Here is a 144,179-nt window from a genome sequence, read left to right as displayed (position 1 = left end):
CATAGGTAGCACACTCATAAAATTGTTTGCAGACAACTCTAAATCATATGGTTAGTGTGCTAACAATGTTTACATCATGTTAGCACAGAGTAGTTATCAGCAAAATTGAACTGTACACTCCATTGAGTTGAATGCATTACTTTCTATTCAATGCATTCTGTGGTAAGTTTGTGTACATAACTACTCTGGGTGATTTGGAATTGTATAGATATTGCATGTAGAGTGCTCAGTGCCATGGAATACTCCAATGCAAGCTGAATTCAGTAACCTACCTGCTACCATTTAAAGTGGAACAGCCATTGATTTGGTTTAATTCTGCAAAGGCTAAAGTTCCACTGTTTAGAGAACGTAATGTTTCTGAAAGTAACTTCTGGAGCAGAGGTAGCACACTCATAAAATTGGTTGCAGACAACTCTAAATCATATGGTGAGTATACAATAAGGGTTACATCATGTTAGCACATACTAGTTTTCAGCAAAATTGAACTGCAATCTCCATTGAGCTGAATGCATTACTTTCTATTGAATGCCTTCTGTGGTAAGGTTGTGTACATAACTACTCAGGGTGATTTGGAACTGTATAGATATTGCATGTAGAGTGCTCAGTGCCATGGAGTACTCCAATGCAAGCTGAATTCAGTAACCTACATGGTACCATTTACAGTGAAACAGCCACTGACTTGGTCTAATTCTGCAAAGGCTAAAGTTCCACTCTGTAGAGAAGGTAATGTTATTGAAAGTAACTTCCGGAGCATAGGTAGCACACTCATAAAATTGGTTGCAGACAACTCTAGATCATATGGTGAGTATACTAATAAGGTTTACATCATGGTAGCACATACTACTTTTCAGCAAAATTGAACTGCAATCTCCATTGAGTTGAATGCATTACTTTCTATTGAATGCCTTCTGTGGTAACGTTGTGTACATAACTACTCAGGGTTATTTGGAACTGTATAGATGTTGCAAGTAGAGTGCTCCGTGCCATGGAATACCCCAATGCAAGCTGAATTCAGTAACCTACCTGGTATCATTTACAGTGGAACAGCCATTGATTAGGTTTAATTCTGCAAAGGCTAAAGTTCCACTGTGTAGAGAAGGTAATGTTACTGAAAGTAACTTCTGGAGCATAGGTAGCATACTCATAAAATTGGTTGCAGACAACTCTAGATCATATGGTGAGTATACTAATAAGGTTTACATCATGTTAGCACATACTAGTTTTCAGCAAAATTGAACTGCAATCTCCATTGAGTTGAATGCATTACTTTCTATTCAATGCATGCTTTGGTAACGTTGTGTACATAACTACTCAGGGTGATTTGGAACAGTATAGATATTTTATGTAATGTGCTCAGTGCCATGGAATACGCCAATGCAAGCTGAATTCAGTCACCTACCTGGTACCATTTACAGTAGAACAGCCTTTGACTTAGTTTAGTTCTGCAAACGGTAATGTTCCATTGTGTAGAGAACGTGATGTTACTGAAGGTAACTTCTGGAGCTTAGGTAGCAGACAGATAAAATTCATTGCAGACTACTCTAAATCATATGGTGAGTCCAATAATACGGTTTACACCATGTTAGCACATACTACTTTTCAGCAAAATCGAACTGCAATCTCCATTGAGTTGAATACATTACTTTCTATACAATGCCTTTTGTGGTAGCGTTGTAGACATAACTAGTCAGGCTTATTTGGAACTGTATAGATATTGCATGTAGGGTGCTCAGTGCCATGGAATACTCCAATGCAAGCTGAATGCAGTAACCTACCTGCTACCATTTACAGTGGAACAGCCATTGATTTGGTTTAATTCTGCAAAGGCTAAAGTTCCACAGTGTAGAGAAGGTAATGTTATGGAAAGTAACTTCTGGAGCATAGGTAGCACACTCATAAAATTGGTTGCAGACAACTCTAGATCATATGGTGAGTATACTAATAAGGTTTACATCATGTTAGCACATACTAGTTTTCAGCAAAATTTAACTGCAATCTCCATTGAGCTGAATGCATTACTTTCTATACAATGCCTTCTGAGGTAATGTTGTGCACATAACTACTCAGGCTTATTTGGAACTGTATAGATATTGCGTGTAGGATGCTCAGTGCCATGGAATACTCCAATGCAAGCTGAATTCAGTAACCTACCTGCTATCATTTAAAGTGGAACAGCCATTGATTTGGTTTATTTCTGCAAAGGCTAAAGTTCCACTGTGTAGAGAAGATAATGTTATTGAAAGTAACTTCTGGAGCTTAGGTAGCACACTCATAAAATTGGTTGCAGACAACTCTAGATGATATGTTGTCTCTAATAATAAGGTTTACATCATGTTAGCACATACTAGTTTTCATCAAAATTGAACTGCACACTTCATTCAGTTGAATGCATTACTTTCTATTGAATGCCTTCTGTGGGAAGGTTGTTTACATAACTACTCAGGGTGATTTGGAACTGTATTGATATTGCATGTAGAGTGCTCAGTGCCATGGAGTACTCCAATGCAAGCTGAATTCAGTAACCTACATGGTACCATTTACAGTGGAACATCTATTGACTTGGTTTAATTCTGCAAAGGCTGAAGTTCCACTCTGTAGAGAAGGTAATGTTACTGAAAGTAACTTCTGGAGCATAGGCAGCACACTCATAAAATTGGTTGCAGACTACTCTAAATCATACGGTCCAATAAAAAGGTTTAGATCATATTAGCATATACTAGTTTTCATCAAAATTGAACTGCAATCTCCATTGAGTTGAAAGCATTACTTTCTATTCAATGCATTCTTTGGTAACGTTGTGTACATAACTACTCAGGGTGATTTGGAACAGTATAGATATTGTATGTAAAGTGCTCAGTGCCATGGAATACTCCAATGCAAGCTGAATTCAGTCACCTACCTGGTACCATTTACAGTAGAACAGCCTCTGACTTAGTTTAGTTCTGCAAACGGTAATGTTCCATTGTGTAGAGAACGTGATGTTACTGAAGGTAACTTCTGGAGCTTAGGTAGCACACAGATAAAATTCGTTGCAGACTACTCTAAATGATATGGTGAGTCCAATAATACGGTTTACATCATGTTAGCACATACTAGTTTTCATCAAAATTGAACTGCACACTCCATTCAGTTGAATGCATTACTTTCTATACAATGCCTTCTGAGGTAATGTTGTGCACATAACTACTCAGGCTTATTTGGAACTGTATAGATATTGCGTGTAGGATGCTCAGTGCCATGGAATACTCCAATGCAAGCTGAATTCAGTAACCTACCTGCTACCATTTAAAGTGGAACAGCCATTGATTTGGTTTATTTCTGCAAAGGCTAAAGTTCCACTGTGTAGAGAAGATAATGTTATTGAAAGTAACTTCTGGAGCATAGGTAGCACACTCATAAAATTGGTTGCAGACAACTCTAGATCATATGGTGAGTATACTAATACGGTTTACATCATGGTAGCACATACTACTTTTCAGCAAAATTGAACTGCAATCTCCATTGAGTTGAATGCATTACTTTCTATTCAATGCATTCTTTGGTAACGTTGTGTACATAACTACTCAGGGTGATTTGGAACAGTATAGATATTGTATGTAAAGTGCTCAGCGCCATGGAATACTCCAATGCAAGCTGAATTCAGTCACCTACCTGGTACCATTTACAGTAGAACAGCCTTTGACTTAGTTTAGTTCTGCAAACGGTAATGTTCCATTGTGTAGAGAACGTGATGTTACTGAAGGTAACTTCTGGAGCTTAGGTAGCACACAGATAAAATTCGTTGCAGACTACTCTAAATCATATGGTGAGTCCAATAATACAGTTTACATCATGTTAGCACATACTACTTTTCAGCAAAATCGAACTGCAATCTCCATTGAGTTGAATACATTACTTTCTCTACAATGCCTTCTGTGGTAACGTTGTAGACATAACTACTCAGGCTTATTTGGAACTGTATAGATATTGCATGTAGGGTGCTCAGTGCCATGGAATACTCCAATGCAAGCTGAATTCAGTAACCTACCTGCTACCATTTAAAGTGGAACAGCCATTGATTTGGTTTATTTCTGCAAAGGCTAAAGTTCCACTGTGTAGAGAAGGTAATGTTATTGAAAGTAACTTCTGGAGCATAGGTAGCACACTCATAAAATTGGTTGCAGACAACTCTAGATCATATGGTGAGTATACTAATAAGGTTTACATCATGGTAGCACATACTACTTTTCAGCAAAATTGAACTGCAATCTCCATTGAGTTGAATGCATTACTTTCTATTGAATGCCTTCTGTGGTAAGGTTGTGTACATAACTACTCAGGGTGATTTGGAACTGTATAGATATTGCATGTAGTGTGCTCAGTGCCATGGAGTACTCCAATGCAAGCTGAATTCAGTAACCTACCTGGTACCATTTACAGTGGAACAGCCATTGATTTGGTTTAATTCTGCAAAGGCTAAAGTTCCACTGTGTAGAGAAGGTAATGTTACTGAAAGTAACTTCTGGAGCATAGGTAGCACACTCATAAAATTGGTTGCAGACAACTCTAGATGATATGCTGTGTCTAATAATAAGGTTTACATCATGTTAACACATTCTAGTTTTCAGCAAAATTCAACCGTACTCTCCATTGAGTTGAATGCATTACTTTGTATCCAATGCATTTTGTGGTTAGGATGTGTACATAACTACACACGGTGATTTCGAACTGTATAGATATTGCATGCAGAGTGCTCAGTGCCATGGAATACTCCAATGCAAGCTTAAGTCAGTCACCTACCTGGTACAATTTATAGTGGAACAGCCATAGACATGGTTTAGTTCTGCAAACACTAATGTTCCATTGTGTAGAGAACGTGATGTTACTGAAGGTAACTTCTGGAGCTTAGGTAGCAGACACATAAAATTCGTTGCAGTCTACTCTAAATCATATGGTGATTCCAAAAATACGGTTTACATCATGTTAGCACATACTACTTTTCAGCAAAATTGAACTGCAATCTCCATTGAGTTGAATACATTACTTTCTATACAATGCCTTCTGTGGTAACGTTGTAGAGATAACTACTCAGGCTTATTTGGAACTGTATAGATATTGCATGTAGAGTGCTTAGTGCCATGGAATACTCCAATGCAACCTGAATTCAGTAACTTACCTGCTATCATTTAAAGTGGAACAGCCATTGATTTGGTTTATTTCTGCAGAGGCTAAAGTTCCACTGTGTAGAGAAGGTAATGTTATTGAAAGTAACTTCCGGAGCATAGGTAGCACACTCATAAAATTGGTTGCAGACAACTCTAGATCATATGGTGAGTATACTAATAAGGTTTACATCATGGTAGCACATACTACTTTTCAGCAAAATTGAACTGCAATCTCCATTGAGTTGAATGCATTACTTTCTATTGAATGCCTTCTGTGGTAACGTTGTGTACATAACTACTCAGGGTTATTTGGAACTGTATAGATGTTGCAAGTAGAGTGCTCCGTGCCATGGAATACCCCAATGCAAGCTGCATTCAGTAACCTACCTGGTACTATTTACAGTGGAACAGCGATTGACTTGGTTTAATTCTGCAAAGGCTAATGTTCCACTTTTTAGAGAATGTAATGTTACTGAAAGTAACTTCTGGAACATAGGTAGCACACTCATAAAATTGGTTGCAGACAACTCTAAATCATATGGTGAGTATACAATAAGGTTTACATCATGTTAGCACATACTAGTTTTCAGCAAAATTGAACTGCAATCTCCATTGAGTTGAATGCATTACTTTCTATTCAATGCATTCTTTGGTAACGTTGTGTACATAACTACTCAGGGTGATTTGGAACAGTATAGATATTGCATGTAAAGTGCTCAGTGCCATGGAATACTCCAATGCAAGCTGAATTCAGTCACCTACCTGGTACCATTTACAGTAGAACAGCCTTTGACTTGGTTTAGTTCTGCAAACGGTAATGTTCCACTGTTTAGAGAACGTGATGTTACTGAAGGTAACTTCTGGAGCTTAGGTAGCACACTCATAAAATTGGTTGCAGACTACTCTAAATCATATGCTGTGTCTAATAATAAGGTTTACATCATGTTAACACATTCTAGTTTTCAGCAAAATTCAACCGTACTCTCCATTGAGTTGAATGCATTACTTTCTATTCAATGCATTTTGTGGTTAGTTTGTGTACATAACTACTCAGGGTGATTTCGAACTGTATAGATATTGCATGTAAAGTGCTCAGTGCCATGGAATACTCCAATGCAGGCTGAATTCAGTAACCTACCTGGTACTATTTACAGTGGAACAGTGATTGCCTTGGTTTAAGTCTGCAAAGGCTAAAGTTCCACTGTGTAGAGAAGGTAATGTTACTGAAAGTAACTTCTGAAGCATAGGTAGCACACTCATTAAATTGTTTGCAGACAACTGTAAACCATATGGGTAGTATAACAACAATGTTTACATCATGTTAGCACAGGGTAGTTATCAGCAAAGTTGAATTGTACACTCCATTCAGTTGAGTGCATTACGTTTTATTCAGTGCCTTCTGTGGTAACGTTGTGCACATAACTACTCAGGGTGATTTGGAACTGTATAGTACATGTCCATAGTACACTTCCCTGCAAAAACATCATCCCAGTTCACACCTGCAAGTTCTAGCCTTCTAGCCTCATAATTTGCCCTTCCCCAATTAAAAATTTTCCTGTTATCTCTGATTCTATCCTTTTCCATGAAAATGCTAAAGATCAGGGAGTGGTGATCACTGTTCCCCAGATGCTCACCCACTGAGACATCTGTGACATGACCTAATACTTGATCTGGTATGGCATTCCTCCAGTCAACATACTGTGACAGGAATCTGTCCTGGACACACTTAACAAACTCTGCCCCATCTAAACCCTTGGTGCCAATCAATATTAGGGAAGTTAAAGTCACCCATGATAACAACCCTGTTATTTTTGCACCTTTCCAAAATCGGCCTCCCAGTCTGCTCCTTGGTATCTCTGCTGCTACCAGGGGGTCTATAGAATACCCCCAATAGAGTAACTGCTCCCTTCCTGTTCCTGACTTCTACCCATACTGACCCAAAAGAGGATCGTGCTACATTACCCACTCTTTCTGTAGCTGTAATAGCATCCCTGACCAGTTATGCCACCCATCCTCCCCTCTTACCCCCCTCTATCCCTTTTAAAGCACTGAAATCCAGGAATATTAAGAATCCATTCCTGCCCTGGTGCCAGCTGCAATGGCCACTGCATCATAATTCCACGTATGTATCCAAGCTCTCAGTTCATCACCTTTGTTCCTGATGCTTCTTGCATTGAAGTACGCACACTTTATCCCTTCTACCTTACTACCTTTATACCCTTTATTCTGCTTCTTTCATTAAAGCCTTTCTATATGCTAGACCATTGCACTCCATGCACTTCTTTCACTGCACCATTGCTCTGGGTCCCATCCTCTTGCAAATTAGTTTAAACCCTCTCAGAAATCCCATTATAATAGTAACCTCCCTGTTTGCTGGAGAAATTGTGGAAATCAAAATGCAAACCATTATCATATTTTCTGGAATGCCCCATTATCAAAGACTATTGGAGTGGGATACACAGTGCCCTACAAGACATTTTTAAATGTGAAATACCCTTTGAATGTAAGACCATATAGCTTGGGTAAATACCTCAAGAATGGTTGAAAAGAGATAAACATTTAATGAATATACCGCTGGTGGCTGGTAAAAAGATTCTTACTAGGAAAGGGTTATGACTGGAGAGCCCGGCCTTAAATGCATGGATGGAAATTACAATGGACATACAAAATGGAGAAGGTAACAGCTTCTGTTAATCATAAGCTGGAATAATTTGATTCATATTGGCAAAATGGTTTAACTACATAACACCTGATAGGCCTAATTTTATCCTAAAAAATCGATGAATATGTTGTAAAAAAAGATCACTCCCTACTTGTACACAGTTTTGTCCTTTTGTTTGTTCTTTCTTTCCTCTCTTTTCTATGTGTATACCTCAGATAAATATTATGTAGAGATTTGTGGCATATATGACTATATGATATATATGTACAATATCTGAAATACATTTTATGGAAATGTTTGTTTGATGATGAACTTCAATAAAAATAAATTAAATGTAAACATAGGTGCCTGAGAGACCATACAAGGCTTACTGATATTTGTGAATAATTTGGAGTATTGTGTGCAGTTTTGGTCACCAAATTTCAGGAAGGATATTAATAAGGTTGAAAGAGTGCAGATAAGGTTTACAAAGTTGTTGCTGGGCCTTGAGAAACTGGGTTACAGAGAAAGGTTGAATAGGTTAGGACTTTGTTCCCTGGAGCATAGAAGAATGAGGGGAGATTTGACAGAGATACATAAAATTATGATGGGTATAGATAGAATGAATAATGCAAGCAGGCTTTTTCCACTGAGGATAGGGTAGAAAAAAATGGAGGACATGGGTTAAGCGTGAAGGGGGAAAAGTTTAAAAGGAACATTGGGGGGAGGCTTCTTCACACAGAGAGTGGTGGGAGTGTGGAATGAACTGCCAGATGAAGCGGTAAATGCAGCCTCACTTTTAGTATTTAAGAGAAACTTGGACAGGTACATGGATGAGAGGTGTATGGAGGGATATGGTCCAGGTGCAGGTCAGTGGGACTAAGCAGAGAAATAGTTTGTGCTGTAATGTTCTATGGTTCTATAGAGATAGGGAAGACAAATGTCATGGAGGATTTTGTATGCAATGGTGGCAATGAAGCATTTGCTAAATGGATGCAAAATCAATCAAAAAAGTGGAATCTTATGAGTGGGCTTGTGACGTATAATGAATTGGTATGGATCAAGGGACCTACACACATCCAAATACTCTATATACAGAAACTGAAGTGCATATCAGCCACTGAGGAAGTAACATTGCCCATTTCCTCACTCATTTCTATTTTCCCCCAACCTGTCCCTTCATGCCTGTTCAAATTTTGGATCTGCCCATTTAGAAATCCGTGCTTCCACAAAATCAGTAATATCCAAACTAAAATCACCTGATATTCTCTGTGACTGTGTGGCATCACAATTTGATTGCAGAAACTTCATATCACCTTTTGCAGAATGTTTATCTTCAGCAATAGCAGTTTTGTTACATTAACTACATTCACCACTATCAGACCAATTCTTTCAAGGAAGGACACATTATCCTCCTATTTTTTCACATTTTCATGTTCTTGTGGCTTACTTCAGTGCTGTAGAAACTACATCCTTTTGTTGTTGTGGGAACCATTCAGATTGATGAACATATGTCAGACATAATTGTTTGGAAAATCCACATACAAGTAAGGTAATATCATTTGAAAAGGAAAATAATAATACATATTAACAGCTCTAAAGTTGAAAGCCTTCATATTTTTCTTCAAAATTTGCAATTGTACAAAATACACCTGATGAAAGAATTGATGAAAGAAACCAAAAACTTCATAAGCTAAATTCCAATTCTACAATACTGAACTGGTCAGGCCACATCCAGAAGATGACAACCAGAGCACCAGACTGATGAAGTGCCCTTGCTCTGCAGTATTAATATTGTTTTTTTTTCACAGAGGTTGGAGCTACCAGGCATTATTATCATTTCTCTTTTTATTGCATATTTATAGTAATTGCAGTTTCTTTAATCTTCAACAGAGAGATGACTTTAATGTATAATAATAATTCATGAAAATAATTTTAAAAGCATGTCATGTAGATAAAGCAGGGGCATGGATCTACATTAAATGGTTAAGGTATAGAATAATGCTGGAGAAGGCTGGATGGATTTAGTGAAAAGGGAAAGAAAATATTTATAGAAGTAAAGTAAAATAAATTTTCTCTATTTTTTGCTTTTTTAAATTTTCTTTTGCTCAGCATAACAAAACTTTCAATTTCCAGATACATTTACATTTCTTCCCCTCACAGATATCAGCATCAGAGCACTTCCATCAAAGTATAGACATCATCACCACCACATCCTATACAAATCCCCTTATTAGTATAGCAGACAGGTTTACATCTACATATTGCAGAAAAAGTTGCTATGTTTTATAAAAACTATTTGTTTTTGAGCATACCGTACATGTCAAAAAGTCCAAAGGAATGTATTCCATGATTAATTTACGCCAACCAAAAAGTCCAGGGGCCTTATCGGATATCCAATAAAGTAAAATGTTCTTCCTCACACAAAAAGTCAAGATGTTAAAAAAAATTTTTCTGATGTGCATTAATAATATGACTTAAAGGGAATCCTAAGAGAAAAGACACTGGGTCCAGTTCAAGCTCCATCTTCAGAATCTTTTCCATTTCACCCAAAATATCACTCCAGTATGCCTGAAGTTTGGGACAAATCCAAAAACAGTGGGTGACAGTTGCAGTATTTACTTTACATTTAGAACACTTTGGAGAAACCCCTGTCTTAAATTTCAAGATACGATCTGGAGTCAAATGGGCTCTATGCAGAATTTTGAATTGCAATGCTTTAGTTCTATTACAAACTGAAATTTTCTTCACATTATCACAGATGTCTTCCCATGTTTCAGCTGTAATTTCTTCTCCCAGCTCTTCCTCCCAGACTGTTCCCAGCTGCTCGGCATCTCCATAAGAACCTTCCCTCAGGGTGCTGATGGAGACTTCACCCTTAGAACAAACACCCTCTTTTCTATGTCAGAACTATAGAAATAAGTTAACAATGATGTTTTACTTTTTCTGAAGATAATCTCTTATCTGAAAGAAATGAAAAGGATCCTTGTTGGGTCAGTTAAATTTTTATACTATTTGACTAAAAGATAACATTGTTCCTTCATCAAACAAATCTCCTAGATGGAAAATACCCTTAGAAATCCTGAGTTTGTATAAAAGATATTAAGAGGAATAGATAGAGTGGACAGCCAGCACCTCTTCCCCAGGGCACCACTGCTCAATACAAGAGGACATGACTTTAAGGTAAGGGGAGGAAAGTTCAAGGGGGATATTAGAGGAAGGTTTGTTAAACAGAGAGTGGTTGGTACGTGGAATGCACTGCCTGAGTCAGTGGTGGAGGCAGATATACAAGTGAAATTTAAGAGACTACTAGACAGGTATATAGAGGAATTTAAGGTGGAGGGATATATGGGAGGCAGGGTTTAAGGATCAGCACAACATTGTGGGCCAAATGTCCTGTACTGTGCTGTATTGTTCTATGTTCTGTGTTCTATGTTCTAAATCTAGAATCCATTATGCCAGGCTGAAAATCTGGCCTGTTGGTTATTGGAGTGAAGGTTGATATTTTTGCTGCCTTGCCCTCCAAGTCCTGACTGTTCTAATTGTTATTGGATTGTGAGAATATTCCTTAACTAGTTTCATCTTATTGAGGAAAAGCAAATTAATAAGAGGGCATTTTGCTTGTGAGGCATCAATGTCTAGCCAAATTGAGGAGGGGTCCCTGTAAACCCAGTCAACCACATAAGATAAAAAGGAACAATTGATATTTTTCGATGTCTGGAAAATCCAGACCACTGAAACTACTGGGAAGCTGTAACTTAGACATTTTAATACAGGGTCTTCTTTTGTTCCAGGTAAAAGAAACAAACCAGCCGTTTATTTTTTTAAGTATTTGTTGGGTAAAAATGAATGGAATCATTTGAATCAGGTAGAGCAGACGAGGAAGAATATTCATTTTGAGCCAGGATATTCGACCAAGCCAAGAAGTGCTCCATCGCTCAAGATCCTGTTTGATTTTGTCAAGTGACTGTGTAAAGTTAGCTTTAAACAATTGATCAAATATGTGTGATAAATATGCCGAAGTAAATGAAACCTGTCTGCGACTATTTAAAGGGGAAAGAACCATGAGTGTCAGGTACCTGCTGCAGATTCCCCAGAGGCATAGCCTCTGATTTAGGAAAGCTGATTTTATAACCTGAAAAGGCACTAAATGAATTGATTCATTGTATAAGGTGGTGCACTGATATATCAGGGTTAGATAAGAAAATTAGAACATACAATGTAACTTTGTGTGACTTTAGTCCTATGTCTGCAGCAGATATTTTGGGGTCTCGCCGAATAGCCTCAGCCAATGGCTCAATCACTAGTGTGAAAATCAATGGTGATAAAGGGCAGCCCTGCTGGCTGTGCATCAGGATACTAAAATTATCTGACCTAATACCATTAGTGAGTCCACTGCCTGTTGATGACATGCCTGAATCACATTAAGTAATCTTCTGATATTGTTAGATGATCTATGGCTTTTTACAAAACCTGTTTGATCCTCTTTTATGATAGGTTACACAATTTCTAATCACAATCCTAAGGTTTTAGATAAGATTTTAAAGTCAACATTTAACAATGAAATAGGCCTATAGGAGGTACAGTCTTCAGGACTCTTTCTTTCCTTAAGAATTAGTGAGATATTAGCTTCTCTCAATGATGGTAGGAGGAGAACACTATGAAATGCATGATTAAACATGTTTAGCATTGGCTCTGATAATAAGCCTGTGAACTCTTTACAGAATTCACTAGTGAGTCCATCAGGACCAGGGGCCTTCCCACTTCGGTGCTGTCTCACAGCTTCCTGTATCTCATACATAGATAACAGAGCATTGAGGAGGGACTCTTGTTCAACAGAAATGCCTAAGAGATCTAAATTCCTGAAAAAGGACTCCATCTTAGATTGACCATCACTACATTGCTCAGACTGATACAATTTAGAATAAAAATTCTTAAACACAACATTAATCATTTTAGAACTACTAGTGAGGGCTCCTGTCTTATCCCTAACTGAAGCAATAGCCTGAGAGGCATTTTTCTTTCTAGCTAAATAAGCCAAAAACCTACCTGGTCTTTCATCATGTTCAAACAACCTTTGTTTAGCAAATGTCAATTTTCTTTTGGCTGCTTGTGTAACTAAAGAGTTTAGCATAAAGCGTAGGGCTGTGATATTCTGCAACATGGCTGCAGAAGGCTTATAAATATAATCATATTCAGCCTCCGCAAGCCTTGCTTCCACTAGGTGCTGCTGTTCTGCAGCTTGTCACTTCTTACTAGCAGAAGAGGAGATAATTAATCCCTTTGCATAGGCCTTAGTGGTTTCCCATAGACTACTAGCTGATTTGGAATTAATAGATAAGAAAGTTTTGAATTCGGAGGTAAAGTAGTTTATAAACTTATCAAATTTTAGGATAAAAGGATTCAGCCTCCAATGTCTAGATGTTGCAGTTTTAGATGTTCATCATCACTTAAATGCATCTCCTGCAAGAAAGCTATGTCCACCTGTCAGGGCGGATCCCCCCGACGCAAGGCCTCAAGTACCATAAACACAATAAAGCAAGTGATACTTTATCAAACTTTACTCTTTATTCATAGCATGCTATAGGGGAAGTTACAGACTGATCTCCCAAAGAGCCAGACCGGACACTACCCTCCCCCGAATCACAATTCTTCACAATTTATATCATTGATCATCACATACGCAGGAAATCTTACAATTACGCGAGTTAAGACAGTTTTAGAATAGGTTTGATCACATATTAATAGTTTTGATCACATGCTAATATACTATTAGATGTAAAATCATCATTGGTTAGTTATAATTATTTTCTGCCAAATCTAGCCTGGATACAACATCATTTCCTTATGTTAACATCTTCCCCTTTTTCTCAAGCATTCTGACCCTTACGCTATCCTTCCCATATTTAGTTATACCTTGAGATGTCCCTTCAATCATTCTTATACCCATATTTAGTTATACCTATCCCTTTACTCTATCACACCCTTTCCTTTCTCAGGTTTAGTAGGATTTTCTTTCTCTTGATTGGCGAATGACTCCCCTTAATGTTCCAAATGTACAATTTTAATATATTACTAGTCATAACCCTTTGTAACAATCAGTTGACTCCGGAGTAGAAGAAACCCAACTTAAGATTAGCTGAGCAGTAATAAGTGAAGAAAAAAGATACAAAAAAAAAACAAATGCCAACACCGCTGAACAAGAGGACTTACCCCACAATTAAAGGGCATATCTGAACATTCTAACACCCCATATTCTGCTCAACTGCCAATACGGCATTTAACATAGTCAAAAAGGAAAACAGGGCATAATTAATCAATCCACTGATTTGTTACCAACATGTTTAAGCTCCTTCAGGCTGGAGCAGCAGCAATAATTTAAAGAAATAATGAAACTGTATTAATCAAAACAAATGCGTTACACATTCTATAAGATACATCTTGCCGTCAAGTAATGAGAAGGTAAAATAAAGTGACCATCGACCATGTTATTGTCCATAACCAAGGCTACACAATGTATACATTCTTTAGCCCAACGTGTCTACAAAAGTCTTAGCTTTGTCAGGAGAATCAAATATCCTGGAGGTCCTTATAGTTGAATTTTAGTGCACCTGGGTATAGCATAAAATACTGGATTCCAGATTCATAGAACATAAAACAATACATGCCCTTCAGCCCACAATGTTGGACTGACCCTTAAACCCTGCCTCCCATGTAACCCCCTCACTTTAACTTCCTCTATATACCTGTCTAGTAGTCTCTTAAATTTCACCACTGACTCAGCCAGTGGATTCCACGCACCAACCACTCTCTGAGTAAAAAACCTTCCTCTAATATACCCCTTGAACTTTTCACCACTTACCTTAAAGACATGTATTCTTGTATTGAGCAGTGGTGCAGTGGTGCTCCGGGGAAAGAGGCACTGGCTGTCCACTCTATCTATTCCTCTTAATACCTTGTATACCTCTATCATGTCTCCGCTCATCCTCCTTCTCTCCAGAGAGTAAAGACTAAACGCCCTTAATCTCTGATCATAATGCATACTCTCTAAACCAGGTAGCATCCTGGTAAGTCTCCGCTGTACCCTTTCCAATGCTTTCACATCCTTCCTATAGTGAGGCGACCAGAACTGGACACAGTACTCCAAGTGTGGCCTAACCAGAGTTTAATAGAACATCATTACCCCAGGACTGTTAAACTCTATCCCTCAACTTATGAAAGCTAACATTCCATAAGCTTTCTTAACTACCCTATCTACTTGTGAGGCAACTTTCAGAGATCTGTGGACATGTATCCCAGATCCCTCTGCTCATCCACACTCACAAGTATCCTGCCATTTACTTTGCACTCTGCCTTGGAGTTTGTCCTTCCAAAGTGTACCACCTCACACTTCCCTGGGTTAAACTCCGTCTGCCACTTCTCAGCCCACTTCTGCATCCTATCAATGTCTCTCTGCAATCTTCAACAATCCTCTACACTATCCACAACACTACCAATCTTTGTGTCGTTTACAAACTTGCTAACCCATGCCTCTACCCCCATAATAAAAATCATTAATCATTAATAAAAATCCCAAAAAGTAGAGGTCCCAGAATCGATCCTTATGGGACACCACTAGTCACAATCCTGCAATCCGAATCTACTCCCTCCACCATGAACCTCTGCTTTCTGCAGGCAAGTCAATTCTGAATCCACCTGGCCAATCTTACCTGGATCCCATGCCTTCTGACTTTCTGAATAAGCCTACCATGTGGTAACTTGTCAAATGCCTTACTAAAATCCATGTAGATCACATCCACTGCACTACCCTCATCTATATGCCTGGTCACCACCTCAAAGAACTCTGTTTGGGAGGTCTGCCTCTGCGCCGCAGTGCCAGAATCTCGACCGGCTGCTCCAAGTCCACATGGGCTGGTTTGAGTCGGTCCACTGTGAAAGCCTCCTCTTTCCCCCCAATGTCCAGCACGAATGTGGACTCGTTTCCGATCACCGTAAATGGCCCCTCGTAGGGCCGTTGTAGCGGAGTCTGGTGTCTGCCCCATCATACAAAAACAAACTTACAGTTCTGCAGGTCTTTGGGTATGCAGGTCGGGTTCTGCCCATGCTGTTAAGTGGGTATGGGGCCCAGGTTACCGAGCCCCTCATGTAGACTGTCCAGGACTGCTGCGGGATCTTCCTCTTGACCCCTTGGGGCTGGTATGAACTCTCCTGGGATGATCAGGGGTGCGCCGTACACCAACTTGGCCGAAGAGGTGTGCGCCTCTTTGGGCGCCATGCGGATTCCAAGCAGGACCCAGGGAAGCTCGTCCACTCAGTTAGGCCCTTGGAGGTGGGCCATGAGAGCTGACTTCAGGTGATGGTGGAAACGCTCCACTAGTCCATTCGACTGTGGGTGGTAGGCAGTTGTGTGGTGCAGCTGTGTCCCCAAAAGGCTGGCCATAGCTGACCACAGGCTGGAGGTGAACTGGGCACCTCTGTCAGAGGTAATGTGGGCCGGTACACCAAAGCAAGATACCCAGGTTGCAATCAGTGCCTGGGCGCAGGATTCGGAGGTGGTGTCGGTGAGCTGGACCGCCTCTGGCCATCTGGTGAACCGATCTACAATAGTCAGGAGGTGCCGCGCTCCTCGGGACACTGGCAGGGGGCCCACGATATCCACATGAATGTGGTCGAAATGCCGGCTGGTAGGGTGGAACTGCTGCGGCAGGGCTTTGGTGTGCCGCTGCACCTTGGCTGTCTGGCAGTGCATTCACGTTCTGGCCCATTCACTGACCTGCTTGCAGAGTCCATGCCAAACGAACCCATTGGCTACCATCTGGACAGTTGTCCTGATGGAGGGGTGCGCTAAGTTGTGAATGGAGTTGAAAACACGCCGCCGCCAGGCTGCCAGGACGACAGGGCGGGGTTGGCCGGTGGTGATGTCACAGAGTAAGGTCCTCTCACCTGGGCCTACGGGGAGGTCCTGGAACTGCAAACCGGAGACGGCAGTCCTGTAACTAGGGATCTCCTCGTCTGCCTGCTGCGCCTTCGCCAGCGCTTCAAAGTCTACCCCCTGGGACAGGACTTGGATGTTAGGTCTGGAGAGGGCGTCTGCCACGACATTGCCTTTTCTTGAGACATGTTGGACATCCATCGTGTATTCGGAGATATAGGACAGATGTCGCTGCTGGCAGGATGACCAGGGGTCGGATGCTTTCGTGAACGCAAAGGTAAGCGGTTTGTGGTCCGTGAACGCGGTGAAGGGCCTCCCTTCTAAGAAGTACCTGAAATGCTGGATTGCCAGGTATAGTGCAAACAGTTCCCGATCGAAAGCACTATATTTGAGCTCAGGCAGTCGTAGGTGATTGCTGAAAAACGCCAGGGGTTGCCAGCGACCCTCGATGAGTTATTCCAGCACTCCACTGACTGCTGTGTTAGATGCGTCCACTGTGAGGGCGGTAGGGACATCTGCTCTGAGGTGCACTAGCATCGCGGCGTTTGCCAAGGCTTCTTTGGTTTTAACGAAACCGGTGGCAGATCCCTCGTCCCAGGTAATGTCCTTGCCCTTACCCGACATCAGGGTGAACATGATTCGGGCTGCTGAGAGGAGGAAGTGGTGTTAGAAATTCACCATACCCATGAATTCCTGAAGGCCTTTGATTGTGTTGGGTTGGGGGAAATGGCGGACCGCATCTACCTTGGCAGGCAGAGGGGTTGCCCCGTCTTTAGTAATCCTGTGGCCCAGGAAGTCGATGGTGTTGAGCCTGAACTGGCATTTGGCCGGGTTGATTGTTAGGCCGTATTCACTCAGTTGGGCGTAGAGTTGACGGAGGTGAGACAGATGCTCCTGACGACTACTGCTGGCGATGAGGACATCATCCAAATAGATGAAAGTGAAGTCCAGGTCGCGTCCCACCGCATCCATTAACCGCTGGAACGTCTGTGCAGCTTTCTTTAGGCCGAACGGCATGCGGAGGAACTCGAAAAGGTTGAACGGGGTGATGAGTGCCATTTTGGGGACGTCGTCCGGATGCATCGGGATTTGATGTTATCCCTGGACGAGGTCTACCTTGGAGAAGATCTGTGCACCGTGCAGGTGTGCTGCAAAGTCCTGAATGTGCGGCACAGGGTAGCGGTCCGGTGTTGTAGTCTCGTTCAGCCTGCATGGTCACCGCATGGTTTCCAGCCCCCTGTTGCTTTGTGCAGGGGGGAGGCCCATGGGCTGTCGGACTGCCGTATGATCCCCAATTCCTCCATCCTCCTGAACTCCTCCTTCACCAGTCGGAGCTTGTCTGGGGGAAGCCTTCGAGCACGGACATGGAGGGATGGTCCTGGTGTTGGGATGTGGTGCTGTATGCCATGTCTGGGCATGGCTGCCGTGACCGATGGGAAATCCGCCAACACTCTGGTGAAGTCATTGTTGGACAGGGTGATGGAGTCTAGGTGTGGGGCCGGCAACTGGGCTTCACCTAGGGAGAACGTTTGAAAGGTCTCGGCGTGGACCAGTCTCTTCCCTTGCAGATCAACCAGTAGGCTGTGAGCCCACAAAAAATCCGCCCCCAGGAGCGGTTGGACTATGGCAGCCAGTGTGAAGTCCTATGTGAACCAGCTGGAGCTGAACTGTAGCCACACCATACGGGTGCCGTAGGTCCTTACTGTGCTGCCGTTCACGGCCCTCAGGGTGGGACCTGGTTCTCTGTTGTGGGTGTCGTAACTCATCAGAGGTAAGACACTGATCTCGGCTCTGGTGTCAACCAAAAAGCGGCATCACGACTGCTTGTCCCAGACATACAGGAGGCTATCCCGATGGCCAGCCACTGTAGCCATCAGCGGCTGATGGCCCTGGCGTTTCCCGGGAACTTGCAGCGCGGGCTACAATGGCAGGCTTCTGCGCCCCACCACTGGTGGTAGAATCACCATTGTTCGTTGGTCTCCTCACCCCTGCCTCTGGGGTTAGTAGGCTCTGCAGCCAGGCCTGGTCTGGTCTGCTGCTGGGAGCGTGGCCTGGTGATCTATGCGACCGACGCCCCACTCTCCTTCTTGGCTTTCCACAGCACATCTGCCTGGACCGCCACCTTCTGGGGGTTGCTGAAATCCTCACTGGACAGCAGCAGGTGTATGTCCTCGGGCAGCTGCTCCAGGAATCCCTGCTCAAACATGAGGCAGGGCTTGTGTCCTCCGGCCAGGGACAGCATCTCGTTCATCAAAGCCAATGGCAGTCTGTCTCCCAAACCATCCAGGTGCAGTAAGCGGGCAGCTCGCTCATGCCGTGAGAGTCTGAAAGTTCTTATGAGTAGGGCTTTGAATTCTGTGTACTTGCTGTCCTCTGGGAGCGACTGTATGAACGCCTCAACCTGGGCCGCTGTCTCCTGGTCGAGGGAGCTCACCACGTAGTAGTAACGTGTGACATCCGAGGTTATCTGCCGAATGTGGAATTGGGCTTCTGCTTGCTGGAACCATAGGTGAGGTTGCAGCGTCCAGAAGCTTGGCAGTTTTAATGAAACTGCATGAACAGATGCGGTGTCGTTCATCTCCAATCCAAATATCGTTTGGGCTGTCGGGGTCACCAATTGTAGCGGTGTGCTACACACAGCGCTGAAATAACGACACATAGTCGGTGAGCTGCAGTTGCAAAAGGGGTTTATTCAAACTTTGCGGACTCGCTTTAAAGCCTTCCTGATCCCGCCCTCCCAGTCCCGTCCCGCTTTTCTCCTTGCTGGTGAAGAAAGCCTGGTGCCCTTTTTGGGACCGGCCTCAATGCCAGCGCGCGCCACTTTGTGAGCCGATTCGAGTGTGCTGGGAAGTGGGTCACCACAGGGGGTTATATTGGAGACAGGGTTTAAGGGTCGGCAGAACATTGTGGGTCGAAAGGCCTGTACTGTGCTGTACTATTTTATGTTCTATGTAGAGGACTGTCAGAAGTTACAGTGGGACATTGATAGGATGCAAAACTGAATTGGTGGTTCATTTCAGTAGGTTAAATCTGATGGCAGAATATAGTATTTTTGGTAGGTCTACTGGCAGTGCGGAGGATCAAATTGATCTTTGGGTCCGAGTCCATAGGACTCTCAAAGCTGTTGTGCAGGTTGACTCTATGGTTAAGAAGATATATGGTGCATTGGCTTTCATCAACTGTGGGATTGAGTTTAAGAGGCAAGAGGTATTGTTACAGCTATATAGGACCCTGGTCAGGCCCCATGTGGAGTACTGTGCTCAGATCTGGTTGCCTCACTACAGGAAGGATGAGGAAACTATAGAAAAGATGCAGAGGAGATTTACAAGGATGTTGTCTGGATTGGGGAGCATGCCATGAGAATAGAGTGAATGAACTCGGCCTTTTCTCCTTGGAGCGGTGGAGGATAAAACGCGAACTGATAGAGGTGTATAAGATGATGAGAAGCATTGATTGTGTGCATAGTCAGTGGCTTTTTCCCAGGGCTGAAATGGCTAACATGAGAGAGCACAGTTCTAAAGTGTTTGGAAGTTGGTACAGAGGAAATGTCAGGGGTAAGCTTTTTACACAGAGAGCACTGAATGCGTGGAATGGATACCAGCGATGGTGGTGGAAGCAGATACAATAGGGTCTTTTAAGAGATTCCTGGATAGGTACATGGAGCTTAGAAAAATAGAGAGCTATGGGTAACCTTAGGTACTTTCTAACTAAGTACATGCGCTGTAGGTGTGCTATGTTTTCTGTTTCTTTTTCTGTGATATTACAGGAAAGTTTCTGACATGGTTAGAGCATTGGCAGATAGGTAGAGGGCAGCGAGTGGGAATAAAATGACCCTTTTCTGGTTGGCTAGTTGTGACTAGTGGTGTTCCGCAAGGGCTGGTGTTGGGACCATCTTTTTTTATGCGGCATATCGATGGCAGATGATGGAAGAGATGGCTCTGATGCCAAATTTGCAGATAATACAAAGATTGATGGAATGGCAGGTAGTGTTGAAGAAACAGATAGACTGCAGGTGGTGTCACAACCACAGATTCGACGGTGCATCAGATTCGGCAATTGCGCTCGTGAATATGCATGCGTCAACTAATAATTATTTCATTGCAATTATTTCATTGTATTTAACTCCATTCATTCCATCACAGTAGTTGTTGAGACTTGGTCATAGCTACACTTCGTTATCTACATTGCAGCTTACCTGAGAACTTGGACTGTCTAGTCAACTGACTCTGAAGACTAGTGGTATTCATTTTATTCTTAGTTGTTCTTTTCATCCATAGTGTAGGCTTCGTTTTCCATTTGAGTGTTTTAGTCAACGGCCCTGTTTTGGCCTAGCATTTACTTATTTTTTCCCTTTCAACATTGTTCGCATTAAAGTCTGTGAAATATCAACCCGCATCAGTGTCTCCCATTCTGCACTTGAGCCATGTCTGTACAGGGTGACAGAAGGACACAGACAGATTAGGAAAATGGGCAAGAGAGTGACAAATGAAATACAATGATGGAAAATGCACGGTCATGCACTTTGGAAGTAGAAATATATATGCAGACTATTTTCTAAAAGGGGAGAAATCTGAGATGCCACGGGACTTGGGAGTCCTTGTGCAGAACACCCTGAAGGTTAACTTGTAGGTTGAGCTGTTGGTGAGGAAGGCAATTGCAATGTTAGCATTAATTTCACGAGGTCTATAAAAACAAGAGCAGGGATGTGATGTTGAGGCTTTATAAGGCACTGTGAGGCCTCACCTTGTGAACAGTTTTGGGCTCCTCATGTAAGAAAAGATATGCTGGCATTGAAGAAGGTTTAGAGGAGATTCAGAGGTTCAAGGATGATTCCGAGAATGAAAGGATTATCATATGAGGAACTTTTGATGGCACTGGGTCTGTACTCACCTGAATTCAGAAAGATGAGGGGAAATCTCATTGAAACCTTTTGAATGTTGAAGGACCTAGACAGGGTAGATGTGGAAAGAATACCTGATTCCCCAAGTATGGTACAAGATGGTACAGCCTCAGGATAGAGGAGCATCCATTTAAAACAGATGTGAAGAAGTTTCTTTTGCCAGAGTGTAGTAAATTTGTGGAATTTATTACCACTGGCAGCTGTGGAGGCCAGGTCACTGGGAATATTTAAGGCAAAGGTAGTTAGGTTCTTGAGTGAACATAGCATCAAAGATTATGGGGAGAGGGCCGGGGAGTGAGGCTGAGGAGGTGAAGAAAGGATCAGCCATAATTGAATGATGGAGCAAACATGATGGCCCAAATAGCCTATGTCTTATGGGCTTATATACTAAACATTTGTGAACATTCAAAAAGGTAGTGCTCAGGAACAAAAGAAAAAAAACACAATATATATAGCACGTTAGACCTTCTAACCTGAAGTCTCTAATATAATGAGTGATCTTTCTCTGGATAAGTATAAAATCTATGTTTGCATATCCTCAGGGGTGTTATGTATACTTATGTATTCCACCCTATAGAAAGTACTTAGATTGATGTTGGATTAAATATACATTTAATTGTACTTGGGTGAATTCTAAGAAGTAAATTATTCCATTGACTGGAAAGACCCAGTGGGCTAGGAAATATTTACAAAAAGAGAAACAGAGCTAATGTTTCACACTGCAAACCTTTGATCAGAATTGAGAAAATGAGAAAATATGTTAGTATTAAGGTATAGAGAATATGGGACAAAGAAATAGGGATATTTGTAAATAACAAAAACAGAATTATCCAGGTGATTCTATGATGCTATTTGTTATTAAGCCACCATGTTGATATATTAATGAAGATAATTGGGGGGGGGGAACTAAATAGACACATAAAAATTGCAAAATGCATAACAGAGTTACTGATACTGAATGGTGAGTGCTAATAATGTCCAACCCATTTGGGAGTTTCTGTGATGTAAGACTGATTTGTCTTCCTGAGTTAGTCCCACTTGCTTGCATTCAGCTATATCCCCATGAGCCTTTTTTATGTGAGAACTTTCTCAAATGTATAAAGTTTGTAATTGTATACGTCTTTACCATTTCCTCTGGTACCTCATTCAGTATACCAGCCACTATGTGAGAAAGTGGTGGGTGATGCATCTTAGGTCCTGTTTATATCTTTGCCCCTCATTTTAAACATATACCATACCCTCTATATTTAGATTCTCCTGCCACAGGGAAAATAACTGTCACTATCCCAGTTATCTTTGCCCCTTATAATATTATAATTCCTATTAAGAAGCTTATGACTTCCTTTGCTCCAAGGAAATCATCCCGGCCTGTCTGTTCACTGTACTTACAACTGAAGCCCTTGGTTTCTGCAACATCTCTCTGAATCTTTTCTGCACCTTCACCAGTATAATTCCTTGTCCAATAAAGGCAAACATGATCTTCGCCAACTTCTCCACCTGTATCACCACTTTCAGAGAACGATGCACCTGTACCTTTAGATTGCTATGTTCTACAATACTCCTCAAGAGCACTTCTGCTTGATTTAACTTCTCAAAATGTATTACTTCAAAGGTCCAAGGTTTCAAAGGTACAAATTAACGTTAGATTAACTTCATATGTTTGAGTTAAATTCCATGGCAGAATTCCATGAGCACAATTCAATTATTGTGCACATTTTTTCTCAGAATGGTTCTTTCATTCTATTTACTACTTCGGCGTAGGCACTATTGCATCGCACCAATTGACAAGCTTTCTTCTTCTTCCTGCCGTCTGAGAGGAGGTAGAAGATCATGAAGGCTTAACGCAACAATTTAGGTACAGCTTCTCCACCATTAGATTTCCGAATACTTCATGCATCCATGATTTCCCATCACTTTCCCACTATTTATTTGTTTTGTAATTCATAATATTTGTATGTTTACTGCATCAAAACAATAAATTAAACGTTGCATACGCCAGTGATAATAAACCTGAGATACAAGAGGTTCTGTAGATGCTGGAAATCTTGAACAACATACACAAAATGCTGGGGAAACTCAACAGGTCATCGATGAAGGGAAATTTAGAATCGATATTTCATCACAAACAAGAGAAAATCTTCAGATGCTGGAAACAGAAAAGATGCTGGGATCCTTCGAGCATTATTGATAAGAAACCTGATTCAGATTCTCCCAGTAGGGGCGCCGCAGGGGGAGCGCAATTCCAATGACTGCAACAGTATCTTGGTTTTTAAGTGGCGCTCTTCAGGAAGTGACGGACCTGCGGCAATACGGGTGATATCGGGTAATGTAGTTAAGAGAAAAACAAGAGCCGGAGTTAATAAGGATTTGAATTGTTTTCAGATTGGCATGAACTCAAAGAGGCTTCGGGTTGACTCTGAGAATGGGGGTCGAAAAAAGAGGCAGCTGAAGCTGGAGGATGCAGAATTCAATCGCTTATTGCTGGAAACGAAGGAGCGAGTGAGTAAGGCCTGGAGCCGGGGGCTCGAATATTCACACGGTGAGGGGAAGGGCAAAAGGCCCCAAAGTTCGAGCTGCAACTCTCAAACTGCACAGAGAACCATATTGCAATGGCATTCAAATATGTGTTCACCTAGTCAGGGCTGACGCTTTATTGCCGAGGAATACATTTTTTAAACGACACGAGAAATTAAAGACACAACCCTCCCGAGGTGAGACTTCCACCAACAATGTCAGGATGAAACAGCTGGCTGATAGTTTATTCCTGCCTGATTTTTTTTTGGGATAGAGAATTCGAAAGATTTATTATACTCTGCGTAATAAATTATTCCAATTCTAAACAACCAGTCGTTTATTTTGAGAAAGTTTCGAGCCGAGACCCTTCGTCAGGACCCCGAAACGTCGACAGCGCTTTTCCCTATAGATGCTGCCAAGCCTGCTGTGTTCTACCAGCATTTTGTGTGTGTTGTTTGAATTTCCAGCATCTGCAGATTTCCTCGTGTTTAGTCGTTTATTTTGATACTTCTCCCACTAGTTTCAAATTCTAAAGCTTCTTGTGATCTAATGAATTTTAGCAGGTCAAGCAGCATCTATTCCACTCCATGGATGTTGCCTGACTTGATGAGTTCCTCCAGCATCTGTAGAATCTTTTGTGTTTATCAAAGAATCTTGTATGATCAAATGAAGTAATTCTTGTAGTCTCGGGTATTGATGACTTCCACTGCCAACTCTGGCTGAACATCCTCTTGAGTTCTAAAGTTGTATTCTGTGGCTGTGCCCTCTGGTCCTATACTGTCCTATTATTGGAGACATTCTCTCCACCTCTAGTCAATCTAGGCATTGCAATATTCAGTAAGTTTCAGTGAGATGCTCTCATTCCTCTAAACTCTAGTAGTGCAGATCCTGAATCATCAAATGCTTGTATACTAACCTTTTTGTTCCTGGGATCTTTCTTATGAACCTTCTCTCTGGACTCTCTTCAGTACCAGCTTTCTTAGCTATGGGGCTCGCAATACTCAAAAGGTGGTCTGACCAGTGACTCAGCATTGCATCCTTGCCTTTGTATTTTAGTTCTCTCAAACTGAGTGCGAACATCGCATTTGCCTTCCCTATTACTGATTGGATCTGCAGGCTAATCTTTAGGGAATTCAATACAAGGACTTCCAGCTTTGTTGAACTTCCTCCGGAGAATCTATCCTGGGCCCAACACACTGATGCAATCATGAAAAAGGTGTGCTGGAGGCTCTGTTATGTATTTGAGGAGATTCAGCAAATACAGTACTTGCAAAATGCATAGGATTGCAAGGGACTTCAGAGGGCTATAGACCCAGTCAGTTCCATCATGGGTACAATCTCCACAACATAGATGCCATCTTCAATATAAAGTACCTCAACTAGACAGCATCTAACATTAGGAATCGTCAGGATTGAGACCAAACCTCCTCACTGCCAGCATTGGGGATGAGGTACAGGATCCTGAGGCCCCACATTCATTGATTTAGGCACATATCTTCCCCTTTGCTATCAGGTTTCTGAACAGTGCATGAATTCATGAACACTACCTTATTTTACTGTTTTTGTGCTAATTATTTTTGTATTTATAATTATGTCTACAATTTATTGCTGTGGCAAAGCAAATTCTTGTGATTTAAAAAAAAAACTGATTCAGATTCTATTCAGCTACAGAAGGATACACTTTTAATTGAGGGAACTTTCATCAGATTAATGCTGGTATCAATGTTTTGTTGTAAGAATAGACTAAGGCAGAGCCTAGTCTATTCTTGGTCCTGGTTTTAGAGGACTGAGGGATAACATTGTTGAAAGACTTGAGATTTGTAGTCCTAAATAGCAGTGTAGTCTGTGTGGGTTAAGGCATGTATCATGCAGCAATACGAGTATATCCACTATACTAAATAAATTAGAAAGGCAGACGATTTTTGTTTTTTAGAGGCTGATGGTGCTTTCACAATTACACAGTGTTACCAGTTGGAGATGTTGAGCTATAAGGCATATAATCTTTAGTTTCTGACTTAAATCCAGAGTTTATTTTACCTCAGATGGAAGTAACGTGTTGATCTCTTAAGGGAAAAAAGATGTTTCGGAATGAGGAGTTGGTCTTTCCTTTGAGTCAGTGTCCAGAGCTTGGATTACAGTTCCAAAATGGAATCAGACATTCAGAGCTGAGATAACAAAGAACTTCTTCACCTTGGAATATTTGGAATTTTCTGACAGGTGGAGTGTGCAGAACTCATTTGCTCACACTCAGATTGGTAGGTGTTTGTGTGTTAGAAGAACCAAAGGAAATTGTAAGTCAAGGAAATTGGCACTATGTAAAATATCAGCCGTTAAATGATTTTGTGGTGCTTGAAACAGTCATGGGGGACCAATATTAACATGTATTGATTGAAATTGATGTGGAGTACAGACAGTGATCTGTACATCTTGTATGTTCAAATATTCATAGCTAAATGGAGAGCTTAGCTCACAACGAGGAGGAGTTCAAGTATACACCAGGCAGTGTAATTGGAACGAGTATTACTTATTGGTACTTGTGATGGGCTACAAATATTTTTCCTTGAATTCTGTAAGAGGTGGCGATTACTTATTTTCCTTTTTATTTTTGCAAAGCATGTCAATTGATAGAGTAACATGCTTGTGTCTAATTTTTTGCAGGCTGGTTGCTTCTTGACAAGATATTTATCTCTGCCTTTATGCCTTCCTTTACAGAGCGCGGTCTGCTGGTTAGTGCTCAGCCATTTACACACTGTGTGGTACCTGATTTTATCCAGAGTCAGTCATACCTGACAGGGCTTCAAAATGAACTTCTGCAACTAAACTTTCATGAAAAATCCAATGATCTCTATAAATTTAAGCAGGTGAGAAGCAGTTTTTGCAGGGAGAAAATGGTAAGGTTGCTTGTAGAAAGAACAAAATGAAATTGATACATCAAAAGATCAAGGCATTTTGCTGTGTGTACAGGAATGAAATAGTGCTGAGGAGCTACCTGCTGATTTCATGACTTGGGTGTCATGGTGCAGCAGATACTTAAGAATGGTGTAGATTGCGAGGTTCTTTCATTAGCAAATGGACTAGTCACATTATGTACACAAGGCAACCATTGTACAAAAGACACTTGTTATTGTTGTTATTAATTAATTTTCATATACAAAAGACTTTGCAGCCGAATGACCACTTTTATAGTGTCACTGTCATACTGTCAGGAAAAAAATCTTGTTCAAAGTTGTGAAATGATACCAGCTGAAGTAATGAGCAGAAACTGAAACATAAGATGAAGTGTGTAATTTGTCATGATGTGGGGACAGGTCATATACTTTACAATTACAGTGGTTGCTGGCATTTTTAGTTTCTTGATAGAGATAGCAGGTTGAGAACATTAAAAAAATAATATTGAGAAGTTTTTATTGGTTTTTTCAAAGCTTAAAGCATGAGAGCATTAAAGCACAGTCAGTCTTCATGTCGTTTAGCCTTAAGTAACTGTTAATTGAAGCGATGAGATGCATTTCTGAATATAGCTTTTCTGACTCAGCTAATAGAACAATATTCCAGATAAATATTTAGAACTAACAATTTGATGGAGGTAAATGTAGCCATTAACGGGACAGTTCTAGTGATACACTTATAGTTAAAACTGATTCTTTATTAATATGTACATTAATATAATGTTTTGTTTCTTGTTAGTCAGATGATCTCGGGAGAAGGGCAGAGTACCATATCTCAGCACTGAGGTAAGTTGCTGTGAACCAACAGCTTATCCCCTTGTGGAGCCCCAAGTACAATTCATTGAGATTTTCAACAAATTCTAGAAAAGGAGTGTAGGAAATGGGGCCCAGAGAATCAAAAGGAAAAATAGTGAAGTTTAAAGATAGCAGTGGAAATAGGTCCTTGGTGCATTTGGAGAAATATAGAAAAATGAGACTACAATGTATTTGAAGGGAATGTAGAAAGAAATGCCCCAGTGAGACAGATGCCCTACTATTGGGAGTTTTGATCAATCAGATACCAATTATTAGAGTTTTGCCATATTCTTTAGTGTTTACCTCATTCCTACTGCTGGCACTACCACAATTTGTGTCATACCATCTCTCATAGTCAACAGTACATTCACAGATCTTACCTGTCAGATGTCTTGGTACATATTGGTACCATTGACATATGAAGGAAAAGCAAAGTGGTCATGAAAAGAGATTTTAGAGACCCAGGTAGAAAGCTGAGAAGCAGGACCTCCAGGGTAGTAATTTCTGGATTGCTGCCTGTGCTGAGTGCCACTGAGTGTAGAAACAAGATGATATGGCAGATTAATGTTTGGCTGAGTAGCTGGTACAGGGAGCAGGGTTTCAGGTTCGATCATTGGGATCTCTTCTGTGGGAGGTATGACCAGTTCAAAAGTGACGAGTTGCACTGAACTTGAGGAGTCTAATATTCTCACAGGCAGATTGGTTAGAGCTGTTGGGCAGGGTTTACACTAATTTACACTGTCGGGTGGGAACTGGGTGAAGGTCCTCTGGGTAGGATGGAAGGTAACACGCAGAGGTAGCCTGCAGTCTGATTGTCAGGAAGGGCAGGCAGATGAAAGGACAAAACTACAGCCAACAAGGTGAGTATTAGTGGATTAGGCATACAGAATCAAAATGGGTAGCAAATGCAGTACTCAAAGGTGTTATATCTCAATGCATGGAGTATAAGAAATAATCTTGTTACACTATTACAGATTGTCAGGTATGATATTGTGGGCATCACTTAATTGTGGCTGAAGGATGATTGTAGTTGGAAGCTGAATGTACAAGGTTACATGTATTGGAGGGATCAGAAGGTAGGCAGAGGGGTGGCATGGCTCTGCTGGTAAAGAATGGCATCAAATCAGTAGAAAGATGTGACATAGGGTCTGAAGATAGAAACATGGAAACATAGAAAACGTACAGCACAATACAGGCCCTTCGGCCCACAAAGCTGTGCCAAACATGTTCTTACTTTAGAACGACCTAGGATTACGCATAGCCCTGTATTTTTCTAAGCTCCATGTATCCATCCAGGAGTCTCATAAAATAACCTATCGATTCTGCTGCCGCTGCCGGCAGCCCATTTCATGCACTCATGACTCTGCGTTAAAAAAAAACTTAGCCCAGATGTCTCCTCTGTACCTACTTCCAAGCATCTTAAAACTATGCCCTCTTGTGCTAGCCATTTCAGCTCTGGGAAAAAGCCTCTACCCACACGATCAATGCCTCTCATTATCTTGTACACCTCGATCAGGTCACCTCTCATCCTCCATCGCTCCAAGGAGAATCCATGCAACATCTTTGTAAGTCTTCTCTGCACCCTTTCTATGGTTTCCACGTCCTTCCTGTAGTGAGGTGACCAGAACTGAGCACAGTACTTACTCCAAGTGGAGTCTGACCAGGGTCCTATATAACCATATAACAATTACAGCACGGAAAAAGGCCATCTCAGCCCTTCTCGTCCGTGCCAAATGCTTACTATCACCTAGTCCCACTGGCCCGCACTCAGCCCATAACCCTCCATTCCTTTCCTGTCCATATACCTATCCAATCTTACTATATAGCTGCAACATTACCTATTGGCTCTTAAACTCACTCCCACGTTTGATGAAGGCCAGTGCATTGTATGCCTTCTTAGCCACAGAGTCAACCTCAGGACTCGGACCCCAAGATCCCTCTGATCCTCCACACTGCCAAGAATCTTGCCATTCTGTCATCATATTTGACCTACAAAAATGAACCACTTCACACTTATCTGGGTTGAACTCCATTTGCCACTTCTCAGCCCAGTTTTGCATTCTATCAATGTCCCACTGTAACCTCTGACAGCCTTCCACACTATCCACAACACCCCCAATCTTTGTGTCATCAGCAAATTTACTAAGCCATTCCTCCACTTCCTCATCCAGGTCATTTATAAAAATCACGAAGAGTAGTTGTCCCAGAACAGATCCCTGAGGCACACCACTGGTCACCGGCTTCCATGCAGAATATGACCCTTCTACAACCACTCTGGGCAAGCCAGTTCTGGATCCACAAAGCAGTGTCCCCTTAGATCCCATGTCTCCTTACTTTCTCAATAAGCCTCACATGGGGTACATTATCAAATGTCTTGCTAAAATCCATATAAAGTACATCTATGGCTCTGCCTTCACCAATGTGTTTGGTTGCATCCTCAAAACATTCAATCAGGCATGTAAGTCACGACCTGGCTTTGACAAAGCCATGCTGACTATTGCTAATCATATTATGCCTCTCCAAATGTTCATAAATCCTGCCTCGCACGATCTTCTCTATCAACTTAACCAACCACTGAAGTAAGACTCACTGGACTATAATTTCCTGGGCCATCCCTTCTCCCTTTCTTGAATAAGGGAACGACATCCGCAACCTTTCAATCCACCGAAACCTCTCCTGTCCTCATTTATGATGCAAATATCGTTGCCAGAGGCTCAGTAATCTCCCTCACCTCCTACAGTAGCCTGGGCTACATCTCATCCGGTCCCAGAGACTTATCCAACTTGATGCTTTCCAAAATCTCCAGCACATCCTCTTTCTTAATGTCTATATTCTCAAGCTTATCAGTCCGCTGTAAGTCATCCCTGCAATCGCCAAGACCCTTTTCCATAGTGAATACTGAAGCAAAGTTTTCATTACGCATCTCTGCTATCTCCTCTGGTTCCATAAAAACATTTCCCCTGTCACATTTGAGTGATCCTTTTCTCTCAAGTTTTATTCACTTGCTCTTCACATACTTGTAGAATGCCTTGGGATTTTCCTTAATTCTGCTTGCCAAGGCCTTCTCAAGGCCCCTTCTGGCTCTTCTATTTTCATTCTTAAGCTCCTTCCTGCTAGCCTTATAATCTTCTAGATCTTTATCATTAACTAGTTTTTTGAACCTTTGGTAAGCTTTTATTTTCTTCTTGACTAGATTTTCAACAGCCTTTGTTCACCACGGTTCCTGTACTCTTACCATCCTTTCCCTGACTCATTGGAACATACCTATGCAGAACGCCACACAAATATCCCCTGAACTTTTCTGCCATACATTTCCCTGAGAGCATCTGTTCCCAATTTATGCTTGTACAAGATAATGAGAGGCATTGATCTTGTGGATAGTCAGAGGCTTCTCCCCAGGGCTGAAATGGTTAGCACGAGAGGGCATAATTTTAAGATGCTTGGAACTAGGTACAGAAGAGATGTCAGGGATAAGTTTTTTACGTAGAGAGTGGTGAGTGCGTGGAATGGGCTGCTGCTGGCAGTGGTGGAGGCGGAAGCGATAGGGTCTTTTAAGAGACTCCTGGATGGCTACATGGAGCTTAGAAGAATAGAGAGCTATGGCTAAAGCATAGGTAGTTCCAAGGTAGGGACATGTTTGGCACAGCTTTGTGGGCCAAAGGGCCTGTATTGTGCTGTATGTTTTCTATGTTTCCAAGTTCCTGTCTGATATCTTCATATTTCCCCTTACTCCAATTAAACGCTTTCCTAACTTGTCTTCCTATTCCTCTCCAGTACTATGGGAAAGATAGAATTGTGATCACCATCTCCAAAATGCTCTCCCACTGAGAGACCTGACACCTGACCAGGTTCATTTCCCAATACCAGATCAAGTACAGCCTCTCCTCTTGTAGGTTTACCTACATATTGTGTCAAGAAACTTTCCATCCCGTCTAAACCCCTCACTCTAGGGAGATACTAACGTGTTTATTCTTTGTGGTTTAAGTTAAGATACTGAAATGCTGAAAGGACCCTGTGCCAGTTATGTCCAGGCCTCCCAACAGTAGCTGGAATGTAGACCACAGATTGCAACGGGAAATAGAATACATGTGTCAAAAGGGCAATGTTATGATAGTCATGGGAGATTTCAACATGCAGGTTGATTGGGAAAATTGGGTTGGTAATGGATTTCAAGTGAGTGAGTTTGTTGAACACGTACGAGGTTGCTTTTTAGAGCAGTTTGCCATTGAGTGTACTAGGGGATCAGGTATACTGGATTAGGTGTTACGTAATGAACCAAAGTCATTGCAGAGCTTAAGTAAAAGAACCTTAGTGTCACAATATGATTGAGTTCAGCTTGAAACTTGGGGAGAGAGTAAAGTCTGGCATAGCAGAATTTCAATGTAGTAAAGGAAATTACAGTGATATGAGAGAGGATTTGGTCAAAGTAAATTGGAAGGAGATGCTGGCTGGGATGACAGCAGAGTGGCAGTGGTGTGAGTTTCTGGGAATAATGAGGAAGGTGCAGGCAAAATAGTAGAACTGTGTCTAACAAGGGAAGTCAAAGCAAAAATTAATAGAAAAACAGAGGATTGGGAAGCTTTTAAAAACCTACAAGACAGCAACTAATAGAATCATTCAGAGCGAAAAGATGAGGTATGAAAGCAAGCTAGCGAACACTATCAATGTAGATAGCAAAAGCTTTTTTAATATGTAAAAAAAAATAAAGGAGAGATGAGAGTGGAAATGGGACCGCTAGAAAATGAGGCCAGAGCAATAATAACAGGGTACACGGATGACAGATGAACTAAATGAGTTGTGAGTCATCGGTCTTCACTGTGGAAGACACCAGCAGTGTGCCAGATGTTGAAGGGTGTGAGGGAAGAAAAGTTACTATTACAAGGGAGAAGGTGCTCAAAAAGCTGAAAGAATTAAGTGTACATAAGTTGCCAGGACCAGTTGAACTGCACACTAGGGTTCTGAAAGAGGTAGTGGTAGAGATTGTAGAGGGATTATTAATGATCTTTCAAAAATCATTGGATTCTGGCTGGAAAACTGCAAATGTCGCTCCACTCTTCGAGAAAGGAGGAAAGCAGCAGAAAGGAAATTATAGACCAGTTAGCTTGACCTCAGTGGTTGGGAAGATGATGGAGTCAGTTGTTGAGGATGAGGTTATAAAGCACTTGGTGATAGAGGACAAAATAGGACAAAGTCAGCATGAAACACCTAGTGGATTTCTTTGAGGAGATAAAAGGGATGTAGTGGATGTTGTATATTTGGACTTTCAGAAGGCCTTTGATAAGGTACCACACCAAGTTAAGAGCCCATGGTATTACAGGCAAGTTACTACCATGGTTAGAGCATTGGCTGATTGGTTGGAGGCAGAGAGTGGGAATAAAAGGACCTTTTTCCGGTTGACGGTCAGTTACTGGTTGTGTTCTGAAAGGGTCAGTATTGGGACTTCTTTTTATGCTGTATATCAATGATTTAGATGATGGAATATTTGGCTTCCAGAGTTTGCAAATGATATGAAGATTGGCGCAGGAGCAGGTAGCGTTTAGGAAACAGGCAGGCTGCAAAAGGACTTTGACAGATTAGGAGAGTGGGCAAGAGAGTGGCAAATAAAACACAATGTTGGAAAATGCATGGTCATGGACTTTGATTGTAGAAATAAATGTGCAGACTATTTTCTCAACCTGGAGAAAATCCAAAAATTTGAGATGTCAAGGCACTTGTGCAGAATACCCTAAAGGTTAACTTGCAGGTTGAGTTGGTGGTGAGGAAGGCAAATGCAAAGTTAGCATTCATTTGAAGAGGTCTAGAATACAAGAGCAGGGATGTGATGCTGAGACTTTACAAGGCACTGGTGAGGCCTCACCTTGAGTGTTCTGAACAGTTTTGGGCTCCTTATCTAAGAGAAGATGTGCCAGCAGAGGAGGTTCACAAGGATATTTACGGAAATGAAAGGATAATCATACCAGGAATGTTTGGTAGCTCTGGGACTGTACTGATTGGAATTTAGAAGAATGAGGAGGGATCTCATTGAAGCTTTTCGAATGTTGAAAGGCCTAGACAGAATAGATGTTGTTACGAAGTCCCGTAACTGGAGAACTTACCAGCAAAGATAGAGAGGTCCGTTGAAGTCTGATGTCACTATTTTCAAACATTTTTATTTATAAAGGGGCACAAAAGTAAGGTTAATGCAAACATTCAGATAATGCACATCACCAATACACAACCTAAAGCATGGGTATAGTCATAATCATCATTAATCTAGGGGATAATATTTTTGTCCATTGGAAATATAAAGAGTCATTCAGAAGTCTTTTGAGGAATCGCTGGGTTTCACGTGTCTTAGAGGGATCGGTGAGAATGAAAAGAAGACTTGCCCGTGTCTTTATGACCACTCCGTTAAAATCTGGGGAGCGTTGGTTTCCCCGTTGTTAGTTCGAAGTCCTTCTCGGTGGTATCGGCCACCCGCTCCCCAGGCAAAGGAGTTAGGAGCACACGTGGCGTTGAGTGGCTTCCAGCTCTCCCGGGAGCGTTGAGCGAGCGAGTTCCTCTGGTGCATTGCTAGGGTACTGCCTCCTGCAGTCCGCTTTTATCTTTACTTGCAGAGTTGGAGCTGTCCATCAAAGTAGGGGGATGCAATCTCCACCCCCACATGGCTCGAGGGTGTTCAGGTTCATGGTAGTTGTCACGTAATGGTCAAAACCGTTGCATTGTCTCTCACTTCTAAGTCCCGAATTAATAGCGATCTTGAGATTCTCCGGAAGGAGGGGGCTGTTCCCGCTCCTTCGGCCCCTCAGAACTGTGGTACCTTCATAACACCTCCCCTCTAAAAAGCGTTTTTTTACCAGCGGTAAAAAAACCGTTTCTTACAGGATTTTTACTCTCAACACCATACCCAAGCTTTTTCTCTTCACAGAATACTACTGTTATACATTCAAGTCAGTATTTAAATAGTTAACGATTACAGTGCCCCTTTCTTTAATATCTTAAAATCGCATACCGTACTAAAGCCTTGTAGCATCAGACTTCAATTCAATAACCATCTATTTAATATTATTATTTTTTTTCATAACAACACTAAGGAGGGGTGACCTTCGCTTAGGTGCATTTACAAAAGTTTATGCGAACACTGATCGTTTCAGTCGTTTTACGTAGCCAGCAGGTCTCCAACATGGGCTATCTTTATTATTCACCGGCTTTGGCGCAAACCCGTTCAACCTGCTTGGCTGTTTAACAAGGGCATCTCCATTAACCATCACCTCTTTTCCGGCGAGCCCCCCGCGTGGGGAACTTGAGTAATTTTTCGTGGTGAACTCCCGCCAGCCTCGTTCATCGGGGTTATTTTTGCAACACCATGCCCCAAACTTAGACCCTTTTCACCCAATTCTTCGATTTTACCCAGGTGGCTGGCCCTTTTATCAGTCCCCTTCAGGCTATTGGTGTTTGATTCGAACTCTTCACTCAAGTAGCATGTCGAAGGCAGCCTTTTCACACCCCATCCTGGCATAACAATAGAGTGGGGGGCCCCGCTATCCCCCGGCTTGCTCTGTGAGTGATCTGCCAGGTTTAAGGTTTCTTCCTTCGATTTGGAAACTACGGACTTTCCATTTCCTTCACTAACAATCCTCACCCCCCCATTCTTAAATTCGGCGTTAACTTTGAACCCACCTTCGAGTACAAACACCGGGGAACTCACACTTCCCCCGGTTACCAAGGTTAACCCTTTTCCCACTGAACCAAGTCTATCTGACCCACAAGGACGGCCGCCCCGTTCCACTGAATCAGATACCTCAGACTTCTTCCGAGCTCTGTTACCAGGTTCAGCACCTCTTGCATCCCCATCTCGGACACACTCAAACGGGACATTGGCCTCTTCCAGGCTTTCAACACCCGTACCTTTTTCAAATTCTAACTTCCCCCGATCCTCCCAGTTACTCTCTGGGCAGCTCCCACCCGGGGAAGGCACAACCCTGCGAGCTGAAACAACCTCCTCGGCCCTTTCAGCAGACCCCTTCGAGGCAAGGGTATCCTTTCCATCTAGGACTGCCCTCCTCTCATTATCGGGAACACCTTTAGAACTCTCAAGTTCTTCAAACAATTCTGCCAAACCAGACAGATCATCCATGTCCAACTCTGGACCTTTTAACAGCTTTATCTGTTTCTCATCTTTATTTCCTACCTTTAGGACCTTTCTCTTCGCTAAGGGCAGAGCTATCTCCTTTCCCTTACGCCCTTTCACTTTACTACCCTTCGTCTTACCACCCTCGGAACCCTCATGGCACAGGGTCAGCAAAGACGTCTCGGCCAAATCAAAACTGGCCAGATTTAAACTGCTCTCGTTCACAGCTGTCTCTCTTGACATGCTGCGAGTGACCGCTCCGGCGAGATGGTCCTTGGGCGCTAGGGGTGGGGCCACCATACTCGCCTCGCCAGGTCGGCAGCATGGCTGACCAGACCTTACCCCCTGCTAAGTCGTTTCCCAGCAGGATGTCCACGTCAGCTCTCGGGAACTCTGAGGGCACCCCTATTTCAACTGATCCATACACCAGCTCACAATCCAGAATGACCTTATATAAGGGCACCATTTCTGTCCTTTTATTTATTCCTTCCACCTTTACCATGCCCGTTTCCCGACCAAATTCTAGTACCTTATGGCTAACCAGGGAGAGTTCAGCGCCCGTATCCCTCCAGATTCGTACGGGAACTGGTGTGTCTCCCCCCCGTCACAGACATGGTTTTGTGTGACAGACAACTCCCAGAGCCTTCTCATACTCTGTCTACTCTCGGCTCTCTGGTCGATTTGCTGATTACCATGGCACACCCGATAGGGACTGCGGCTTTCCCTCTTCCTATCTCCTTTCTCAGAGCAAAGCATCAAGATGCAATGTGCCCCTCCTTTCCACAATTAAAACAGGTCAAACCCAGAACCCTCTGGCCGTCTTGCCTTTCCACCTCAACCTTACCGCTAGCTCCCGGTGGGACCTCTGCCTCACTCGTCAGACTTTCTCGATCGTTCCCACGGTCTCTCTGGGGACCTTTATTCGAGGGAGTCTGTCTTGTGGGTTAGGACATATTCGTCAGCAAACCTGGCAAATTCTGAAATGGACTTATCCGGCTTCTCATTCAAATACATCCGGATCTCCTCTGGAACACAACTTTTAAATTCCTCAATCAAAAATAACTCCCTGAGACGCCCATAATCCTCGTCCACTCTTTCCGCGGTGCACAAACGGTCCAAGAGCACCCCCTTCTCATGGGCTTGCTCGGTATACGTTTGATTCCACCCTTTCCTTAAATTTCTAAACTTTTGTCTATAGGCCTCAGGTACCAATTCGTAAGTCCGGAGAATGGCCTTTTTTACCTCATCATAATTCTCCGCTCCTCCCTCCTCCAGGGACAAGGCCGCATATGCTCGTTGGGCCTTCCCCTTTAACACACTTTGTAACAATGCCACCCACTGCTCTTTTGGCCATTTCTGATTTACTGCCACCTTTTCAAAAAGCAAGAAATAACTATCGACATCTGCCTCCTCGAACGGGGGCACCAATCTCAACTCCCTACTAACATTAAACCGCTCTGCTTGGTCTAACCCTTGATCTCTTCGCTCGTTTTTCATCTTCTCAATTTCCCGGTCACGTTGCCTCTGTTTCTCTTTTGCTTCTAGTTCCTTTAGGTGAATTTCATGCTGTCTTTGCCTCTCCCTTTCTCTCTCTCTCTCTCTCTCTCTCTCTCAGCTGCTTCCAGCTCTTTTAACTTAATTTCACGTTCCAACTTTAATTTCTCCACCTCTAACTGAACCATCCCACTTGATGGTACCTTTTCAGGGATATCTCCCAATACCTCAGCTTCAAACACCTTCTTCCCAATGTAATACTGCGTTATGGCCCTTTATACCTCCTGCTTTTTCATGGATGAACTCACTTCTGTGAGATTCAACCCCTTCGCTAAATTTAACAAGTCTGATTTGGTGCCTCTAGTGCTCCCACCTTCGGGTTTTCCATATATTCACCCACGTCCATCTTTGCTGGTTTCCCGTCTGGCTACCCGCGTAACCAGATTCAAGTTTTTGTTTTACAAGCCCGATTCACTGGCCTCCCAATTTGGTGTCAAATCCCGAGATGAGAACCCCAACTGTTTCGAAATCCCGTAACTGGAGAACTTACCAGCAAAGATAGAGAGGTCCGTTGAAGTCTGATGTCACTATTTTCAAACGTTTTTATTTATAAAGGGGCACAAAAGTAAGGTTAATGCAAACATTCAGATAATGCACATCACCAATACACAATCTAAAACACGGGTATAGTCATAATCATCATTAATCTAGGGGATAATATTTTTGTCCATTGGAAATATAAAGAGTCATTCAGAAGTCTTTTGAGGAATCGTTGGGTTTCATGTGTCTTAGAGGGATCGGTGAGAACGAAAAGAAGACTTGCCCGTGTCTTTATGACCACTCCGTTAAAATCCGGGGAGTGTTGGTTTCCCCGTTGTTAGTTCGAAGTCCTTCTCGGTGGTATCGGCCACCTGCTCCCCAGGCAAAGGAGTTAGGAGCACACGTGGCGTTGAGTGGCTTCCAGTTCTCCCGGGAGCGTTGAACGAGTAAGTTCCTCTGCATTGCTAGGGTACTGCCTCCTGCAGTCCGCTTTTATCTTTACTTGCAGAGTTGGAGCTGTCCATCAAAGTAGGGGGATGCAATCTCCACCCCCACATGGCTCGAGGGTGTTCAGGTTCATGGTAGTTGTCACGTAGCCGTGACTTGCACGTGACACAGGTGCCTCTAAGAACAAATGGTCAAAACTGTTGCATTGTCTCTCACTTCCGAGTCCCGAATTAATAGCGATCTTGCGATTCTCCGGAAGGAGGGGGCTGTTCCCGCTCCTTCGGCCCCTCAGAGCTGTGGTACCTTCATTACAATGTGAAAAGATGTTAAGAGCACAGCCTCAGAATAGAGGGGCAACCATTTAAAACAGAAATGCGGAGTAATTTTTTTAGCCAGAGGGTGGTGCATTTGTAGAATTTGTTACCGCAGGTAGCTGTGGAGGCCAGGTCATTGGATACAATTAAGGCAGAACTTGATAGGTTCTTGTTTGGGCACAGCATCAAACGTTGCAGGGAGAAGGCCAGGGAGTGGGGCTGAAGAGGTGAAAAAAGGATCAGTCGTGATTTAATGGTGATTTAATGGTGATTTAATGGTGGAGCAGGCCAAATGATCTAATTCTGTTCCTATGTCTTGTGGTCTTTGGAACTTTCTGCCTTTTCTGCTGACTCTGCAATGTAATCATTTTATTGATTTCAACTTTCCACAGTTCTGATGATAGGTAATCCATCAGAATTGTTTCATATACCACGAATGCGGCCAGATCTGAGAATTTCCAGTATTTTCTGTTTTTATTTGGCATTGGGTGCCTTATTTCATTATTTCAGAGTTGCATATTGTTCACTTGTACGAGGAGTGATTGATAAGTTCGTAGCCTAGGGTAAAAGCAGTCAATTTCAGAAAATCTAGCACATTGATTTTTCAACATAGTCCCCACTTACATTTACACACTTAGTTCAGCGGTAATGAAGCATATGATCCCTTCTTTGTAAAAGTCAGCATCTTAGACTTCCAGAAGTGGTCCACAGCAGGGGTGATTGATAAGTTTGTGGCCTAAGGTAGAAGGAGATGAGTTATTAACTTCAAACTTTCTGCATAATCACTCAAACAGTTGACCTGCATGTGCATGTAACAAGAGCTGTATAACTCATCTCCTCCTACCTCAGGCCACAAACATCAATCACCCTGCTGTGGACCTCTTCTGGGGGTCCAAGATGCCGATTTCTATAAAGAAAGGATCCGTATGCTCCACGACCGCTGGACTAAGTGTGTAAATGTAGGAGGGGACTATGTTGAAAAATTCATGTGCTAGGTTTTCTAAAATTGACTCCTTATACCTTAGGCATGAATTTATCAATCACCCCTCATAATTTTTTTTCATCCAATCAGTGTTTAAATTTAATTGAATGTGTGATCTAATGTATTTAGTTGAGGTTAAGCTGTTTATTTCGTTTTTCTCTCTCTCTCCAGGAAAGTACTTTATGAAGATTTTCGTATGTTGCTGTCAGATATTATAGGTGAACAACTGGAAAACACAGTTGATATATCCTGCACTAAGTATGAATACACAGGTATGCAATGATAAATGTAGAATGTGGGACATATTGGACATTGATTGCATGTTATTTTAAGAAATGTAGAATTTGTTAGGCATATACATTTCATTAGCTCTATGAGAAAGAGAGATATATATAAATAAATAACCATAGAACAATCACAGCATGGAAACAGGCCATCTCGGCCCTCCTAGTCCGTGCCGAACTCTTAATCTCACCTAGTCCCACCTACCCGCACTCAGCCCATAACCCTCCACTCCTTTCCTGTCCATATACCTATCCAATTTTACCTTAAATGACACAACTGAACTGGCCTCTACTACTCCAACAGGAAGCTCATTCCACACAGCTATCACTCTCTGAGTAAAGAAATACCCCCTCGTGTTTCCCTTAAACTTCTGCCCCCTAACTCTCAAATCATGTCCTCTCGTTTGCATCTCCCCTACTCTCAATGGAAACAGCCTATTCACATCAACTCTATCTATCCCTCTCAAAATTTTAAATACCTCGATCAAATCCCCCTTCAACCTTCTACGCTCCAATGAATAGAGACCTAACTTGTTCAACCTTTCTCTGTAACTTAAGTGCTGAAACCCAGGTAACATCCTAGTAAATCGTCTCTGCACTCTCTCTAATTTATTGATATCTTTCCTATAATTCGGTGACCAGAACTGTACACAATATTCCAAATTTGGCCTTACCAATGCCTTGTACAATTTTAACATTACATCCCAACTTCTGTACTCAATGCTTTGATTTATAAAGGCCAGCGTTCCAAAAGCCTTCTTCACCACCCTATCTACATGAGACTCCACCTTCAGGGAACTATGCACTGTTATTCCTAGATCTCTCTGTTCCACTGCATTCCTCAATGCCCTACCATTTACCCTGTATGTTCTATTTGGATTATTCCTGCCAAAATGTAGAACCTCACACTTCTCAGCATTAAACTCCATCTGCCAACGTTCAGCCCATTCTTCTATCTGGCATAAATCTCCCTGCAAGCTTTGAAAACCCACCTCATTATCCACAACACCTCCTACCTTAGTATCATCGGCATACGTACTAATCCAATTTACCACCCCATCATCCAGATCATTTATGTATATTACAAACAACATTGGGCCCAAAACAGATCCCTGAGGCACCCCGCTAGTCACCGGCCTCCATCCCGATAAACAATTATCCACCACTACTCTCTGGCATCTCCCATCTAGCCACTGTTGAATCCATTTTATTACTCCAGCATTAATACCTAATGACTGAACCTTCTTAACTAACCTTCCATGTGGAACTTTGTCAAAGGCCTTGCTGAAGTCCATATAGACTACATTCACTGCCTTACCCTTGTCAACATTCCTCGTAACTTCTTCAGAAAATTCAATAAGGTTTGTCAAACATGACCTTCCACGCACAAATCCATGCTGGCTACTTCTAATCAGATCCTGTCTATCCAGATAATTATTAATACTATCTCTAAGAATACTTTCCATTAATTTACCCACCACTGATGTCAAACTGACAGGTCTATAATTGCTAGGCTTACTTCTAGAACCCTTTTTAAACAATGGAACCACATGAGCAACACGCCAATCCTCCGGCACAATCCCCGTTTCTAATGACATCTTAAAGATCTCCGTCAGAGCTCCTGCTATTTCTACACAAACTTCCCTCAAGGTCCTAGGGAATATCCTGTCAGGACCCGGAGATGTATCCACTTTTAAATTTCTTAAAAGCGCCAGTACTTCCACCTCTTTAATTGTCATAGGTTCCATAACTTCCTTACTTGTTTCCGACACCTTACACAATTCAATATCCTTCTCCTTAGTGAATACCGAAGAGAAGAAATCGTTCAAAATCTCTCCCATCTCCCTCGGCTCCACACATAGCTGACCACTCTGATTCTCTAAGGGGCCAATTTTATCCCTCACTATCCTCTTGCTTTTAATATAACTGTAGAAACCTTTCGGATTTACTTTCACCTTATTTGCCAAACCAACCTCGTATCTTCTTTTAGCTTTTCTAATCTCTTTCTTAAGATTCCTTTTACATTCTTTATATTCCTCGAGCAATTCCTTTACTCCATGCTGCCTATATCTATTGTAGACATCCCTCTTTTTCCGAACCAAATTTCTAATATCCCTTGAAACCCATGGTGCTTTCAAACCTTTAACCTTTCCTTTCAACCTAACAGGAACATAATTTCACCCTTAAATGACCTCCATTTCTCTATTACATCCTTCCCATAAAACAACTTGACCCAATCCACTCTCTCTAATTCCCTTCGCATCTCCTCAAAGTTAGCCTTTCTCCAATAAAAAAATCTCAACTCTAGGTCCTGTCCTGTCCTTCTCCATAATTATATTGAAGCTAATGCTATTGTGATCACTGGACCCGAAGTGCTCCCCAACACATACATCTGTCAGCTGACCTATCGCATTCCCTAACAGGAGATCCAACACTGCCCCATCTCTAGTCGGTACTTCTATGTATTGTTGCAAAAAACTATCCTGCACACATTTCACAAACCCTAAACCATCCAGCCCTTTTACAGAATGAGCTTCCCAGTCTACGTGTGGAAAATTAAAATCTCCCACAATCACCACCTTGTGTTTACTACAAAAATCTGCTATCTCCTTACACATTTGCTCTTCCAACTCACGCTCCCCATTAGGTGGCCTATAATACACTCCTATCAGTGTTACTACACCTTTCCCATTCCTCAATTCCACCCAAGTAGCCTCCCTAGAGGAGCTCTCTAATCTATCCTTCCAAAGCACCGCCATAAGATTTTCTCGGACAAGCAATGCAACACCACCTCCTCTGGCCCCTCCTACTCTATCACAACAAAAGCAACTAAATCCAGGAATATTTAGTTGCCAATTACACCCTTCTTGCAACCATGTTTCACTAATAGCTACAACATCATAATTCCAGGTATCAATCCACGCTTTAAGCTCATTCACCTTTCTTACAATGCTCCTAGCATTAAAATAGTTACATTTAAGATACTCTCCACCTCCTCCTCTCTTTTCATCCCTAACAATGCATTCAAATTTATTATCCTTTTCTTTCTTCTCCCCTGCATCTTCGGGCTGAGCGCATCCCTTCTCCATCACCTGCCTTTCCTCCCTCACACACTGTCTATTTACTTGCTCTACTGGTGAACTAATCTCCTCTCCCATAGCTTCCTCAAATTGATTCCCGCCCCCCCCCCCATCTTACTAGTTTAAAGTCTGCCCTGAAGCCCTAGCAAACCTCCCCGCTAGGATATTGGTCCCCCCAGGTTTCAAGTGTAACCCGTCCTTCTTGAACAGGTCACGCCTGCCCCAGAAGAGGTCCCAATGATCCAGAAACTTGAATCCCTGCCCCCTGCTCCAATCCCTCAGCCACGCATTCATCCTCCACCTAATTCCATTCCTACTGTCACTGTCGCGTGGCATAGGCAGTAATCCCGAGGTTACTACCTTTGCGGTCCTTCTTCTTAACTGCCTTCCTAACTCCCTATATTCTCGTTTCAGGACCTCTTCCCCTTTCCTACCTATGTCATTGGTACCTACATGTACCACGACCTCTGGCTCCTCACCCTCCCACTTCAGGATATCTTGGACGCGATCAGAAACGTCCCGAACCCTGGCACCAGGGAGGCAAATTACCATCCGGGACTCCCGATCACCTCCACAGAACCGCCTGTCTGAACCCCTGACTATCGAGTCCCCTATTACTATGGTCCTCTTTCTTCTATCCCTACCCTTCTGAGCTACAGGGCCGTCCTCTGTGCCAGAGGCCCGGCCACTGTCACTTCCACCAGGTAGGCAGTCCCCCCCAACAGTACTCAAACATGAGTACTTATTGTCAAGGGGTACAGCCACTGGGGTACTCTCTAGTACCTGCCTCTTCCCCTTCCTGACCGTGACCCACCTATCTGCCTCCCGTGGCCCCGGAGTGACCACCTGCCTGTAACTTCTCTCTATCACCTCCTCACTCTCCCTGACCAGGCGAAGGTCATCGAGCTGCAGCTCCAGTTCCCTAACTCAGTCCCTCAGGAGCTGCAGTTCGGCGCACCTGGCGCAGATGTGGACGTCCGGGAGGCTCGGAGACTCCAGGACCTCCCACATCCGACACCGAGAACAACAAGCTGCCCTCACACTCATACTTCTCGAATAACTGAAAATAACAAGAACTAAAAGATAAGCCTACTGTGCCCTCTTCCGCCTAAGCCCCCTGAGCCCAAGCCCTACACTCTGCTCCCGGAGCACTCCGCTGCCCGCTTCTTAAGGCTGCATTCTTTTTATATCTTCCCTCCTTCCCAGGCCTCCTTCACGCGCCTGCGCAGTCCCGCCTCTCAGAACTCCAATCTGAGAAGCAATTGGACAATTTGAAAATGGTCGCCGCCGCACTTCCTCTCAAAGCCTCGCTGTGATATATATCATGAACATTTTTGCTTTAACTGCAGATATCAATGTAATGTTTTACCCTGGGAGTACTCTGGTGATCAAAGCAGTGATGCAAACCAGATATGATGATACATTATGTTACCTGATACATTACAGAATGGGGTGGGAATATTTCATATAATTCATTTGACTGCTTGAAGAATGGCTCTTTAAAGTTATCAGAGGATCAAATATGGAAGTTCTCAGGCAAAAAATATTCTAAGTTTAAAAGTTGTTTCAGATTTAATGTACTGGGTGTGCCTGAAGAAATGTACAGTTCACATGGAATACTGTTTTGTATGTTCATCTGGCTGAAAGCCTGGCAAAACCTGGGTTTTTGATAAGGAGTTGGACTCCCATAATTTAGAATGTTACAATATATTTTGTATACATTGACCTAAAGTGCTTGACTTGCTAGGTAGTTAAATTTGATTCAGGAAGGGGTCAATACATCAGCTGGATGTTTTTTATAGAACACCCAATGGTAACAGGGATGTCGAGGAGCAGATAGGGAGACAGATTCTGGAGAGGTTAAATAATAACGTGGTTGTCGGGGTGGGAGATTTCAATTTACAAAATATTGATTGGCATCTTCCTAGAGCAAGGGGTTTAGATGGGGTGGAATTTGTTCGCATTTTCAGTAAGGTTTCCTGACACAATATGTAGATAAGCCTACAAGAGGAGAGTTTACTTGATCTGGTATTGGGAAATGAATCTGGTCGGGTGTCAGGTCTCTCAGTGGGAGAGCATTTTGGAGATAGTGATCACAATTCTATCTCCTTTACCATAGCATTGCAGAGGGATAGGTACAGACAAGTTAGGAAAGTGTTTAATTGTAGTAAGTGGAAATATGAAGCTATCAGGCAGGAACTTGGAAGCATAAATTGGGAACAGATGTGCTGAGGGAAATGTATGGCAGAAAATGTTCGGAGACCAGTGGTGTGCCTCAGGGATCTATTCTGGGACCCTTACTCTTCGTGATTTTTATAAATGACCTGGATGAGGAAGTGGAGGGATGGGTTAGTAGGTTTGCTGATGACACAAAGGTTGGAGGTGTTGTGGATGGTGTGGAGGGCTGTCAGAGATTACAGCGAGACATTGATAAGATGCAAAATTGGGCTGAGAGGTGGCAGATGGAGTTCAACCCAGGTAAGTGTGAAGTGGTTCATTTTGGTAGGTCAAATATGATGGCAGAATATAGTATTAATGGTAAGACTCTTGACAGTGTGGAGTATCAGATGAATCTTGGGGTCTGAGTCCATAGGACGCTCAAAGCAGCTGCTCAAGTTGACTTTGAGGTGAAGAAGGCATATGGTGTATTGGCCTTCATTAATCGTGAAAATTGAATTTAGGAGCCAAGAGGTAATGCAGCTATTTCGGACCCTGGTCAGACCCCACTTGGAGTACTGTGCTCAGTTCTGGTCGCCTCACTACAGGAGGGATGTGGTAGCCATAGAAAGGGTGCAGAGGAGATTTACAAGGATGTTGCCTGTATTGGGGAACATGCCTTATGAAAACAGGTTCAGTGAACTTGGCCTTTTCTCCTTGGAGCGCCAGAGGATGAGAGGTGACCTGATAGAAGTGTATAAGATAATGAGAGGCATTGATCGTGTGAGTGGCTTTTTCCAGGGGCTGAAGTGGTTGCCTCAGAAGGACACAGGGTTTAAGGTGCTGGGGAGTAGGTACAGAGGAGATGTCAGGTAAGTTTTTTACGCAGAGAGTGGTGAGTGCATGGAGTGTGCTGCCGACAACGGTGGTGGAGGCGGATATGATAGGGTCTTTTAAGAGACTTTTGGATAGGTACATGGAGCTTAGAAAAATAGAGGGCTATGGTAATTTCTAAGATAGGGACATGTTCGGCACAACTTTGTGGTCCAGAGGGCCTGTATTGTGTGGTAGGTTTTCTATGTTTCTGTATTTCTAAAAGTTCAAGGGGTATTTGTGTGGCGTTCTACATAGTATGTTCCACTGAGACAGGATATGGTTGGAAGGGTACAGGAACTGTGGTGTCCAAAGGCTGTTGAAAATCTAGTCAAGAAGAAAAGAAAAGCTTACCAAAGGTTCGAAAAACTAGGTAATGATAGAGATCTAGAAGATTATAAGGCTAGCAGGAAGGAGCTTAAGAATGAAATTAGGAGGGCCAGAAGGGGCTATGAGAAGGCCTTGGCGAGCAGAATTAAGGAAAACCCCAAGGCATTCTACAAGTATGTGAAGAGCAAGAGGATAAGACATGAGAGAATTGGATCAATCAAGTGTGACATGGGAATAGTTTCTATGAAACCAAAGGAGATAGCAGAGATACTTAATGAATACCTTGCTTCAGTATTCACTATGGAAAAGGATCTTGGTGATTGTAGAGATGACTTACGGCGGATTGAAAAGCTTGAGCATATAGACATTAAGAAAGAGGATGTGCTGGAGCTTTCAGAAATCATCATAGAAACAGAACATTATAGCACAGAAACAGGTCGTCTTGGCTGTGCCGAACCATTTTTCTGCCTAGTCCCACTGACCTGCACCTAGACCATATCCCTCCCTACCCATCTCATCCATGTTCCTGTCCAAGTTTTTCTTAAATGTTATTAAGTGAACCTTCATTCACCACTTCAACTGGCAGCTCATTCCACACTCCCACTACTCTCTGTGTGAAGAAGCTCCCCCTAATGTTCCCTTTAATCTTTTAATTTTTCACCCTTAACCCATGTTCTGTGGTTTTTTTCTCCCCTAGCCTCAGCGGAGAAAGCCTGCTTGCATTCACTCTATCTATACCCACCATAGTTTTATACATGTCTATCAAATCTCCCCTCATTCTTCTATGCTTCAGGGAATAAAGTCCTAACCTATTCAACCTTTCTTTGTAACTCAGTTTCTCAAGTCCCAGCAACATCCTTGTAAACCTTCTCTGCACTCTTTCAAAGGCAACACAGGTGAATCTGCAGATGCTGGAAATAAATAAAAACACAAAATGCTGGCAGAACTCAGCAGGCCAGACAGCATCTATGGGAGGAGATAGTGTCAACATTTTGGGCCGAAACCCTTCATCAGTAGACACCCATGAAGGGTGAAGACTCCTGATGAAGTGTTTCGGCCCGAAACGTCGTCACTACCTCCTCCCATAGGTACTGTCTGGCCTGCTGAGTTCTGCCAGCATTTTGTGTTTTTATTCTGCACTCTTTCAACCTTATTAATATCCTTCCTGTAATTAGGTGACCAAAACTGCAGACAATACTCCAAATTCGGCCTCACCAATGTCTTAATACAACCTCACCATAACATTCCAACTCTTATACTCAGTACTTTGATTTATAAAGGCCAATGTGCCAAAAGCTCTCTTTACAGCCCTGTCCACCTGTGATGCCACTTTTAGGGAATTATGTATCTGTATTCCCAGATCCCTCTGTTCTTCTGCACTCCTCAGTGCCCTACCATTTACCTTTATGCTCTACCTTGGTTTGTCCTTCCAAAGTGCAATACCTCAAACTTGTCTGCATTAAACTCAATCAGCCGTTTGTCAGCCCATTGTTCCTGCTGGTCCAAATCCCTCTGCAAGCTTTGAAATCCTTCCTCACTGTCCACTACACCTCCAGTCTTTGTATCGTCAGCAAGTTTGCTGATCCAATTTACCACATTATCATCCAGATCATTGATATTGATGACAAATTACAATGGGCCCAGCACTGATCCCTGTGGCATAACACTAGTCACAGGCCTCCACTCAGAGAAGCAATCCTCCACTACCACTCCCTGGCTTCTCCCATTGAGCTAATGTCTAATCCAATTTACTACCTCACCATGTATACCTAGCGACTGAATCTTCCAAAAGGCTGATTTATACTTTTGCGTCAAATTAACGTCATAAGTACGCTGTAGCCACGTAACCTACACTGTATCTTACACCCTATCCTACGCCATAACCTGACACGCACCTCTCCAAAAATGTAACTGCGTGTCGCGGTGACGCAGACAGCAACAACTGTGATTGGTCAGCTTGGTAGCATCGCATTTCCTCCTTTCTGTAGGCACTGTGTGTACAACTGATGCAAAATAAATGGTTGGAAACGATGAACCAAATCGTCAAATCTACCTGCCAACATCCGAAAATATTTGAAATGCATTTCTTTGTCTGTATCTCTCAGTGGCCAGACAAGCACAGAAAATTCACCCCCTTTCTTGTCTCAATCCATTCAATGGTTGTACATATCATCTCCTCTGATGTTTTCTCTCTTTTCTGTGTTGCAGTAATTTCAATAAAAATAACCCTTGTTCAACATTTATTAGCTTCAACTCCAATGTGATGCACTCAGTCGCCATTGTTTGAAGCACACAAAGAAACTACACAGTGACATAGAAACCCCACTGCTAACTAGCATTGCTACGCAGAAGTATAAATCAGCTTTAACTAACCTCCCATGAGGGACCTTGTCAAAGGCCTTACTGAAGTCCATGTAGACAACATCCACTGCCTTCCCTTCATCCACTTTCCTGGTAACCTTCTCAAAAAACTCTAATACATTGGTTAAACATGACCTACTACGCACAAGGCCATGTTGACTCTCTCTAATAAGTCCCTGTCTATCCAAATGTTTGTAGATCCTATCTCTTAGTACTCCATCCAGTAATTTACCTACTACTGACATCACGCTTACTGGCCTACAATTTCCTGGATTCTTTTTAGAGCCTTTTTTAAACAACAGAACAACATGAGCTATCCACCAATCCTCTGGCACCTCACCCATAGATACCGACATTTTAAATATATCTGCCAGGGTCTGTGCAATTTCAGCACTAGTCTCCTTCAAAGTCCAAGGGAATACCCTGTCAGGTCCTGGGGATTTACCTACGCTGATTTGCCTCAAGACAGCAAGCTCCTCCTCCTCTTCAATCTGTATAGGTTCCAAGACCTCACTACTTATTTGCCTTATTTCCATAGACTCCTTGCCAGTTTTCTTAGTAAATACAGATGAAGAAACACCATCTAAGATCTCCCCCGTTTCTTTTGGTTCCATACATAGCCAAATACTCTAATCTTCAAGAGGACCAATTTTATCCCTTTGCTCTTAATATACAGGATTATCCTGCACCTTGACTGCAAACCAACCTCATGTCTTTTAGCCCTCCTCATTTCTTTCTTAAGTATTTTCTTGTACTTTTTTATATTACTCAAGCACTTTATTTGCTCCTTGTTGCCTGTACCTGTCATACATTTGTCTCTTCTTCTTTATCAGATCTCCAATATCCCTCGAAAACCAAAGTTCCTTATTCTTATTCACTTTGCCTTTAATCCTGACAGGAACATACAAATTCTGCACTCTCAATATTTCTCCTTTGAAGGCCTCCCACTTTCCAATGACATCCTGGCCAGAGAACAAACTGTCCCAATCCACGCTTTTTAGATCCTTTTTCATTTCTTCACATTTGGCCTTTTTCCAGTTTAGTACCTCAACCCGAGGACCAGATCTATCTTTATCCATGATCAAGTTGAAACTTTATGATCACTAGACTCAAAGTGTTCCCCTACACACACTTCTGTCACTTGTCCTAACTCGTTTCCTGATAGGAGATCTAATATTGCATCCTCTCTAATTGGTACCTCTATATATTGATTCAGAAAACTTTCCTGAACACATTTTACAAACTCGTAACCCGTCTAGACCTTTAACAGTATGGGAGTCCCAATCAATATGTGGAAAATTAAAATCCCCTACTATCATAACTTTATGTTTCCTGCAGTTGTCTGCTATCTTTCTGCAGATTTGCTCCTCTAATTCTCGCGGACTATAGGGTGGTCTGTAATACAACCCATTAATGTGGTCATATCTTTCCTGCTTCTCAGCTCCAACCATATGGCCTCGGTAGACAAGCCCTCTAATCTGTCCTGCCTGAGCCTGCTGTAACATTTTTCCTGACTGGCAATGCCATCCCCCCACCCTTCATCCCTCTGCCTCTATCATGTCTGTAACATCGGAACCCTAGAACCTGCCAGTTCTGACCTTCCTGTAGCCAAGTTTCACTAATGGCTACAATGTCATAATTACATGTGTCAATCCACACTCTCAGCTCGTCTGCCTTCCCCACAACACTCCTCGCATTGAAATAACGTCTCAGAAGATTATTACCACCACACACACCCCTTCTATTTCTGACTTTGCATGAACTTTTAACATCATTTATTTTCACCACCACTCCACTATCTGCTCTGGCACTCTGGTTCCCATCCCCCTGTAAATCTTGTTTAAACCCTGTTCAATAGCAGTAGCAAACCTCCCTGCGAGGATATTGGTCCCCTGTAGTTCAGGTGTAACCCGTCTCTCTTGTACAGGACCCACATGCCCCAGAAGTGGTCCCAATGATCCAAAAATCTGAACCCCTTCACCTGACACCAGTTCCTCAGCCACGTGTTCATTCTCCAGAGCATCCTACACTTACCCTCACTGGCAATCCTGAGATTACTACCCTCGAGGTCCTGCTTTTTAACTTCCTACCATGCTCTCTATATTCATTCTTCAGGACCTCCTCACTCTTTCTTCCTGTGTCATTGGGAGTAGATGAGCTGAAGACAGCCGGTCAGCTAGCGCATTATAAAAGAAGTTTCGTCTAGCGAAGCGGTAATCAACAGATCTTAAGTAGGAGAGGATTCGCGGGCTTTTCCTGTTTTTTAAATGGCCAACCAATTGGGAGCACAGAGGAGCTGAAGACAGCCGGTCAGCTAACGCACTATAAAAGGCCTCGGTGGTCTCAGTCTGGATAGAGAGACCGACCGACTGAGCGAGGAGTGTGACAGGATGCCTGCCTGCCCCCCCCCCCCGTAGGATCTATCGGTCAACAAAAGCTTGGGTTGAGGGATGACTTTCAGTAGATCGCAGCGAGGTAGCTGCTCTGCTACTTACGAAACTCTGAGCCTGAATTAGGTCGTCTGTGAGTATCTTAGCGCCTGGTTCCCCACAAACATTCGGTGTGCTAAACAGGTTCGGAGGCGACGCCCATCTGTCTGCGCTCCAGGCCAGTAGCACCGGCACTTCTCGCCGGCCGCGCGAGGCCGCCGGTTACCCGAGGCCAACCAGCGATCCCTGACGCACTTGGGTAATGACCTCGCGTGTATTCAAGTTCAACAGTGGGTGTGACGGGATGAGGAAAGGTGCAGCTGACTCGTATCATTTCCTTGGTGGTTGGGGACCACTGAAGTACACTATAGTGCGTGACGGGGGAGCTACACGCATGTGCACTGGGCAGAAAGAACGGAACTAGAACCCCGCAACCCGGAAACAATCTCTCAACAGTATTTGTGTATTTATTTTTCATTCTTTTTGGGATCTACTGGGAAAGTCTCAAAGATCGACCATTTGATCGTGATTGATGGGTTGGCAACCACTAGTGTAGTGCATATGGATTTCAGAAAGGCATTTGCTAAGGTACCCCATGCAAGGCTTATTGAGAAAGTAAGGAGGCTTGAGATCCAATTGGAACTTGCTTTGTGGATCCAGAATTTTAATGGTTGTAGACAGGTCATATTTTGCATTGAGATCAATGACCAGTGGTGTACCTCAGGGATCTGTTTTGGGACCCTTTCTCTTCGTGATTTTTATAAATGACCTGGATGAGGAAGTGGAGGGATGAGTTAGTAAATTTGCTGATGACACAAAGGTTGGGGGTGTTGCGGGTAGTGTGGAGGGCTGTCAGAGGTTACGGCAGGACATTGAAAGGATGCAAATCTGGGTTGAGAAGTGGCAGATGGAGTTCAATCCAGATAAGTGTGAGGTGGTTTATTTTGGTAGGTCAAATATTATAGCAGAATATTGTATTAATGCTAAGACTCTTGACAGTGTGGAGGATCAGAGGAATCTTGGAGTCCGAGTCCATAGGACTCTCAAATCTTCTGCACAGGTTGACTGTCTGGTTTAAAAGGTATACAGTGTATTGGTCTTCATCAACCGTGGGATTGAGTTTAAGAGCCGAGAGGTAATGTTACACCTATATAGGACCTTGGTCAGACGCCACTCAGTTCTTGTTACCTACAGGAAGGATGTGGAAGCCATAGAAAGGGTGCCGAGAAGATTTACAAGGATGTTGCCTGGATTGGGGAGTGTGCCTTATGAGATTAGGTTGAGTGAACTCAGCCTTTTCTCCTTGGAGTGGCGGAGGATGAGAAGTGACCTGATAGAGTTGTACAAGATGATGAGAGGCATTGATCATGTGGATAGTCAAAGACTTTTTCCCAGGGCTGAGATAGCTAATATGAGAGGGCTCAGTTTTAAGGTGCTTGGAAGAAGGTACAGGGGAGATGTCAGGGGTAAGTCTTTTACACAGAGAATGGTCAGTGCTTGGAATGGGTGGTGGAAGGGGATACGATAGGGTTTTTTAAGAGACTCCTGGATAGGTACATGGAGCTTAGAAAAATAGAGGGCTATAGGTAACCCTAGGTAATTTCTAAATTAAGGTTGTGACTCAGACTTGGTTGGTTGTTTCTTTAGGTTTGTTGGAATGGTTTGGGGTCAACACAGAAAGTTATGGACAGGTTGGGGTTTTGGTTCAGGGATGAGGAGTCAGGCAGAAAACGAGAGATCAGAGGGAGGAGCCAGGGTTCAGGTCGTAGTGCTCCACAGTAAAAGGCTATGAATGGATGTCGGGATAGCGGTTCTGAGGCTTAGACCAGTGATCCCCGTGGTCAGTCTTATGGATGAGAAGGCTGGTGACCCTGAGGTTGGTGAGAGTCCAGGGGTTGAAGGTCTGTGCAGGCGGGAGGCACGAGTTCAGTGAGACTTCATATATTTAAATTATGGCTGTGATGCATTTTGCTATATGTTTCAATGTACATGTGAAAAATAAATGAATCTTGAGTTTTGGTTACAAAAAAAGCCTGGTAATGCAGGATAGAATTGATGTTCAGTTTGATTAGTGTACAGAGAAAACTGCACATATAGCATTGTGGAGTCTACTCTGAATGGTAGTTTTGTGTTGTTATGCCCTCTTGAATAATCTTTGTGACCCTTCAGATTGCAATAAACTTGTTCTTCTGTAGTAAACACGAGTTGTTATTACAAACCCAATTTCCAGAAAAGTTGAGATATTTTCCAAAATGCAATAAAAACAAAAATCTGTGTTATGTTAATTCACGTGAACCCTTATTTAACTGACAAAAGTACAAAGAAAAGATTTTCAATAGTTTTACTGACCAACTTAATTATATTTTGTAAATATACACAAACTTAGAATTTGATGGCTGCAACACACTCAACAAAAGTTGGGACAGAGTTAAAATAAGATTGAAAAGCACAGAATATTCAAGTAACACTGGTTTGGAAGACTCCACATTGGTAGCAGGTGAGGTATCATGACTGGGTGTAAAAGTAGCGTGCATCAAAGGTTCAGTCTTTGCAAGCTAGGATGGGTCGTGGCTCACCCCTTTGTGCCAAAATTCGTGAGAGAATTGTTCAAAAGGAACATTTCCCAACGCAAGATTGCAGAGAATTTAGGTCTTTCAACATCTACAGTACATAATATTGTGAAAAGTTTCAGAGAATTCAAAGACATCTCAATGCGTAAAGGGCAAGGTCGGAAACCATTGTTGAATGCACGTGATCTTCGAGCCCTCAGGCGGCACTGCCTAAGAAACTGTCATGCTACTGTGACGATTATAGCCACCTGGGCTCGGGAGTACTTCGGAAAATCATTGTCACTTAACACAGTCTGTCACTGCAACCAGAAATGCAACTTGAAACTGTATTACACAAGGAGGAAGCCATATATCAACTCTATGCAGAAACGCCAGTGAGTTCTCTGGGCCCGAGCTCATCTCAGATGGACCGAAAGACTGTGGAACCATGTGCTGTGGTCAGATGAGTCCACATTTCAGCTAGTATTCGGAAAAAACGGGTGTCGAGTTCTCCATGCTAAAGATGAAAACGATCATCCTGATTGCTATTAGCGAAAGGTGCAAAAGCCAGCATCTGTGATGGTATGGGGGTGCATCAGTGCCCACGGCATGAGTGAGTTGCATGTATGTGAAGGTACCATTGACTCTGAGGCGTATATTAGGATTTTAGAGATGCTTATGTTGCCATCAAGGCGCCGTCTCTTCCCAGGACGTCAATGCTTATTTCAGCAGGACAATGCCAGACCACATTCTGCACGGGCTACAACGGCGTGGCTTTGTAGACACAGAGTGTGTGTGCTTGACTAGCCTGCTGCCAGTCCAGATCTATCTCTTATTGAAAATGTATGGCGCATCATGAAGAAGAGAATCAGACAACAGAGACCACGGACTGTTGAGCAGCTGAAGTTTTATATCAAGCAAGAATGGACAAAATTTCCAATTGCAAATCTACTACAATTAGTATCCTCAGTTCCAAAACGATTAAAAAGTGTTATTAAAAGGAAAGGTGATGTAACACAAGAGTAAACATGCCTCTGTCCCAACTTTTGTTGAGTGTGTTGCAGCCATCAAATTCTAAATTTGTGTATATTTACAGAATACAATTAAGTTGGTCAGTAAGACTATTGAAAATCTTTTCTTTGTACTTTTGTCAGTTAAACAAAGTTTCATGTGAATTAACATATTACAGATTTTTGTTTTTATTGCATTTTGGAAAATATCCCAGCTTTTCTGGAAATGGGGTTCGTATTTCTAGGCCATTTTTTCTTTCAAGGGACCTTAAACAATCTTTAGAAAAGCAATATTCCCCTGTGTATTGCCTGGTCCAGTATTTACACATATTATTGTTGTTGTGAGTCTAAACTTGGTGAACAGCTTAATGAGAAGGCAGTTGCAGCTGTTTTATTGCCTATATATTATATAGTAGAGGCCATTGAATGGAAAGATGACGACAATTTGTAGACTTCTCTTGCTCGGATCAAGCATAATACAGGCCAGCATTGGATGGAGGAAGCTGCTTGGATTGAGCAACTTAGTGTACAGAATGTTGGATATTACCAACCATTAACAGCAGGACAAGGTACAAAGGCTTTAAAAAAAAAAACTGCATATTTAGAAGTAAAGTTGTTTAAATGAAAAATGAAATACTCAGCAGTTGTGCCCATTCAATTTAGTCTAATTAAGCATTATTTAGGTAGCAATTGAAATTTTGAACCCTGTGTTGTTACAGATGTGTTGCTCTGTCATGATGATGAGTTGGAAGGACGAAGAATAGCATTCATCTTGTATCTTGTACCTGAATGGCAAGCAAGTGATGGTGGCACCTTGGACCTTTATGATGCAGATGGTGAGTAGTGTCTACAATGTTTCTTTGCCTTATGCTACTTTAGCTGCTTTAGCTTGACTTGAAACTCTGTAGATGGAGTGTCTATCTGACATTCATTAGGACATTGGGTATGTTTTGTGCTGAATTGTAATTTTGTTTGTCAATAATGAATAATACGAATATCTTGACAATGTTCTGAAATCCAGTGTTACTGTGATAGTAATGATATGAGGTTCATATTTATTTTGGGCTTGCAATACAGTGACTGGGTCCTGCAGACTTGTGCCTGTCTTTAATGCAGGTTTTCAGAATCGTAATAACTATTGTGACAGAAAAAAAATTAAAAGGAAGGAACAAAGATTTATTTAATTATGATGGTACCTTTTATTATTTTTCCAAGCCTTCCCTTATTTTTTCTCATTTAATATGAAAGTCTCTCTTTAAATATAGAAGTGACTGGTTAGTAAATTAGAAATTTATCCACGGTCTATGTATCGGCACAAGACAGTACCAATCAAAGTACTTTCATCAGCGTTGATCCAAGAAGACACTATCCAGGACAAAGCAGTTCACCTGATTAGCATCCCATCACCCATCTTGAACTTTCAGTATACTGTAGTTGCCACATATATTATCTATGAATTGTAATGCAGTTACTTGCTAGATTACTCAGATTTCACCTCTAAATGCACTATCTCAACCACAGTCATAAGATAGCAATCCTGTGCCTGCAGATTCAACACCAATTTGTCTCCATTCGTTTTGGAAATGTATTGTGTCTACTTCATCATGTGATTCTAAATAATGAAACTCCCTCCCCTAGAACATTATAGGAATGCCTTCACTGTTTGACAGACTTACGCTTGGGAAATCAGGGCAGAAGATGTCGGTTCATGATGGTGTTGTTTGTGTTGGAAGTGGCTTTTGGGCAAATGTGAAATGATATACTGCTTTTATTGCTTGGACGTTGCAGATTTACCATTATGCTCTTGAATTACTTGTCTTTTACAGACCACAACCAGCCTTGGCAAATTGCCAAGTCATTAACTCCTTCCTGGAACACGTTAGTTTTCTTTGATGTTTCCCCAGTCTCTCATCATCAGGTACAGATATGATTAAGTTTGATGTAAGCTAAGTGTGGATAGACAAATACAGTACGTTTCAGTTAAATACTTTACAGACCTCCTGTAAAGTTTGCAAGTTTCCATCAACTTGGTTTAAAGGGGTTGTAACAAGTATTCTGTGATTGTTGTGCTTTTGCAATATTCCAGAATGTTATAAGAGTAGGAATCCCTTTTCTTTTATGTACAGAATGTTAGTGAAGTCAGACTGCATCTTTGTCAGCTAGCACCCTGTCTTGCAGACAGGGATGAATCCTCTGACTGTGGATAATTCTATTGAACTGACAGTAAACAGTGAAGATAACAAAGATCTGACATGAAACTGTGCCATCTGGTACGTGGATGATAGCTAATAAGTAGCATAAAATCTGGTGCTGTCAAGTCTTAACTGTGCATTGCTTCCTAAAGGCATGTGGTAATGTTATCCCAAAGATGCGCAAACTTGGAGGTTTCAATTCTCACTTTGCACTTTTTCCCCTCCCAAAGCAGTAAAGGCAAGGGAGACTATAGCCTCACTCCTCTTATCCAGGCACTCAGCTTTGAGCCTCCTAATTTACTGTCAACCTGGCAATTTTGTTAATCAAATAATCTTTACACGTGTTAAAACAACTGCCAGTCTTTGAAGAGGTGAGGGACTTGCTGTGTTTTGGCATTGACTGCTGTATGCTTTACCTGCCAGGTATCTGAAGTTTTGGTGGAGGGCAAGTGCCGCCTTTCTGTCAGTGGCTGGTTCTATGGGCAATCATTGGAGAGGCCCCCTCGGTATATTGAATCTCTTTCTCCTCGAATGCCCCATATTGCATGTGACGTAAGTCAGCATCTGTCTTACTATCTCATTGTTGTTATCAAGTACACACAGAAAAGATAAAAACATTGCTTAGATCCAGAGTAAAGCCTCTCTAACTCTGTCCAAGGACACACTTCAATTGCTCTGAAGTATCAATCTGATGTTTTCCTTATAGTTCCAGCCATCTTTGAAGTCTTGTTAATCAGAGCTAATTTGTTCAAAATCACTAACATTAGCAGTAAGGGTTAACAAGTCATTGTCTTATTTACTGAATCTTGTATAATACCCACGCTTCCTGCATCAAACTCCTCTTGTCCACCAGTTTGCAGAGTCCACGTATAAAGAGCTACATTGATAATCGCTGTAGTGGATGCAAATCTGCTTTAAGTCTGAAGAGTAGCTAACAAAGAGAAGTACCCAAATTCCTAAAGAAATAACAATTTCTCCAGAATTTTAAAAGCCAGCACATCCACTCATCTGTTTGTCTAAGCCAAATGCAGCATGAAATTGTAAATTTTACTCCTTAGAGCCAAAGAGTAATACAGCATGGAAACAAGATGACCCATATCTCTCTAAATGTTTCCTATCCATATACCTAAAATGCTGGAGAAACTCAGCAGGCCAGGAAAAGAGTGGAAAAGAGTACATAGTCTGAAACGTTGACTGTTCTCTTTTTCATAAACGCTGCCTGGCTTGCTGAGTTCCTCCAGCATTTTGTTTGTGTTGCTTGGATTTCCAGCATCTGCAGTCACAAACTCTTGTTTGTGATTGGACTATGCATATACCTTTCCAGATGTCTTTGAAACGTTGCATTGTACCTGCCTCAAAAACTTCACAGATCATTTCATATACTGACCCCGCTTTGCATGGATGAGTTGCCTGTCAAGTCCTCTTGCAACTTTTCCCCTGTTACCTAAAACCTATGCCCACTAGTTTGTGATTACCCTTCTCGGTGCATTTACCTTACTTATGCCCCTCATCATCTCCTACACCTTTTATAAGGTCATCCCTCAGTCTCCTACACGACAATAAATAAAGTCCTTCTCTGCTGAACCTCTTCCTATAAGTTTTAATGATTTCCTTCCCATAACAGGGTAGCCAAAACTGTATACAGTACTTCAGGTGTAGTTTTGCTAACAGTTTGTACAACTACATTAGAACATCCCAGTATCTATGCTCAGTACCCTGACAGATGAAGGTCAGCGTGCCAAGCACCTTTTTTTCCACTGCTGTAGCTAGCTACACGTGACACAAATTTTGATGAAGTAGATACTTGTATTCTTAGGTCTTTCTGTTCTACAACACTACCTAGGGCCCTATTAATTATTGTGAAACTGCTTCCCAAATTGCAATACCTTGCATTCATCTGGATTGAATGCCATTTGCCAGTTGTCAGCTCGCTTACCTAACTATAGAAGATCCCCTTGTAATATTTGGTAACTTTCTTCATTCTTTATAACAATTTTTTAGTGTCAAACTCACTAATCATGCCTTGTACATTCTCAGTCAAATCATTTATCGAAATGATGAATAACAATACATCTAGCAGTAAGCTCTGTAACATAGAACATAGAAAACCTCCAGCACAATACAGGCCCTTTGGCCCACAAAGTTGTGCCTAACATGTCCCTACCTTACTAATTTACCACTAATCACTGACCTTCAGTCCAAAAAAAAACACCCATCTGTTACCCTCTGCGTACTACCATTGAGCAAATTAGTGAACCCTCCCTGCTCCACCTAGTACCAACTGCTTAGCCTCGAATTAGCCAATTCGAGCTCAATGCCTTATGTGCCTACAGGTCTATTGCAAGCATTGTAAAGAAACAGACAACGAAAGAATTGTAAATAGGATTTAATGTCATAATTCCATGCAACAAAGAAAACGATTCAGTCCACTGACTACTAGTTCTTGAAGCAGTTCTGTCAATCCTATCCCTCCACTTATTTCTTGATAATCTATTTTTCTTCTCATATCCAACCTTCTCATTCTCATACTCTTCTCAACCAAATGTGAGGTAATTTCTAGCAGCCAGCTAACATACCAGTATTTCATTGGGTTGTGGAAAAAAACAGGAAATGGGAACGTCTAGGGAGACCTATGTGGTCACAGGATCAGCATGCAAATGCCAAAAGGGCAATAACAAAGCTCAGTTGAACAGGGTGATTTGAGCTATGAAGCTGCAGCTCTGTTAGCTGTGCTGCACTGGCTTTCATTGGATTTGATTTAAATGTTTTGAATGTGTATGTATTCCCCTGGGTCACCTCAGGCTCGCTCAGCTCGTTCTCGTCTAGGGGGAGCAGCCTTTGGCCCTGCCAAACTGGGTAATCAGCTGGTGTGGGTGCTGTGTGATGTCCCCGCCTCGCCCAAAAACAGACAGTACCCCATAAGCGATTAAATGAGTACAATTTATAAAGGTTACTATAACTAAGTGATTAATAAAGATACTGTATATATGAAGAGAAAAAATAAAGAAAAGGCGCCAAACTTATCAAAGTCCAAACCACTTCGTGCACTACCGTTGGAGCTCAATTACTGAAGTCTTCTGGCCACCATTCGATCCCCTCCGAACTCCTCGACTCACAGCTCAGGACCCTCCGAGTGGTCAACCAAGCACATCTAGCTTCATCCCCCCTCCTCGGAGTACCTCCTGGCCTCGGACCCCCCCGCTTGGGGTCCGTTCCTCACCCAGCTTACAGCATTGCGTCCTCTCTCTCAACCCCCTCGCGCCGATCTCCCCAAAAGCCTGTCAACAAAAGCTTACAGACTCAGAAGAAAGGACATTAATCCCCATTTGGTTTACAAAGGAATACAATTCTCGTTATCAGTAAATTTTAACCCAAACAAGCTTCTAGCACTCTCTCGCAACAAAGAAGCATTCCTGCTAGTTAACAAAAGAAGCCCTTTTGATTACATACACAGTAACAAAGAAAAAAGAAGAAACCCCCTTTACATGTATAATGTCTTTTTATATTTTTAAGCTTTCAAATATAATTTTAATTATATTTTGAGTAGTAATTTTACTTTTGTCTAAGTATTTGTATTTGTTGATGTCAAAACACATTCAGAAATGATTAGTGTAAGCCACAATTTTGACAGCTGTTTCGATTAACTCATTATCTGTGGAATCATTTTGGTGGTTGATCTTGTTTCTAATCAGAGAGGCACCATCCTACACTTGATTTCTTCTGAGAGCTGGAAGCTGTAAGAAAAAGTGTGTTCCAAGGGCAAGGGACAGGCAAGTTTAGGCAGCTAGGCCAATGTGTCAGTGGAAGATTTTTCTCACAGCCCTTCGGTCGGTTCAATGCTGTTCATCGATGTGTAAAGGGAAGATTTTGTAGAATTGTTAGGATTAAAGACAGATCTTTGAAATGGTAAAATTTTCTAAAGTATTTCACAGCAAAATTATTAAAGAAAACTTAACACTGAACATGTGCTTTTGGTAACTTGCCTTGATATTGGGTGAAAGAACTGGATTTCAAGAACCTCTTTGAAAAAAGAAGTGTAGAATCAGAATTTCAGCATTGGCATCACATACCAGTAAGGAGCATCATAATAGGGAAGAAGAGGGAGGTGAAACAAAAAAGGAAAAGATGACTGAGCTTGACATCAGCAGCAGGAAGGATGCGGAATCTATTTTTGAGTTGAATTAATTAGACAGTTTAATAAAATGGAAATCATGATGGATACATATGTTAGAGATTTTTGAAGATTAACCAAATAGAATAAATAATAGGAATTATTCGATGTAGTATATTTGGATTTTTCTGAATTTCATAATAAAGTGCCACATAAGGGGTTATTGAGCTACATGAGATGCACATGTAACCCCCGGGTCGCCTCAGACTCGCTCAGCTCGTTCTCGTCTAGGGGGAGCAGCCTTCGGCCCCGCCAAACTGGGTAATCAGCTTGTGTGGATGGCGTGTGATGTCCCCGCCTTGCCAAAGAACAAACAGGACACCATATGCGATTAAATGATTACAGTTTATAAAGATTATTATAACTAAGTAATTAATAACAATACAGGATACATGAAGGAAAAGAAAATAAAGAAAAGACGCCAAACTTATCAAAGTCCAAGCCACTTCGTGCACAACTGTTGGAGTTCAATTACTGAAGTCTTCTGGCCACCATTCGATCCCCTCCAAACTCCTCGACTCGCAGCTCAGGACCACCCGAAGTGGTCAACCAAGCACATCTGTCTTCGTCTCCTCTCCTCGGGATACCTCCTGGCCTTGGACCCCCGCTTGGGGTCCCTTCCTCACCCAGCTTACAGCATCGCGTTCTCTCTCTCTCACCCCCTCGCGCTGATCTCTCCAAAAGCCCACCAACAATAGCTTACAGACTCGGAAGAAAGAACAACATTAATCCCAATTGGTTTACAAAGGAATACAATTCTCATTATCAGTAAATTTTAACCCAAACAAGCTTCCAGCACTCTCTCGCAACAAAGAAGCATTCCTACTTTCAACAAAACAAAGAAGCCATTTTGATTAACATATGCAGTAACAAAGAAAAGTAAGAAACCTCCCTTTACACACAGGTTTAAGTGTGATATGAGTATGGAGAGAGGACTGCTAAATGCAGAGGAAGCTGAGTGAAAATAAATAAATAGAACACTTACATGTTAGGAAATGGTGTCAAGCAGAACGGCACAGGGATGGATTCTGAGTTCCCTGCCGTTCACAATTGATGTCAATGGTTTGGCTGAGGAAACCAAATGTATTTACTGTGGCATGCAAAAGTTTGGGCACCCCAGTCAAAATTTCTGTTACTGTGAATAGTTAAGTGAGTAGAAGATGAACTGATCTCCAAAAGTCATAAAGTTAAAGATGAAACATTCTTTACAACATTTTAAGCAAGATTTTTGTTTTCTACAATTTTAGAGTGAGAAAAAGGAAAGGAGCACCATGTAAAAGTTTGGGCCTCCCAGGAGATCTGAGCTCTCAGATAACTTTTACCAAGGTCTCAGACCTTAATTAGCTTGTTAGGGCTATGGCTTGTTCACAGTCATTGTTAGGAAATGCCAGGTGATGCAAATTTCAAAGCTTTCTAAATACCCTGACTCCTCAAACCTTGTCCCAACAATCATCAGCTATGGGCTCCTCTAAGCCAGGGTTCACAAACCATTTTTTTGCACTGTGGACCAGTTTAATATTGACAGTATTCTTGCAGACCGGCCGCTGGTGGGGGGTGGGGTGGGAAGAGGTGTTAAACACAACCGGAATATAGGTGATAATTCAACTATAAGTCACTTATAAGTGGCTAATACACTCAATTTTGTTTCTAAAAGGGTTTATCTAACAAAGTTAATATTAAGCACACAACGCATATTTTCCTCGTATGAACATATAAAATCATTGCAACACATCCATATCGCTGAATCAGTTGGAGCACGGGACTTGTTTCCTTGCAACAAGACGGTCACATTGAGGGGTGATGGGAGACAGCGATACTCTAAGAGGGTTCCTTATGTCCAGGCTATTCCACAATTTAGTTTTCTATGGCTCTCAGCACTTGCTTCTGTCCCGCTTGCTCACATTTTTTCCACTCAAAAAACTCAACGGGTTTGTCTTTAAGTGCAGGGTGCTTGGACTCGAGATACAGAAGCAGTTTTGAGGACTTCATTGCCTCATTAGACAACCTCTGGGCCCGAAGTCCAGCCTCCCGCCCGCCAGACGCCTTGGCCAGGTGCGGCTAGTCGTGGGTGGGATGAGAGGACAAAGTAAGGGCCGGTGGTCCCTGTGCCGGTGCCGCAGCGGTCGCAGTCCGGACAGAGTGACCGACCAAGCGAACAGGAGTGCGACAGGGCACGGACTCGCCTCCCTTGTAGGTAGATAGGATCTATCAGCTGACAAAAGTTTGGCTCGAGGGATGACTTTCAGTAGATCACAGCGAGGTAGCTGCTCTGCTACTTACGAAACCCTGAGCCTGAATTAGATCGTCTGCAAATATTTTAGCACTGGGTTCCCCACGAATATTCGGTGTGCTAAACAGGTTTAGAGGCAGTGCCCATTTGTCTGCGCTCCAGGCCAGTAGCACGGCACATGAGTGATCCCTGGCGTGAGAGTATCGCTACATTTAGGTGACTAATGACCACATGTGCGTTCAAGTTCAACAGTGAATTGACGGAATGAGGAAAGGTGCAGCTGACTGATATTGTTTCATATTGCCAAATCATATTGTTTCCTCGCGGCCTGGTAGCACATGCTTTGCGGCCCGGTACTGGACTATGGCGTGCTGGTTGGGGACCACTGCTCTCAGCTGTTGCCTAGCACTCTGAAAATTAAAATAAGTGATGCCCACTAAGCAGGAGAAGGTTATAAGAAAATAACAAAGCGTTTTCAGATAGCCATTTCTCAGTTCATAATGTAATTAAGAAATGACAGTTAACAGGAATGGTGGAGGTCAAGTTGAGGTCTGGAAGACCAAGAAACCTTTCTGAGAACTGCCCGTAGGATTGCTAGAAAGGCAAATCAACACCTCCGCTTGACTGCAAAAGACCTTCAGGAAGATTTAACAGACTCTGGAGTTGTGGTGCATTGTTCTACTGTGCAGCGACACCTGCACAAATATTACCTTCATGGAAGAGTCATCAGAAGAAAACCTTTCCTGCAGCTTCACCTTCAAAATTCAGATTCAGAAGTTTGCAAAGTAACATCAGACAAGCCTGATGCATTTTGGAAACAAGTCCTGTGGACTGATGAAGTTGAAATAGAACTTTTTGGCCGCAATGAGCAAAGGTATGTTTGGAGAAAAAAAAGTACAGAATTTCATGAAAAGAACACCTCTCCAACTGTTAAGCACGAAGTGGATCGATCATGCTTTGGGCTTGTGTTGCAGCCACTGGCATGGGGAACATTTCACTGGTAGAGGGAAGAATGAATTCAGTTAAATACCAGCAAATTCTGGAAACAAACATCACACCTTCTGTTTTAAAAAAAAAAGCTGAAGATGAAAAGAGGATGGCTTCTACAACAGGATAATGATCCTAAACACACTTCAAAATCCACAATGGACTACCACAAGAGGCACAAGCTGAAAGTTTTGCCATGGCCCCCGACCTAGACATCATCGAAAATCTGTGGATAGACCTCAAAAGAGCAGTTCATGCAAGATTGCCCAAGAATCTCAGAACTATAGAAGCCTTTTGCAAGGAAGGATGGGTGAAAATCCCCCCCAAACAAAAATTGAAAGGCTCTTAGCCTGCTGCTGGAAGCATTTACAAGTTGTGATACTTGCCAAGGATGTGTTATTAAGTACTGACCATGCAGGGTGCCCAAACTTTTGCTTCGGGCCCTATTCCTTTACTATTTTATCCCTATTTTTTTACTATTTTGAAACTGTAAAAGATGGAAATAAAAAGTAACCTTGCTTAAAATATTAAAGAAATGTGTCATCTTTATCTTTATGCCTTTTGGAAATCAGGTCATCTTTTAGTCACTTAGCTATTCTCACTGTATGTAATTTTGCTGATGATAGCTAGGTGGCAATGATGGCTAAGTGAATAGCAAGCTACTTACAGGTAGAGTATATTGTGGAAAAAATTGGTAGAAAGAAATAGCAAGGTTTTAGAAACATAGAAACCTACAGAAAAATAGGCCTTTTGGCCCACATTGCTGTGCCAAACATGTACTTAATTAGAAATTATCTGAGGTACCCATAGCCCCCTATTTTTCTAAGCTGTATGTACCCATCCAGGAGTTTCTTAAAAGACCCTGTCGTATCTGCTTCCACCACCATTGCCAGCAGCCCATTCCACACACTCACCACACTCAGTGTAAAAAAAAAACAACAAAAACTTACCCCTGACATCTCCTCTGCACCTACTTCCAAGCATCTTAAAGTCATCCCCTCTCATGGTAGCCATTTCAGTCCTGAGAAAAAGCCTCTGATTATCCACACAATCATCTTCTACACCTCTATCAGGTCACCTCTCAGCCTCTGCCGCTCCAAGTAGAAAAGGCTGAGTTCACTCAACCTATTCTCATAAGGCATGCTCCCCAATCCAGGCAACATCCTTGTAAATCCCCTCTGCACCTTTTCTATAGTTCCCACATCCTTCCTGTAGTGAGGTGACCAGAAATGAGCTCAGTACTCCAAATACTCCAGGGTCCTATATAGCTGTAACATTACATCTCGGCTCTTAAATTCAATCCCACAGTTCATGAAGGCCAATGCACCGTATCCCTTTTTAACCACAGAGTCAATCTGCACAGCAGCATTTGAGTGTCCCATAGATCTGGGCCCCAAGATCTCTCTGACCACATTACTATACCATTCTTACTATATTCTGCCATCATAATGAATCCTTCCAAAATAAATCAACTCACACTAATCTGGGTTGAACTCCATCTGCCACTTCTCAGCCCAGTTTTGCATCCTATCCATGTCCTGCTATGACCTGACAGCCCTCCACACTATCCACAACACCCTCAACATCTGTGTCATCAGCAAATTTACTAACCCATCCCACCACTTCCAGTTCTAGGTCATTTATAAAAATCACGAAGAGAAGGGATTCCAGAACACATCCCTGAGATACACCACTGGTCACTGACCATCATTCAGAATATGACATGTACAACCAATCTTTGCCTTCTGTGAGCAAACCAATTATGGATCCACAAAGCAATGTCCCTGTGGAGCCCATGCCTCTTTACTTTCTTAATAAGCCTTGCATGGGGTACCTTATCGGTTGCCTTGCTGAAATCCATATACACTACATCTACTCTACCTTCATCAAAATATTTAGCCACATCTTCAAAAACTGCAGTCAGACTCATAAAGCATAACCTGGCTTTGACAAAGCCATACTGACTATTCCTAATCATAGTATGCCTCTCCAAATGTTCATAAATCTTGCCTCTCATGATCTTTTCCTTCAGCTTACTAACCACTGAAGTAAGACTCACAGGTCTATAATTTCCTTGGCTATCTCTACTCCCTTTCTTGAATAAGGGAACAACATCCGCAGCTGTCCAATCATCCGGAAGCTCTCCCATCCTCATTGATGATGCAAAGTTCATCGCCAGAGTCTCAGAAATCTCCTCACTCACTTCCCACAGTAGCCTGGGGTACATCCCATCCAGTCCCGGTGCCTTATGCAACTTGATGCATTGCAAAAGCTCCAGCACATCCTCTTCCTCAATGTTTACATGCTCAAGTTTATGTAAACGTGCTCATGTTTACATGCTGCAAGTCGTCCCTATAATCACCTAGAACATTTTCCATAGTGAATGTTTTTCCAACTTGAATCTTGGGGGACCAATATCCTGAGGGGAGGTTTGCTAAGGCTACTGGGGAGAGTTTAAACTAGAATTGTTGAAGGGTGGGAACCGAACAGAAGAGAGTGGGGAAGAGGTGGTTGGTTCACCAATACAAAAAGCTTGGATATAGTGTTTGGGGGAGGATAGGGACACACTCAGACCAACAATTTGAGATGTGTCTATCGTTACGTACCCCGTAACTGGGTGTCTAACCAGCAGAGAAAGAAGAATCCGTTGGAGTCTGGTGGTACCAAACTAAAGGTGTTTATTAATAAAAATAAGCAAAACCATATCAATAATGCAAATATACATATAAAACAAGTTAGCCGTAATAAACCTAAAGGTGTAGGAATAATAATAATCAATAATAAACAAGCTCTATCGATGTCTGGGGTAAATAAATTGGCATAGAAAAGTATAAAGTTCAGTTCAAGAGTGCTGATGTAGTTATGGTTGTTGTATTGTAATCGTTGGGGGGAGAGAGAGAGAGATATAACAGCTACAGCAGTCAAACCTTCCTTTGCTTTCTTAAACTGTTGTATCTTTGTGGTCATTCAGTTATGACCCCTCTGGTCTTCAGCCAGACCGTTCTTCTGTGGTGGACTCGTCACTCTGGCATGAGTGGGGACACACACACACACACACACACACACACACACAAGTCCCCACCGGCCCTGCTTTTATACTGATAGCCTTAATGACCAACCTCCTGGTTCGGTCTCCAAAGCCCCCACCTTTCTTGTGGGTTCCAACACTCAATCAGTGTCCACTGGTGTGTCTGGAGGGTGTCTCTCCAGACCTGTCTTTTATCCCTACTCACGGGGACTCAGCTATCCATCAATCCTGAATGACTGTGTCCATCAAATAAGGCCACTCCTTCAGTCCACTGAGGAATGTTATTGAGCAAACGATTGTCCTTGCAGCAAAACAGTAAATAATTCAAAAAAAGAAGTCACAATACAGTTAATCAGCAATTTCCCCCTCTCTCTTATCTGTCGCAGGTGTTCTTGCTTGTTTTTCATCTCTTTCTCATGGTCAGCATAGCAACAGTAATAGTTCGTGTTTCTCAAGGGGGGGGGATGGTTAACTCTTCACCCCATTGTCCATCAGGTCTGTTCATCACATAACACTATTTTAACAAAAGGAGTATTGTGAAAAAAGTGGATGAGCTTAGTGCGTGGATCAGTACTTGGAGATATGATATGGGTGCCATTTACGGAGACTTGGATGGCTCAGGGACAAGAATGGTTATTTCAAGTGCCAGGTTTTAGATGTTTCAGAAAGGACAGGGAGGGAGGCAAAAGAGGTGGGAGCGTGGCACTGTTGATCAGAGATAGTGTCATGGCTACAGAAAAGGTGGACGCCATGGAGAGATTGTCTATGGAGTCTCTGGATGGAGTTTAGGAACTGGAAGGGGTCAAATAACTTAGGTTTTTTTTATAGGACACCCAATATTAACAAAGATATCAAGGAGCAGATAGGGAAACAGATCCTGGAAAGGTGTAATAATAACAGAGTTGTTGTGATGGGAGATTTTAATTTCCCAATTATCGATTGGCATCTCCCTAGAGCAAGGGGTTTAGATGGGGGTGGAGTTTGTTAGGTGTGTTCAGGAAAGTTTCTTGACATATTATGTAGATAAGCCTACAATAGGAGAGGCTGTACTTGATTTTGTGTTGGGAAATGTACCTGGTCAGATCTCTCAGTGGGAGAGCATTTTGGAGATAGTGATCTTAACTCTATCTCCTTAACAATAGAATTGGAGAGAGATAGGAACAGACAAGTTAGAAAAGCGTTTCATTGGAGTAAGGGGAAATATGAGATTATCAGGCAGGAAATTGGAAGCTTAAATTGGAAACAGATGTTCTCAGGGAAAGATACGGAAGAAATGTGGCAAATGTTCAGGGGATATTTGAGTGGAGTTCTGCATAGGTACGTTCCAATGAGACAGGGAAGTTATGGTAGGGTACAGGAACTGTGGTGCACAAAGGCTGTAATAAATCTAGTCAAGAAGAAAAGCTTACAAAAAGTTCAGAGAGCTAGGTAATGTTAGAAATCTAGAAGATTGTAAGGCTAACAGGAAGGAGCTTAAGAAGGAAATAACGGGAGCTAGAAGGGGCCATGAGAAGGCCTTGGCGGGCAGGATTAAGGAAAACCCCAAGGCATTCTACAAGTATGTGAAGAGCAAGAGGATAAGATGTGAAAGAATAGGACCTATCGAATGTGACAGTGGAAAAGAGTGTATGGAAACGGAGGAGATAGCAGAGGTACTTAATGAATATTTTACCTCAGTGTTTACTATGGAAAAGGATCTTGGTGATTGTAATGATGACTTGCAGCAGACTGAAAAGCTTGAGCATGTAGATATTAAGGAAGAGGATGTGCTGCAGCTTTTGGAAAACATCTAGTAGGATAAGTCACTGGGCTACTGTGGGATATGAGGGAGGAGATTGCTGAGCCTCTGGTGATGATTTTTGCATCATCGATGGGGATGGGAGAGGTTCCGGAAGATTGGAGGGTTGTAGATATTGTTCCTTTATTCAAGGAAGGGAGTAGAGATAGCCCACTGAGTCTTACCTCAGTAAGTTGATGGAGAAGATCCTGAGAGGCAGGATTTATGAACATTAGGAGAGGTATAATGTTTGACTAACTGATGCTAAATAATACTGGATGTACTTGTTTCAACTTACATACAAATCCGACTTAAAATCAGACTCAGGAATGGAACTCATACGTAACCCGGAGACTGCTTCTACGAGCCATATTTACCTACCTATAGAAGGTTATACTTATCATGTTCATCAGAGTGATTCCTGATAGGAAGGGTTTGTTATTTAAATAAACATTAAATAAACTGGGTCATTGACATTTAGAGTTTTTAAGAAAGAGATGATGCATTGTAAACTATAAATTGGAAATTAATGTTTTGTGCTTCATGGAGACCTGGCTGACAGAGAAGATACCGGATCACGGGATCATGCCATCGAGCCCTCTGGGTTCTCCCTGTTCCACGCAGATAATTCTAGAAACCTCTCAGGGGAGAGTAGATGGGGTATGCTTCATGGTCAGTTATGCTTGGTGTGATCCCTGGAGTGTGCACGCCTACAAATCCTTTTCTTCCCCGGAACTGGAATACCTTGTGCCACTGTGTAGACCTTCCTGGCTACCTCGGGAGTTTACGGCTCTTATTATCACAGCTGTGTATACTCCACCGCAGACTGATACTGACCTGGCACTTACGGAATTGTATGAGACCATCAGCACCTTGGAGACTACACATCCAGAGGCTACCTTCATTGTTGCTGGTGGATTTAATAAATCGTCATTGTCTAAAGTCTCTCTGAAGTTTTGTCAACACATCCAGGTGAGCACATGTGGAGGTAGCATCCTCGACCACTGCTACTGTCCCTTCCACAACGCTTACAAAGTACTCCTCCACCTGCTTTTTAGAAAATCAGATCACTCCTCCATCTTGCTGTTGCTGAGGTACAGACAGAAGCTGAACAAGAGGTGGCCGTAGTTAAAACCGTGCACTGTTCATCTGACCAGTTGGCCTACATGCTACATGTTTTGTTGACATCAACTAGAATGTCTTTCATGATGAGGATGTCTCCAAGTTCACGGAAGGGGTCATGAGTTTCATCCGGAAGTGCACTGAGGATATTGTCCCCCAAAAATTGTTGGGGCTCTCAAAACCAGAAACGCTGGATCAACAGTTCTGTACGAGTAGCACTTAACATGTGACACAGACCTTACATTGCCAGTGACCAACGGGAACTCATGAAATGTGCAAAATAATCAAGGCAGTGAACCGACAATACAGGGACAAGATCCAGACACAGCTCTCCACCATGCAGCAATTGGCAAGGTCTGCACACCATCACAGAATTCAGAGCTAAACTCAGCATCACTGTCTCTCTCCCAGATGAGCTAAATATTTTTTACGCTTGATTTGATGTTGCCACCACTGAGCCCCTGAGGAGAGCTGTGGAAGAGACCTGCACGTCAGTCATCTCTGAGGATGAAGTACACAGGTGTTTACAACAAGTGGACAGTCGCAAGGCTGCAGGACCGGATGGCGTCCCAGAGCAGGTACTCAAAGTGTGCGCTGCACAACTGGCAGTGTATTTACAAACATCCACCATTGTCCTTGTACCTAAAAAGACCAAGATGACATGTCTGAACGACTGGCGTCCTGTCACGTTCACCTCAATAATAAGCAAATGGTCAAGGACTACATTTGCAGCATGCTGCCACCCACACTGGGCTCCCTACAATTTGCCTACTGACACGATTGACAGATGATGAAATAGCGACAGCTCTACACACCGTCCTTACACGTCTGGAGAAAAAAGATGCTTATGTGAGAATGTTGTTCTTAGACTACAGTTCAGCATTCAACACCATAATTCCTTCCAGGCTCGACAAGAAGCTCAGAGACCTCAGCCTTCACCCTGCCTTGGGTATCTGGATCCTGGACTTCCTGTCAGATTGCCGGCAGGTGCTAAGGGTGTGCTCCCTCACCCCTGCCCCTCTGACCCTCAACACAGGTGCCCCTCAGGGCTGTGTCCTAAACCCCCTCTTTTACTCTCTGTGGGGTGCCACCCACAGCTCCAATCTACTAATTAAATTTGCTGTTGATACTACATTGATTGGGCTAATCTCATATAATAACGAGGCAGCCTACACAGAAGAATTCATCACTGACACAGTGATATCAAGAAAGCAACCTCTCCATCAATGTCACATGAACAAAGGAGCTGGTTGTGCACTACAGGAAGAATGGACTAACCCCTATTGACATCAATGGATCTAAGGTTAAGAGGGTGAACAGCTTTAAGTTCCTTGGCATATGTATCACCAAGGATCTCGTGTGGTCTGTACACACCAGTGCATGTGATGAAAAAGGCACAACACCTCTTTCAACTCAGGCAGTTGAGGAAGTTTGTTATGGGCCCCCAAATTCTAAGAACTTTCCACAGGGGCACAATTTAGAGCATCCTGACTGGCTACATCACTGCCTCATGTGGGAGCTGTACTTCCCTCAATCACAGTACTCTGTGGTGTGGACAGCCCAGAGCATCTGTAGATGTAAACACTATTCAGGACATTTAGAAAGATAGAAAGATAGGTGTGTAAAAAGGATCAATGGAGACCCGAGTCACCCCAATGACAAACTTTTGCAGCTGCTACCAGCCAGGAAAACAGTACTGCAGCATAAAAGCCAGGACCAACAGGCTCTGGGACAGGTTCTTCCACCAGTCAATTGGACTGATTAATTCATGCTGATACAATTGTATTTCTATGTTATATTGGCTGGCCTGTTGTACATTCTGTATATTATAAATTACTGCACATTTAGATAGAGACGTAACAAAGATTTTTACTCCTTGTGTATATAAAGTATTCAAATAATAAAGTCAATTCAATTCAGTTCAAATTCTTTCAAGTTCTTCGAGCTGTGACACGATAGATAAAGCATAGAAGTTTTCCCTGGTTGGGGTGTCTGGACACGGGGTGTAGTCACAACATAAGAGGTCAGTCTTCCAGAACTAAGATGAGAAGAGTTTTTTTTTAAAAAGAGGTGCATTTGTGTGGTGTAAACAAGCCAATGATGGTTTGATGTTAAGATTTTGACAATTTAAGGTTAAGGGTATGGGCTTGATGGTGAAAAATAGATTAAATATAATCTTGACAATGATGTAGCATTTTGTATTATCTGTTTTTGCTTCTTACAAGAAAACAGCAGGAAGTTCAAAACTAATATCAATGAGAGACTAATGCTTTGTGACATTTTTCCTTACCATATTTCAGGAAAAAATTCTTTATGAATGGATCAATCCGATTTACATAGATATGTCAGCCCAGGCTAATATCCAGGAGCAGTTTGAAGAAAAATCTGAGATTCTTCTAAAGAATTTTTTCAAGGTACATGTTCAGCCTAAGATTAAGTCAGTTCAATTTAGAACAAGCCTTGAGAGCATGAACAGAAAAATAGACATGATTATGTCACAATTTCCAACTATTTTTGGTGTAAGTTCATTTCCTTGTTAAAATGTCAGTTTATGATATCTCATTTTCCACCATTTCTACCTCTGAAACCGTACATGTTGGAAAAAAATGCATCTACATGGAAGCTATTTTATGTTTCCCAAAAGTGCTTCACAGCCAGAAGTATTCTTGGAGTGAAAATGAAAGAAACTCCAGATATTAGAAATATGACATTAAAGCAGAAGACATGGAAATAATCATCAGGTCCATCGATAACTTTGGGAAGATGAAGCCTGACCTGCTGAGTATTTCCAACACTGTTTCTCTTTATTTGGCTGGCACCAGGGCAGGAATGGATTCTCAATATTCCCGGATTTCAGTGTTTTAAAAGGGATAAAAAAGGGGGAAAAGTGGGAGGAAGGATCCATTACTGGTCAGGGATACTATTACAGCTACAGAAAGGGTGGGTAATGTAGCAGGATCCTCTTTTGAGTCAGTATGGGTGGAAGTCAGGAACAGGAAGGGAGCAGTTACTCTATTGGGAGTATTCTATAGGCCCCCTGGTAGCAGCAGAGATACCAAGGAGCAGATTGGGAGGCAGATTTTGGAAAGGTGCAAAAATAACAGGGTTGTTATCATGGGTGATTTTAACTTCCCTAATATTGATTGGCACCTGATTAGTTCCAGTGGTTTGGATGGGGCAGAGTTTGTTAAGTGTGTCCAGGATGAATTCCTGTCACAATATATTGTGGGACTGGGGGAATGCTGTACTGGATCTAGTATTAGGTAACAAACTGGGTCAGGTCACAGATCTCTCAGTGGGTGAGCATCTGGGGGACAGTGAGCACCGCTCCCTAGCCTTTAGCATTATCATAGAAAAGGATAGAATCAGAGAGGACAGGAAAATTTTTAATTGGGGAAGGGCAAATTATGAGGCTATAAGGCTAGAACTTGTGGGTGTGAATTGGGATGATTATTTGCAAGGAAGTGTACTATGTATATGTGGTCGATGTTTAGGGATCTCTTTGAGGATGCAAGGGATAAATTTGTCCTGGTGAGGAAGATAAAGAATGGTAGGGAGAAGGCCCCAAGGCAGTCTTCAATTATGTGAAGAACAAAAGGATGACAGGAGTGAAGGTAGGACCAATTAGAGATAAAGGTGGGACGATGTGCATGGAGGCTGTGGAAATGAGCGAGGTCCTCAATGAATACTTCTGTTCTGTATTCACCAATGAGAGGTAACTTAATGACGGTGAGGACAATATGAGTGATGTTGAAGTTCTGGAGCATGACGGAATATTCCCCAGGCTGCTCCACAAGGCGAGGGAAGAGATTAGTGAGCCTCTGGCTAGGATCTTTATGTACTTGTTGTCCACGGGAATGGTACCGGAGGATTGGAGGGAGACGAATGTTGTCCCCTTGTACAAAAAAGTTAGTAGGGATAGTCCGGGTAATTATTAGACCAGTGAGCCTTACGTTTGTGAAAAGATTCTTCGACATAGGATCTATGGGCGTTTAGAGAATCATGGTCTGATCAGGGACAGTCAGCATGGCTTTGCGAAGGGCAGATCGTGTCTAACAAGCCTGATAGAGTTCTTTGAGGAGGTGACTAGGCATATAGATGAGGGAAGTGCAGTGGATGTGATCTACATGGATGTTAGTAAGGCATTTGATAAGGTACCGCATGGTAGACTTATTCAGAAAGTCAGAAGGAATGGGATCCAGGGAAGTTTGGCCAGGTGGATTCAGAATTGGCTTGCCTGCCAAAGGCAGAGGGTCGTGGTGGAGGGAGTACATTTGGATTGGAGGGTTGTGACTAGTGGTGTCCCACAAGGATCGATTCTGGGACCTCTACTATCCGTGATTTTTATGAACGACTTGATGTGGGGGTAGAAGAGTGGCTTGGCAAGTTTGCAGATGACACAAATGTTGGTGGTGTTGTGGATAGTGTAGAAGATTGCAAAGAGACATTGATAGGATGTAGGAGTGGGCTGAGAGGTGGCAGATGGAGTTCAACCTAAAAATGTGTGAGGTGGTACACTTTGGAAGGACTAACTTCAAGGCAGAGTACAAAATAAATGGCAGGATACTTGATGGTGTGGAGGAGCAGAGGGATCTGGGGGTACGTGTCCATAGATCCCTGAAAATTGCCTCACAGGTAGATAGGGTAGTTAAGAAAGTCTATGGGGTGTTAGCTTTCATAAGTGATAGGATAGAATTTAAGTCCCGAGGTAATGATGCAGCTCGATAAAACTCTGGTTAGGCCACACCTGGAGTACTGTGTCCAGTTCTGGTTACCTCACTATAGGAAGGATGTGGAAACATTGGAAAGGGTACAGAGAAGATTGCATTAGAGAGTAATTATATTGCCTGGTTTGGTGAGTATGCATTATGGTCAGAGATTACGGGGGCTCTTTGGAGAGAAGAAGGATGAGAGGAGACATGATAGAGGTATACAAGATATTAAGAGGAATAGATAGAGTGGACAGCCAGCGCCTCTTCCCCAGGGCACCATTGCTCAATACAAGAGGATGTGGCTTTAAGGTAAGGGGTGGGAAGTTCAAGGGGGATATTAGAGGAAGGATTTTTACACAGAGAGTGGTTGGTGAGTGGAATGCACTGCCTGAGTCTGTGGTGGAGGCAGATACACTAGTGAAATTTGAGAGACTACTAGACAGGTATATGGAGGAATTTAAGGTGGGGGGGGGGGATGTATGGCAAGCAGTGTTTACGGGTTGGCACAACATTGTGGGCCAAAGGGCCTATATTGTGCTGTACTATTTTATGTTCTATTTTATATATTCTTCCCGTATGCAAGTTATGTAGAGAAATGTTCCATTTTAATTTTGTGTGGTAAGCACCCTTATACTGCAATAATGGCCATATTACCGAAGTTAATAATGGCTTATAATGAGTGGATACCACTGAGTGTGACTGTAATACAAATGTATTTTCTGCACTTGATTAGAAAGAAAAATTCCAGATGATATGTGAGGCTGTATGTAGCTCAAAGATTAAATGGAAGAGAAGAGGACCTGCCAACAAAAGGTAGTTCAAGCAGAACTCTGAAAACATTGCCATTCATGAATCTTAATGCTGTTGAATGATAAAGGATGCTTATCAGTTGTATACTTTGCTCCAAAATACCTGTACATAACTTGCAGCAGGACTTTTCTATAACTCTGCATCACTCCAAAACAACCAGGGCACCTAATCTAGAATGGAAGAAAAGGACGAGGTTGCCACACTTGCAGTTCATTTTGGGAATAGAAGAATTGCCGTTTATACTACAAAGTTAACATTTCAGGAAGTTAAAAGCTAGGAGCTTGACTTTGACACTTTTTCTAAAGTTTCATTGTTCACAACAGTATGGTCTTTGCATACTGCACAGTTGTGCAATTTAATAACTTTCATACTGATCTCTTCTGGTGATGGCGCTGATGACTACTTGCCGGTAGCAAACAAAAGAAAGGAAACTATTTGCTACTTTATTAATAATACTCTTTTGGGTAAACGATCACTGCAAGCAATAGCCTGTAACTTCCCTTTTGGAGTTGAATTGTATGACCTGGCATTTTTGACCTGTATGACCTGGCATTTTTACAGTAAGAACTGAAGTCTCAAACATGCAGGACAATTGCGACATGACATGTACAGGCCAAATCAAGGTGGTGGGACCCGGGTCTGAGAGTGAGGAGGCATTGTTTGGCCATTGATGGAGCCAGCTTGGAGGCGATTCACTGCGGCAGAAACAAGGTGAAGTGAGGCAGAGTTGAAGCAGCGAGAGCTGATACTGAGGAATGTCACAGGTTTGATTGATTTAAATGCTGGGCCGAGGTCAAAATGTTAGGTGCAGGCCGAATCGAGGTAACATGGCCCAGTCCCGAGAGCATATCGAAGCTACAGGGCCCATGGATGAGAGCAAGGAATGACCCAAGGTTTGATTTAAGCACCAGGCCAAATTAGAGGGGACAGGTATGGGCCAAATCAGGCAGCAAGGTGCAGGCCATTGACCATGTTGAAGTGCCAGAGCCCAGGTCCTACAGTAAGGAATGACCCAAGGTTTGGATAATCTTAAGTATCGGGCCAGACTGAAGATGTCAGGGTGTCAGGGCTGGTTCAGCTTGCTGCTCCGAAAGGTTTACTCGTCTCTGTGCTGAACTGAAGTTGTGGCCTGCAAATAAAAGGTTACTGGGTTCCCTGTAGTGAATACTGGCTTCATGGATATGGATTCACTTCCGTGAACTTCAGTTGTTGCTTGCTTTTGTTGTTTGCATGATTTTTATTTTCTGCATATTAGGTGTATGATGGTCTTTTGTTTTTAATGGATTCCAAGGGGATTCTTTGCTTTGTGGCTGCCTGTAAGGAGACAAATCTAAAGCTGTATATAGTATCATACACGTTGACAGCGCCATATAGATGCTTCTCCCTATAGATGCTGCCTGACCTGCTGTGTTCCACCAGCATTTTGTGTGTGTTGCTTGAATTTCCAGCATCTGCAGATTTCCTCATGTTTGCCTGCAGATAGTATACATATTTTGTCTTTGGTCTCTGCTGTCATCTTTTGTTGCTATGATGTGATGCTTCTTTTTCTTTACAATACAAGCTAACTTAAGCTTGTGCTCTTAGCAGATGGATTACCAACATTTGAGGTGAACCTTGAAATAAGTGACATACCTGGTTATTGTTGAGGCCTCAGACCTTTCATTTCCCAGTACCATGAAATATTCTCTGATAGTGCCTCTTTGTTTTATAGATGCTATGATCAAGCAGAGGAAGATGGTCTTCCTGACATTCTTGCTCAATGTATGAAGCTGTTTCGCTCTGAGGCCATGTTTCTGCTTCTGTCCAATTTTACTGGCTTAAAACTGCATTTCCTCGCAGCCTCAGATGATAGTGATGAATACGAGAATCAACTGGAGATGTCTAGTGGAAGTGAACATCCATGTTCCAGCAATGAAAAGTGTGGCAATTCACATTCAATGTATATTGAAGGCAATGACAGCAAAGGAGAAATAAAAGTGGAAACAGAAAAAACAATGCTGGGGGATGGTTCTCAAGGTAAGATATCACTAAGAGTCCTGATGGAGGGTTTTGACTTGAAATGTTTACCTGTCTCTTTATTCCTTTCCATAGATGCAGCCTGACATACTGAGTTCTTCCAGTATTTTGTGTGTGTTACTCTGGATTTCCAGCATCTGCAGAATCTCTTGTGTGTAAGATTTATTAAATAGTATTCTTAGAAATTGGCATCTTCCGTAATGAGTACAAAATGAGACCAGTAGGTCTAGTTTGCCAGGCAAAGGCCAAACAAGAAATGGATTCAGTTTCCCTTCTCTGCAGTATAGTGAGGAGCCAGATGAGTAGTTGCAACTGTCCCAGAATTTCATGTCACTAATTCTAATACAGGGTGAGTAACCCTTATCTGAAATGGTAGGGGCCAGTAGTGTTTTGGATTTTTTTCAGATTTTGGAGTATATAATGATCACCATTTGGATCACCATCATTTTGGGCTTTGAATTTATGTGCTGCTGACATTTGTTCATCAAGCATATGTACAACAGTCAAAAATTATTACATAGTTAATATAATGAGAATATAATGTATGCAAGGTAACAAAAGCAGTACAGCAGCATCGGGAGAATACCTGAATCAGGTGTTGATCAACAACAAACAACAGTCTCCACCTACGATGTCATGTTTTGAGTAAAAAGTGATAGCACAATACACTTGTATTTTACTTTTTGTGTTATGTAACGTATGAAAACAATCAGCATTGTAGATTTGTTCTGATTTTCATGATCAGCAATCACATTTAAAAATTTAATGCCGTGCCTTTTCTTAAATTTCTGCAACCAGCTTGCTGAATATTCAGTTACCTTCAATTTTCAGTTTGTCATGATAGTTTTGTTTGCTTCATGATCAGCATACCGTTAAACGGCATGTATTTGGTCCAATACTGATGAATGTATTCTTTGTATACACGATCGATGTCACCTAAGAAGCTTCCCTTGCACGTGTATTTGTTTAACATGTACTTGATGTTGCACTCCAAGAAGCACACAATACTTCACAAATCAACCAACTGATTCCAATGGCATGGAAACCACGACAATTGGAGCTAATGGATTTGTTGCAGCCTTCATCCACCTGTTCCACCGTTGAGGTCTTAGTTGGATTGTTTTTTGTCAGGAACCTCACCCTCAACCTTACTGCCATGGGTGACCCTACCAGGAGCATAGCTCCAGACGGCTTTGCTTTTGGGATCTCAGGACTACACAAGCTTCTCCACCATGACAAGGTGACAATCCACAGAGAAGACTGCCTTTGCATTGTACATGTATTTACAGTAATTAATTTAATATAAGTTGTCCAATTGCTTGGTGTAATTTGACCCATTAAGACTTGACTCAGATCAATTTTTTGATCCTTGCATTAAATAAATCATTATACTCCCATTGCTTTAGTATAGAGTTGCACACTAGATTCATAGAGCAATATATTAGAGAAATAGGCCCTATTAACCTGCCTCATCCCATCAGTTTGGAGCCCTCCATACCCTTCCCATCCATGTATCTATACAAATTTCTCTTAAATGTTGAAATCGAACCCACACCCACCATTTTCACAGACAGCTTGTTCCTGAAATTCCTCCTCATATTCCCCTTAAATATTCCACCTTTCATCCTTAACCTATGACCTCTAGTTCCAGTCTCACTCAACTTCATTGGAAAAAGCCTACTTGCATTTACCTTATCTATCGCCCTGATACTCTGGGATACCTCTATCAAATCTCCCCTCATTCTCCTACACACCAGGGAATAAAGTCTGAACCTGTACAACCTTACCCTATAACTCAGGTCCTCAAGCCTTGGCAAAAAACTTGTAAATTTTTTTCTGTACCGTTCCATATTGGATAGATGGGAGAGACAAAAAAAAATGAACAATTGTTAATGACCTATGAATGAAATTTGTAAACATTGGAATACATTCTGTGAATTTCAATGGATGATTTAGATTACATTTGCAAGTCAAATCAAAAGTTCTTGCGTGTCAGAAATCTGAACAAAAATCCAGCCAGCTGAATGTTTCCAATATTTGATATGATTTTATTTTCTTTAAATTTCTAAGTGTCTCAGTAGCATACAAAAACATCTCATGTCCTGGTCATGTACCAAGTCAAAAAGAATTGTATGAATTAGGTGATATTAGTGAAGTTGTTGAGACCATTACTGGATTTTAACCAAAGGAAAGTTAGTATAATGTAGGTTTTGCATTGTGTCCTATATTGCTGGCTTTTAATTCAGTGAGGAATAAAACTGAGTGTGTTTCAATACCAGGGTCATATCCAAAACTGTTCATTATTCAGTGGCAGATTAGATTATAATTCCTCCTTCACTGGAATTTTAGAAATCAGTTTGTGATTGATGATGGCAAGGAGAAACATTTAATAGTGACCATAATGTAGAGTCAGGTAAATTTGTGTTAGAGGGTCAAGGAAGTACTTAACTGCCTGAATACAGGTTGAATAGGAGACTGAGTTCAAGTGGCACACAGATCCCTCTGGATATATAGCCAGGAAAGTTAATTTAAATCAGAGGCATGGAGACGCTGACAGAAGTTAAATAAGATATTGTCAAGGCAAATCAAATGACATTCAGACTCAAATATTGATATTGTCAGGGAATTCAAAACAACACTCGGACCCAGATATTCAATTGTCTTTTATTTCCATGCCCACGTGAAAATCATCTCTCAGAGAGTGATGATTCTGAATTATACAGTTCACAATGCTCCCTTTTCAGACAGCTACAGACTTCAAGTCAAGGTTTCCTGATGAAGTAAACAGATGTAACAATCCAAGCATTTATGAGACTGAATAAAAATAGCTTTTTGTAACATGCCCTGCAGCTGGGTGAAGGTGGGTAGCAATTAGCTCAGTGTCTTGCTGGTATGTTTTAGTAATACTTGGTTTTCTATGCTGCCTTTTACCTTGTGACATATTCTGTTCCCTTCTACTAGAAATTCAGCATTCACACATTATCATTAGAACCATAGAGCACTACAGCACAGAAACAGGCCTTTTGGCCCATCTTGGCTGTGCCGAACCATTTGTCTGCCGAGTCCCACTGACACATATCCCTCCATATACCTCCCATTCATGTACCTGTCCAAGCTTTTCTTAAATGTTAAAAATGAGCCCACTTTTACAACTTCATCTGACATCTCATTCCACACTCCCACCACTCTCTGTGTGAAGAAGCCCCCCAATGTTCCCTTTAAACTTTTCCCCCTTCACCCTTAACCCATGTTCCCTGGTTTTTTTCTCCCCTAGCCTCAGTAGAAAAAGCCTGCTTGCACTCACTCTATCTATACCCATCATAATTTTATATACCTCTATCAAATCTCCCCTCATTCTTCTACGCTCCAGGGAATGAAGTCCTAACCTATTCAACCTTTTTCTGTAACTCAGTTTCTCAAGTCCCGGCAACATCCTTGTAAACCTTCTCTAGACTCTTTCAACCTTATTAATATCCTTCCTGTAATTCGGTGACCAAAACTGCACACAATACTCCAAATTCGGCCTCACCAATGCCTTATACAACCTCACCATAACATTCCAACTCTTGTACTCAATACTTTGATTTATAAAGGCCAATGTACCAAAAACTCTCTTTACTACCCTATCTACCTGTGACGAGGGAATTTTGTATCTGTATTCCTACTGCACTCTTCAGTGTCCTTCCATTTCCCTTGTACTACCTTGGTTTGTCCTTCCAAAGTGCAATACCTCACACTTGTCTGTGTTAAACTCCATCTGCCATTTTTCAGCCCATTTTTCCAGCTGGTCCCAATCCTTGTGCAAGCTTTGAAAACCTTCCTCACTGTCCACTACACCTCCTGTCTTTGTATCATCAGCAAAGACATAATCATCCAGATCATTGATATAGGTGACAAATAACAATGGACCCAGCACTGATCCCTGTAGCACAACACTAGTCACAGTCCTACACTCAGAGAAGCAATCCTCTACTACCACTCTCTGATTTCTCCCATTGAGCCAATGTCTAATCCAATTTACTACCTCACCATGTATACCTAACGATTGAATCTTCTTAACTAACCTCCCATGCGGGACCTTGTCAAAGGCCTTACTGAAATCCATGTAGACAACATCAACTGCCTTCCCTTCATCCACTTTCTTGGTAACCTCCTCGAAAAACTCTAATAGATTTGTTAAACATGGCTTACCACGCACAAAGACGTGTTAGTAAGTCCCTGTCCATCCAAATACTTGTAGATCCTATCTCTTAATACTCCATCAATAATTTACCTACTACAGACGTCATACTTCCTGGCCTATAATTTCCCGAATTACTTTTTGAGCCTTTTTTAAACAACGGAACAACATGAGCTATCCTTCAATCCTCTGGCACCTCATCTGTAGATACGGACATTTTAAATACTTCTGTCAGGGCCCCTAAAATTTCAACACTAGTCTCCTTCAAGGTCTGAGGGAATACCCTGTCAGGTCCTGCGGATTTATCTACTCTGATTTGCCTCAAGATAGCAAGCACCCCTTCTCTTCAATCTGTATAGGTTCCATGGCCTCACTACTTGTTGGCCTCATTTCCATTGACTCCATGCCAGTTTCCTTAGTAAATACAGACACAAAAAACCCATTTAAGATCCTCCCCATTTCTTTTGGTTCCATACATAGCCGAACACTCTGACCAATTTTATCCTTTACTATCCTTTTGCTCTTAATATACCTGTAGAAGCTCTTTGGATTATCCTTCACCTTGACTGCCAAAGCTACCTCATGTCTTCTTTTAGCACTCCTGATTTCTTTCTTGTGTTTTTTTGCACTTTTTATACTCCTTAATTTCCTTATTAGCTCCCTTTTTCTGCTCTCTTCTTCTTTATCAGAGTTCCAATATCCCTAGAGAACCAAGGTTCCTTATTCTTACTCACTTTGCCTTTAATCCTGACAGGAACATACAAACTCTGCACTCTCAATATTTCTCCTTTGAAGGCCTCCCACTTACCAATCACATCCTGGCCAGAAAACAAACTGACCCAATCCATGCTTTTTAGATCCTTTCTCATTTCTTCAAATTTGGCCTTTTTCCAGTTTAGAACCTCAACCTGAGGACGAGATCTATCTTTATCCATGATCAAGTTGAAACTAATAGTTTCAAGTAATAGATCACTGGAACCAAAGTGTTCCCCTACACACACTTCCATCACCTTTCCTAACTCGTTTCCTAATAGAAGATCTAATACTGCATCCTCTCTAGTTGGTACCTCTATATATTGATTTAGAAAACTTTCCTGAACACATTTTACAAATTCTAACCTGTCTAGACCTTTAACGTATGGAAGTCCCAATCAATATGCGGAAATTAAAATCCCCTACTATCACAACTTTATGTTTCCTGCAGTTGTCTGCTATCTCTCTGCAGATTTGCTCATCCAATTTTCGCTGTCTGTTGGGTGGTCTATAATACAACCCCATTAATGTGGTCATACCCTTCCTGCTTCTCAGCTCCACCCATATGGCCTCGGTAGACGAGCCCTCTAATCTGTCCTGTCTGAGCACTGCTGTAGTATTTTCCCTGACTAGCAATGCCATGCCCCCCCACCTTTCATTCCTCTACTTCTATCACATCTGAAACATCGGAACCCTAGAACATTAAGCTGCCAGTCATGCCCCTCCTGTAGCCAAGTTTCACTAATGGCTGCAATGTTATAATTCCACATGTCAATCCATGCCCTCAGCTCGCCAGCCTTCCCCACAATACTCCTTGCATTGAAATAGGCACACTTCAGAGGATTATTACCACCACACACAACCCTTCTATTTGTGACTTTGCATGAAAGTTTAACGTCATTTATTTTCACCCCTGCTCCATTATCTGCCCCATTATCTCCCTGGAAATCTAGTTCAACCCCCCCCCCCCCCAATAGCACTAACAAACCTCCCTGCAAGGATATTGGTCCCCCTGTAGTTAAGGTGCAATCCGTCTCTCTTGTACAGGTCCTACCTGCCCCAGAAGAATTCCCAATGATCCTGAAATCTGAAACCCTGCCCTGTACACCAGTTCCTCAGCCACATGTTCATCCTCCAGAGCATCCTATTCTTACCCTCACTGGCACGTGACAAGGGTAGGAATCCTGAGATTACTACCCTCGAGGTCCTGCTTTTTAGCTTCCTACCAAGCTCTCTATACTCATTCTTCAGGACCTCCTCACTCTTTCTTCCTACATCATTTGTACCGACGTGTACCATGACATCTGGCTGCTCACCCTCCCATTTCAGAATGCTGTGCACTCGATCAGAGACATCCCTGACCCTGGCACCCTGGAGGCAGCAAAGCATCCGGAAGTCTCTGTCGTGACCACAGAATCTTCTGTCTGTACCTCTAACTATCGAGTCCCCTATCACTACCGCTCTCCTCTTCTTCCCCCCTCCCTTCTGCACTGCAGAACCAGACTCAGTGCCAGAGATCTGACTTCTGCAGCTTGTCCCAGGTAGGTCATCCCCCCCCAACAGTATCCAAATCAGTATATTTGTTGTTGAGGGTCACAGGGGAGCCCTGCTCTGCCTGCCCTTTCCCCTTCCATCGCCTGACAGTAACCCAATTACCTGTGCGCTGCTTCTTTGGCGTAACTGCCTCCCTGTAGCTACTATCTATAAACTTCTCATTCTCCCAAATGATCCGGAGGTCATCCAGCTCCTGCTCCAGTTTTTCAAACACGGTTTGTTAGGAGCTGCAGCTGGATACACTTCTTTCAGGTGTCGATGTCAGGGACGCCAGAGGTCTCCCTGACTTCCCACATCCTGGAAGAGGAGCATTCCAACATCCTGCCTGGCATTCTCTCTACTCTAAGCAAACAAAACAAAACTTCGGAACCTATCTTCACCTCTGCCTGTTCACGCCGAAGCCTGTTGAGCTAAAGCTGCCCCACTCTGACTCAGTCCACTCCGATGATGGCCACTGTATATGATGGTCTTTTTTTAAACCATTAGTGCGCTACATCACGCTCCTGCGCAGTCTAGCCTCTTTGCCCTGATCAGTTAATAAAAAAATGGCTTCTCTCTGAGATGCCTTTACTACTTCACTTTCTGCCTCTTGCTTCGATTAACCCTTTAAGTTCCCTCATAGTCCCCTCCTTGACCACCCTGATCAATTTCTCCTGCCTGAAAGGGTGGCGCATAAGAGGTGGGAGTATGTCACATGGCAAGACAAGCTTCCTCATCATATTTGGGGTCATGCGTCTTAATTGCTCTCCGGGGAACTTTGGTAACCTGGGGAAACATGCGTGCCCTGGGTGTTTTGTAAAAACAGGAAACAGCTGAAGCTCCTAGGCACCGCAGTAGCCCTGCTATCAGGTTTATTAGAAATGGAATGAATGGTGTGTTATCACGGCCCACCACCTTCCAAAAGGCCTCCAAATAGCCACCATTTCTCTGAGGTTGTAATTATGAAATTCCTTTCCTACTTTCCCGATTTGTTCTGCACTTTTCTGTATAAGGTCTGTTAAATGGGTAATATTTTTGGATTCATCGGGATGTCTTGCACTCTTGACCTGTAAGGGTGCACTCTACCCACATCTCAGCTAATATAAAATCAAGGGCCATCCAGTTCTGTGAGCTTTGCACTTGATTATTGCTAACCTCTATGGTATCTGTACTACATGTAAAAGATTATACTACATGTAAAGGCGGTTGTCTTGGTCGTTTAACCAGAGATGCTTCCACAGAGTAACAAAATCATTGACCACACCGAAAGTGTAGCGAGAGTCTGTCTAAATGTTTGTGGTATTACTGGCTGCCTGTGTCGATATTCCTGAGGGAAGAGATGCAGTCTCTAGTGTCTCGAAGGGTGTATCATGCAGGAATGGAGTGGACAAGAGGACCCATCAGTAAAAAGGATTAGGTCTGGGTTGTCTATTGGGGTGGAGTGGAGGCCTAGTTGGGGTGAGGTTATCGTTTCAGCTGCCTCCAAACAATTATGGGGCTCAGTTGGTTCTGGATAGGGCACCAGAGTAGAAGGGTTAAATGCTGGGGCATGCTTAAATGCAAGATTAGGTTTACCAAGGAGCATGACCTTGTAGCCCATCCGGTGAGCTGTGGTGAATTGTTGGGTTGCCACCAAATTGAGTTTTGTAGCACTGCGTGGGGTGTCGAGACTGTGCAGGAGTGGTCAAGGATTAGCAAAGTTGCGCACTCAACAGTTAGCGCTGTGGCGGCTACTGCTCAAAGGCATCCAGGTGTTCTGCGGACTACAGGGGGCAGGAGAGTCAATTAGTAGGCGATGGGTCTTTGAAGTTTGCCAGGTTCCTGCATGATGTCAGCGCATTAGGGTTAGAGTGAAACCCTCCTTCTTGTTCACATAAAGCTGAAAAGGCTTGGTGTGGTCTGGCAGACCAAGAGCAGGGACCTGCAGCAGGGCTTGGCGTAGTGCGGTGAAAAAGGCCTCACTTTCCTTGGTCCACTGGATGGTGTCTGGTGCCTTCTGAGCCAGTGCCTCTTGCTTTATACTCCCTGACCCTAGAGTAGAAGCCTCCCTAGAGTATGTAGCCTAGGTACGTAGCCAATAATTAGCAGTACTGAACTTTAGATCGAGAAGCATGGTGGCCCCTTGCAGCTTGGTGATTCAGAAGAACAATTGAGTCCTCTCTGCGAATATGCAGACTTGTGGAAGCCAGTCTCCATACTCGCAGTGCACTGCAACTACACCATTTCCTCCAAAAGGGGCAAATCAGCCAAATGTGAGCAGCTGCCACATAAATTGCTAGGCTTTCTGTGTATCCTTAGGGAAGACAGGTCCGAGTGTACTGCTGGCCGTTGTAGATAAAGGCGTATAAATACTGGTTACCTCATGCAAGGGGGTGGAGAAGGCAGAACATAAGTCGACCATCGACCACTGTGTACCAGTGACTCTGCAAGGGAATAGTGGTCAATAGAATATTTACATCTGGCAGAACCAGTGAGATGTGTTGTTTACATTACGTCTCAGTCTCAGTTTGAATGTGCACTGTGCAATTCATATTAATATGTACTAAATAGTATGTTCAACAGAACAGTCAATATAGCTTAGAAATACAACTGTGTCAGCATGAATTACTGAGTCTGATGGCCTGGTGGAAGAAGCCGTCCCGGGGCATGTTGGTCCTGACTTTAATGCTGTGGTACCGTTTCCTGAATGGTAGCAGCTGAAACTGTTTGTGGTTGGGGTGACTCAGGTCTCCAATGATCTTTTGGCCCCTTTTTACGCATTTGAGATAAATGCCCTGAATAGAGGGATGTTCACATCTATAGATGTGCTGGGCTTTTCCCACCATTCTGCAGAATCCTGCGATTGAGTGAAGTGCACTTCCCATACCAGGCAGTGATGCAGCCAGTCAGGATTCTCTCAATTGTGCCCCTGTTGAAAGTCCTTAGGATTTGGGGACTCGTGCCAACTTCTTCAACTGTCTGAGGTGTAAGAGGCACTGCTTATGCTTTTTTTACTACACAGCTGGTATGTCCAGACCATGTGAGGTCCTCAGTTTTGTGTATGCAGAGGAACTTAAAGCTGCTCACCATCTCAATCCCAGATCCATTGATGTCAGTAGGGGTGAGCCTGTTTCCGTTCCTCTTGTAGTCCACAATCAGCTGCTTTGTTTTTGTGACATTGAGGGAGAGGTTGTTTTCTTGACACCACTGTGTCAGAGTGATGACTTCTTCTCAGACCATAAGACCTAGGAGCAGAATTGGCCATCTGACCCATGAAGTCTGCTCCACCTTTCAATCATGACTGATTCTTTTTTTAAAATTTCTTCCTCCACCCCATTTCCCAGCCTTCTCCCCGTAACCTTTGATGCCATGTCCAATCAAGAACCTATCAAACTCTGCCTTAAATACACACAGTGATCTGGCCTCCACAGCTGCATGTGGCAACAAATTCCACAAATTCACCACTTTGGCTAAAGAAATTTCTCTGCATCTCTGTTTTGAAAGGGCACCCTTCTATCCTGAGGCTGTGCCCTCTTGTCCTAGACCCTCCCACCATGGGAAACATCCTTTCCACATCTGAGAGGCATTGGTCATGTGGATAGTCAGAGGCTTCTTCCCAGGGCTGAAAAGCCTAACACGAGAGGGCACAGTTTTAAGGTGCTTGGAAGCAGGTACAGAGGTAAATTTTTTACGCAGAGAGTGGTGAGTGCGTGGAATGGGCTGCTGGCAACGGTGGTGGAGGTGGATACGATAGGGTCTTTTAAGAGACTCCTGGATGGGTACATGGAGCTTAGGAAACTAGAGGGCTATGGGTAACCCTAGGAAAATTCTAAATTAAGTACATGTTCAGCACAGCATTGTGGGCTGAAGGCCTGTATTGTACTATAGGTTTTCTATGTTTCTATCTACTCTGTCTGGGCATTCCAACATTTCAGAGGTTTCTATGAGATCCCCTCTCATCCTTCTGAAGTGAGTACAGACCCACAGCCATCAAACGTTCCTCGTATGATAAGCCTTTCATTCCTGGAATTATCATTGTGAACCTTCACTGGACCCTCTCCAAAGCCAGCACATCTTTTCAAAGATGAGGGGCCCAAAATTGTTCACAATACTCAAGGTGAGGTGTCAGTAGTGCTTTAAAAAGCCACAGCATCACATCCTTATGAGACTTCTCTGTAGGCTGCTTCATTATTATTTGAGATGAGGCCAATCAATGTAGTACCATCTGCAAATTTAATTAGCAGATTGGAGCTGTGGGTGCCGACACAGTCATGGGTATTCAGAGAGCAAAGAAGGGGGCTTAGGACACAGCCTTGAGGGGCTCCTGGGAGCCCACTCTTACCACCTGCGGGCGAACTGACAGGGAGTCCAGGGTGAAGGACAAGGGAGGGTAAAGGCTGAGGTCTCTGATCTTCCTGTCAAGCCTGGAGGGAATTATGGTGTTAAATGATGAACTGTAGTCCAAGTACAGCATTCTCACATAAGCATCCCTCTTCTCCAGGTGTGTAAGGACGGTGTTTAGAGCTGTGGCTGTTGTGTCATCCATCGATAAGGTGGTGCTAGAATGAAGCAGGACAGATACTCTTCTGTCGGCTACTTCAATTTATAGGAGAGCGTCCTCTTGGATTTTCTGACAGCCTGATCAAAGCTTATTGTCATCATCATCCCTATTGGCTGTCCTTTTGGAGTCCGAAGGGATTGCAGAGGGTGTAAAGGGTATTCTGTCGAGTGTTATTGTGACCTGGGCCCACTTCCTGTCCCCTATTATCCTCCTCTGTGATTGCAGTGCGGCAGTCCCTAGCCCAATTTCCCATCTTTCCACACTTTCTGCAAACCCCTTTACGGCACTTTTTAGCCCAGCGCCCTCTTCGTCCACGCCGTCTGCACTGACCACTGCTTTGGGATCTTGTTTGGGGCCCAAACTCCGTCTCTTAGCAACTGGTTCTTTGTGTTTACTGCCCCTTTTCCATTATCCCATTAAAGAACCCATTGAGAATCTAATCAGAATTTGGGAGACCTGGGAACGGGTCTGGGTTTGCCAGTTAAGATTAGTTAACTTAAAGGAGTGGGCAGTCTTGGGTCTGAGGCAGTTTAAAAAAGTCTACACTGCCAGCTGGACATGCTGATCGTCTAGGGGTATTCGGGCATTGGACTGCCCAAGTATCCTTAAAACGAGCTATAAAGTCGGCAAGGGATTCTCCTTTTTTTTCCCCTGTAGACATCGAGTCACTTAGCCAAAATTCCCATGTTTCCGGGTTGTTATTAAAATAGGTTCCCTTACCTCAGCAACCTACTGTTCCATGACTTGTCTTACATCGCCCCCCTCTGGTGGTTCTCAGTCGCCTTCTGGGATCTGGGAAGGAGGAACATGCTCTTTGTCCCTGCCCAAGATGTTCCATATATAACCCTGAGGAGTGCATGCAAATCCCTGGGCAGGGGCTGGAAAATTTAGGAGGTCTGTGTGAGCCAATTATGAAACACCACTAGTTCTCTTAGCAGGTCAGGGCATATTCCATACCTCTGCTGGGTCCAGGACTTTAGGATTATGATTTCTCCCACCATTATTCAGGGAACCTGACTGATATCTCCCCAAGTAGAGCTATCAGCTGCCTCAGCTCTTGATTTTGTTGTCTGCCTTGTTAATTCGGGGAATCGACGCAGAATGCACCTCAGCAGGTGGTTGTTGAAGCCACTGTTGGGCGGCTGCAGCTACTTCAATGATCTCAGCGAGGTCTTATAGATGAATCATATGAGGGCTGGGGAGGAGAGGAAGGAGCCGGCAACTGTGGGTACAGGTCCTGGAGCGGTGGCCATTGGTGTCATGGGTTTTTAGAAGTAGATTCTTTCTTATGTATCAGTTTAGGTGGTTGGTGTCGATTGGCCACTTTTCCCCATTTATTAAAACACCACATCATATAGTCGAGGTCTCAAGCAGAATCCCTGCTACCTGAATCAGTCGTCTCCTTCCAATATTTTATTTTTACCAGGTCAAAAGAACCTCCATAAGGCCAATCCCCTTGAGTCCAACCATACAAATCACTAGAAAATGTAACAGAGTACCCGCAGTCCCCTTTTTCCAATCAAACCTTATCAGCGGGTGATGCCAGCAATTTCTTTGCCTTCTTGTACTTTTCAATATTTTCCATGATAGTGTCGTTTATCTGTATTTTCGTTTTAGGATCATTCGGGCAATGCTCGTGAGGCACCATTCTTGCTGATTTACCTTTAGACGGGGCCGTCAACTTACCAGGACGGTTACCCATCTTTTTCAGTCTTATATCTTACTAAACAAATGTTGATATATTCCTATGCCCCAGTTATCCCCCTGCTGATTATGACAATGAACATCTGGGTCCCAAAAAGGATCAATTATGTTTTAATGCAATTTTAAATTCCAAGATTTCCTGTCCCTTCTCCCAGTTTCTGTCTTGTTTATCGTAACTCAGCAACACTGGTCACCGGCTGTTTAGAGACAACCTTGTCTACCACATTCCCAGTCCTGAATCTCATCTTTTAGGGCAATCTCATGGGCAAACTTGTCTAGCACAGTCCCGGTCCTGAATCCCGTCATTTGGGGCAATCTCACGGGTGGCCTCTTTCCCTTCCAAGGGGCAGATTTCTCCATCAAGGGTTTGCTATATCCTGTTTTAAGAGATCCCATCCTCATCGCCAATATTGTCCAGGCAAATCAAATAACATTTGGACCCAACTATTGGATATTGTCAGGAATTCAAAATAGCACTTGGACCCAGATATTCAATTGTCTTGTATTTCTGCAGCCACATGAGAATCATCTCTGAGAGCAGCGATTCTGAATTATACAGTCCATAATGCACCCTTTTCAGACAGCTACAGACTTCAAATAAAGGTTTCCTGATAAGGTAAACAGATGTAGCCATCCAAGCATTTGTGAGACTGTCGCTTCTCACAACAAGCCCTGCAGTGGAGGGTAGGGGGGTATGCGGGGTGAGGGAGTGGTCATTAATTAGTTCAGCATCTTGCAGTACGTTTAAAAAATACTTGGTTTTCCACACTCCCTTTTATCGACATATCCCCTTCTACTAGAACATTCAGCAATCACACATTATCACTAACCCTCTAAATTCCCTCATAAAGTTGATGACTGCAGGGAAATTTTGGCTTCATTACTTTGGCTGAATAACTGGTCACTGCACTATCAATACACTTGGCACAGGTGGTTCTCAGTTGATTGCTGGTGGCATGTGGGCGTGCTGACTTTGTGCTTCAAAGTGATATCACTGAATAGAGTAAAGTACAGTACAAATAAAAATTGGGGAAGAAAATCGCAGTTGTAGGTCATCCGGCAGGTTTTTTTAAATACACCCGAGTAGCTCTGCCATTTTGTGTGCTGGCCACGACATCTAAGTAAAGCGTGGGTAAGACAATGAAATTAACGATAGCTGGAGACTGGTTCTACACATACTCAATAAGTAGCAAGTAAAGAACGTAAAAGTGCATCAGTCATGTTTTTCTTTTACAGAACCTGGTGTTCCTGTTTGCCGAGGAGAGCTACGAAATTGGAAAAATGGATACTACACGCTTATACACGACACCAATATGGAAAACACGGAGTTTGCCCTGGACTTGTTGTTGAGCTGTGGCTGCGAAGGTAAATGTCAATGATTTTGGTCTACAACAAGTGCAATACTCATCTAGTGTGATTTTAGTGTGATTACTCATCTAGTGATTTTGGGATCTGTGTTGTAGAGTAACTGGACGTCATCAAGGAGGCTGACCAACCGTTGACTTTAAAGCCTATTACAGAGTGCCGTTTAAAAAAGGGAACTCTTATACTAACAGTCTACTTTTCCCCCATGGTTCTGAAAGAGGTAGCTGCAGAGATTGTGGAGGCATTTGTAGTGATCTTCCAAGAATCACTAAATTCTGGCAAGGTTTCAGAAAGGACTGGAATGTTGTAAATGTCACTCCACTCCACTCCTCAAGAAGGGAAAGAGGCAGAGGAAAGGAAATTATGGGCCAATTAGCCTGACTTCAGTGTTTGGGAATATGTTGGAGTTGATTGTTAAGGATGTGGTTTCAGGGTTGACAAAGGAGATTCAGTGGATGTTGTGTACTTGGATTTTCAGAGGGCTTTTGTTAAGGTGACTCACATGAAGCTGTTTAAGTTAAGAGCCCATGCTATTAGAGGAAAGGTTCTAGCATGCACAGAGCATTGGCTGGTTTGCAGGATGCAAAGGGTAGAGGATTGCTGGTGCCTGTTGGTGCTCCACAGGGGTCTGTGTTGGGACCATTTGTTTTTACATTAAATGTAAAATTTGCATTTGGATGATGGAATCGATGGCCAGGTTTGAGGATGATACAAAGATAGGTAGAGGGGCAGGTAGTTTTGAGGAAGCAGAGAGACTGCAGAAGGATTTGGACAGATGGGTGAAGAAGTGGCAGATGAAATACAGTGTCAGTGGGTGTATGGTTGTGAACTTTGGTCAAAGAACTAAAAGCATACATTATTTTTTAAATGGCGTGAAAATTCAAAAATCTGAAGCGCAATGGGTCTTGGGAGTCCTCATGCAGGATTCCTTAAAAATTAATTTGCAGACTGATTTGGTGGTGAGAAAGACAAATGCGATGTTGGCAATCATTTGAGAAAACTAGAATATAAAAACAAGGATGTAACGTTAAGTTTTGGTCCTCTTATCTAAGAAAGGATGTGCTGATATTGGTGAAGGTTCAAAGGAGACTCATGAAAAGTATTCCAGGATTGAAGAGTTATTATATAAGGAGTGAGATGACTGGGCATATACTCACTGGAATTTAGAAGAATGAGTGGGGATCTCATTGAACTCTATCAAATGTTGAAAGGCCTCGATAGAATAGATGTGGAGAGGATGTTTCTTACGGTAAGGGAGTCTAAGACCAGGGGACACATCCTCAGAATAGAGGAATGTCCATTTAAAATGGAGATGAGGAATTTCTTAAGCCAGAGAGTGGTGAATCCGTAGAATTCATTGCCACAGATGGCTGTGGAGGCCAAGTCATTGAGGTTGATAGATTGTTGATTAGTCAGGGCATGAAGGGCTATGGAGAGAAGGTAGGAGATTGGGGCTGAGAGGGAAATAGATCAGCAATGATGAAATAGAGCAGACCCTAGGGGCCAAATGTCCTATTGCTGCTACTATGTCTTATTGCCTTATGGTCTTATATTAAGAAGAAAAATGCAGAGAGCTGTGGAGCTGTGAAAATGGTGGACATTTTATAAGACCATAAGACACAGGAGCAGAATTAGACCATCTGGCCCATCGAGTCTGCTCCGCTATTCAGTCATGGCTGATCCTTTTTTTTCCTTCTCCTCAACCCCAGTTCCTGGCCTTCTCCCCATAACTTTTGATGCCATATCTAATCAAGAATCAATCTCTACCATAACACCCAACGACCTGGCCTCTACAGCTGCATGTGGCAACAGATTCCACAAATTCACCACCCTTTGGCTAAAGAAATTTTTCTGCATCTCAGTTTTGAAAGTGCGCCCCTCTATCCTGAGGCTGTGCCCTCTTGTTCTAGACTCTCCCACCATGGGAAACATCCTTTCCACATCTACTCTGTCTGGACCTTTCAACATTCAAAAGGTTTCAATGAGATGTTATGAAATGAATGCTGAAAAGGAGAAACTTGGGTTTTCTGAATGGATGAAGTTGAGATGGCAGAAGATGCAATTTTCATTTTTTTGTGATTCAGTTGTCTTCAGGGTACCATAATAGCGTAGCAGTTAGTGCAACAATATCACAGCCCCAAGCAACTCATTTCAGAGTCCATTTCCAGCACTGTTCTGTATGGAGTGTCTATGGGTCCTACATTTTGAATGAGTGGGTTTTCCCCAGGTGTTCCAGTTTCCTCCCAGGTCCAAAGACATACTGGTAGGTTAACTGGTCATTGTAATAAACTATACCATGATTAGGTTTGGGTTAATCAGGGCTGTCAGTGGCTCCTGGGGCAGTGTAGCTGGAAGAGCCTACTCTGCGCTTTCATCGCTAAATAATTAAAATAAATTTCCAAGAAACAATGGAACTGCACACTTCAAAAGACATTGTTTACTTCAATGAGTTTGAGTTCCTCCCTAGACACATACCTTGCATTGTGATTTTGCATGTAGCCCTCTTCTTTTGATGGCTTTCACTCCTCCTCTCACCCAGATTCTCAAAATATTGTGTGCAAAAGCTAGCATTTCTCCTGTATTGTGTAATTTTAGCCGACTACTGAAACTAAATATTTTTGCAATGCCAATGATTGGCAGCAGTTGAGTGACTGATGGGTTAGTTCCTCAGATTTATTGATGATTAACACTATTTGATTATAAATGTTGTTGATACAATTATAGATGTAGCCTGGTCTGTGGAAAATTGAATTCATGATCCCACAAACTAGTAGGAATTTTCTTAGCACATGCACTTTCAAATATCAGAATATTGCATAGATTTTGTTTTAAGTACCATTCTCTTTTTATTGGAAATGCAGTATATTTGTTACAACTGCAAACAATGTTATCACCAGGATTGATGATGCTAAAGGTTATCAAAATAATGCGATACTTCTCTAGCCAAAAAAGATATTGGGATTATATATGTGATGCCAGCACAATTGGTATATTTTTGTTAGATGGTGCTATTGGGGTTAGTATCAAATCTCTCTCTAATTGAATGGCATTACAATTGCTTTGGGTGATTTCTTCAAATTATCACCCTCAATGTTACAATCAACAGTTGAGTTCTAATGTCTTTTGAGGTGGAATTTCTCACCTTGGCTCTACCCTAGTACATAGCAATATACTTTTGTAATAACAATACATGTAATAAATGGTGGTTCTGGAACAAAGTTTATTTGCATTGTATTAAGAACTGAGAGACTTCTACTACTAGCCAAAACAGGTTGGGTTGGGAACCCCTTCCTGTGAAATGGTTGCATTTGAATTGATTGCCTCTATGGGATGGTTTGCCTAATAGATTTGCTGATTGGTTTAGTGGTGGAGACAAGTATATTGAAGGCAGCGTCCAGTATGTGCTACACATGCCACTATGCTACTCAATAATCATTGGACAACATTACTGGATACCTAGCTTGTCCAAGCCATGGTGGGAGAGAGAAAAACAATGTATTGGAAAGTACCAGCAAGTGATTTTATTAGAAAATATTATCTTGTGTGCATTTCTGCTTTCAGACTGGCATGAGGAATTTGGTGGTGTCACTTCATACATTGCAAAAGGGGAAGATGAAGAGGTATGAACTAAATTCGTTCAAATTCTGATCTGACAAGAAATTTAAAAAACTTACATTCTTGCGGATATCCAAAGGATATTCAAATTAATAAAATCAGTGTAATGAATGCTGTGGTTTTGGAATCCCAACAGATAATTGCCTGATGCTGAGATACATTTTAGGATACCTTGAGATACATCATCAGTAATGTAACCGAGATTCATTGTTTGTTTAGGGTCTTTCAACATCAGACACCACAGACATACAGTATTGTGCAAAACTCCTTGGCACATATATATAGCGAGGGTGCCTAAGACTTTTGCACAGTACTGTACTTGCCAATGTGGAGTGGAGAGTAAGTTTGTAAATCTGGCAGGAGTAAAAGATGTTTGGTATGGGGAAGGTGGAGTGCCGTGGGAGGGGTATGGGACAGGTGGCAGGGAGAAGTGCCAGGGTCGGTGGAGGTGGTGCGGGTGTAGACACATCCAGCCTTAAAACACCAGCTAAGGTAATTTAATTCCAAACAATTGGTTTATTGATCATTACAGAATGTCAGTCTGGTGCTTCCTGCTCCCTTTTCTCTCCCTTCCTCGTTTCCCAATGATGATCCCCTTCTCTTCTGCTATTCTCAACGACGATCCCCCTCTCCCTGCCCCTTTCTCACTTTCGATCCACAATAGAAACCCGTATCAGTATCAGGTTTATTATCACGCATGTTTTGTGGCAGCAGTACAGTGCAATACATAAATTACTACAGTGCTCTGCTAAAGTCTTAGGCACCCTTTCTCTGTCTCTCTGTCTCTGTGTGTATTTGCCTGTGCCTGTGTCTGCACCTGCCTGTGCGTCAATCTGCCTGGCTTGTGCTTGCCACTCTCTTTGCCTGTCTCTCAATCTCGGTCTCTCTCTCTCTGTTTCTGTCACTCTCTCTCTCAGTCACTTTCTGTGTCTCGCTGTCTCCCCTTACTCTGCCTCCCTGTCTGTCTGCCTCCCTCTCTGACTCTTGTCTTTTTGCCTCTCTCTCACTGTCTCTCTCTCTCTTTCTGCCTCTTTCTCTCTCTCTCTCTCTGCCTCTCTCTCTTTCTCAGCCTCTTGTTCTCTTTCTCTACCTCTCGCTCCCCCTCTGATTCTCCCTCTCTGTCTCTATCCCCTCTATATCTCTGTCCCCCTCTCTATCTCTATCTCCCTCTATCTATAACTACCTCTCTCTCACTATCTATCTATAACTGTCCCTCTCTCTTTCTGTATCTACCTATCTATCTATAACTGTCTCTCCTCCCCTCCCTCCCTCCCGCTTTCCTTGTAAAGCGACTTGGGAATACTTATTCAAGAATACTTCAAGCTTCAGCCTTCAACCCTTCAACTCTCGTCTGGTCTGGGAAAGTGAGGTGGTGATAGAGAGGAACTATAGGCAAGTAGTCACACTGGGGCCTCGAGAGACAGATAAGTGGGTAACAGTCAGGAGAGGGAAGGGCACAAGGAAGATACGAGAGAGTACCACTGTGGGTGTCCCCTTTAACAGTAAGTACTCCTGTTTGGGTACTGTTCGGGGGGGGAATGGCCTACCTGGGGGAAGCAATTGTGGCCATGCCTCTAGAACAGAGTCTGGCCTCGTGGCTCAGAAGGGTAGAGAATGGAAGAAGGCAGCAGTGATAGGGGACTCTATAGTTAGGGGGTTAGGGAGCGATCCTGTGGACGCAGATGAGAAACACAGATGGTAGTTTGCCTCCCAGGGTCCAAGATGTTTCTGATTGCGTCAACGATATCCTGAAGTGGGAAGATGAACAGCCAGAGGTCGTGGTACAAACAGGTATCAATGACATAAGTAGAAAAAGGGAGGAGGTCCTGAAAACAGACTACAGGGAGTTAGGAAGGCAGTTGAAAAGCAGGACGTCAAAGGTAGTAATCTTGGGGTTACTGCCTGTGCTACGTGACAGTGAGTATAGGAACAGAGTGAGGTGGAGGAGAAATGTGTGGCTGAAGAATTGGAGCAGGGGGCCGAGATTCAGATATCTGGATCATTGGGATCTCTTTCAGGGCAGACATGACCTGTACAAAAAGGATGGGTTGCACTTGAACCTGAGGAGGACCAATATCCTGGCAGGGAGGTTTGCTAAGGCTATTGGGAGCATTAACCTAGAATTGTGGCTGGGGGTTGGGGACCGAACTGAAGAGACGGAGGAAGGAGCTTTTGGTGCACAAATAGAGAAAGCTTGGAGACAGTGCGAGAGGTTGGATAGTCAGGTGATAAAGAAGGGATGCACTCATACCAGTAGTTTGAGATGTGCCTATTTTAATGCAAGAAGCACCGTGGACTAATGGATGAGCTTAGAGCGTGGATCAGTACTTGGAACTATGATGTTGTGGCCATTACAAAGACTTGAATGGTTCAGGGGCAGGAATATGGTAATGTGGTAAATTGGATCAGCAAATTTTAATGTGGTAAATTGGATCAGCAAATTTGCTGATGATGTGATGGTTGGAGGTGTAGTGGACAGTGAAGAAGGTTTTCAAAGTGTCAAAGGCGGATCAACCCAATGCAATAACACAAGGTACCACGAATTCAATAAAACCATAAAACAAGCAATACTACGTCAAACTTCACTTTTTATTCATAGCATTCTATGGGGGAAGTTACAGACTGATCTCCCAAAGACACTGTCCACCTCCGAGCACAATTCCACACAATTTATTACATTCATCATTACAGGAAATATTATAATTATGCGAGTTAGAAGACAATGCCTAATGCGTCACCTGTTGCCGGGTAGAGTTCCTTTCTGACTGCTCAGTAACATAAGGTACCTATGAGACAATTGATCATAAACTAATCATACCCCTTTATCCATTCCCCCATTTACCTGTCCCTCTACCTAAGCTTACCTTTCCCTTCCTCAAAAGCTTGCAGAAGGATTTGGACCAGCTGGAAAAATGGCTGAACAGTAGCAGATGGAGTTTAATACAGACAAGTATGAGTTATTGCACTTTGGAAGGAAAAACAAAGGTATAACATACAAGGTAAATGGTAGGGCACTGAGGAGTGCAGCAGAACAGAGGGATTTGGGAATACAGATACAAAATTCCCTAAAAGTGGTGTCACAGGTACATAGGGTAATAAAGAGAACTGTTGGTACATTGGCCTTTATAAATCAAAGTATTGAGTATAAGAGGAATGTTATGTTGAGGTTGTATAAGACATTGGTGAGGCCGAATTTAGAGTATTGTGTTCAGTTTTAGTCACCGAATTACAGGAAGGATATTAATAAGGTTGAAAGAGTACAGCGAAAGTTTACAAGGATGTAGCCGGGACTTGAGAAACTGAGTTACAGAGAAAGGTTGAATAGGTTAGGACTTTATTCCCTGGAGCGTAGAAGAATCAGGGGAGATTTGATAGAGGTATGTAAAATTATGATGGGTATAGACCAGGGGTGGGCAAACTTTTTGACTTGTGGGCCACAAAGGGTTCTAAAATTTGACGGGGGGGCCAGACCAGGAGAAGATGGACGGAGTGTTTTGGTAATACACCTCATAAGAGAAAATAAAATATCATGGGATATGTAGAAAACACGTGCTTTAATTTCAATTGAAAATGAACAAATGCATTACAACAAAATATCTGTCTTTGAAGTCCCATGGTATTTAGCTATTTATTGAAATGACTTTTAAAACACTGAAAATTAAATGAATAAAATACAGCTTTTTTTAATAGTAACAGTTATTATTTTAAAGCACTGAAAATTCTGTTATCCTTCAAGATATTATCATCATCACTCTCCTCCTGACTGTCTTTATTTCAAAAACGGTAGGAGATGCAGGTTAACTTGTCCTGCTCCTTCTTATTCAATTGTCCACTGTGCCAAAACTCAACAAAGACCAGCACAAAGACAGATCAGTGACAGCGCGCCAGTATGCGGAGCGCGTTATTTGATCTGGAGCGCATTTTTTATTTTGAGAACGTACGTGCACCTGCGCACTACTCATGTCCATCACTTAACAGAAATGACATGTAACATGTAAGGCTTATTGAAAAAAATCTTTTCAAATTCATTTTTTACATAACACAACGAAGAAACTTATTTTTAATTTCAGTGGGAACAGTGTTGTTGGTCTCCCTTTTTAGCCAGCGCATCAAAGTCTGGATTTAGTTTTGTTGTGGCGATTCTCAGGATGGATCTGAGCTGTTGGTCAGTTAACTTGGAACTGTGGCTGGCTTTGTTGATGTTCATGACGCTGAACGCCTGTTCACACAAATAGGTTGAGCCGAACAAAGAGTAAAGCGCAAATGTGGAGTAATACGCTGCACCTCAACAAAGGTCAATGTATACAGAGTGTGTCATCTATTGGGAAAACGCCAGAATTGCGGGGAAAAAACGTTAACAAGGTTTATTAATATAATTTCATCAAGTTCTGCGGGCCGGATTAAAAAGCTTATATGGCCCGCGGGCCGTAGTTTGCCCATGCCTGGTATAGACAGAGTGAATGCAAGCAGGCTTTTTCCACTGAGGCTAGGAGAGAAAAAAACCAGAGGACATGGGTTAAGGGTGAATGGGAAAAAGTTTAAAGGGAACATTGGGGGGGGCTTCTTTTCACAAAAAAGTGGTGGGAGTGGAATGAGCTGCCAGATGAAGTGGTGAATGAAGGCTCACTTAATAACATTTAAGAAAAACTTGTACATGGATGAGACGGGTAGGGAAGGATATGGTCTAGGTGCAGGTCAGTGGGACTAGGCAGAAAAATGGTTCGGCACAGCCAAAAGGGCCAAAAGGCCTGTTTCCATGCTGTCATGTTCTATGGTTCTATGGAATGGTTACTTAAAGTGCAAGGTTATAGACGTTTCAAAAACGACAAGAACTCATCTCCTTCTACCTTAGTCCACGAACTTATCAATCACCCTTGCTGTGGTCCACTTTCTGGAAGTCCAAAATGCCAACTTCTACAAAGAAGGGATCCGTACGCTCCATGACCACTGGACTAAGTGTGTAAATGTAGGAGGGGACTGTGTTGAAAAATAAATGTACTAGGTTTTTAAAATTGACTCCTTTTATCTTAGGCCATGAACTTAACAATCACCATATATATGTACAAAATATAAAAGTTGGGATATTATTTTTGCAACTTTATGAAACATTGGTTGGATAGCTCTTAGAGTATTATGTGCATTTCTGTGTGCCATATTACAAGAATGATATGGTTGTGCTAGGGAGAGTGCAAGAAAATTTAGCCTGGATACTGCTGTTGTTTTCTCTGCAGCAAAGGATGCTGAACAGTAACCTGATAGAGGTGTATGAAATTATTAGCAATATAGATAGTCATCATCATTTCCCCATGGTAGAAAGGATTAAGTACAAGCAGGCAAAGGTTTATGGTGAGAAAAGCAAGTTTCTGAGGTATTTGAGACAAAGATATTTACACAAAGTCATTGTTATCAGGAACTTGCTGCCACAGGAGTTGGTAATTAATTTTGCTTATAATTTTGAATAAAGAAGTTCAAATTGAAAGTTTCAACTTCAAAATTTGAACAGACACTGAAAAAAGCCAAGCAAAGAAGGAAACGGACATGATGTGGATAAAAGGAATTAGTGCAGTTTGCGCAAAGTTTGGAATGGATACAGTGGGCTGAAGGATCCATTTCTGCTGCACAACAGTAAGACTGTATGACACAGACATTATCAAACAAGTTTCAAATCTCAGTGGGAAAAAAAGCAACATCCTGAGGTTTGGTAATGCCCCTCTGATCTTTCCAAGAAGAAAGAAAAATAGTGAGATTGAGAGAAGGAAAATTAATCAAATGTCATATTGCTATAAAAAGATTCATTCTTACTTGCTAATGTTGCATTTCAGCTACTTACCCTTTGTCCAGAAGACAACGCATTGGCATTGATCTACCGAGATAAAGAAACTTTGAAGTTTGTGAAACATGTTAACCAGAGGAGCATCAGTCAGTGTAACCGGAAGCATGTTGAGAAGGGATTCTGGGACTTTTCCTTTGTATATTATGAGTGATGGCACATCTGCCTTTCCTAAGTTGTTGCGTCTAATATGGCTTGACGCATATTGCCATTGTTTTCCAGATGAGAAGATTTTGTAGCTACATGTGTCAGGTTTAATATATTATGGTTGCATTTGGATTTCAGATGGGCTGCTAATTGGCTTTGCCAGAAATTTGTTGACTTGAATAAGAGATTTATTTAGCCTAGGAAAGGTACTGTTAAAGTCTCAAATTCATATAATTCTTTGAAATTTATTTTGTGGTCTTCTTTTCCTAATTAAAAATGTGTTTGAAAAAATCTGAAGTAAGCCCTCCTTAATTTCTTGCATCTTGTGTTGACTGCATTTTGCGAACATTTATCTTCAGCTTCCAAGTGTATATTCTGATTAATGTCTCCACTGGGTTTAATTTACTTAGTAAAAGGCACGTCGCAGTAACTGTATCACTGCAGCAAAATTGATGATGCTGCTATTAATATATGCTTACTTTGTAAGGGATGTAATCTTGGTGGTAGATATTTTTTGGATGTATGTGTTCATGTTTCTTCTAGTTTATATTATCCAACTTTGTTCTCTGCCATGTACCAGTACTTGGCTGAGAGAGTGGATAGTTAACTCAGCTGCCCTCTGCCCCATAAACTCTGAATGCTATGTGGGAAGCCAGTTTTTTGTTGTTTGTTTACCTTTTCCTCCATAACAAGATGATGCACAGAGCATTGTGATTTTGATGATGACACTGAGAAGCAATAATGATTAGGAAGCACAGCTGATACATATGTGTTAGAGGCCAGTGTATTCAGATCAGCAATATTATCTTTATCTTTATCCGATCATGCAGTGTGGAAGATCAGAGAGATCTTGGGGTCCAAGTCCAAGGACACTCAAAGCAGCTGAGCAGGTTGACTCTGTGGTTAAGAAGGTGTATGGTGTATTGGCCTTCATTAATCGTGGAATTGAATTTAGGAGCCGAGAGGTAATGTTGCAGTTATATAGGACCCTGGTCAGACTCCACTTGGAGTACTGTGCTCGGTTCTGGTCACCTCACTACAGGAAGGATGTGGAAGCCATAGAAAGAGTGCAGAAGAGATTTACAAGGATGTTACCTGGATTGGGGAGCATGCCTTATGAGAATAGTTTGAGTGAACTCGGCCTTTTCTCTTTGGAGTGACAGGGGATGAGAAGGGACCTAATAGAGGTGTGTAAGATGATGAGGCATTGATCGTGTGGATAGTCAGAGGCTTTTTTCCCAGTGCTGACATGGTTGTCACAAGAGGACACAGGTTTAAGGTGCTGGGGAGTAGATATAGAGGAGATGTCGGGGGTAAGTTTTTTACGCAGAGGGTGGTGAGTGCATGGAATGGGCTGCCGTCAACAGTGGTGGAGGCGGATATGATAGAGTCTCTTAAGAGACTTTTGGATTGTTACATGGAGCTTAGAAAAATAGAGGGCTATGGGTAAGCCTAGTAATTTCTTAGGTAGGGACATGTTTGGCACAACTTTGTGGGCCAAAGGGCCTGTATTGTGCTGTAGGTTTTCTATGTTTTTAAAGCTACTGATCTGTAAGTTGTAGAATTAGTTCAGATTAGAGGTGATTAAAGTCATCCATGTCAGTTCAGTAGCCTGGTGGTTATAAGGTAATAACCTCTGACCCTGGTGGTATGGGAAAATACTACAAAGGTTTGAGTCATCAGCCCTGTTGACGTTTACTGGAAGACAGCATATGAATAACTGCAAGGATGACATTGCTATTATATAGTTCTTTACCAAAATGAAATCTAGAATGTTGTACACATTTAGGTCACCAGATCTCCCGGGTGTGGGGGGAAGTGGAGTTAAAGTCTTGCCTTAGTGAAGATTTACTAAATTGCTTTTTGACTCTTAGGATATGAGGATTCCGTTAGAGGTATAATGAGACCTTTTATTAATTTGGGATAATGAAAGGCTAATCCAAAAAGCTTGGAACTGAACTGGTAATGAAATCCTAGCAAAGAGAATAAATAAAAGATGTCAGAATTTTTTTAAAAGTTTGATATTGTGAAGTGGAATTCAAGTCGAGGGAGAATATTGCTGAAGAAATATCTGCTTGGTTTAATGATAGTTCATGTTCTCCTGTGAATGAGTATTAATTTATAGCCTTTTTAGCATCTGATTACTGCAATGTTTGATTAGGCAGTATGAAAGACATCACACCATTACCTAAAGATCCATATTAATAGTGCATACCAATGTTAATCCCTTAACCAACAAAGGTCATCTGGCCATATCTGTAGTCATGGCTAAGAATTTATGAGCACATTGACTTGGATTCTTGGTAGTGGCTACCATTCAGAATGATGTTAAGAGGGTTTAAACAAAAAGATTTTCTTGAGGCTAAAAAAATCTTTGCAGAAGCTGTGGTGTGGAAATGTATAAATAAACAGATGAATTGAAAATATTTAATTATATAATTGAGTGTTATGATGCTATTCTGTATATCTAATCTGAAATACATAAATAACTTGTCATACATTGAAAACATCATATGTTGCCTTGAGGAAAGTTAATTCTTGTTTTCTACAATAATGCTTTGAAAAGAAATTCCTTTATAAAATGTCCTACAGAGTTTGTTCTATCTACTTGTTCTATCTGTGTGGAAGGTCATGCTTGACAAATCTTACTGAATTTTTTGAAGAGGTTACTAGGAGTGTTGACGAGGGTAAAGCAGTGGATGTTGTCTATATGGACTTCGGTAAGGCCTTTGACGAGGTTCCACACGGGAGGTTAGTTAGGAAGGTTCAATCATGAGGTATTAATATTGAAGTAGTAAAATGAATTCAACAGTGGCTGGATGGGAGATGCCAGAGAGTAGTGGTGGATAACTGTTTGTCAGGTTGGAAGCCGGTGACTAGTGGTGCGCCTCAGGGATCTGTACTGGGTCCGATGTTGTTTGTCATATGGGTGGTAAATTGGATTAGTAAGTATACAGATGATACTAAGATAGGTGGCGATATGGATAATGAAGTAGGTTTTCAAAGTTTGCAGAGAGATTTAGGCCAGTTAGAAGAGTGGGCTGAAAGATGGCAGATGGAGTTTAATGCTGGTAAGTGTGAGGTGCTGCTTTTTGGTAGGACTAATCAAAGTAGGACATACACGTAAATGGCAGGGCATTGAAGAATGCAGTAGAACAGAGTGATCTAGGAGTAATGGTGCATAGTTCCCTGAAGGTGGAATCTCATGTGGATAGGGTGGTGAGGAAGGCTTTTGGTATTCTGGCCTTTATAAATCAGAGCATTGAGTATAGGAGTTGGGAAGTAATGTTAAAATTGTACAAGGCATTGGTGAGGCCAAATTTGGAGTATTGTGTACAGTTCTTGTCACCGAATTATAGGAAAGATGTCAACACAATAGAGTACAGAGGAGATTTACTAGAATGTTACCTGGGTTTCAGTACCTAAGTTACAGAGAAAGGTTGAACAACTTAGGTCTTTATTCTTTGGAGCATAGAAGTTTGAGGGGGGACTTGATACAGGTATTTAAAATTATGAGGGGGATAGATAGAGTTGACGTGGATAGGCTTTTTCCATTGAGAGTAGGGGAGATTCAAGTAAGAGGACATGAGTTGTGGGTTAGGGGGAAGAAGTTCAGGGGTAACACGAGGGGGAACTTCTTTACTCAGAGAGTGGTAGCTGTGTGGAACGAGCTTCCAGTAGAAGTGGTTGAGGCAGGTTCAATACTGTCATTTAAAAAAAAATTGGACAGGCATATGGACAGGAAAGGAATGGAGGGTTATGGGCTGAGTGCAGGTCGGTGGGACTAGGTGAGAGTAAGCGTTTGGCACGGACTAGAAGGGCTAAGATGGCCTGTTACCGTGCTGTAATTGTTGTATGGTTATTTAGGATGAATTAAGATTGTGCAGATTGATTTAAAAATATATACTCTTCAATTTAACATTAGGTGCTGTTGCCAGCCCATCAGGTTGTACAGCTAAAGGATAAGGACTATACCTAAACCTACTTGCTTTCCACACTTTCAATTTGACTTTTAACACAAACATGGTAAGATTCAAATATGGATGGTGCTGATAACCAAGTCCATTGGAATCAGAATATAACGTTCTGTGAGCATGTGTATTCACATTAAGTTTTCAGATGAAAATTGGCAACATCCATTTTTGGAAATGGGAGGGTATTGTCCTTAATGTATCAAATCCATAATTTGTAACAGCACTGTGATGTCAGGAGAAGTTTTAAGTTTTAGCCAAGCTGCTGTATAGCAAACCTAGTCATCCTAAAAAAGCATGAATTGAAAGCTAAGTGCTTTCACAGGAAAAGAAGAAAATTATTTACAGTAACTAAATTGTTCTCTGTAGCCTATGGTGAAATGACAGCTAAGCTGTGAATGTCTTTCAAAGGAATTAGTTACGTTTCAGGTTGACAGATTCCAGGAGGTGTGAAAGGAAAAGTTAGAAAGATCAGAGAACCTTGGATGACAAATGATATTGAAGATTTAATCAGGAAAAACAATAAAACATACAGTATGACATACAGAGGAGATGTCAGGGGAAAGTTTTTTTTACTCAGAGAGTGGTGAGTGCGTGGAATGGGCTGCCAGCAACGGTGGTGGAGTCTGTTACGATAGGATCTTTTGAGAAATTTTTAGATAGGTACATGGAGCTTAGAAAAATAGTGGGCCATGGGGAAGTCTAGTAATTTCTCAGGTAGGGATATGTTTGGCACAACGGTGCGTGTATTGTCCTGTAGGTTTTCTATGTTTCTTTCTATGACAAGTGCAAGCAACTGAAATTGAAAGAGTCTCTGAGTCTATGAAGGAAGAAGAGATTTTATATTATTTCAGATTCCCAGTATTCAGTTTTTGTATACAATATTTTGAGGATGTTTCTCCCATTGCACAATTTTTGTCCTGTGGGTTTTGGAAATTAGTTGAGTACTTCCATTGTACTTAAGGTGATTTTTTTTTATTTTGGACTTTTAACAATATCCTTTAATAGGTGTGTTTTGTAACACCATGAATGAGTCTGAAGTTGGGAGCCTTACTGGGGCTGAAGCTAGTGCTATTGAGGGAATAATGTCCAAATACATCCCACCACCACCTCCCAGTCTTACTTATGTCAATCTAGTCATAGGTAATGAATTATTCAGGTTGTCTTGTAAGCATACATCTACTGGTACTGTATTTCTCTGAATAGCTATTCTTAGTTTTGAGAAGATAGCTCAAGACAGATGGTTTAACTGTAGCTTTATTGAAATAATTTTATGCAATAATTAAAAGTATCGATTATCAGTTTGTTATTGAGCAAGTTTGTAAGGCAAACCTCTAAGTTGATAGAGAGTATGGACAGTAATTGTTCACAAGAGCTGAGGTCAACAGGAAGAATGAGGTAGTGATGGAAAAGTAGAAACAACTGAACAGAGACTTAGGTGGGAGATCTTTTAAACAGAAATCTTTTGATGCATTCAAAAAGCTATCTGCCAGTGAGGTTTTCTCTGTTAGAAGTCACATATTGATTGGGTTTTGTTGGAGGAGAGGGCATCAAATGGAAGAATGATTTGCATGAGAGTGAACACCATGTAACTGTTACATTTTATTCCACATTCTGTTACAGTATTACCTTGTTCTTCCTCAATGCACTAATGATTTGCTGTCTGAAATATATGCAAGAAGAGGTTTTTTTTCTATCTTCATTCATGTGACAATAATACTATAAACCAATTTCAATAGTCCTCTAGAAATGCCTGCTAACATTGCATTTGCTTTCTTTAGTAATGAGTCAACCAGCAAAGTAACATAAAAACATAGAAAACCCGCAGCACAATACAGGCCCTTCGGCCCATAATGCTGTCCTGAACTTGTACTTACTTTTCAAATTACCTGAGGTTACCGATAGCCCTTTATTTTTCTAAGCCTAATGTACCTATCCAGGAGACTCTTAAAAGACCCTATTGTATCCACCTCCACTATTGTCGCTGGCAACCCATTCCACACACTCACCACTCTGCATAAAAAATACTTAACCCTGACAAGTCCTCTGTACCAACTTCCAAGCACCTTAAGACTGTGCCCTCTAGTGTTAGCCAATTCAGCCCCGGGAAAAAGCTTCTGACTATCCACATAATCAATGCTTTCGTCATCTTATACACCTCTATCTGGTCACCTCTTATCCTCCACCACTCCAAGGAGAAAAGGACGAGTTCACTCAAACTGTTCTCAGAAGGCATGCTCCCCAATCCAGGCAACATCCTTGAAAATCTCCTCTGTGCCCTTTCTATAATTTCCACATCCTTCCTGTAATGAGGTCACCAGAACTGAGCACAGTTCTCCTAGTGGGTTCTGACCAAGTCCTATGTAGCTGAAACATTACCTTACAGCTCTTAACAGCCCTCTACACTATCAACAACACCAGCAACCTTTCTGTCATCAGCAAATTTACTAACCCATCCCTCCGCTTCCTCATCCAAGTCACTTATAAAAATCACAAAGTGAAGGGATCCCAGAACAGATCCCTGAGGCACACCATGAGGCATGGGGTAACTTATTAAATGCCTTGCTGAAATCCATATACACTACATCTACTGCTCTACCTTCATAAATGTGTTTAGTCACGTCTTCAAAAACTTCAATCAGGCTCGTAAGGCATGACCTGCCTTTTACAAAGCCATGCTGACTTATGCTAATCAATATTATGCTGCTCCAAATGTTCATAAATCTTACCTCTGGGGATCTTTTAACTTACCAACCACTGAAGTAAGTCTTACCGGTCTAAAATTTCCTGGGCTATCTCTACTCCCTTCCTTGAATAAGGGAACAACATCTGCAACCCTCCAATCCTCTGGAACTTCTCCTGTCCCCATTGATGATGCAAAGATCATTATCAGAAGCTCAGTAATCTCCTCCCTCGCTTCCCACAGTAGCCTGGGGTACATCTCCACAGGTCCCAAAGACTTAGCCAACTTGATGCTTTCCAGAAGCTCCAGCACATACTCTTTCTTAATGTCTATATGCTCAAGCTTTTCAATTATCCCTTCAATCACAAAGATCGTTTTTTGTATTGAATACTTTGCTTCAGTATTCACTAAGTATCTCTGCTGTCTCCTCTGGTTCCATACACACTTTTCCACTGTCACACTTGATTGGTCCTATTCTCTCACATCTTATCCTCTTGCTCTTCACATACTTGTAGAATGCCTTTGGGATTGCTTTCATCCTGCTCGTCAAGGCCTTCTCATGGCCCCTTCTGGCTCTCCTAATTTCATTGTTAAGCTCCTTCCTGCTAGCCTTATTAGCTTCTAGCTCAGGGGTGGGCAAACTTTTTGACTTGTGGGCCACAAAGGGTTCTAAAATTTGACAGGGGGGCCAGACCAGGAGCAGATGGACGGAGTGTTTTGGTAATACACCTCATAAGAGAAAATAAAATATCATGGGATATGTAGAAAACATGAGCTTTAATTTCAATTGAAAATGAACAAATGCATTACAACAAAATATCTGTCTTTGAAGTCCCATGGTATTTAGCTATTTATTGAAATGACTTTTAAAACACTGAAAATTAAATGAATAAAATACAGCTTTTTTTAATAGTAACAGTTATTATTTTAAAGCACTGAAAATTCTGTTATCCTTTAAGATATTATCATCATCACTCTCCTCCTGACTGTCTTTATTTCAAAAACGGTAGGAGATGCAGGTCTACTTGTCCTGCTCCTTCTTATTCAATTGTCCCCTGTGCCAAAACTCAACAACGACCAGCACAAAGACAGATCAGTGACAGCGCGCCAGTATGCGGAGCGCATTATTTGATCTGGAGTGCATTTTTTATTTTGAGAACATACGTGCACCTGCGTACTACTCATGTTCATCACTTAACAGAAATGACATGTAAGGCTTATTGAAAAAAATATTTTCAAATTCATTTTTTACATAACACAACGAAGAAACTTATTTTTAATTTCAGTGGGAACAGTGTTGTTGGTCTCTCTATTTAGCCAGCGCATCAAAGTCTGGATTTAGTTTTGTTGTGGCGATTCTCAGGATGGATCTGAGGTGTTGGTCAGTTAACTTGGATCTGTGGCTGGCTTTGTTGATGTTCATGACGCTGAACGCCTGTTCACACAAATAGGTTGTGCCGAACAAAGAGTAAAGCGCAAATGTGGAGTAATACGCTGCACCTCAACAAAGGTCAATGTATACAGAGTGCGTCATCTATTGGGAAAACGCCAGAATTGCGGGGAAAAAACATTAACAAGGTTTATTAATATAATTTCATCAAGTTCTGCAGGCCGGATTAAAAAGCTTAATGGGCCACATATGGCCCGCGGGCCGTAGTTTGCCCATGCCTGTTCTAGCTCTATTATTATCTAGTCTTTTTGAACCTTTTGTATCCTTTACTTTTCTTCTTGATTACATTTTCAACAGCCTTTGTACACCACGGTTCCTGTACCCTACCATCCTTTCCCTGTCTCATTGGAACATACCTATGCTGAACGCCACGCAATATCCCCTGAACATTTGCCACATTTCTGCTGTACATTTTCCTGAGAACATCTGTTCTCAATATATGCTTCCAAGTTCCTGCCTGATAGCTTCATATTTCTGGATACTCCAATTAAATGCTTTCCTAACTTGTCGGTTCCTCTTCCTCTCCAATACTATGGTAAAGGTGATAGAATTGTGATCACTATCTCCAAAATGCTCTCCCACTGAGAGACCCAACACCTGACCAGGTTCATTTCCCAATCCCAGTACAGTCTCTCCTCTTGTAGGCTTATCTACATAATGTGTCAGGAAACCTTCCTGAACACACCTAACAAACTCCGCCCCATCTAAACCCCTTGCTCTGAAGAGATACCAATCAATATTTGGGAAATTATAATCTCCCACCATGACAACCCTGTTACTATCACACCTTTCCAGGATCTGTTTCCCTTTCTGCTCCTTGATGTCCCTGTTACTATTGGGTGGTCTATAACAAATATGCAGTAGAGTTATTGAGCCCTTCCTGTTTCTAACTTACACCCACAGAGACTCAGTGGACAATCCGTCCATGACTTCCTTCTTTTCTGCAGCCGTGCCACGCCCCCACCTCTTTTGCCTCGCTCCCTGTCCTTTTGGAAACATCTAAAGCCTGGCACTCTCACTAACCATACCTGCCCCTTAACCATCCAAGCCACAACATTATAGCTCCAAGTACTGATCCATGCTCTAAACTCATTGCTTTGTTCATGATGGTTCTTGCCTTAAAATAAACACATCTCAAACCATCAGTCTGAGTGCATCCCTTCTCTATCATGTGCTTAACCTCCCTCTTGCACTGTCTCCAAGCTTTCTCTATTTGTGAGCCAACTGCCCCTTCCCCTGTCTCTTCACTTTGGTTTCCACCCCGCCATTCTGGTTTAAGCTCTCCCCAACAGCCTTAACAAACCTCCCTGCCAGGATATTGGTCCCCCTCGGATTCAAGTGCAACTCTTCCTTTTTGTACAGGTTGCGACTATCCCAAAAGAGGTCCCAATGATCCAGAAATCTGAATCTCTGCCCCCTACTCCAATCCCTCAGCCATGCATTTGTCCTCCACCTCACTCTATTCCTACACTCATTGTTGCATGGCACAAGCAGTAATTCTGAGATTGCTACCTTTGACATACTGCTTCTCAACTTCCTTCCTAACTTCCTGTAGTCTGTTTTCAGGACCTCCTCCCTTTTCCTACCTATATCGTTGGTACCAATATGTACCACGACTTCTGGCTGTTCATCTTCCCACTTCAGGATATTGTGGACGCAATCAGAAACATCCTGGACCCTGGCATCTGAGAGGCAAATTGGCATCCGCGTTTCTTTCCTGCATCCACAGAATCGTCTGTCTTACCCCAAACTATCGAGTTTCCTGTCACTGCTGCCTTCTTTCCCTACCCTTCTGAGCCACGGGGCCAGACTCTGTGCCACTGTTGCTTCCCCCAGGTAGGCTGACCTCCCAAACAGTACTCAAACAGGGGTACTTACTGGTAAGGGGGACACCCATAGTGGTACTATCTTGGATCACCCTCTTACCCTTCCCTCTCCTGACTGTTACCCACTTATCTGTCTCTCTAGGCCCCAGTGTGACTACTTGCCTATAGTTCCTCTCTATCACCTCCTCACTTTCCCAGACCAGACAAAGATTGAAGGTTGAACCATGAAGGATTCTTGAACAAGTCCTCCCAAGTCCCTTTGCACCTCTGATATCTGAATTTTCTTCCCATTTAGAAAAGGGCCTACACCATTATTTTTCCTACAAAAGTGCAAAATCCCTCCATTTCCAGTGGTGCATTCCATCTGACACATTTTGCTCACTCTCCCCACCTGTCCAAGTTCTTTTGCAGACTTCCTGCCTCTGTATGAATCCCTGTTCCTCCACTTATTGCGGTATCTTTTGCAAAAACTTAGATGGCACTACCGAATGCACGCAACACCTCTGTAAGTACAAAGTGCAAGATTCAATGAGACGCATTACTAACATGGTAACACTTTTTCTGAAGTAAATTGTTGCCAACTATCACTGCAAGTATTCAAGTAGCAAGTGGAGGCAAAACTGATTGGAACGATGGACCATGCAGGTGCCTTGCAAAGCCAAGGGGCAACATGTTCAAGACAGGGTCACTGCTGCTGTTCAACTGAATGATTTAGAGAGGAGTTGATGCAGAAAAGTTTCGGTACCTATCCACCTAGCCTAGGTGTGAGGTTGGTTTGCTCTAAGCACCAAGTTGATTTGGTGAGATTGAGAGGGGCTGCGGGGTGTCCAGCCCAAGCATTTCGCTGCAGCGGGATCCATCTCCTAGACCGATGGCACATGGACAATTTAAAACTGAATCAGATTGTTGGCCTTTGTAACTCTTTTTCCCATGGTCTACTCATTTTCCTTAGTACCCATGCCTCAGTATGCATGGGTTCAGAAGGTGCAAACATTTCCAATGGCTTTTTAGATTCACCAGTACAGTGAGACACCGGTGTCTTCAACCATCTATTTGAGGTATCTGGTCCTGGATGCTCTAATGCTGTTACAGACACCCCTTGGAACACAGTCCATAAATGGGATGCAAATACGGTGGGATATTCACCTCTCTTCTGGTAACATTTGGCTAGTGTCTCTACAGCTTCTCTGTTGACATCCATAACAGTCATTATTGCGTTTTACAGTTCCTCACTTATGCCCCCACCACGTTGTTGTATATCGGGCAAAGTTAAGTGTATATTTGGATGTAAAGACATTATAATTCATTTTCTTTCTGCAGAGTTATCTAAGCCAAATATTACCGTCAACGCCACTAATATAAAGAACGTAAATTGGAAGGTACAAGGTAAAATTATCCTAAGTGGATTCACAGTACATTCACAAGTGGGACATGTCAGTGTACTATTTGAATTAAGGATAGGAAACATAGCATTGGAACATTTAATAGTGTTAATTGAATTACCCAGGGAGCAGGAACATGTAGTAGGGAGTGATTATATGACCAAAGCGGGGCTTTGTTTTGACCCAGTTAATTGTATGATTTGGTAGATGCCAACTGGCATAAATGACATACACCACATGCAGAGCCCAGTAGGAGAATATCAGGATAAAAGGCTAGAATATACACAATGGGTGAAATGTGTATAAAACCGGAGGAGATGAGCAATGATTAGATGGTACAGCAAATTATTGCACAGAACTTAGGGGCATTTGCAAGGCACAAGCATGACCGCAGAAAGCATAGCTTTCACAAGCATAGCTGGCAGTGTGTACATACAAGGTCCAGACTCCAAACCACAGAAGCAATATAGGTTTCCAAAAAAGACAATGGAAGATGTAGGTAAGGTAATACAGAGTTTGGTACAAGGGGTACTGAGGCCAGTAGCCTCCACTAATAACTCACCCATATGGCCAGTGAAGAAAACTAAATGGTACTTGGAGGTTGACAACAGACTATTAAGAGCTGAATAAAGTAATTCCGTTAACAGCTCCATCTGTATCAACTAACCCGGAGACAGTGGGCAAACAGAAGGAAAGAGTGCAATGGTTCACAGTTTTAGACATAAATAATGGATTTTGGTCTATCCCACTAGAATGAGAGCGTTGTTATGATCCAGCAACAATGAATATAGGATTGATGACTGGTTTTTATAAACAAAGAAACATTTATTTAAACTCAGCTCAACAACAAATGAAAAGTAAACAAATGATTAACTTCACCAGAAGTTAACTGCTATACAGCAACTTGAACCGTTCTTAAAGCGATAAATGCGAACACAGTTCTTAAAAGTGGTAAATGCGAAAGTCCAAATTATTTACACAGTCAATTAGGAGAGACTTTCCTGAAGTAACAAATTCCTCAATGATGTGACATTACTGCTGATCCCAGCTGAAATATGCCTTACCCGGAGGATTTATGATGAAGGAAATAAAAACAGCTTAAAGAACTGACCTTTTCCTTGACGAATAACACTGCCCCAATCCTTTCTGCTCTTACAGCAGGGATTATCTTGGATGCAGTTTACTATCTCTTTGAACTAGATTTCAATAAGGTCGATCCTGTATTACCGCTGATGACACTAATTTTACTTGATCCTTCAGGTCTCCATACTTCGATAAGTTCTCTCTCCAACTCTCCGACTGTACCAAAACTGGCAGCGTTGTGGCAAAACTGCCGGCAATAACCTTTGAAACTTAAGATAAAAAGTAAAACACCACTTTAAAACAAAACTACGTCGTGCATAAAACTGCAGCATAAAGGAGTAACTGACGAATTAAACCACGAATTGACCTGCATCACAGCAAGGCTTTCCCGTTTTATAGCTATTGGAGCAGGCCATCATATGACCTCTCACTGGTGGGAAAGTTACATCATGCGACCTCACATTGGTGGGAAGTTACATCACCACACCATCTCAAGACCATTACATCATGCTCAGCAGATACTCAATTACATCATGGTCATAAGAAAGTCGCAAGATACCCATGGGGTATGTAACACTTCCCTCCAAAAAAAAATTTGATCTGTCATGAGCAAAATTTTAACAATTAACTATTTACAAAAAAAATACAGATGTATAAAATTTACAAGATGCACAGTATACATAGTATTATCATACAGCACCTTACAAATTGCTATACAGTAGGAGTGTTACAAATGTTAAAATATCACTCCATAAAAAATTATATTGTACATTCAACATTTAGGTAGACAGTCAGCAATCACATTATTTTTGCCATTAATATGAGTTATCAAAATATTATATTCCTGTAACATTAAACTTTTGTTGCTAAACTGATTTATTTCCTTAACCAAGCCCGGACCTACAACATTATCAAGGTACGTCACAGTGACATGCCTAAATTCACTTTTAGCTAGGTTAATAGTTAAGCTAGCTTTTGAAAGCCTTTCAAATAGTTTCTCCACCGCAGTAATATGTGCTTCCCAAGTATCATTTTTTGTAACTAAATCGTCGATATAGGTATCTGTACTTTTTAACCCATGAATCACAGAATTAATCATCCGCTGGAAAGTACCTGGGGCGTTCTTCATCCCAAATGGAAGAACATTATATTCATATAACCTAGATGGAGTTACAAATACAGAAATCTCTCTACCTCTATCGATCAATGGAACACACCAATACCCTTTTAATAAATCAATCTTTGTAAGAAACTTTGCTTTTCCAACTTTATCTACACAATCATCCACTCTAGGAATTGAATATGCATCTGTCTTTGTTACAGCATTCACCTTCATGTAGTCAGTACAAAACTGAATACTACTGTCTGACTTAGGCACCATGACACAAGGTGAGCTCCAATTCGAGTTAGAATGTCGAATAATATTATTCTCTAACATACACTTAATTTCTTTTTCAGTAAGTTCACATTTTTCCATGTTCATCCTATATGGATGTTGCTTTATGGGTTTGGAATCTCCAACATCTACATCATGTGAAGTTACTGTGGTTCTTTTAGAAACGTCTGGAAACAAATCCCTATACTTAAAAAAATAATTGCTTCATCTGCTGCTTCTGCTCTGGCTGTAAATAAGCTAATTTCTCATCAATATTTTCCAGAATGGTTGAGTTTGGTAATCTGGCAGAAACAATATTGGATTTAGAATGAGTTTCAGATGAATCATCTATTATGTTCCTAGTGAGATCAGACTCATTATTATTGACCACAACAGTCATAGTAGTAGACTGTTTCTCATAATATGGTTTTATCATATTTATATGGCAAAGTTGTGTTGGCCTTCTTTGATCTGGAGTTTTTATCACATAATCCACATCATTAACTTTAGACATAATTTCATAAGGACCATGAAATTTAGCTTGTAAAGGATTCGTTTGCACCGGGAAAAGAACCAACACCTTATCTCCAGGTTTAAATGACCTCATCCTAGCTTCTCTATCATACCAGGTTCTCATTTTCTCCTGAGCCAATTTTAAATTTTCCCTGGTGAAGCTACAAGCTTTATGTAATCTTTCCTTAAATTTTAAAACACAATCCAGCAAATTAGTGTGTACCTCTTTATTAATCCATTGTTCTTTTAATAAGACCATAGGTCCTCTAACTCTATGCCCAAATATAAGTTCAAATGGACTTAAACCTAATGATTCCTGTACTGACTACTGTACTGCAAATAGAAGTAGGTGTATGCCCTCATCCTAATTATTTTCATTTTCCATACAATACGCCCTAATTATAGTCTTGAGGGTAGAATGAAACCTCTAAGGCTCCTTGTGATTCTGGATGGTATGCAGACGAGGTAATCTGATTAGTTCCCAGTTTATAAACTATTTGTTGAAACAATCCAGACATAAAATTACTACCTTGGTCAGATTGTATTTCCTTAGGCAACCCAAAATAAGTAAAGAATTTTATAAAAGCCTTTATTACAGTTTTAGTCATTATATTCCTAAGTGGTACTGCCTGTGGAAACCTAGATGCAGTTCACGTGATGGTCAGCAAGTATTCATGGCCAGTTTTTGTTTTTGGTAATGGGCCTACACAATCTATAATAATTTAAATGGTCCACTGAATGCGGGAATAGGTTGCAGTGGCCCGCTGGAGTAACTTGATTAGGTTTACCCACAATTTAGCAAGTATGACACATTCTGCAAAATGTCGCCACATCTTTTCTCAAACCAGGCCATTAAAATGTTCAAAAACCTTGTTCACAGTTTTCTTCACCCCTTGACTTCCACCCAAGGGCACACTATGGGCTAAAGTTAAAATCTCATTCTGATAAACTTTAGGAACAACTACCTGATGAACAACCTTCCATTCATCACTTGCAGGAATTGTAGGGGATCTCCACTTCCTCATCAACACTCCTTTCTCAAAATAATATCCTACTGGCACCTTATCAATTTCACTATCCGGAAGAGCTTGTTCCTTTAATTTGATAATCTCAGGGTCTCTACTCTGCTCTGCTATCATCTCCTTCCGAGACAGAGACAAATATTCAGGGTCAGACTTACTCCAAGAATCTTGTTCAAGCAATGAAGTTAAGAAAGTTTCTGACAGAACCTCAAAATTCGAATCCCAAGTTGAACAGTCATGGGAAACAACCTCATCCTGCACATCAAGATTTTTAGCCATAGCTCGAGTTACAACACAGGAGGAATCTGTGTTAGAATTAATCTGTGGTTCCTCTGACTTTATTGTCAAATACACTTCAGGAAAAACTTCTCCATCTGCCAAGTCATTTCCTAACAATAAAGAAACATCATTCATGGGTAAGCTAGGTTGTAGTCTTGTAACTAACCCTGACGTTAAATTTACTCTATGCAAATGTACAGGCATAAGGGCACTCCCAACACCTCATATATAGTTTACCTCACCAGTGTCAGACTCATCATTAAATTTTAACACTACCTAACATCAGTAATTGAGAAGCTGCGGTATCCCTAAGGATTTTTATTGGTACCGGAGTGGATCCCTCTTTCAAGGGTACAAATCCTTCAGTTATAAAATGATCATATCCCCTCTTAACTTGGTTGGACTCTAACAAAGCTTTATTTGTATAGATCGAACCCAATGGATTTACAGGTGTATGTTGCACACAAGCATCTGGGACTGCTTCTTTCTCCTTTTTCAATCGGAAACTGTTAGCTATTACATGACCAAGTTTCTTACAATAATTATAAATTGGACCAAACTGTCTTTCCTTCACATGTTTTCCTTCATCCTTACTTTACTCACTATCTTCTGACTTAATTTTTGGTTTACCTTGACTCTCTGTGCTATTTTGCCTTTTAAAAGTTCTGCCCTGAGGAAATTTATTCTTGTGGATTAAAGCATACACATCAGCTAATTTAGCAGACTTCTACAATGTAGCAGTGTCCCTCTCATTTAAGTATGTCCTTACTTCAACAGGGATGCTCCTTTTAAATTCCTCCATAAAATCAACTCTTTCAATTTATTATACTCCCCATTCACAGTTTTAGAGGAAACCTATCTCTCTAAACACACAGCTTTATCGTAGGCAAATTCCGCATTAAGTTTTTTCCACTGATTTCTTCAAATTTCTGAATATTTCTCTATATGCTTCCGGAACCAGTTCATACACCTTCAGTATATTGTTACGTATCCCGTAACCGGATAACTTACCAGCAAAGATAGAGAGGTCCGTTGAAGTCTGATGTCACTATTTTCAAACGTTTTTATTTATAAAGGGGCACAAAAGTAAGGTTAATACAAACATTCAGATAATGCACATTGTCAATACTCAATCTAAAGCGGGCGTATAGTAATAATCATCATTAAGAAGTGAGCTCTACTGTTGTCTAGGGGTTAATAGATTTGTCGGTTGGAAATATAAAAGTCACTCAGAAGTTTGCAGGCTCCAAATCGCTGGGTTTCACGTGGGGCGAAGAGAGAGAGAGATTGGGGGAGAAGAGAAAAAAAATTTGCCGGGTCTTTATGAAGCTTCCGTGGAATCGGGGGAACGTTGGTTCCCTCTCCCTGATGTTAGTTAAAAGTGGTTTTCCGTGATTCCAGCCACAAATTCCAATCCCGGAATCTAACGCACGTGGCTTTCTTCAAAATGGATCACTCTCGTGTCTTCTTGGTGCGTCTGAAGGGGCTGTCCCCCTGAGACCCTCCTTTATACTTCCTCACAGGGTTGTAGGTGTCAATCAAGTTGGGATGATGCAATCTCTCTCTCTCTCTCTCTCTCTCTCTCTCTCTCCCTCCCTCTCTCTCTCTCCCTCTCTCTCTCTCCCTCTCTCTCCCTCCCTCCCCCCCCCCCTTCCTTCCTTCCTTCCTTCCTGGGTCTACTGACCCCCCCCCCCCGGACGGGTGCTCTTGCGATTCTCAGAAAGGAGGGGGCTGGGATCATAACATCTCCCCTCTTAAAACGTTTTTGCCAGCAGTTAAACAGTCTTACAGGAGTTTTGAATCTAACACAATACACAAGTTTTTTCTTTTCACAGAGTACTACCGTTATACATTCAAGTCAGTATCTAAATAGTTAACCATTACAGTGTCCCTTTCTTTAATATCTTAACATTGTGAACCGTACTAAAGTCTTGTAGCATCAGTCTTCAATTCAATAACCACCTATTTATTATTTTTTTAAGCAACACAACTAAGGAGGTCTGACCTTAGCTGCATTTACAAAAGTTTATGGGAATACTAATTGTTTCAGTCACTTAACAACCTGCAGGTCTCCAAAGGGGCTGTCTTTATTATTCACAGGCTTTGGCGCAAACCCGTTCAACCTGCTTGGCTGTTTAACAATGGCATCCCCATTAACCGTCGCCTCTTTTTCGGCGAGCCCCCCCCCCCCCCCGGGGGAACTTGAGTAATTTTTCGTGGTGAACTCCCGCCCGCCTCGTTCATCGGGGTTATTTTAGCAACACCATGCCCCAAACTTAGACCATTTCCACCCAATTCTTTGATTTTACACAGGTGGCTGGCCCTTTTATCAGTACCCTTCAGGCTATTGGTGTTTGATTCGAACTCTTCACTCAAGTAGCATTTCAAAGGTGGCCTCTTCACACCCCATCCTGGCATAACAATAGAGTGGGAGGCCCCACTATCCCCGGCTCACTCTGTGAGCGATCTGCCAGGTTTAAGATTTCTTCCTTCGATTTGGAAACTACAGACTTTCCGTTTCCTTCAACAACAATCCTCAAACCCCCATTCTTAAATTCTGCATTAACTTTGAGCCCACCTTCGAGTACAAACACCGGGGAACTCACACTTCCCCGGTTACCAAGGTTAACCCTTTTCCCACTGAACCAAGTCTATCTGACACACAAGGACCGCCGCCCCGTTCCACTGAATCAGATACCTCAGACTTCTGAGCTCTGTTACTAGGTTCAGCACCACGTGCATCCCCATCTTGGACACACTCAAACGGGACATTGGCCTCTTCCAGGCTTTCAACACCTGTACCTTTTTCAAGTTCTAACTCCCCCCAATCCTCCCAGTTACTCTCTGGGGAGCTCCCACCCGGGGAAGGTGCAACCCGGCGAGCTGAAACAACTTCCTCGGCCTTTTCAGCAGACCCCTTCGAGGCAAGGGTACCCTTTCCATCTAGGACTGCCCTTACCTCATTATTGGGAACACCTTTAGAACTCTCAAGTTCTTCAAACAATTCTGCCAAACCAAACAGATCATCCATGTCCAACTCTGGACCTTTTAACAGCTTCATCTGTCTCTCATCTTTATTTCCTACCTTTAGGACCTTTCTCTTCGCTAAGGGCAGATCTATCTCCTCTCCCTTACCCCCTTTCACTTTACTACTCTTCGTCTTACCACCCTCTAAACCCTCGTGGCACAGGGTCAGCAAAGACATCTCGGCCAAATCAAAACTGGCCAGATTTAAACTGCTCTCGTTCTCAGCTGCCTCTCTCGACATGCTGCGAGTGACCACGCCTGCGAGATAGTCCTTGGGCGCTAGGGGCGGGGCCACCACACTCACCGGTCAGCAGGTCGGCAGCATTGCTGACCAAACCTTACCCCCTGCTAAGTCGTTTCCCAGCAGGATGTCCACGTCAGCTCTCGGGAATTCTGATGGCACCCCTATTTCAACTGATCCATACACCAGCTCACAATCCAGAATGACCTTACATAAGGACACCATTTCTATCCTTTCATTTATTCCTTCCACCTTTACCATGCCCGTTTTCCGACCAAATTCTAGTACCTTATGGCTAATCAGAGACAGTTCAGCTCCTGTTTCTCTCCAGATTCGTACGGGAACTGGTGTGTCTCCCTCCGTCACAGACACGGTTCCGTGTGACAGACAACTCTCAGAGCCTTCTCGTACTCAGTCTACCCTTGGCTCTCTGGTCGATTTACTGATTACCATGGCACACCCGATAGGGACTGCGGCTTTCCCTCTTCCTATCTCTTTTCTCGGAGCAAAGCATTGAGATGCAATATGCCCCTCCTTTCCACAATTAAAACAGGTCAAACCCGGAAACCTCTGGCCATCTTGCCTTTCCCCCTCAACCTTACCGCTAGCTCCCGGTGGGACCTCTGCCTCACTCGTCGGACTTTCTCGATCGTTCCCACGGTCTCTCTGGGGACCTTTATTCGAGGAAGTCTTTGTCTTGTGGGTTAGGACATATTCGTCCGCAAACCTAGCAAATTCTGACATGGACTTAACTGGCTTCTCATTCAAATACATCCGAATCTCCTCCAGAACACAACTTTTAAATTCCTCAATCAAAAGTAACTCCCTGAGACGCCCATAATCCTCGTCCACCCTTTCCGCGGTGCACCAACGGTCCAAGAGCACCCCCTTCTCATGGGCTAGCTCGGTATACGTTTGATTCCACCCTTTCCTTAAATTTCTAAACTTTTGTCTATAGGCCTCAGGGACCAATTCGTAAGTCCAGAGAATGGCCTCCTTTACCTCATCATAATCCTCCGCTTCTCCCTCTTCCAGAGACAATGCCGCATATGCTCGTTGGGCCTTCCCCTTTAACATACTTTGTAACAACGCCATCCACTGCTCTTTTGGCCACTTCTGATTTACTGCCACCTTTTCAAAAAGCAAGAAATAACTATCGACATCTGTCTCCTCGAACGGGGGCACCAATCTCAACTCCCTACTAACATTAAACCACTCCGCTCAGTCTAACCCTTGATCTCTTCGCTCGTTCCTCATCTTCTCAATTTCCCGGTCATGTTGCCTCTGCCTCTCTTTCTCGGCCCGTTCTTTCTCTTTCTCGACTGCTTCTAGCTCCTTTAACTGAATTTCATGCTGTCTTTGCCTCTCAGCCACTTCCAGCTCTTTTAACTTAATTTCATGTTCCAGCCTTAATTTCTCCACCTCTAACTGAACCGTCCCACTTGATGGTACCATTTCAGGGATATCTTCCAATACCTCATCTTCAAACACATTCTTCCCAACGTAATACTGAGTTTTGGCCCTTCGCACCTCCCGCTTTTTCATGGACGACCTCACTTCTGCGAGGTTCAACCCCTTCGCTAAATTTAACAAGTCTGATTTGGTGGCCGCCTCTAGCACCTCCATAGTCGGGTTTTTCATAAATTCACCCACGTCCATCTTTGCTGGTTTCCCGTCTGGCTACCCGCATAACCAGATTCACGTTTTGGACTTACAAGCCCGATTCACTGGCCTCCCAATTCGGCGTCAAATCCCGAGACAAGAAACCCAAGTTGTTACGTATCCTGTAACTGGATAACTTACCAGCAAAGATAGAGATGTCCGTTGAAGTCTGATGTCACTATTTTCAAACGTTTTTATTTATAAAGGGGCACAAAAGTGAGGTTAATACGAACATTCAGATAATGCACGTCATCAATACTCAATCTAAAGTGCGGGTATAGTAATAATCATCATTAAGAAGTGAGCTCTACTGTTGTCTAGGGGTTAATAGATTTGTCGGTTGGAAATATAAAAGTCACTCAGAAGTTTGCAGGCTCCAAATCGCTGGGTTTCACGTGGGGCGACCGAGAGAGAGAGATTGGGGGAGAAGAGAAAAAAAACTTGCCGGGTCTTTATGAAGCTTCCGTGGAATCGGGGGAACGTTGGTTCCCTCTCCCCGATGTTAGTTAAAAGCGGTTTTCCGTGATTCCAGCCACAAATTCCAATCCCGGAATCTAACGCACGTGGCTTCCTTCAAAATGGCTTCCCACTACGGCGGGATCACTCTCGTGTCTTCTTGGTGCGTCTGAAGGGGCTGTCCCCCTGAGACCCTCCTTTATACTTCCTCACAGGGTCGCAGGTGTCAATCAGGTTGGGATGATGCAATCTCTCTCTCAACCAGCCCACCTTGCCCGAGGGCTTTTCACGTGTCTCCATGAGACAATAGTCACTGTCCTCTTATTTTGCATCCCAGGTGGAACGTGCAATTCGGCACATCTCTCTCTCTCTCTCTCTCTCTCTCTCTCTCTCTCTTCCTGGGTCTACTAACCCCCCCCCCCCCACCTCGACGGGTGCTCTTGCGATTCTCACAAAGGAGGGGGCTGGGATCATAACAATATGTACACAACGCTGGAAGAACTCAGCAGGTCAGGCAGCATCCGTGAGAAAAGAGTAGCCAACATTTCGGGCCGAGACCCTTCACCAGGAATGGGGGGAAGAGAGGGCCGAAGCCCAGTAATAGAGATAGGGAAGAGGGAAGGGATAGACGCGTCAGGTGGAGAACCAATCAGAGGAAAGATAAAGGGGGAGGGGATAAGCATGAAAGAATTGTAGAGATAAAGGAGCAGAAAGTTGATAGGGGAGAGAGGCAGAGAGGGACCTGGGATAGGGGAGGGGGAGGGGGAGGGGGAGGGAATTACTGGAAATTGGAGAATTCAATGTTCATACCACCAGACCCAGTTGAGGTCTGGGTAGCCTCCAGCCTGGTGGGCAAAGCGAGGTGCTTTATTTGGGCAGGAGTAGCAGCCACAGATTGGGGAGATTGGGAGACAGACAAAATAACAGATTAAGGTTACGGATTTAACAGAGGAGCAGAAGAATGATAAAGAATATTTTGTAAATTTATAGAAGGTGTAGGCTCTGAAATATACAAAGAGCATCAGAGAGTGCTAGTGAAAAATGGATTTGTACTTCATGAAAGAAAGCTTCTGGTTCCATAGCGAGGAAGAAACCAGATGATCCATTGGTATCATGATCTACGGGGACACCAGGGTACAAAAGTACACTGGAAAAGATCAAGGAAGTGGGCTGGTGGCGTCAGATGAAGGATGATGTAGAGCATTATATCAAGAACTGCTTGATTTGTGCACAGTATAATCCTGACAAATGTGAAGAAAGGAATCTTTCAGCACACCAGACCAATGGAAAAGGCCTTGGATTAATTTGCAGATAGAATATGTTGGTCCCTTACCATACACTCCAGGAGGGTGCAAGTATATTCTGGTAGACATAGATACCTTTATGAAGTGGGTGGAAGCTTTCCCAGCTCAGACAAACACGAAGAATCTTATTCGAAAGGATATTCACTTGATGGGGACTACTCCGGAGTGTCGAATTGGATCAAGGCACACATTTCACAGTCCAGATAATGCAAGATGTCATGGCACTTCAAGGGATCAAGCAGAGATTTCACACACACTATAGACCACAGTTGTGGAATTGTGGAAAGGATGAATTGAACATTAAAAATATGATTGCAAAAATGGTGCAACAACATGGCAGAGTGTTTTGCCTTGTGCCTTGATGATAATAAGGAATACAGTGGCACCTTTTACAGGTTACACCCCCTATAAACTCATGACTGGAAAGGACTTGAGAGGATTAGAGGAGGTTTTAAGATTAGATTTGTCAAAACCGGAAATCGATGGGATTGTATCAGAAAAGTGAGCACAACAATTGGTAGCAATAGTGAAAGAGGCCAATTATGTGGCAATCCACCAAATAGGAAAGAAAAAGCAACAGAGTAAAGCCTACTTTGACTCAAAAGTCAATCTCGTTAAATTAAGCCCAGGACAGAGAGTGATGATTAGAATACACCAACTCACCTCATATTTAAATCCAACGTTTGCAGGGCCCTATGAAATTATAGACAAAGCAAGTCCTTCGGTGTACAAAGCAGATAAAAGCGGGTGGTACCATATCAACCAGCTAAACTTGGTGGGTGAGAAACAGGAATGTTATTGATGTACATGATAGCCCTGATTTCGGAGACTTGAGGATGGAACAACTGTTCCAAGAATATGGAGACAGGTCCTATCAAGGGGATGGTCTTCAGTTCCCTCATCCTGAGAACCAGGGGAGTTTTGTCAGAAAATCAAAGGAAAATGAAAATATGCCTGTGCTTATCTCTCCTATCCTGAAGCAAAATGGAGTGAGGAACAACGGATGCCTTGAGTCCAAAGAGATTTGGGAGTCTGGATTGGATGGTCTAGATAAAACAAGATATGGACTTAAAATAATTTAAGATTTAAAATAGAAATAAGCGCAAATATTACCCTTGAGTGTTACAGATTTAACATGAAGAGAATAATGTATTTTGCTGTGATGACATTAACCATGATCGGTCTTGTTCCAGAGCAGGCAAATGTATCAACAGTAATATCATTGCTTGGAAAATGCTCAGTGAAAAAAACATATCTTCTATTTGGACATGGGTAATATGGGCTAACAAATGGAGGACTCCAATTTGTATCATACACAGTAATGAAAGAAAGCTTCAAGATCCAACGAACTGATATAGATGAATATCTGTGGCACTATGTTGTTACTGAGTTGTCAGCAATTCTTCACTTGACTGCAGCCTGGACACATATTGTGGAAGAGGCAAGGGATGTAATCCATGAATGGACTCAACACACTAAAGTGATTGAAATACATGCTGATAAGTCAAATTAAATATTGAGTGACCCAGGCATTTGGAATAAGTTTTGGAATTGGGGGCTGAATGTTCAAATACATCCATCGGTAAGAATAGTATCACTTGCTGCTGTAATACTAATTTCATGTACCCTGATAAATGTATTGCACAATGTATATAAACTGAGAAGGCTGAAATAATGGAAAAACTCGAGGATAATACTGTCATGAAACAGTGGAGACAATTGTCAGTATAACGTGGGTGAAGTTAGTTAGTAAATGTTAATATCATTTATAGAATATAAGTGCTGCACAGCTATTGAATTGAATTGACTTTATTTCTTACATCCTTCACATACATGAGGAGTAGAAATCTTTGCATTATGTCTCCAAAAAAAAGTGCAATGTGCAATCATAGTAACTTATAATAAATGGAACAGTCAATGTAATATAGAGTACACTCAAATCAGCATGCGTTCATCAGTCTGATGGCCTGCTGGAAGAAGCTATTCCGGAGCCTGTTGGACTTGGCTTTTATGCAGTGGTATTGCTTCATAGCAGCTGAAAGTCACCTATGATTCTATGGGCCCTTTTTACACACCCGACCTTGTAAATGTTCTGAATCATGGGAAGTTCACAACTGATGCGCTGGGCTGTCTGCACCACTCTCTGCAGGGTCCTACAATTAAATTCCCAAACAGTTCCCATACCAGGCGGTGATGCAGTCAGTCAGGATGCTCTCAATTGTGCCCCTGTAGAAAGTTCTTAGGATTTTGGGTTCCATACAAAACTTCTTCAACCATCTGAGGTGAAAGAGGCACTGGGTACACAGAACACGTAGGTCCTCAGCGATGTGGATGCCGACGAACTTGAAGCTGTTTACCCTCTCAACCTCAGCTCCATTGAGGTCGATAGGGGTTAGCCCATCTCCATTCCTTCTGCAATCCACAACCAGCTCCTTTGTTTTTGTAATATTGAGGGAGAGGTTGTTTTCTTGACACCACTGTGTCAGAGTGTTGACTTCTTCCTTGTAGGCCATCTCGTTATTATTTGAGATATGGTCAAAAAGTGTAGTGTCATCGGCAAATTTAATTAGCAGATTGGAGTTGTAAGTGGCGATACAGTTATGGATATACAGGGAGTAAAGGAGAAGACTCCTGTATTGAGAGTCAGAGGGTTGGAGGTAAGGGGGCAGACTCTTACAATGATCTGACAGGAAGTCCAGGATCCAGCCTCATAAGGCAGGGTCAAGGCTGAGGTCTCTGAGATTCTTGTTGAGCCTGGATGGAACTGGGGTTCCATAGCAGTCCAATGATCTTCTGAATAAGAGGATAATGATCCTAAAATAAGTATCTTTGGATCAAGAGGGGAGAGATGTTGGCCAGAGAAAACTACAGTTTAATCAAGAACAGGAGAAGCAGACAAACCAGTTGTCTTTATTTTCCCCTATTTTATGGACTCTGAATTGATTCTTGTTCTGGGATAATCTAATCAGAGCAATTGAATGTGGACACAGGGAATGACCTGCTAAATCTGAGACCATTCTTGGAGGAGTTGCTAATTGTTATGTAAATTGCCAGACCTACCAAAATCTGCAATCTGTAATCTCAAACTGTCTGGAATGCATCATTTAACTGGTTTGGATCAGAGTTGAAAGACTCAAATACACAAGGCTGGGGTGGGCAGAAACTTAAAATGTTGTTGGTTGTAGCCTTGTACAGTGACCAGTAGAAAGGTGACCCTGGTAGGTCAGGTGATCTTGAGTCAATGGGATGGAGGTTTACCAGTTCAATTGATGAGAAACATTACAAGAGTCAGGTGCTCCAAATACACAGGGACGGTAACTCTCCAGCAACCAGAGACCAACCATCACGGATAATGAAGACTGCACAGGCATCTGGAGATTGGGACCACGAGGAATGCCTGGCCAGTGTAGACTCTTTTCCTGGGTGATACCTTTATCTCTTCACTGACTGTTCATAGAGGGACATGGATTCTAGTTGGGTGCACACAGGTAGGTTTGTGAACCCACCTGTTGTTTAGTTGAAGCAATAAAAGTTACTTGTCAGTAAATACAGATTTTCTGTGCCTCACTGATCATTATTACAAGGGTGATTCTTGTAACATGATGGATTGGAAGTGCTGTGGCTGTGAACTGCTCTGATAGCTGTTGTCTCTGCGAGTTTTGCAGCATTTTTGCCCTGCTATTATGATGAACTGAGATCGAGGCTTGGGCCTACTCTGGGGAGCAGATCTAAGGGTTCAATCTAATTCAGAATGCTGTCTTTTGCATGGTGTGTGTTTTTCTTCCTTCTTTATCAGCAGAGTTTATAGTCTTTCTTTTTTAAAATTGGGTTCTTTGGGTTTCTTGTTTTGTCTGCCTGTAACCAAACAATTTTCAAGGTGTATACTTTATATATTCTTTGATAGTTCATGTACTTTAAATCTTTGGAACTTGGTCATAATGCCATGTTCTTACATTGTCTGGTCTCTAAGCATTGAGAATAAGTTCTATTGTTGTTCTGAATTGAGTCAGAGTATGTAAATAAGACCATAAAATATGGGGGCAGAATTGTGTCATTTGGCCCATCAAGTCTGCTCCACTATTTCATCAAGGCTAATGCAATTTCCTTCTCAGCACCCATCTGATGCACTTCCCCTCAAGCCCTGACTAATCAAGAATCTATCAAGCTCTGCCAGAAATATACCCAATGACTTGGCCTCCTTGGCTGCCTGTGGCAACAAATCCACAGATTCACCACTTTCTGGCTAAAGAAGTCCCTCCTTATCTCTGTTCTAAAAGGATGCCCCTCTATTCTGAGTAAAAAAAAAATGCTGGCAGAACTCAGCAGACCGGACAGCATCTATGGGAGGAGGTAATAACGACATTTCGGGCCGAAACCCTTCTATAGTTCCCACACCCCGCCCTTCCCATTTCTAGAATCAGCTCGGGAGATCTCCCATCCATGGCCACCAAACTTATAGTTCCCACACCCCGCACTTCCCGTTTCTAAAAGGGTTTTGGCCCAAGCATCGTTATTACCTCCCCCCATAGATGCTGTCAACATCCACTCTATCTAGACTTATCAACGTTTTTAATGAGGTGTCTTCACATTCTTCTGAATTCTAGTGAGTAGCGTCCCAGAACCATCAAACACTCCTCACACAATAAACCTTTCAATCTCAGAATCATTTTTGTGAACCTCCTTTGAATGATCTGCAATGTCAACATAAGCTTTCTTAAATAAGGGGCCCAAAACTGCTCACAATACCCCAATGAGAGATTTAAAAATTTTTTGATAATTTTTGGATAGGTGTTTAAGTGATACAAGTGAAGCAAGGAAGTGAAGAGGTCATTACAGGAACATTAAAAGCTTGAGTCTTTTTATTTCATATTTTAAAGGATAGTAGGAGTTTGCTGGGATAGTGTGGCTTAAAGAGCCCGAAAGACCTACTCTGCACTCTCACTAAATGCAAGTGTCCAAAGATCAGTAGAGAGAATGATGTGTTTTAATTTACTGTGTTTGTCTGCAAATCCGCACTCCTTTACTTTGTGATTTATTTATATGAATTAACTTCAGAAGCAATGAGAGCCAGAGTTTCAAAATGGCTATTGTGCAATTCTAGTTAATGTTGTGAAATATGTGAGAATTTCAAAATCTGTTTCCAAGATACTCATCAATTCAAGACAAGTAGCAACTTGTATTTTTAATTGCATGATGTGAAAAAATCTGCTTACTGCTTCAAACTTTTTCACAACTTGCAAATAAAATATAAGTTGCTATTTTCTTTACTATAATTTCATTGCTTCAGTACTGAAGATAGTTAATCCTCGGGTTAACATGTTTTTAATTGTGGTTTTAGGTGTTCAATTGGATTTTGCATACCAGATTTAGTGTTATAAGTTTTGAAAGTTAGAAAGCAACATAAAATAACATGTTTAGTTGAATCCACACAAAATGTTGGAGGAACTCAGCAGGCCAGGCAGCATCTATGGAAAATAGTACAGCTGGCTGACATTTCGAGCAGAGACCCATTGGCAGGACTGGAGAGAAAAAGATGAGTAAATTTAAAAGGTGGGGGGAGCGGAGAGAGAAGCACAAGGTGATAGGTGAAGCTGGGAGGGGGAAGGATGAAGTAAAGAGTAGGGAAGTTAATTGGTGGAAGAGGTACAGGGCTGGAGAAACCCTCCCTGCACCTTTTAAATCTACTCCTAATCTTTTCAAAGGGTCTTGGCCCGAATCATTGACGATATTTTTCCATAGATGCTTCCTGGACTGCTGAGTTCCTCGAGCCTTTGGTGTTCCCTTCTCCAGCCTGTATCTCTTTCACCAATCAACTTCCCAACTCTTTACTTCATCCCTCTCCCTCCAGTTTGTGCTTCTCTGTCTCCTCCCCAATTCCCCACCTTGCCGCCTTTTGAGTCTAATCTTTATTTTTCTCCAGTCCTGCTGAAGGGTTTTGGCCTGAAACATCAATTATACTTTTTTCCACAGATGATAACTGGCCTGCTGAGTTCCTCCAGCATTTTGTGTGTGTTTCTTGGATTTCCAGCGTCTGCAGATTTTCTCTTGTTTGTCATTTTTGTCATATTTATTTGAATACAATATTTCAGTCACTTAGATTGTTACTCTGTTAGTCACTTTCAACCAACAGAGAAGCTGACCTTTTCTGTTGACAGCTGTTTTGCTTTGGTGATGATGGTTAATTTTAAATAATTGTTTTCCTTGTAGTGACAAATTAACTTATTGAGGTCTTAAGAAATTATAATCATACTTACTTAAAAAGATGTAAGTAACTATTTTGGAACAAATGTTCTAAGAATTAAATACAGTATATTTAGATGTCAAATGAGGGGACAATCCTGATAGTGGTTTCTTCCCAGTTGCATTCACAACATTCAATGCAAAACAAGAGTTCTTATCACACCATGGTGTGGAGAAAACAAATGAGATTGAGGAAGTTCAAAGGAGAACTGGACAGCAATAAGGATTAAAAGAGGAGGCAATCATCTACTCTCTAGGTATTTTTACAAAGGAAGAGTAGATACATTTTTAATGGGGGATATCTTCTTTCAATAAACTTGAACTGTTTTGAAAGTGGGAATGTAATTGTTTTCAGATAATGCCTACTACAGAACTTTCAAATTGCCTGGAAGGTATAACGCAAGATGTTTTGAAGAGTAAAGTGGGTCAAGCAACATTTGTGGAGGCAAAAAGAGAGCTGGACCATTTGTCTCTGCAGATACTGCTTAACCCGGCGAGTTCTGCGAGAGGAGACAATTCGCCCCTTAACCCTCCCCTGCCATTCTATATGATCATTTCTAACAGCAGCAGTTTTTGCTTTCGATGGTGATGGACATATTTGTGTGTCTGCTACCTCTCGATTATTTCTCTTCGCTCTTCGTTGCGAAATACGTTTGCTTAAACTTGCAAATCAGATAATTTTCACCTAGTGAAGCTCGCAGAAATTGTGCAAACGCTACATTCTATCCTGTTTACCGAGGGTGTTTTAAGCCCCTTGTGTTTCATCTGCGCGGGGACGGGAGTCTGCTCATCACTGAGCTGAAGAACAGAAAGTTGCAGAGTGACAGAATTCACTGCCTTCACCCGAACGGTCCTGTCACTTCCATCTTGTCGCACACATCTCAGTTTTTTTAAAATTTCTTTGAAATGGGCCCGATCAGCATTTTCAACATTTGCAGCTTTCAACTGACGCTTGCGGGTATTGAAACCGCAAGGCTCCAAGGCTGACATCTGGTTTCGGTTCTACATTGCATGAACATGCCACTAAAAATAATACTCCATTTCTCCACCGATATCCCCCACCCCCAACAAGCACATAGACGCGAAAACAGCGCAGGGTCCGTTGTCTCGCTGGTCCTCAATTGCGAAAGTCTGTGCTCAGTATGTTTGGAAGAAACGAATTTAACCCCTTCTTCATCTTGGTCGTTGTTTGCACAGGTATTCTTTAAAAATTCTTTGTAGAAGAAAGTTTCGAATTAACATTTAAGTAATTGATTAAGTAGTTAATTATTTAATTAAATTGCCTTTTACGATTGAATTCGTAGTGGTTCGTTCTCTGGAGGGTATTCGTTCCTCTGGTGTCTGTAATTTGCCAGTTTCAGGGAATCACCTGAGCGACTGTTACTGTTGTCCCGAATTTACAATTTACATTTTTGTTTCTATTTACTCTTACAGCATTCATCGAGGCTTCTGAAGTAAAACAAATGCCGGATGAAATTAAAAAGTTGGTGGGACAGGAAGCGAAATTCCAATGCGCGTTCCCGTTATTTCAAGATAAATCTAAAATCAGGATCTTCTGGTGGAAAGATGGAGAACGGGAATTCTTCAAAGAGGGACAAGATCGCAGGAAACGTTTTGTTGTGGAAAATAAAGCGAGCGGGTTCCTTCAGCTTGAGGACATGAAGTTAAGTGATGCCGGAGTCTATTACTGCAGAGTGGAGGGTGAATACACTGGAAATGGAACTGGCACACGGCTCATTGTATGGGGTGAGAATCAATCTCGATGACTTGCGGTTGCATCTGTGTTTAGAAACCGGGGTCAGGGAGACAGGGAACTGGAGCAGTGTATAGGTGAGCCAGGTGGGGTAAAGAACAAGCGGATGAAACGAGTTTTCGCATACGGCTCATATAGTACACACAAAGGATGATCAATGCCGGGCAGAACGTTATTGGCAGCGGCAGGGGCTCTAAAAGTGTATTCGGTAGCATATACTTATACTATGGTAGAGCGTGGTTTTTATTCAATAATACCTTGGGGAATCTGCTAAAAAAAAGGACTGCCAGTGGCGCATCTCGTTCTAATTCCGCTCCAATTCTACAAGACATCGGCTGAGCAGTTATTTCGAAATAATTTCTTGAACTAATTTGCATTTTGAAGTGTATGTCGGAGTCAGTTGTGTTTTGTTGGCGCAAAGCCTTAATATGAAATGTAATAAACGTGCCCCAGTATTCATCTCCACCAGTGAAATTACTAATGAACCCCAGCTTTCGATATTAGAACGAAATAATTATTTAAGTATCAATTATTGCCCATCTTTAAAAGCGGTTTTATATAGGGCTCTGCAGCGCGGATGCAGAATAATCGGTCAGATTTTTAAAAATCTAGACAGTCTATCACTAGATTTCTTTACAGAGAAATTTGAAATGTTTTATTGTAATAAGGCTTTGCTGCATTTCGGAGAAAGGGAAACGCAGATTGTATTGTTCGAGCAGCCTTTAAAATTGACGGTTGAATAAACTAAGCTGAGGGAAAACGATAATGCGAGTTATTGATGTATATTGTTATACTATCAACGCTCTTAATATTATGTTCCTGGATTGGAGAGTAGTATTTCTCAGCACTTATACCTGTTAAGTTTCCCCTTGGATGTACAGTACTCCCACATGGAGAAGATAACAATCAAGCGTTCAAATGGGCGTGGTAATGGGAAAAACACTTAGCACTGTCTTCAGTTAATGTTCTTCATGTGTTAGCGTCGGTGTTATCAAGCTGACAAGAAATATTAGCGAAACTATTAATTGGAACAATCTTTATTGAGCATATCTGTAGACAAGCTGCCTTCATTTATTTCTGATGCTAACAAGTGTATAGCGACCGGCCGTTCGGATACTTTGCACAGTCTTTGAAATTAAATGTTCTTCCCCAACCACCTGGCTGTATTGCAGATGTGCTTCTCTGTAGCTTAGTTGTTTCTGAAGTGGGGCAGTTTTGACCACAGTATTGTGCAAAAGGCGTAATGTTGGTTTACATTACTGAGTTTTATTTCGATTGAAAATATTTCGTTTCCCAGTTTCTTACAAGATCAAATTACGAACCTAGCTGAGGGCACCTTAGGATTATGTAATAAAATGCATTGGATGTATCTAAAGATTTTTAAAGGCAAGCTGCGACATCGGGGTTGTAAATTGGATCAATTCCACCTTGAACTATGTTACAAAAATATTTTAATATGTGTTGGTGTTGCGTTGTTACTTCAGCGTAACGCCAATCATTGGTTTTTCAAAGGCAAACGGTGAGTGAAGGCTTCCCATTTCAAATGGCCTCACTTGATCAGGATCCATTCCTGTGTTCTTATCTGATTAGTTCCAAATCTAAATAACAAATCCTTCGTTCACGGAAAAACGAAAAATTCCATTTAAAATGGGATTAATATTTGAAGCTTGTAACGTGCCCATACCTTTCCCTCCCCATCTGCCAAACTGATCCAAGTCCAAATGTTCACCTCGTTTTCATGCTTTAAAATTTGTGGCTTGTGGAGGAATTCTTTGAGTGAGGATGCCAACCAATGATGGGCAACACGATAAATATCATTTCTGGACATCTGAGTTTTAATTGTAATTGGAATCGTCTCATTGAGGGGGTCATTCAGGAGTGTATATGTTATATAAATTATGATCTGTAACGTGATCCTCCCCCCCCCCCCGCCAAAAAAAGGATGTGAATAATTACTGGTGTCTTTTCTAGCAGTTTTCCAAAGCCGTTATTGTTTGGGGCACAGTTTAAAGGTACTGGTGTTGGCCAGAGATTAAATGGGCCTTTTTATAAAATGCAAGGGATGTGAGGGATTTCTTATAAAGTATTCTCTTAGCCTTACCACTTTCTCATAAACATATCCTTTAGCCCTGCATTCAACCGACGAACTATCCTCTGCAGACAGTAGGCACATATTGTGTAATTAAAGGGCGCTTCATATTTCGAAAATACATGAATTTATTCCACTGAGTTCTCTGTCAAAACGTTGTTCTATCCTTGAATGCCATTCTATGGCTTTAGATAAATGGCTTATATGTGTATTGATTTGCTTTCAACCTTAATGCTTTTAAATTTTTTGACAGCAGATGCAGCAGAATAAATGCACAGCCGAAGTTCGTGATTAAAGGATGTTAACTATTAGAAATGGGTTTGGTGTGGAATTAAAGGGTGTAAAAGGAAACGGAAACTGTGAGGGATTGGAATTAAGAAAAAAAACATTCCTGCAAGTAAAGACCCTTGTCATCTAAATGACCCTCACAGACATTTTCCCACATTACAAAATAGTATTTAGCTGTATAATGTAAATTATGCATTGGTGCCAGTTATTGCTTAATGAAACTGTACGAAGTTTCATACACGAAGGATAGCTTAAATTGAATGCAATGTTTGTTTTCTTACGGCAGCGCTTTTCGTCCTGAGCTATCAAGGTGTGGGTAACCTGCAATTTACGGTTTTGACTTGAAACCTCAGTACTATCTGGAGCAATAAGCATTATGCACGAATTTTACTTGACTGGAAGTAAAGATCATTCGGATACCATAACATCTTTGCCATTATCTAACCTAATTTAATTCCATTAAATCATTAATTTATTTTGATAAACATTGTGGAATTATGCATTGTATTTTAAATCTTCCATTAATGATGCAAAGCTTGTTCACTGCACAAGCTCTGCTTTAACAGGGATGTAAAAAATGGAAACTGACAATGATAAAAGTATTTTCTGGGTGAATAGCAGCTGCCTGTTTTTAAATGTATGCACTAGTTAATTCTTAAAGAGAGCAAAGAAGTGCAAGAAAAAGATAATTGGAATTTAGATTGCACAACTTTCTAAACATTCAAGTTAATTGCCATCTGAATTCCCGTTCTGTTCAAATTCTCCTGCTGAGAATTCTCCTGATTAAGCTACTGTACACAGGTAATGATGTGTAAGAAATATATTTCATCAACAAATCCATTAAGTTTGGATTGGGTAGGTAAAACATTGTGGGTTTGGTCTAGGACATGCCATTCAGTGCCAATCTGGTTGAGTGATTAATCCAGGTCAGGCACATTACTTTATTATGTGTACTCATTCTCCTGATTGAAAACATTATATGAGCTGGCAAAAGAGCCTTTCTTTTTTTTTCGCTACCTTTCAGCAAATGGGTCTTAAAGTGTCCTTGTGAGTGGTGTAGACAAAAGTAAAGTACCCAAGTTTATATTGGACTTGAATTCATCATGGTTGGGTCAGAATTAAATTTTGTATAAAAGCTGAACTTTCCTTAGTGGATCAGAATCCAATAAATCTGGACAATTATATTTTTGTATACGGTTTTATTAGATTACTATGACAAAATATTCTGTTGTTCATGAATAAGCAGTAGCCAATAATTATGGGGGAATGAAATATGAGGAAAAAAGGAAATATCATTAAACAAATATCAATAGATAATATGACTTCACACATTGTATCCAACATTGATATTAAAGTATATCCTTTTACATTCAAACTTCCTACAGGTTCCCCAGACCCTTTGAAGATTTCTCAAATACAACCTGCTGATGGTTCTCTATGGTGTAACACATCTGGTTTCTATCCTCCTGAGTATAGCTTAACATGGTATAAAAATGGTCAAGAAGTTATGACTAAAGAAGAGAATAAACATCAAACAATGGATGGTCTAACTGTAGTTTCCAGTCTTTTGAAAGAGGGACAGCCTGTTCAGGATGGAACTGTTTATGTATGTAAGGTGTCTCACATCAGCCTCAAAGTTCCAGCTTTGGCCAATTATACTGTCAAAATTGCAGGTAAGAACGTTACCATTTTGGTGTGATTTAATTTGCATGTGATTACACTATGCCTGGTCAAATACTTCTCCTTGTATTTTTTTCATTGTAATAATACTTAGACAAAAATGATTAAAAAAACCTAAGTAAAATTCAAGAAGCTTTAAGTGTTTTACAGAACTCTAGATTCCAAAGTTCCAGCGGGAAGCATAACCCAATTTAACACCTTTCTGAATTCTCTAGAGTTACCCATTTTAAGCAAAGAACAAAATAGAATGACTTCTGCTGACATAACAGAAGTTGAACTAAAAGCTGCAATTAGTAGGCTTAAATTAAGCAAGTCACCAGGATCAGATGGGTATACGGCAGAGTGGTGCAAATAATTTAAAAATGAGTTAATTCCTATCTTACTCCCCACACTGAAATGGGCTCTAAAAAAGGTACAAATGTCACCCAGCTGGAAGGAAGCAATAATCTCAACTATACAGAAAGAAGGCAAGGATAAAATGGAATGTGGGTCATTTAGACCAATATCCATTCTTAATATAGATTATAGATTATTTACCTTCATCATGGCCAAATGATTAGAAGAGCTTCTACCCATACTGATACATAACAATCAGACAGGTTTTATACAACAATGCCAAACACAAGACAATATACGAAGGACATTTCACTTTGTGGATCATATACAAAAAAATAAAATCTAAGCATTAGTGATGAGCGTGGACACTGAAAAGGCATTTGATTTGGTTAATTGGAATTTTCTTTACAGAGTTTTACATAGATTTGGTTTCCATGACAGAATTATTAAAACTATACGGGCACTATATGACAACCCTACTGCTTGGATTAAAATCAATGGATATTTATCAAATAGTTTTACCCTAGAAAGGAGCACGAGACATGGTTGCGCATGGTCACTACTACTCTTCACATTATATCTGGAACCATTAGCTCAATACATCAGACAAAATTAAGATATCAGGGGAATTATTATTAAAGGGACAGAGCATAAATTGGCCTCTTACACGGCTGACATTTTGATCTATCTAGGGCTACCAACATACTCTTTACCTAAATTGATGCAATCCTTTGAACAATGTGGTCAATTATCAGGATACAAGATCAACATAGATAAAACCCAATTACTTTCATATAACTATAGCCCACCAAGAGAAATTGAAAGTAGATATCCCTGGGCATGGCAAACAGAGTCTTTCAAATATTTGGGCATCATTACACCAAAAGATTTGGCAAAAATATCAGAATGCAATTATCAGCCTATATATAAAAAGTTAAGGAAGATAATTTTCGGCATGGGCTAGAAGAGCCAAGATGGCCTGTTTCCGTGCCGTAATTGTTAATTGTTATATATTACAAGATGGAAGCTAATTCCTTCTTTTTAGGCTCAGTTCAAGGATTGAATCAATTAAAATGAATATACTGCCCAGACTATTATATCTCTTTAAATTAACATCTAGATAAATAATCAGCAATAACATTATCACTCCCCTTTACATGTTGTATTTTAATATTAAATTCCTGTACCAACAGACTCCAATTTAATAACCGCCTACTTCTATTTTTCATGTTAGCAAAAAAAAAAATACTAAAGGGGTTATGTTCTTAGCTTAGGTGTATATTACAAAGTGTGAACCAATACATGTGTGATTATACTGTAGTACATTACAGAAGTTTGTGCAAATACTAATCTCTATTTTACTTTTAAACTTAACTTTCAAACAGTCACTCTTTCATGGTGTTTTTATCTTTCACATGTTTTGTCAAATTCTCTCAAAACCAAATCCTGTTATTCAAAGTGGCATTTGGTCAACCTTTGTCCCTTTTCCACTGAACTCTCACGTGGTTAGCTTGCTCACCAGTGCAGAATAGGCCTTCACAGACACCTTTCACAGGAGCTATCTTATCACCAATGTTTTCCAAACTAAGCCCATTTGCTGAACTTCCACACAATTCATTAAATTTAAGCAAGTCATTAATTTTATCTTCAGGATCTTTCATTCTATTTGTTTTCAGTTTAACAGCGGCAGATGATCCCTCTTGGTCAAAACAACATTTCAAATTCTGCCTCTCCAAATCACATACTTGAATAACATCAGCAAGTTGTTTATCTTTAAATTTCCAAACAAATTTTAATTGATTCACAGGCACCTTGTTCACAAGCCATTGTTCAGTTAACGGTCCCTTCCCTTTTGTCAATCCTTCTAAAACCAATTCAAACTTTAAATTTTCTTTATTCATTTTAGGAACAACACCTTTCCCTTCTCCTTCAATAATATTCACATCACCAGCTTTCATCTCATCATTAATTTTTAACACACCTAACACAAACAACTGAGAATTCTCACTTTCCACTGGTACCAAGGTTAACCCTTTCTTCACTGAACTATGTCCACCTGACCCAAAAGGACTACATTCCTTTTCAACTAAATCAGATACCTCAGACTTTTCCTGAGTTTCAATACTAGGTTCAGTACCCTGTAACTCCACAGGTACTTCAACAACCTGAACACACGCAAACGGGACATCTACCTCTTCCAGGCTTTCAATACCAGTCCCCTTTTCAAATTCTAAATTCCCCTGATCCTCCCAGTTACTCTCTGGGCAACTCCCATCCGGAGTAAACTCAACCCTGCGGGTTAAAACAACTTGTCTGCTAACCCAGCAGACTCCCTCAAGGTAGCGGCATCATTTTCATCTAGGACAGCCCTTATATCATTATCAGGAACACATTTAAATTCTTCAACTGCAAGCTGCTCTGTCAAGCCAGACAGATCACCCGTGTCCAACCCTGGACCTTCTAACTGCCATATCTATTTCTTTATAAATTCCCTCCTGGCTAAGGGTGGATCTACCTCCTCTCCTTTACTCTCTTTCACCCCACTGTCCTCCGTTTTACCACCCTCTAACCCCTCTTGGTACAGGGTCGGTAAAAACGTCTCCGCCAAATCAACACTGGACTCATTTAAACTGGCTCCTTTCTCAGCCGCCTTTCTAGACATGCTGCGAGTTAATGCGCATGCGGGATAAATCTTGGAATCTTTGGGCGGGTTCTCAGCACTTAGACTTGTCAGCTTCACGCTGAACACACGTCACCACCTGCCAGATCATTACCAAGTAGGACGTCCACGCCATCCATCGGTAGTTTCGACCTCACCCCTAATTCGACTGGTCCAGATAACAGGTCACATTTCAGAAATTTCCTGTGCAAAGGTACGGCCACAGTCCCTTTTCCGATACCTCTTAACACAACCTCCCCAGTCTCAGTCTCAGAACCAAAATCTAATATCTTCCTTAAAATCAATGACTGACCAGCCCCAGTATCTCTCCAGATCTGCACTGGAACTGGGGTTTCTCCTTCCTTCACAGACACCGTCCCTTCCGAGATAAACTTCTCACGCCCCTCTTGTGCTCTATCTATCTTTGCTTTTCTCATCGATCTGCTGACCGACTCAATGCAACCTGTCGGGACTGCCGTTTTCCCTTTTCCTGTCTCCTTCTTCGGAGCAAAGCACTTAGATGCTATATGACCAACTTTGCCACAATTATAACCCGTAAAGCTAGGAACCTTCCTGCCAGCCTGCTTTTCCTCCTCCTCACCTTTTCCACTAGCTCCCGGCTTATTCTCTGCCTTAGCCAGTGGGCTCTACTGCCTCTCTGGTAACTCTTATTTGAGGAAAACTTTGACTTGTGGGTTAAGGCGTACTCGTCTGCTAACTTTGGCAGTTGCAGACAGAGTCTCTGTCTCCTTCTCATCCAAGTACGTCTTCATACTTTCAGGGATACAACTTTTGAACTTCTCTATCAATATTAACTGTAACAGGTTATCATAATCTTCATCAACCTCTTTTGAGGCGCACCAACGCTCACAATATATTTGCATCTCACGGGCAAACTCTAAATACGTGTGGTTCCACGGCTTTCTCAAGTTCCGGAACTTCTGCCGGTATGCCTCTGGCACCAACTCGTAACTCCTCAGTACAGCCCTTTTTACTTCCTCATAATTCCTAGACTCATCCATGGACAATCCCGATTACGCTTGCTGAGCCTTCCCCCTATGTACGCTCTGTACCAGAACAGCCCATTTTCTCTCAGGCCAGTTCTGATTCACAGCCACTTTCTCAAAATGGAGGAAGAATTTATCGACATCCATCTCCTCGAATGGAGGTATCAATTGGATCTCCCGACCAATCTTGAACCCCTCATTTGGGTCTGCCGCCCGGTCTCTTCTCTGCTGTAACTTTAACTTCTTTATTTCCAGTGCATGCTGCCTCACTTTCTCCCTTTCCTCCATCTGCCTTTCAGCTTCCTCTCTTCGCCCTGCAGCTTCTCTCTCTCTGCTTCCAGAGGCCTTATCCGAAGTTCATGCTGCCTCTTCTCCTTTTCCTCAGCCAACCTTAATTTTTCCATCTCTAACTGAACCTCCCCCTCGGCTGGTTTCCTCTCAGGGAACAGGTCCAATACATCTCGTGTGAACACATCCTTGGATACATAATGCATAGCTATTTCTCTCTGTATATCCACCTTTCTCATGGATGATTTCACCCCTGGGAGATCTAATCGTTTCGCAACATTCACCAATTCAGCCTTCCTGACAACCTCTAATGCCCCCGCAGTCGGGTCTTTTAAAAGTTTGATAATGTCCATCTCTGCTGGTTTCCCGTCTGGTTAATCTCACAACCAGATCAGATAAGGGACTTTTATCCCGATTCACTGGCCCCCTAATTTGGTAATCAAATCTCAAGACGAGGCCCCAATTTGTTATGTACCCTGTAATTGGGTGTCTAACCAGCAGCGAAAGAAGAATCCATTGGAGTCTGGTGGTACCAAACTAAAGGTGTTAATTAATAAAAATAAGCAAAACCATATCAATAATGCAAATATACACATAAAACAAGTTAGCAGTAATAAACCTAAAAGTGTAGGAATAATAATAATAAGCAATAATAAACAAGTATCGATGTCTAGGGCTAAATAAATTGTCATAGAAAAGTATAAAGTTCAGTTCAATTCATGAGTGCCAATGTAGTTATGGTTGTTGTATTGTAATAGTTGGAGAGAGAGAGAGAGAGAGAGAGAGAGAGAGAGAGAGCGAGATGTAACAGCTACAGCAGCCAAACCTTCCTTTGCTTTCTTAATCTGTCATATCTTTGTGGTCATTCAGTTATGACCCCTCTGGTCTTCAGCCAGACTGTTCTTATGTGGTGGACTCGTCACTCTGGCATGAGTGGACACACACAAAAGTCCCCACCAGCCCTGCTGTAACACTGTGAGTTTTACTGACCGATCTCCTGGTTCGGTCTCCGAAGCCCCCACCTTTCTTGTGGGTTCCAACACTCAATCAGTGTCCACTGGCGTGTCTGACGGGTGTCTCTCCAGACCTGTCTTTTATCCCTACCAACGGGGACTCAGCTATCCATCAATCCTGAATGACTGTGTCCATCAAATAAGGCCACTCCTTCAGTCCACTGAGGAATGTTTATGGGCAAAATAGCAGAAGATAAATAATCCTTGCAGAAGTCATAATACGGTAAATCAACAGTCTCTTTCTCTTCTCTTATCTGTAGCAAATGTTCTTGCCTGTTTTTCATCTCTTTCTCATGGTCAGCATAGCAACAGTAATAGTTTGTGTTTCTCGGGGGGGGGGATGATTAACTCTTCACCCCATTGTCCATCAGGTCTGTTCATCACTCATAACACAGACCCTACCAATAGAAAGTAATCAAAATCAATTCAATGAATGGAACAAAATGCTATAAAGATATATCTGGCAAGGTAAAAGGCCTAGAGCTTACTTCAAAATTTTGCAATTAGCTAAGGAAAAGGGGGGATGGGGCTTACCTTCTCTTAAAGATTATTATTTTGCTGCGCATTTGAGAGCTGTGATATGTTGGTGCAACCCATCATATGACGTTCAATGGAAAAACATTGAGGAATGGATACTTCTCATCCCCATACAGGCAATTTTTGCTGATAACAACCTAGAAAGGTTCAGAAATACTATTGAGAACCCATGGGTGAAATGGACTCTTAAAATATGGAAAAAAGTTATAAAAGAATATAAACTAGAGAGAGATATTGCAATTCTTAAATTGTCTTAAACTCAGATTTTACGCTGAATAAACTGGATGCTATATTGAAGGACTGGACAGCTAAAGGAATAACAGTTCTTTGCAATATAATGAAAGAAGGAACACTGTTCAGTTTTGAAATGCTTAAAGAGAAACAATTATTAGAAAACCAAGACTTTTATTGATATTTACAGATGCGACAATATATTATTAGGATGATTAAAAATGCAACCAAGGCAAGGACATGCTTGATAGAGCTATTTAGAAAAGCATATAATTCAGATAATGGTAGTAGAATCATTTCAAGCATGTATAAGGGTTTGTCAAATCTTAAAGCACATTCGACTTCATACATTAAAACAAAATGGGAGAATAAAGGAGGGATAAATATATCTGAGGAAGAATGGACAGTAATATGGAGGTATCAATGGAAGTGTACCAGTTCACAGAAATGGAAGGTGTTTGGATGGAAAAACTTCATATGATATTTTATTACACCTTCTCTGAAATCCCATTAACCTCCCTGTTTGCTGGAGAAATTGTGGAAATCAAAATGCAAACCATTATCATATTTTATTGGAGTGGGATGCACAATGCCCTACAAGACAACTTTAAATGTGAAATACCCTTAGAAAGTAAGACCATATATTTTGGGTATATACCACAAAAATGGTTGAAAAGAGATAAATATTTAATGAACATAACGCTGGTGGCTGGTAAAAAGACTCTTACCAGGAAATGGTTATCACAGGAGAGCCCAACTTTAAATGCATGAATGGAAATTATAATTTACATTTACAAAATGGAGAAGATAACAGCATCTGTTAATCATAAGTTGGAACAATTTGATTCATATTGGGAAAAATGTTTTAACTCATAGGCCTGATTTTATCCTCACAAATCAATGAATATGTTGTAAAAAAAATCACTCCCTACTTGTACATAATTTTCTCCTTTCACTTGTTCTTTCTTTCCTCTTTTCTATCAGTGTATACCTCAGATAAATATTATGTGGAGATTTGTAGCATATATGACTATATGATATATATGTACAATATTTGAAATATGTTTTATGGAAACTTTTTGATGATGAATTTCAATAAAAAATAAATTACAAAAAAAAGAAAATGCCAAAAAAAAAGTAATAATACTTAGAAGGTCGTGAGTTCAATCTGAGTCTTTTGGGAGTGCTTTAGGTTGATAACCAGCAGCTGCTAGGCTCAGGGCTCAGCTTTTTAATGCTACCAAAAGTTTATTTGAGTACATTGGCTCTTGCAGATGCACTCTTGCATAGTTGTTTCAGTCCAATGATCTTCCATTTAATTAAAAAAAATGATGAAATCACTCAGCAGTATAGGCAGCACCCCCGAACAGAGGAACTGAGTTAATAATAATTAGTAATCTGAAATCTTTTCTGCATCTTTTGTTTTTATTTCAAATTTATAGCATATGAAGTGTTTTCATTTAATTTTCTTACTCTGTACATTTGATCAGTATGTCACAGAATCATTGACTGATTACACACACATTGAGGCTACCTGGTATATTTTGACCGTGCTGGCTTTCTATCAGAGGAAATCTCTTACGCCTGCAGACCAGCATATTTTCCGCAACTTTGCAAATTGTTCTGCACTACATGTTTATCCATTTAATCTTTTGAAGGGTTCAATGTAGCCTGCCTCCATTACATCTGCAGGCAGTGCATTCTGCATTCCAGCCTCTCACTGCATAACCAAATTGTTCTTAACCCATGCTGGATGAAGTTGAAGTATACAAAACAATTAAAAAAGAAATTACCCCAATAAGTTTCATTGTGACAAATAGATAACTCATCTGCATCTAAGTGGAACCATAATTGGACATCTCCTTATTGCCCCAAAGTGTCTAATCTTTAAGAACCTAATGGTTGAGGGGTAGTAACTGTTCCTGAACCTGGTGGTGTGAGCCCCAAGGCACCTGTACCTTTTTACTGAAGGCAGTAGTGAGAAGAAAGCATGACCTGGGTGGCAGGGGTTCCCTGATAATGGATGCTGCTTTCCTGCAACAATGCTTCATGTGGGAAGGCCGTGATGACCTAGGCTGTATCCACTACTTTTTCAGTCAAAGGCATTAGTGTTTCCATACCAAAATGTAATGCAATCCATCAATATATTCTCCACTACTTATCTATAGAAGATTGTTCAAGTTTTAGATGTCATATTGAATCTTCGCAAACTCTTGAGGAAGTAGAGGCCTGCCATGATTT

The 144,179-nt window shown here is 41.9% G+C and overlaps 2 protein-coding genes across 4 annotated transcripts in view; both read left to right on the top strand.

Annotated features, from left to right (window-relative positions):
- Positions 1-23,897: 23,897 nt before the first annotated feature.
- On the top strand, positions 23,898-104,035 carry ogfod1 (2-oxoglutarate and iron-dependent oxygenase domain containing 1). Of its 3 annotated transcripts, none has more exons than XM_059992549.1 (13): positions 23,898-24,156; positions 26,844-26,992; positions 27,816-27,862; positions 39,930-40,030; positions 55,551-55,667; positions 56,658-56,749; positions 57,447-57,575; positions 72,639-72,752; positions 75,784-75,863; positions 77,572-77,876; positions 91,823-91,951; positions 95,513-95,571; positions 98,426-101,382. In XM_059992549.1, the coding sequence occupies exons 1-13, from the start codon at positions 24,006-24,008 to the stop codon at positions 98,555-98,557; spliced, it is 1,605 nt and encodes a 534-aa protein (XP_059848532.1). In that variant the 5' UTR covers positions 23,898-24,005; the 3' UTR covers positions 98,558-101,382. The 3 variants fall into 3 exon arrangements, with proteins under 3 accessions (XP_059848532.1, XP_059848531.1, XP_059848533.1); XM_059992548.1 differs by lacking the exon at positions 98,426-101,382 and adding an exon at positions 101,389-104,030 and having other exon boundaries at positions 23,899-24,156; XM_059992550.1 differs by lacking the exon at positions 98,426-101,382 and adding an exon at positions 101,389-104,035 and having other exon boundaries at positions 23,977-24,116.
- Positions 104,036-130,824: 26,789 nt separating this feature from the next.
- Positions 130,825-144,179, top strand: part of LOC132406692 (tyrosine-protein phosphatase non-receptor type substrate 1-like) — a 24,234-nt gene continuing 10,879 nt past the window's right edge. Inside the window, exons 1-3 of the mRNA XM_059992547.1 lie at positions 130,825-131,254; positions 131,492-131,803; positions 135,573-135,860. Coding sequence (XP_059848530.1) covers positions 131,200-131,254; positions 131,492-131,803; positions 135,573-135,860 — 655 coding nt within the window. The 5' untranslated portion in view covers positions 130,825-131,199. The remainder of the gene's footprint in view (positions 131,255-131,491; positions 131,804-135,572; positions 135,861-144,179) is intronic.

This window comes from Hypanus sabinus, chromosome 17, assembly GCF_030144855.1.
Source record: "Hypanus sabinus isolate sHypSab1 chromosome 17, sHypSab1.hap1, whole genome shotgun sequence".
Taxonomy (NCBI): domain Eukaryota; kingdom Metazoa; phylum Chordata; class Chondrichthyes; order Myliobatiformes; family Dasyatidae; genus Hypanus; species Hypanus sabinus.
Note: the sequence above shows the minus strand (reverse complement) of the source record. Positions and strands in the feature narration are given on the sequence as shown.

Excerpts from the sequence above, each read along its gene's own strand:
- ogfod1 (XM_059992548.1), top strand. The coding sequence starts at position 24,006 with ATGAACTCAAAGAGGCTTCGGGTTGACTCTGAGAATGGGGGTCGAAAA. Across the intron at positions 26,993-27,815 it reads ATCTCTATAAATTTAAGCAG|TCAGATGATCTCGGGAGAAG; the intron begins GTGAGAAGCAGT and ends GTTTCTTGTTAG. Across the intron at positions 91,952-95,512 it reads GTTGAGCTGTGGCTGCGAAG|ACTGGCATGAGGAATTTGGT; the intron begins GTAAATGTCAAT and ends TTCTGCTTTCAG.